Source organism: Dermacentor albipictus, chromosome 10 (assembly GCF_038994185.2).
Source record: "Dermacentor albipictus isolate Rhodes 1998 colony chromosome 10, USDA_Dalb.pri_finalv2, whole genome shotgun sequence".
Classification (NCBI taxonomy): domain Eukaryota; kingdom Metazoa; phylum Arthropoda; class Arachnida; order Ixodida; family Ixodidae; genus Dermacentor; species Dermacentor albipictus.
In genome coordinates this window covers 25,213,841-25,321,915 of record NC_091830.1, presented here as the reverse complement: position 1 = coordinate 25,321,915, position 108,075 = coordinate 25,213,841, and the positions used below count along the sequence as shown (strand labels likewise).

Genomic DNA, 108,075 nt, shown 5'->3' with positions numbered 1-108,075 from the left:
GGTCAACCCTAGTTGAGAAAGTAAGGTGGTTGCGAGCTAACTTCTGGACGAGGTGTTTGATTATAAAAGATGATGTTATGAGAAACTAATAGACAGCAAATCCTTTCTCTCGTTGTCATGCCCTTACGAGCCAAAAATCGATTTCCTCAGCTTGATGCCAGCAGTGCGAAACATGTTTATCGAGAGCAAAGCGACCTGACCGGTTCCGATTCATTCTAAGATGTCAATGCTGCTTGAGATCTATCCCGCATGGCCCAAGCACATTCAAGCTCTGGAAACATTGATGTTTGATATACATGTTTGATATGTTTGATATACAGACTATACGGTTCTGGTCCTTGAACTGGATCGTTCGAAGAGGCCCACATTATTTGCACAATAAATCGAAATTCACAATTGACTAACTAACCAACTTTTACTAATTTAGCTTTAGGTAAATACTTTACGGCGCATGTTGTGTTTTACGAGTTGTAGCCGGCGAGTTTGCCAGACAAGTTCACTTAGAGCGGCTTCTAGGGATGGAACCGGTTTAGTTACAGACGCTGTCAGATTTACGGTAAAAATGCACTGTTGTCCCACGTACTTTTTTAATAGAAAACGCCACTTCATACATCTATTGGAGCCCATAAATAGCTAGAACGCAAATTTGTTTCGTCGCCCACCATGGGTATGTATATAGCGAAACTGGTGAGAGAGAGAGAGAGGGATATAAGCAAGGCAGGTATATTGACCAGTCCATAGTCCCGTTGGCTACCCTACGCTGAGGGTAGAGAGAATGGGAAAAGAGAGGAGAGAGCTATATAGGGGCATAGAGACGTGTAGGGAGAGTACTAAATCAAAGTCGCTCGTTACAACGACACGTTTTCAGAAAGAACAAAAATGCCTTCACTTATTTCTGAGCCTATTATCAGAGGGGACGGCGTTCATCCTGAGAATTCGTTCGACACGCCTGGTAGACACTCCTGGCGAACTCGCCGGTCACAATTCCTAAATTGCGACATGTGCCGTAAAGTAATTACCTAATAACTTAATCAGTCAAACTCTCCTAAATAATCGATTATGCATTTCTTGTTCTCCTGCAGGTAATATCCACATCTTCGAGTAATCCAGCTTGAGGACTAGAACTGCGTCATTCGCCACAGGCGATTTCTGAAAATTTCACATAATATTAATAAAAAATGTATTATGTACTCGGTATACTTCTAAAATGGAACACGTTTGCTCGGCTTGCAATTAAAGCGGAAAAAAAAAACACACTCCGCAATTGCGGAGTCACGCCACTTTCAAAAAGGGACTCAGAACTGGGGACACATTATTTACTCCAGCAAAGGGAGTTGACAGAACTCCCTTTCTTCGCAGAGCGTCGAGGTTCCTCCACACCAGAGATTCACGAGCCGTATTTTCGTAAACCCCAATTTTAAGTATTTATGCTTTATGCGTAGATTATCACGTGCCGAATAAACCATTATCTGAACTCGGTAATAAGATTCACTTGAAAGCGCCGCAAGCGAGTTAATGAAAGCCCTGATCATGGCGTTCACTTTGGTCGCTTCGGCCTTACTTAGTTTTTGAAAGGGGAGACAAGTCAATACTACAAGCTGCATCCTCGTAACACTTGCCAGAGAAGTTTTCCTTGATTGAGCGTCATCGGCACCCGAAACGACAACGTTTTGAACGCCGTTAAATGCATTGTATATGCAGCATCTTTTAAAGCCAGACCACAAGTACACAATAATGTACCTGTGAAGCAGGCGTCCTCGTACTGCTTGAAGAACAAAGGCGTGACCGAGAAACTCCATTGCCTCGGTATGCTCTTGCTAGCTATCTTCACGAATGGGAATTCGTCGGTCAGAAAGATTCGCTAATAAGGACCTATACATTCGATAAATACGGTAGTTTTGTTTGCATGTGTGATAGCAGGGCTTACATTACTGTGCAGTAAAATTTTTGAACCAAGTATCCAAGGTGTCCAGGAACTATCGGGCAGCGTAGTCAAGCATGCTCGATGCGCAGGCGGACGTAATCTCGGAAGATCACTAGCGGTGGTATAGTTTCGCTTTCACAACAATCGGCGCTGGACGCCTGAGCACAAGCGCCGGACAAATGCGAGAAAAAAGCTCGCATGCGCCAAGTCGTGGAATCTCACGAGAGTGAAACTATCGCCGAAAGTGATCGCCAAGGAATACTGCCCGATGCGGTGTCCAATAGGACGTTCCGACAGGCTTACAGGCGGACAGTCGACACGCTTACAAGCCGACAGCCGACACGCTTACAAGCCGACAGGCAAAAGTAACGCATAGCCGACATGCCGACAGCCTGTTGGGTTTATAGGTGGTGGCTTTACGGCGTTGCAATCACGGTTTTGCCTGCGTTGCCACTGGTTACGCTCGTGCAGTCGTACCTTGCAGGTTTCTTGGCATTAGGGCTAGCTATCAATGAGCGCTTATGTTTCTAAGTTCCTACGTTCCTGCTTGTGCTATTTTTAAGGTTTCTAAGTTCGTACGTTCCTGTTTGTGTTAGTGTCAGCGAGGGTTAATTTACTAAAACCGTTGCATGTTTACGCATAAACCACTGTACAAAATAATAGCCGGACCAGTGAGGGTATACCATACTAACTACTGCGTAACATACTAAAATTGCGCTATACTAGTTGCTGGTGCTACTCATAACACCAACATTGCTAGTACTACTAATAACTGCCCGACTAATGCCACCTGCCACGTGCACCTATACCACCACTAAACGATCGCACAAGTAAAAGTTCGATCGCCACTACTACACAAGTACAAATGCGATATGTAGAACGACCACGTATGCTGTCACTATCTCTGTACATACTAAAATACCGTGTTAAGACCACCGTTCCCACTATGTACAGCTCACGTTATTACGCAACTACTAATTCTGCCCCACTACTGACGTTTCCCTTGCTTTCGTTAGTAGGTAATGTTACAGCTATTCCAGCAGTGCTGGAATAGCTGTAACATTACGATGTTGTGGAGAAACTATTACTGCACTACTACTGCTGATGCTACTAATACTGTTCTTAATCTACTTGAGTATAATAATAATAATAATAATAATAATAATAATAATAATAATAATAATAATAATAATAATAATAATAATAATAATTAATAATAATTTTATTATTTTTACTATGACTATTAACATTCTTATCAATATTGCAATTTGTACATCTATTACCAAACGCTGTATTTTTACAGTATCTTTTGTAACTTGTTTCGGAAGTAAATGGCGCATGTTATGAGGTCTTGACTGGTTGCCCGGATGTTCTCGTCGGAGTGCCCGGATAAGGGCTCAGGCTCTTGGCTCAGGGTCACTCGAAAGTTGCCGACAACGGGAGCTAAAAGCATTTCACGCTTAAAAAAAATAAAACCACAGACTCAACACGTCACTGCGCTTTTGTTTTCGCCAACAGAACGCAGGCAACCTTTCAATTGGCTCCGCTTTCGTCGCGCTGTCTCGACGGGCGCATTTGTGCGTTCCTTTCTTTTTTTTATGCGAAGCATATTACTAGAGCTCAACCCAGCTCCTCAGGCGCGGCGGTGTCGCCTTCAATACCACGTGACACCGTGACGTCACGACAGAGGAGAAATGGTGCTCCAACTCGCGCCGTCGCTCGCGGCGTCGCCTTCAAGGCTGACCACGTGACACCGTGACGTCACGACAGAGGAGAAACGGGGCTCCAACTCGCGTCGTCGCTCGCAGCGTCGCGGCGGTATATAAGCAGCTGCGCTTGCCTCTGCGTGAGATGCCTCCTGGAGACAGAGCTGCTCGTTGGAATGAGAAGCGAAGGATGCGGCGTGCTACAGAGACTGTTTCTAGGTGCCTTTGCTACGGCGCAGCGACAACGCGCCCCGCATCGGACGCGGTGAGCGTCGAGCAACGCAGCGTTCGGCGCGACAACGAAATGTGCGCCTGAGCAAGCGCCGCACGCCTGAGCCGACGACACCGGCTTTTCTGCGACACGAGCTCCTTAACGCTGTCGCGTTAAAATAAAGGCTAGTATGCTTCGCATCCTGGGCTTAACCTTAGCCAAGCCACAGCCAGTTTTTTTTTTCGTCCTTGCTTTTCATTTCGCTCTTGCGGTCTACAGCCTCTGCAGCGCATGCGCATGAGGAACATTTGAGGGCCAGCTTCACAGGGCGCATACAGCGCGGCATCGAGAGATCCTTCCGCACCGGTTTGCGATCGCTTGCTCTAGGTCATTCGTTCCACGTCGAGCGACACAGCCGCTGTAGTGTACAAGCACCGGAACTCCTATACCGCCTGTTCGAATGCTTGTATAATGTTAATTTTGTAATTGCAAATCATTTGCGCAAGAGCGAGTCAGCGCTCGGCGGCATGCTAGGCAAAGTAGATAATATCCCTAGCGCCTGAATAAGATCCTTAGAGATAAGATAAGATCCCTAGCGCCTGAATGCCTGCAAGTTTGCCACCGAGTGCGACCAAAATGCAGAAAAGCTTTTCATGAAACAGACCGATTTGAATGAAATTTGTTGCACTTGAGAGAGGAAGTGAAATTCTAGTGACCGTAATAAGGCAAACGTTGATTTAGAGCCCCGAGTGTTTTTGAAAAATTGCCGAGAATCGATACGTCGCAAAATGTACGAGAACAAAGATTCGAAACCTGAAACTCTGCACCAAAAATATACATCGCAGTTTTGTGAAATGCCTCTATTAGAGCATCTAAAGCAGACAAAGTCAATATATGATTTTAAAGCTTAAGTGATTTTTTTTGCGATGTTTACGAGAGCTTCGCAAAAGTCCTACACGTATAATAATTGGTGTATATTGAAGCTCTGCATAACGCACCAATTTCGTCCGCTTTAGATTTACTATTAGGTGCAATTCACAAAATTGTGATATAATCGTCACTGCTCACTTACAAAGTTGCAAACGTGATAGTCCTTTTCTTTTAAATCTCGCCATTTTCATCAATTGTTATAATAACATTGACTGCCAAAGTCAAGATGCTGCTTCCAGCAGTCAATCGATTTTAAATTTCTTTAATAAGTGCAACGAACCTCATCAAATTCGTTGCTGTGGTTGGCGAGGAAAATGGTTTCTCCTTCCCCATGTGATCTGATAGGAGCCCCCGAGTTGGAGGTTCTTTCTAAAGTAGCACTCCACTGCTCGTCAAGGACACGTCGATTTATTTTTTTTATAGCTTCGGAGCGCCGCAGCTGTCTTGACAAGACGACATTTAATTGTTTCGAAAATTTACCCACTGGTATGTTTGCAACATCATTAGTCGCCGGTCATGTCGTCGTAAAGTACGACACAGTCGTAAAAGCGGTTATATGGCGCCTGCCGGCTGCCGGAAAATGAACTTTTATACAATCGCTATCGGGCGGCTGCCAAGCATTATTACCACTAGAGTCAGAAGATTCTTAACAGCCGTAGACATGACAGGCACCGCTACTTTAAAGGACCCCCTCACCAGTCGTGGAAATTTGAAACATACAAGCGCAGCGTGAGAATCACGCGTTGGCGATCGAAGGACACCCGTGCTCTTTGATTTAGCTGCACGTCGAAGAACCCCGGGTGGTCAGAATCAATCCGGAGTGCCCCCCCTCCCCTCTCACTATGGCGTGCCTCAATATGAGATCGTGGTTGTGGCACCTGAGACACCATAATTTAATAATTTTATTTTAATTATCGTCTTTACTGAACGGTGCACGTCGTCAGCAAAGACAACGCGACGTTGTTGGTAATTGTTAAATTTTCGCCGTACCCGATCCACTTGACGGAATGAGCGTCGCCAACAGTCCCTTATCATGTCGACAGAAGCATTGACGAGGGAGAATATTGTTATTATTATCGAGGGAGAATCGACGATGTACCGTGTCCTCTCACTATTACAGGACACGGTACCTCGTCGATTGTTTTGACCAAATCACGTGGGACCTGTAAATTCTGCCCAAACGATCTGGAGCCCAGCAGTTCCATAGAAAGGTCAACCAGTCCACTGTCTCGTCTATAGGCACAAGGGGACGCTCATGTTATGCATAAAGTGTGGTCAGTCAGTCAGTCAAGAACTTTATTGAGGTCCTGAGGGGTCTAAGCCGTTGGAGACCGCACGCGGGAAGCTCCTTGGGCCGGGCCGAAACCGTAGGCGACGCCCAAGTCGGGACGGGAACGTGGTGACGCTCCGCCAGTTCTTGGGCCCTCTGGGCGGCCTTGAGATGGAGTTTGAGGTCCGGGCTTTTGAGGGCCTCTTCCCATTCGGGCTTACTGGAGACAGAGTTTAACATTGCCGGCCTAATTATGAGCTTTGAAAACATTTACTGAATCCTTATTTTCAACCTGTTTTCGTGGGTTCCACGGGGTGACCTCGCTGAAACTAAACGGGTCCCGGGAGGTGACTCGGCCGTGACGTCACGACGCAGGAGGTGCCCCCGTGGGAGCAGGACATCGCGACGTTTTGACACTATGGCTCCGGCACGCTCGGTCACCTACAGCTCCTATATATATGCTGCGACTCGTTGTAGTGAGGCTCGACATAGTGGCTAGCCGACGACCGAGCTATATAGCCCGCAAGTTGTGCCAAAGCCACGGAGGAAGGAAAAACGTAGGAGGGAGCATTACGTAGTACGTCACGCAGCCATGGCCTTGTGAAGCGAACGCTCCGCAAAGTCACAGTGGCCGCCCAACACGTTACCTCTCGCGTCGAGATCACGGAGGAAATGAGAGATTTGCCGAGACGTTTGGTTACCGGTAGTTTTTATTCGGCGGCAGCTGCCAGACGCTCACGTGGAGGCTCCCGCGGCTGCTCAGCTGCTTTGACTGAATCTCTGGTCGCATTTTTCTCTGGATGCTTGCTTCGCTTCGGTCGTTTCCTGCAAGGCATGCGTTCCGCACTATGGGCGAGTTGTGAGAGGTTCGCAATACGACGTCATCCGGGGCCGAAGTAAACAGACCGTTGTGAGCGACAACAAGCGATATGTATTCGTCACATTTTTGACCGAGGCCTTGCCCACGTGTACTTTGCCCTGTTATGCGAGCATTATTGATTTGCATTGTCGCTGGATCAGTGGCATCTTACGCATGAGGGTTTGCGTGCGTGCGATTGATCACATTGCGGGAGCGGAGTCATCCTTGCAGGCCAAACGAGGTGGAGCTTATTGCCTCGGATGACGATGACTCCCTCAAGAAACGGTGAGTTGCATTTGCTGCGTACGTGCTATGCTGTTCCCTCGTGAAACGCGGTGCGTTGTAAGAAAAGCAGCAGCAACTGCAAGCAGCGCTTGTTCCAGCTTTTGGCGTTTGAGACCGATGTACGGCCGGGTCATGCAGTGTCCGCTATGTCCCCAAGCACTGGCCCTGCTTCGAACACTGCGTACTGCGAACACGAACAAGGGGTTGGTCATCTGACGCACGCCATCTTATTATACAAAATGGATTTTACGTGCCAAAACCACGATCTCATTATGAGGCACGCCGCAGTGGCGGACTTCGGAATAATTTTGGTCGCCCGGAATTCTTTAACGTGCACCTAAGTCTAACTACACGGGTGCTTCTGCATTTCGCCCCCGTCGAAATGCGGCCGCCGTGATCGGGATTCGATCCGGTTATCTCGTGCTTAGCAGCCCAACACCATGGCCACTAAGCAACCACGGCAGGTAAAACATAACATGTATCGGAGAACGAAAGAGGATGGTGCACTCCGACTAAACTTTGCTTTATCCCTCACACGAGAACTGACCAGCTTACAAAACAGTGTTTAGCCTCCATTTATAAGTGAACGATGTGCGTGCTTAGCTTCTGAAACATGCATTATGCAATTTACTGAAATACGAACCGCAGCGCACACTTGCTGCAAAAGCGGCCAGCAGTGTACCAACGCAGCGCACCTTTCGGGGAGTCCTGCAACATTTGCCTTCAAACTTCCGACACGCTTGAGAGGCATTAGAGAGTTGTAGGTTAGGGGACGCAAGCGGCTTGCGTACGCAAGAACTAGGGGCGACGGTACTGCGCATGCGCAGACCCCTACGTCTGAGTTTGCGCATGCGTCCCCTAAAAACTCTCTATTCTCTCTGATGCGGCTCGCCGAACGCACACGCATGCATAGAGCAACACCGCGATTCGATGCCACCATGGATGCCACAATCCAGAAACTTGAGCGCGGCATTAAGCGAGAGTGCTGCGGTGGTAGCCATGTTTTTGTTTGTTGGAAGAGCTTCGAATGATTTCGAATGCGTATCGAAAAAAACAACAACAATCGGGAGTACTAAAACCTACCGCGCGCTGTGACGTTTTTATCACGTGTTGTTGGGCCGCCACAACGGATTCACTCGGGTTGCCGGCGTGCTCCTTCCTATTATTTCCTTCCTCCGTGGCCAAAGCACGACCTACTGTAGGTCGTGGGCCGAAGCAACGCAATGTCCTGATCCCACATGGTGACAGCTTTTGCGTGGTGACGTCACGACGCAGTCACCTCCGCGAAAAGGAAACCGAACCTGGCTGTATGGAAAAGCTGTTACAATAAATTAGGACAATAAAGCTATTATGTTAAACGAGAACTCGGAGAAACGCTCGTTTCCCGGGAATAAATTATCATGATTAGCTTATTTATATTAAATCGAAAAATTATGTAGTTAACTTCATTATAATGAATGAAAGACTTGCCAGCGTTTTCTTTCTCTCTCTATGGTGTATCTACGTCCCGGACCTTTATATAATGAAAAAAAAAAATGAAATGACGAGTCGCTAATATTGTTTCAGGACTCATTTAATTCCTTTTTTGTTTTAACTTTTCAACTGTATACGATGTGCGTTGAAGCAACAGCGGGCACGTGCGACGAATACCGTGCACCTGCGCGTATAGCGTTGCAGCAGTGCTTATCGTAATCCTGTCGGCGCGAGGTCGCGTACCCCGAGCTTGAGTCAAGGCTCTGGAGTTGCATGCAGCAGCTGCTTGAGTACACAGTTGCTTACTGTCGTGCTTTAAAATGTGCAGTGAAGCGTTAAATTTGCGTCATTCGAAAGATGAAGCGCGAAAGACAAGGAAAGAAAAACAGAAAGAAATGGAGAGAGACGACGAAGCAAGTGTTGACATGGAAGGCAGGACAAAAAGCCATAACTGGGCCACTACCATATAGAGGAAGGAAAGATGCTTCCTCCATGGCGACTACCTAAGACTTAAGTTGAAGTCCGGCCCAAAAAAAACCCCACATGCACCTTACTCGCTCTGACTCCGCACACCAAAGTACAGATCTGGAGAGGCCACTATATTGAAAGTAGTTCGCCTGCTGGTGACGTCACGGAAATTGGCTACTGTAATTGGCTGGCGCATTTTTTTTTACAATACCTCTTTTATGTGAATTGCGGTGTATTTGCCATTGCATGCTATGGGCAGTTCCGACTGACGGACGTGTGCCGAAAAAAAAAAGTCTGCAAGAACACTTAAGTGTGTTTAAAGCGTGCTGCAAATGAGGACAAGCAAGCAGGCACAGACAAGCTAAGAGCCAGTGCCTAGAGTTCTTAGGGGCTGGCTCTTAGGATGCAGAAATTTACATTATATCCGTTATAAACTTCGAGAAAGGCGGCTTCTACGCAGTCTTCTAAGGTTCACTGGAACTTTGGCACTACTGGCTTTAGGATATTTTACCGCGTATTCTTGAAGCCTCTCACCAGTACATGCACAAAAACGTTTGCTCGGTTCATGCAACCTTTGTTTACGTTTCAAGTGGGTTTTCGTCGTTCAAGCTTTCTGTTTCAAGTGGTGTAGCAAGCTTCTGTGCTCATGTTGGATTCCAAAGCCCTCGGGGATAGGCCAACCACCCGAAGGAAGGGGTGGGGTAAACAGAAGTCAAAATAACCTCGTCTGTCAAGCACAGATCAAGGCTTCCATCGTTCGTCACGCTCGCGAGTAGAAGTCACCGATGCAGTCGCGCGCGCTGCTTGGACGTTGCGGAACGCTTGACCTTCTCTCTCATGCCTCTCCGCACGTGCCGATCGCGGTCACGTGGCAGCCATTTGAGGACCGTTTGTGAACAAACGAAAGGCCAGAGGGAGAAATAGACGCAGATCGCACCAGCGCTATAGGAATGGCGTGCTGCATGCAGTACGGAAGCTCGGCGTTATACTCAAGGCTGATTTTCTACGACGCAGACGACACGATCGAGTACGGGCTTTCGGTAGATTTTTATTGCTAGAGATAAGCGGTGCAACGCAGACGAAAAACGGTCAACGAAACAGCTAGACGACAAGGGCGCCGACTTTCAGCGAGGCTTATGTCTTAACTTAAGCGTTACAACGCAGGTGCCAAACGGCCAATGAAACAGCCATATCGATGACAGGACTACCGACTTTGAGCAAGGTTTCTTTCCTAATGTAAGCGTTATAACGCGGACGACAAACGATCAGTGAAACAGATGACAAGAGCGTCGACTTTCAGCAGGGTTTCTTAATGTAAGCGTTACAACGCAGGCGACAAACGGTGAACGAAACGGACAAAACCGCCAACTTTAGGCAAGATTTATCTCGTAAAATAAGCGTTACGACGGAGTCGACAACCGGAAAGGGAACCAAATGGCACAAGTGGGGACATCAGCAACTTTTATTTCGGAAAATAACCGTGACAATGCAGGCCACAAGAGCGGGTGACAAGTTGACAACCGTTACATCCCGGAATATAAGAAACACTTGCATTCGGCAATAAATTAAGATTGCCGATTATCAATGCTCGCATCGCCTACTTCGTAGAAGACCTCGACTGGCTGTATGTAGCGCAGACGGACTTTTTGTTAACTTGTCGCTGTGGGACGCAAATTACAACGTACAAAAAGAAAAAAAAATAAAGCCCTCAGACACTGATCTGCCTTCAGACGCGAACTGCCTTCGACTACGCTGCACGCAACTTCGAAGAGGAGGGAGGGCGCTGCAGCCGCGGTGTGTTGAAAGGAGCGCGCGGTAGGATTTAGCAACGAGCAAGCGAAAGCAAAGGAAAGGAAACAAAGAAAAGGAAAAAGGAGTGACGGGTGTGCGTGCACTAGACAGGAAAACAGAGGCTACAGGGGGGCGGGGAGAGCGAACAACGCTCAGCGGCGGCCTGGTAACGACTGCAGAGATGTCCTTGGACTTCCGCCGAGGGCTGCGAACGTTGTAGCTGCCTGGCGTGTGCCCAGGGAGTCGCGCGTCCTTTTCGTTCAAGGCTAATTCGCTCGCGGGCAATCCCAGCCGAATATACAGCGCCGGCGGCGAGTCAGTTACAGCGGCAACATGAACGATTCGGCGCACTGTTTCGCAATACTAGAGCCCTCCGCCGTAATGCGCATGATTAGCAAAAAAAGAAAGAAAGAAAAGGAAAGGAAAAAACTGATGTGCGATTGATAGCTCGGTAATTGCAAGCGGTTGCGAGATTCACCCCCCCTAAATAGCTGCCGCGACTTCTGACGTTTCGCTAGGCGGTACAGTTAGGTACTATAACGGGCTGCAGCCGGTTATGCATAACGAAAGCGACTACAGCGCATAAACAGGCAATGGAAGTACAAGGGAAACAGACACAACCGTGGTAGTCGCTCTCCGTATGTGCACTTAGGCAGCGATCGTCGAAAAAGAATCGCTCAAGGATGAAGTTGCGTAGTGAACTAGAACTCGCTAACCGTGGTTTGCTATACAGCGCAGTCAGGCGTGTCACAAATCTGCGCGACAATCAATACGTTCAGCGTCAAATTTGTCTATTCGTATCTTCAACATAAATCACTTGACATATTTAACAAATCAGTTGATTTCATTAGGCGGTTCTTGTGGAGACCCACGTTGATGGTCGTGGGAATCTTAAAAAGCATCAATCACTTTTTTTTTTCTCCGCTGCATCATCCATCACGATGTTTAGAGGTGGATATAAAGATCGTCATTATTATTATTGAGCATGTGCGCACCAAAATCGTAACAATATTATCAACGACTTGTGGGGTGGGGGGGAGGGTGTTAGTTTAGCCTGCAACTCCAGGGTTCATGGGGTGCATCATCTTTCAGTACGAGTTGAGCAGGGTGCGTTGTTGGGCGAGTTGCTTCATTGTAATAGGAAACATTGGTTGCGCTTTCTAGACAATCACATGTAAGAAGAATGTGCGAATCACATGTGCGCATGTGTGAATCACGTGTGTGAATCACATGTGCGCCTGTCCTGTCTTCTTACATGTGATCGTCTAGAAAGCGCAACCAATGTTTCCCTAGTACGAGTTGAGCAGCTGAGCCAGGGGCCGACAGGACGCCCGCCGCGCCGGGTGGGACGTCTCTCAAAAGCGAGTAGTTACGAAAGCGATGAGCCGTGAATACGGCGCCGCGTACGGATGGTGTCACGGGGTGCAAGCATGGCTGACCGGCTGGAGGTCACGTGGCACGCCGCTTCGAGACGAGCGACGATTGCGTCATGCAACCGGACGTCTTCGCGCACCTGCGAGGAAACTGACCCCCGTATGCAGAAATGCAACTTAAGTCGAAGCACATGCTTGACTTGATCCGAGTGACGCCTATCGGGAACGCGCCGAAGGAAACGCAGTGAGCGTCTTTGGGCACGTTAACGCCAGGCGTCATCTAAATCAAGTCAAGAATATGCTTGGACTTAAAGGGACACTAAAGGGAAACAATAAATCAGTTTAGACTAATAAAGCATTGTTTGAGAACCCTGCAGGCAGTCATTTCAAGAAAATAGTTTGAATATTAGACGAGAAAATGAAGGTCAAAGTATCAGTATTTGAATTTCGCGCCGAAACGCCAGCGCCGGTACGTCAACGTGACGTCAGGGATTCCAAAGTTTGTTTTCGCATTTGGGCTGCGTTGGCTGAATAAAGGTTCCCGAAACTTGGCATGTTTAATGTTTGGTTCCTTTAGAACACAACGTACTCAATCTGTACCGCTATATATAATTAGTAGGCCCTAGAAGATGCCATCAAAATCCATGACGTCACAGCCCCCAGGTACGTGAATATAAGTAGGCGTCGCCACCCGTATTTCGTTCTTGCGCTTTTTCTGGCTTACCAAACGTCTTATCGTTGTAAGACTGGTGTTTTTGGTGTTGTAGAACGGTGATCTACTGATGCAGAAGAAATCACTTTTCACTTTAGTGTCCCTTTAAGTTGCATTTCTGCAGACGCGCTTGGGGCCGATTTACGCTCGAGCCGCCCATCGCCGCAAGCCGCACCGCACGCGTGCGGTCGCGCGACAAATTGCGCGTATCCAGCACTTGTGCACAAATTATCATTTACACTGTGTGCACAGTGTATACCTTACACATTGTAAACCGAAATTTGTGCACAAGTGTTTGATAAGTGCAATCTCTCGCGCGACCGCACGCGTGCGGTGCGGCTTGCGGCGATGGGCGGCTCGAGCGTAAATCGGCCCTTTTAAGAAGGCACGCGCCGTTGCCGGCAACCTGAGGCGCCTTCTCTCCGATCATCGAGCGAGGAAAGCGAGAGGACACGCGCACACACACACACACACACACACACACACACACACACACACACACACACACACACACACACACACACACACACACACACACACACACACACACACACACACACACACACACACACACACACACACACACACACACACACTTTGGCGTGCGGCCTGCACTCGGCAAATTTGCACCTTGTCCCTAAACAACAGTCATAATCTCTTGCGCGAATTTCCTTTCCCTAGCGAAATGGCGAACTGGGAAAGTTATTGTGGATTCGTGGTCATAGGAAAGAGCGAAGCGAAAGAGACGACTGGAGAACACAGGACGAGCGCTTGCAATCAAGTGAAATAATTTTATTAGAAGGACATCTGAGACGGCTAGGGAGCCGCAATCGCTCGCATGTAGGCCCCCTAGAAACGGTGCACCACTCGTGCTCCCTCGCGGTATTTTCAGTTCATGAACTGCGTGGATCAGCGTGCCCCAGAGTTCGTGACAGGGAAGTGTGGGGCGCGCAGAGCTAAACAATGAAAGAGAGAGAGAGAAACAAGGAAAGGCAGGGAGGGTAACCAGAGGGACGCCCGGTTGGTTACCCTGCACAGGACAGAAGGAAATGAAGAAGTTGCACGCAAGATACGTATATGATGGCTATTGTTTGGTAAAGTATAAGATGGGGGGGGGGGGGGAAGCCTTACCTTTGAGAAATACAATTTAGCACCAGTAAGATTCTTCGTTAACGGCCGACACATATAGGTCACGTGATGTATGTACAGGGGCTTCCGAGATGTAGTCGGTGCAAGTGACCGGTTTGAAAACACATTGAAAAATACACTGTCAAATTTTTTTACCTGCTTCGGGACTCAGCTTGTCCCGGAACGGAACCGTCACCAATCTTGAGCGCACTTATTTTATTTAACGACGTCCTGTAGCTACGTTCCTGGCAGGAAACATATGTGGGACACTGATAAAGGCATGTTATTTGTGACCTGAATGCCCCGGGCGCATAGCGTTGAAGTAAAGAAATGCACGCAACATAGGTTGCGATTATTGTTGCGGAACAAGATAAGCCCCGGAGGCTGTTAATTTTTCTTGCAGTCTATATACTCCAACTTGGCCAATCAGTGTCTCATAATACTAAATTCGGAGTACCAGCGCTCCGTCTACGTTCTGTGTGTTTTTTCGTCCTCGTGCAATTCTGCGCTGGAGGGGACCCTACCCTGTATGAATGAATGAATGAATGAATGAATGAATGAATGAATGAATGAATAGACGAATAACTGTTCCAAAATTACGGAAGAATGACATTTGTTTATTGCTATAAACCGTCGGTCAACACGTCACTCTAGCTCCAGATGACGTCGCATCGACGGCGCTGCAGGCCTGCAGTTTCTAGCTTGCAGTGTATTCACGGTGACGTCACATACGCCATGTTTTTGTCCTGTTCACAGCTTTCACTGCGCTTGGGAAGACGAGCGAATGGAGAAACGCGCGCGTAGCTTCTCACCGTGCACCGTTGGCTCTACATAACAATGCGCAGGTCTCGATGACGTCAGTGCAGCCCCCTTGCCTGCGTTGCAACATACCCAGATCGCCTTGCAAATAGGCTTTGTTTTGGCCTTTGTTTGGCCTTTGTTTTGTGAGCGAACAGATGGCTTTATCTGAGCAGCACACACCCTCAATGCATGACACAATGCAATCGAGGAACCTGAGCAGGGTATACACACACTCAGTGCATGGCACAATGTAATCGAGAAGCGTAATGTTCAACAGAAGAATGCACGCCTTTCGTTGGACCTGTTTGCCGGGCGCTCTTGACGAAAGGGCTTGATGAACGGGCTATCTGGCGTTATCGGCATCATGCTGTCGGCTAACGCATCAAGGAGGCCGGCTCCCTGTTGAGATAACAGCTACGTGCACTTGGCTACGTTCCGAGAGTAAATGAAGCAAGCGCCCACGCACAATGCCTCCACGTGCACTGACCGCGCCAGAACGATCTGAAGCTGATAACGGGACTCCTCACTGTTTACCATGCAGCAGGTCGAACGGGAAGTGGAGCCGGCGTTCTTTTGACGAAGCTGCCTCCGCATTCGCAGGCGTCGAAAGCTTAACTGATAAGATGCCGAGTCGAATGATATGAAGCAATTTATCTGTTCTTGAATATGCCTAAGCCTAGAAAGCTTCAAGCAGGTGACGGGTAAGTTGCTGCCGAGCAAGTTGTCCTGCGACGGTGACGCGACGGGCCCGGTTATTTCAATTACGAGACGCACACAAATCTAAATTTAGCAACGTTTAGAAACGGTAATCAGTGCGAGAACCAGTTATAGACATTCAGTTGAGGTCAATTTGTAGTAATAAATTATCATTTTGCGAAGATATGCGCCGATACACGACGCACTCCAAATGCCCAATGCATTTGTGGCGCAGCCTGCCGGTGCGTCGGGTCGCTGTCCCTGAGTGACCCTTGTGACGTGAGCTTGTTTCCGCCCGGCATCTGATAAGTTTAAGGGATAATTTTTTAGTCATTGTAGAGCGGCACATTTCCCGGCGGCACAAATACCTTTGGTTATGCAAGTTGGCGTCAAAGACGTTCACCGAAGAGTGGCGCACACATACTGGCACCAAGTTGGCCAGTGACCCAAGTTGGCATTCCAGCGGTTCACCGGAGACGAGCACAGACCGAGTGGCACAAACCCGATATTCCAAGTGGTCGTCAAAGAGTTTCTTCGAACAGCAGAATACCTACCCATACCCATGTCTCATCATCATCATCATCATCATCATCATCATCATCAGCAGCAGCAGCAGCAGCAGCAGCAGCAGCAGCAGCAGCTCATTTTATGTCCGCTGCAGGATGAAGGCCTCTCCCTGTAATCTCCAATTACCCCTTTCTTGCGCGGCAACCGATTCCAACTATAGCGCTTGCGAATTTCTTAATTTCATCACTCCATGCACCTAGTATTCTGCCGCCCTCGACTGCGCTTTCCTTCCCTTGGCACCCATTCTGTAACCCTAATGGTCCACCAGTTGTCTAACCTGCACGTCCCACGTCTACAGTGACCCATATTGGCGTGAAAGGGTTTCGGTGAAGAGCGGCACGTGTGTGCACAATGCCGCATATTCATCACTCCCGCCTTCATGGATTATATTTAACTGTTCAAAATGCGATTTCCTTGGTTACCTCCACACTTGGGCATAGCGACGAGAAGGTAAGCGATCAACGAGATTTAAACTCTGAATACAACAAATTTTAGCCTCATTTTCTTTCACCGAAATTGAACTTGAAATGTTTTTACTTTATGGTCATGGCTGAATTTTCAGTTTCATAAAATCATGCAGGCTCAACAATCTCTATCTTTAGAATTATCGCTTACCTATTATATAAGTTTCCCTTATACTGCTCTACCCGATTCTTGGCCAATCCCCCAGAGTGGGTGCGCGCCAGTAGATCACAAGGACCTACATTTACATACTCAATCACCCAAGTTGGTCCGACGGTTGGTTTCGAAACCTGTTACCTCAGCACAGCATCCCGATGAGCTGCCCGTTCGACTATTGACTACCCAGTGAACCAGGTATGTAGGCGGGAAAACGGTTAGATACAAACATAGATAGATAGATAGATAGATAGATAGATAGATAGATAGATAGATAGATAGATAGATAGATAGATAGATAGATAGATAGATAGATAGATAGATAGATAGATAGATAGATAGATAGATAGATAGATAGATTCCCCAGAAAGAGCGTGAAGTACCCAAAGAATGCTAACGCTTTAAAACAAGGATCGTTACAAAATCTGGGCCTTCCTGGGCGACGAGCCAGTACGAGACGAGATGGCCGACCTGCGTTTTCGCACTCTGCAATCACTGAAGTGCGGTCGCCGCGGCAAGGGCATCGAACCTGCGACTTCTTGCACACGAGTGTAACGGGCCGGCTGGCTCAGTTCGTTCTTGCTCCGCGGTGAAGCGCCACACAAGCTACGTCAATGCGGATAACTGTGTAAAAAGCTGCCGAGGACATATAAACTTTTCGTGTATTCGAAGTTCGCATGACGTGTACGTGTGTCACAGGTTGAGCGCTCGTGACTCGTTACTGCAGCAGTCGTGACTCGCGGGCAACCTTGCGCTGGGCGCGGGGCGCCGTGTCCAGGGTATAGCGGTATTACGTGCACGTTCATTGGCTACGAGCAAGGCTGGTACACATTAGACTCAAGGAAACGCAGAACAAATACACACGAGACAAAGCATTGCTTCATCTGGCTTTTTTTGTTGTTGCTGATCACACATATGCACAGTTTATACGGAGAAGTCTACGATGCGCAAACCCTCGTCGCAGAGAGTTATTTTCTACAGCGGACTTACTACATTCTTAGGCAAAGTTACACCCTTTGGCTTGCCCCTTCTGCCACACAACGATAATCGTTATCTGGCTTGATGCGTTTCCTTTCTTTAACGCCGCGAGCCCGGAACATTCCAGTAACGAACGGCACGCGCGTTATCAGAAGAAGCACTCCAAAGTGTGTAAACTGTTCTATGCTGATAACGCGCGTGCCGTTCGTTACTGGAAAGTTCCGGGCTCACAGCGTTAAAGAAAGGAAACGCATCAAGGCAGATAACGATTATGGTTGTGTGGCAGAAGGGGCAAGCCAAAGGGTGCAACTTTGCCTAAGAGTGTATAAGTCGAAAGGACCTTGTTGGCTCAATTTTTTTTCCCGAGATCCCTACCACAGTGCTCCTTCACGATCGAACGCTCGCAACTTCTTCGACCCCCGGGAGGCGGACGCTAGTATCGGTTTCAAGGGACATGCGAGCTCCAAGTGGTGTTGCCGGATATCCTAACATATATATATATTTTAATCTCTCTTTTTGTGAATTTTAAATCGGGCGAAGCGCGGGAAGTGGTTGTCTTCATGCGTCCGTCGAGCTTACCTCAGCTCACCCTCGCCACTCGCTCAGCGATATCAAAAGTCGGATCGCGCTTGGTCATTTACCTCAGCTTACCCTTGCCACTCGCTCAGCGATATCAAAAGGCAACACCGCATTCACTAGAGGCGCTTTTGTACCGCTTTGAAGCATCGTACTCGTGACTCAGTGGTAGCGTCTCCGTCTCACACTCCGGAGACCCTGGTTCGATTCCCACCCAGCCCATCTTGCAAGAGTTGAGCCAAAGCCACTTCTCCTCTGTCGTGACGTCACGGTGTCACGTGGTTTCAAGGCGACACCGCCGCGCCTGAGGAGCTGGGTTGGGCTCTCGTAATATGCTTCGCATAAAAGTCGGATCGCGCTTGGTCATTTACCTCAGCTTACCCTTGCCACTAGCTCAGCGATATCAAAAGTCGGATCGCGCTTGATCATCTGCTTCGGTTGTCGTCTCAAGTATGAAGATGGGAAAGATAAGACAGAGAAACTCGATCAGGCGCGCAACGAACGGAAGACGCAGGGAACCAGGCCAACCAAGCATAAGACGAAGATGGCTAAAACGGGGCATCACACGTGTTGCGCGGCTCTGTGGTGTTCTAACACCGGGAATTCCAGTTCTGCGAAGTTTTTCAGGTTTCCTAATGGGACCGCCGGTAAGCACAAGTATTTGACTTTATTTTGTGAGCAGGTATTCATATCGCATAAGTTTTCACATGAGTTCTGTTCAAGCCTCAGTGGACTGATATAAGAGCAGTATCGCTCAACCCATTCGTCACGACGGCAGCCCATCTGCATGCTGTCGGTGAAATACTTGTACTGAAGGGCTTAAGTGCGTGTTCGTTGGGCTATATATATTTTGCGCACTCTTTGTCCAACATGCGGCCAAGGCTAAAGTGAAGAAAAAAAGGAAAGCCGTGGTGTTTTATCGAGTTTCAAGAGCAATGACGGCTGAAGGATGCACGCACGTAATTTCTTATTGCGTTTTGATGCACCATTACTAAGATATCTTACTGAAGAAGGTTGAAGATCCCCATTATATCTAAATTTTGGCGCGTACACTCTACCATGCCCTCCGTTACCTTGCTTTAGGCTCAGCATCTGTTTGTGAAAGTTTTAGAACACCTGTATTGTAGACGAGGCGCAATGTTATTTTTTTTGCCGGAAGAATGTATTTAATAATACCAGTAACAAAAGTATGAAGTATTTAATGCTAATTAAGTGCAAACTGGTAATTAATCGCCCTGGCGATGAAAAGTGCTATTAAGGGTTTTTTTTGTGAATTGTCGGTTCCTTGTGTTGATGTTGTGTCAAAACAGTGTCCCAATACTCGCCACGCGTTTCTGTACATATGAATATGACGCAAAGTATAACAGGCAGATTATATGAGCCTGTATGCACTATAGAAATATGCCCCCTCATTCGGCATGCAGTTCAAATAACGAGAGCAATTGTAGGCTACTGCCTGTTCATGCCCAGCTGCATGTAGCCAGTTTACAATTCTGTCGGTCCTTGCATCTTATACTGTCAATGAAATACATGTATTGTAGTCTACCTTCTCTCTGTAAGCCACAAAATGTGTCGCCTTCATAACATACGTGATAGTCATGTTCCGTGCGACCTGCCCGTGATGGCTGATTTTCGCATTGGTTTGGATCTTCTGGAATCTGTGTTCGCTCATTATGTACACATTTCAGGTGTGCATGAAAACTGCTTCTGCATATTGACGCTTTCGCAATGCGTGGAGGTCAGTCTTCTTCCAGTATGGTATATATGAATAAAAACAAAAAAAAAACGTTCAACTGTTACTCGTGTTGAGTTTTGGCTGACTGAGAAATCGGCCAGGATTATAGTGGATCTGCTTCACAACACGCGAAAGAAATTAAGGAATGACGGTGCCAGGAAGTTATTTTCTTATTTCCCCCACTATACCTGTGGACTAGTTGAACTGCAGCCCTAAACTTAACCACAAGCTAGGAATTTCAAATCGACTACTTTGCGACTAAAGCGACGAGATGTACACTATATTGCCTCCGAATATTGGTAGTTAACGAGGGTTTGCTATATAAATATTTTTCATTATAAGTGCTTGGCACTGGTGTGTATGAGCGCTCTTCCAGTGCTTTAAGAAATGAATGGAAGCTTCTAATGTAAATGCGGCTCAAAAAAAAAAAGAGCTTCATAAACACGGCAGATGAACTTGAACACTGCCGCTAGAAGGTGTTGACACAGCCAACACCTCCTATATACAAGTATAGGAGGTGTTGACACAGCCCGCTTGCATGCAATGTGGGAAAAAGCTTCGCGGCAAGCCTCCTCCTCCCCGCGGCGCGCCCTCTCCCTCTAATCTATGACCTCATCAGTGACGTCACGGGGGCATTTTTTTTTTGTTGTTTGTGAATGATTCCCAGTTGGATATCCGGCAACCGCCAGTGGTGGAAACAGCGCTGCCGCCACGTGTCGGCTAAAACCCCTCAATCTCCAAAAGTAGCGCCAACCACTTCCCTCCTCCTCCCTCGTCCCCGCTCGGCGCGGCCTCGACAGTGACGCCACCTATGTTGTTCCTGTCGTAGCAGACGACGGCTAACGCGCTACCGGAAGAAATACGCGGAAACGTTCGTACGATATCGAGCCCTGCGGTGCAGTTTTTGAGGCGAGATTTTGCTTCGTCAGTCGGTAGCTGGCCTAAATAATGTCGTGTTGGAATTGCGGAAAAAAGACCATAATTTAAGGCGTACGCCCGCACGTTGAGAGCTCGTGTTGCTGAAACACGTTCGTGTTGTCCACTTCTCTACTCTTGTGTCCTGTCTGCACGCCTCACTTCTTTTTTGCATAATGAATGCTGAAACACGACGAATGCACGCAGTGTGCTAAAACGCGCGTAATTACCTCAGTTTGAGGTTTTCACTGTGTGAAAGTATGTGTACGTGGTTTTGTGGTTCATTTGTGTACCTGCAGGATACTTTTGTTCGGCCGGCGCGTGAGAGATTCCACCTGTCTGGGGGGCCAGCAACGCCTAGCAACAGGGCCGCTTCTGCTCCGCGCATTTTACAGATGCGTGTAGTTCATGCATGGGTTGTGGCGGCCATGAGCAACGTTTTCACACGTAGACAGTAATGATAATTTGAATAACGTACCAGCACATGAAATCGTTTATTGATTATAACGCAAGTGGTTGGAATTTGATAGCAAGAACGAACTTGATGGGACAACTGGACAGAGGTTCCGAAAATAATTATTCCCCCCTCATTAGCACCAGTAACACTTTTGTTGAAGTGCTTATTTTATATCTGAACACTACGTGCGTCTGTATTGTATTGCGGTAAATTTTCGCAGGGAAGCAGTGTTGCTTTAACTGGAACACTCAAAGCACACAGGACAGGGAAAATTTTGATTCTTGAGTTTTATGTGCCAAAATCACGATCTGATTATAGGCACGTCGTAATGGGGGACTCCGATTTTGACCAGGTGGGGTTCTTCAACGTACCCACAATTGACGGGACACCGTCGTCCTTGCATATCGCCCCCATCGAAATGCGGTCGCCGCGGCCGCGGTTTGATCCCGCGACCTCCCACGATCAATCCGTCTGCGCGCACTTTCGTCGCACTGGGCCAGCAATGGCGGTCGGAGCGTGCTGGAAAGAAAAACATATACAAAAGCGCGACGCGTGCTTCCACGTGACACAGATTGGCCAATAGGGGAGCTAGCGGGGGAGGTAGGTGCGACAGGAGGCGCGGAGTAGGAAATGCCACGGAGAGCGGCGTGGCTGAAATATCCAAGAATGGCACTACTTTTGGAGAATTGATGGGCTTTAGTGTCGGCACGGGGACCGAGCGTCCCAAGGAAGGTATAGGGAGTTTTCGCCCCCTGACTTCCCCTCGACTCAGGATGGATGGATGGATGTTATGAGCGTCCCCTTTGGAACGGGGCGGTGGGCTGCGCCAACAAGCTCTTGCTCTTATACTGCCTAATGTCCTACCTAGGTTAAGAAAGGAAAAAAAAAATCACACGATGAATTCTCATAAACAAACTCACTGACCCCTTATTGTCAACTTTGCTTTTGTACAAATCCGTTTCTTGTCATTTCCCTTACTTTTCTTCCACCAGTCTTCCAGTCGCCTCTCACTAATCTCTACTGCGGACACGCTTACTTTCCCTTGCTCTCGCTGAACTTAAGGGTTTCAAGGAGGCCAGTGGTGCCTAAATCGACCTCTGGGCAGAGTGGGCGGCGGAGCCACCCCTCGGCTGAAATCGTCACTGCAGTTTTGTGGCCGTGGCCTCCGAGATCGCCTTCGCCAACCTTTCGTGCACCGGTGCAATCCCAGATACCACGCGCCGGTTCTGCCGATCTCGGAGGCCACGCATTGGCGCACCTCGGCGATCCCTCAGCGATAAGACTGCAACGAGGGGGCTCCAGGCGCGCGCGTCACGCGCGAAATTACCGACGCATGCCGAAGGCTTGGCGCTACAGCGACTCGCTTTTAATGCGGGCCCTTACTGTCATTGGCCCTTAACAAAAGTCCCAGAAAAAGGAAACGGCTACGAAAAAAAAAAGAAAGGCGAGAACGAAAGAAAGAAAAACGCCGCCAGGATGGGGGTCACGAGGGGCATCTCTGGGCGGGGTGCATGGGTGTCCCGCGGGCGCAGCGGTACGCGTCGGCGAACGGTCCGAAGTCGGCCAGCTGCCGGTTGAGCCGGACCTTGGCCGGCGCCCACGACGCCCTCTGGACCACGTCGGCGACGTCTTCGTGCAGCTCGCAGAAGGACTGCGCGTACAGCAGGAAGAAGAGCTGCTCCGAGCTGACGTTGGGGACTTCGGGGAAGTGCAGGGACACGTCCCGCAACCGGTGGCCGCGTTCGCTCTGCGGCGAGAAGGTCACCACGGCCGTCCTGTTGTCCACCACGGCACGCGGGTTGTGTGGCCGGGTTGTCGAGGGCAGCAGTGGGAGAGGGAAGCGTGGAAGGAAGAAAAGGCGTATAACGTTTCAAAGTGACACGAAGACAAAAAAATAGGCTTAAGCTGTATTGGTAAGTTACCCTTCGGCAATAACAACAACGACGACAACGACGACAATAATGATGATAATAATGATAATAATAATGAAAGTCGATCTTACGGCGAGAAGAGGCTTGGCGTGACGTCATTGATGTGGATGGCGTTTTCTTGGACTTACGTTTTTATCAGTAAGTACGGATTAGGTTGTATTCTAGAGGAGCCAGAGAAGGAGCTTGGAGAGTTTCGAAAACCTTTGCTGCCGTTTCAGTGGCTCAAATGCGAGAAAGCAAGCCGAATTTCGTGACGTCACGATGACGTACCACTGACGCTGGTGTCGGCGCCGAATTACAGAAGCGAAATTTGGCCCGAAACTTTTCTCCGCTAGTAAGAAGCCATTTACGGCGAAACTAACGAAAATGGAATTTTGAAAGAATGCCTAATCGCCCAAACTGACTTAGCGTTTCCGATTACTGTCACTTTAAGAGGCGAAAAATCATTGGGGGGTGTTCGAATAGTGAAATTTGCGTATGAGATCGAGTGCGAATATTCTTTGAAAACGACCGCCGAATGTCAATTCAAATATCGAATATTTTCTAATTTCTAAGGCAACATCTAATGTGAAGTTAGCGCGGAGTCAGTTAGGTAATTAAATAGAGAGAGAGAGAGAGAGAGAAATGGGGCTCTGTATACATTGACACGCACATCTCACAATTAGTCGGCGGGACAACTGACGGTATTATAAATGACAGATTATTTAAATTATCTGGGGCACCACTGCAATGGCAGTAATTAAACAAGGAAACACCGTGTTACCAGATGCACGTGCAGGGTTATGTTCGCTCAAGGGTAGAAGTGTACAGTCGGCGAGAAAAATTTACGGACCGTGGGATCGGAGGAAAAGCTGAACACCTCCGCAGACTCGCAACGCAGCCTGCTATTCGCATTTCTAGCTTATCCTTGTATGTGCGCTCAACGTTGTCATATACGGTTTTACTGGCTACTACTGCAAGACGCCTGAAAATTCAATGTTTTCTGGGATCTCGTGACCCATAAACTTTCGTGGTCGACTCTACGTGATACTACAGCACCGCACATTACGTTAAATGGATGCCAACCTGGCGAGGCTGGAAAGATAACAAATTGGAACAAATTCGTACGTAGGCTGTCTAAAAGCGGGCCATTCTTTCTTGAATTGCTGGAAACGATTGGGCAGAAGTTATATGCCTCCTACGTTCGCTTAGAAACTGGTGCCCCCGCGCAACAGCGTCAGGTATCCTGCAGCAAAATACTTCGTAAAAAGTCCTCGTATACATCGTTTTTTTTTCCTCCCTCGAGACAGCAATAACTGTTTGTTGTCCCTTACATGTTCGAAAGAAACGAATATACGTAGAACTTTAAAGAGTGAATTCTCGAATCGAATGCGTATCGAATAGCTGTAACTATTCGCGATTCGTATTTTTGAATACTCACACACTCTATAGTTAAGTTATTAAACATTGGTGTAACGTCATCACCCTCCTCATCCTAATTTATGACCATTGCAAGACGTAGGCACCTCCCATCTATCCCTAATTACCGGGTCGTGCATAAGCTCCTTCCGTCATATGCCTGCGAATTTCATCAAATCTTACCATACCACCCGATTCGCTGTCGCTCTCGATTGCTTCTCTTCTCTTGGCACTGAAAGTGTTACTCTTACATTGCGACTTTTGCCAAGCCGATAATTTCGCGTCTGAACTAGAAATCCACTTTCGTTATTCTCATTGTTACCATGGGTGCTATAACGTAAAACTATTCCAAACTTTTCTATTCCAATTCTGCAATCAGCCCACCGCGATTGGTCAAAAACTTTTTTGGACAACCCCCACTTCACCTGTCTGTCACGCGACGTCATAAAAACCGCGATAGCTCCTCATCTGATATGACGTGTACACACTGATTATACATAATTTGACCGAACAAAACAAAAATAGTTATTTCTGATTCGACGCTTTTCGCAATTAGCCCTCGGCTATTGGTCAAAAGTTTTCGGGCTGCACCCACTTCACCTGCCTCTCACGCGACGTCACAAAACCGCAAAAACTTACCGCGTCAAAGTGACGCGTACGCGTTAAAGATGCATTAATATGCCAAACAAAACTGAATTTTCTTCTGGATAGCCGCAGGCTGCCCCGTTTCGAAACGAACAAAATATGGCTGCCGCCGATCGCTCCGGCACTGGCTACTCAATCCTGCCGGAGAGCACGGTTTTATTTGTGTGTAATAAAACTTTTTGCGTGGCCGTGCAACGTATTCTAGAACTTTTGGCACGTTTACGACCTCGTTATACCAAGTCTTCTTTGCTGAGGATCCGTTTTAGCGTCATTCTTAAGCTTCCGTTGCATGCCGCCGTGATACTCGACGAACCACCGCAAGCTAAGTAAGAGAAAGCCGACCAATCGCAGACGCCGGCAGCACCCTTTTCATCCGGTTTTCATATTCAGTGCAGTGGCTCGGATCCATCAAATCCCTCTCCAGTTGAGCATGCTCCTCGCCTATTGTGAGCCAATTAGATAAGACAGGCCGCTCAGTGCAGGCATTGTTATGCGTCGGCGGTTACGCAAATTTCATGTCAGGAGATTGGAATAAGAACGTATTGGAATAGTTTTACGGCATACGGACCCATCTTGCTGATCCGACGTGTCGATTTTTTTTTTACCGAGAAGTTTTGCATTCGAACCATGTGTACTCTTCCCGCGTTATGTGGCCCCTACTGCTTGGGCCAGTTTCTGGTCTGCAGTACTTTAATTGAAACAAACAAATAAATAAACAAATAAGCAACGAAATAAATAAATAAATAAATAAACGTTAAATGAACTAACTTGTAGGATTTGTGCACGGCCTTGAGCACCACGTGGTCCATGACGCTTGTGCGGAGGCAGCGGAACCCGTCGACGCTCCGCTGGGTCCGCCCATCGGCCGCGCTAAGGTTGCCGTACGCATGCGCAAGGCACTCGCGCAGTGGTTGCAGCTCGCTGGACCACATGGCATGCTCCTGCGGGCGCAAACACAGATCCAACAAGGGCACATAAGCTGCTTTGGAGCAGAGAAACGCCGCATCGTTTAAAATGTGAACGCGTCAGCTCCTTGGGAGCAGAGAAACGTCGCAACATTTAAAACGTGAGCGCGTAAGTTAGCTTCCATTAGGGAGCCCCCCAAAATCCCGCGAGATCTCGAGGTCACGGTTGTAAAATGCTTTCTTACACTTACGTAGATGTAAAAGTGACGTTGCTGTGCTGTGATCGCACGGCAATGCTGGGAGAGAGAGATTCTTGGTTTGGGAAGGAGATGAGTACTTCTGATTGGTCTGTTTCTCAGAGAGCCAGCATACTTTGAAGGCGCGTCTGGCCAACAGCCTACTGTCCGTAAGTCTTAACAAGAATTATGGGATTTAACGTGCCAAAACCAGTTTCTGATTATGAGGCACACCGTAGTGGAGGACTCCGGAAATTTCGACCATCTGGGGTTCTTTAACGTGCTTCTAAACCTAAGTATACGGGTGTTTTCTCATTTCGGCCCCATCAAAATGGGGCCGCCGCGGCCGGGATTCGATCCCACGATCTCGTGATCCGCAGCCCAAGGCCATAGCCACTGAACAACCACCGCGCGTGTCTGTCAGTCTTGCAGTTTCTGCCCAAATACGGCCTAAAATTTCTGACGAGCGCGACTGTTCTCTCTTCCAAATGTTGGCCCCAGAGTGACGCATTTCTCTGTTTGGCCACTGTTGATCAGCTATGCTAATTTACTTCCCAGTGCATCCTCTCCCTAGAACCTATCGCCTTTTTCCTTTGCTTCTCCGCTGGTCATTACCAGGAGCATGTCCCGTATTACGTAGACATCTTGATCATCGTCGCTTCACCTCTGAACAGTGGAAGTATGGCGAAGCATCAAGTTTGAAGTTATCCACAGCATAGGTCGGCGCGCTCACTCACGAATACACTGATTCACACTCGCTCCGCCCTCAAACTCCATCTCACAGGTCGTTTGTAGCGATGCAGAACGTACGAAGCGCACACAGGCGCAATATCCTTGCGCAGAGTAATATAGTTCCAGGCGTAACTGTCCCAATAATGGCGGGTCTAGAGAGTTTTGCTTCTGCTTGGTACTTGAAACGTTACAGCGATACGTGGATGTTAGTACTTTTGCGCAGGAACGTCGTACGCGACGACTCCCGCAGCCGCCGAGCAGAAGACGCGACGCGGATGGACACACCTCTGGGGGCACTCGGCCTTCCCATTGGCTAAGGAGTCCCTGCAGCTTCCACAGTGCTGCGATCGACTTGCGAGATGGAGTATAGTTCACAGGCGCGAGTGCGCGTAAATGCTAACGAGTGCATAGCCTGCGAAACTATGGGGTCGGTGAGCGAATGCCCGCTTATTCTACCGACCTGTGATCGACCACAAGCAGAGCGCAGAGACACGAGGAACACTTAAATAGGAACACAAGACGACTGCCGTCTATAAACTGAAAGTTTACTCAGAGAAAAACCTGCTAATATGAACGCGACAACCTTGAGGAAAGAAAAAAATAAGACAAAGCTGCATGAAAAAAAAAAGAACATGAGCCGTCATACAAGCCAATTTCTTTTTTTTTTCACACAATTAACGAAGCTTGTCGTGTATCGCCCAGCTGCGCATACCGCCATCAACTGGCGACGTCGCGCGCTACGCGACGCATTGCACGACGTTATGCAAACGATCCTTCGGAGCTACGTGCAGTGTTTCCGTTATGGGCGACAATGGGACATCGGCCGGCTCGTATTGCCAGCATCACATTATGCGTTGGATGGTCGACGAAAGGCTACGCCAGTGCTAGGCACACGCATCGTGCACAGTGGAGCCATCGTGCGGACAACAGGCGCAGCGCACTCCACTTCAAAGCGGCCGAGGTCTCGGGAGATATCGGCGATAAGCCAATTCGATATCAGGTGTAGCTGGAGTATCTACGCGACATCGCATGCCTTGGCGGCAATGTAGATGCTGATGACACCCCCCCCCCCCCCCAAAGAAATTTCTCTGTGGTGATATCACTGCCAAAGTATGCCATGTACGTTGCACATGCGAGCGCATGAAGTATACAGAAGCATGTGTCGGAAGTCGGTGAAATGAAAAGCAACAGGTGCTCGAATGCGAAATGTCAGAATCGCGGTGGTAAATGCGTTGGCCGTGCGAGGCTCCCGGCATGACTCATTCTTCCGGGTGCGTGCATTCTAGCGTGTGCCTTGTTTCCGGGCAGGTGGCGAGCGATAAACGTGAAACTATAAAGAAAATTCGCATGTTCGCAGAGTTTGCTGTTATCTTTCTTCTTTTTTTTTGTATGCAGGGGTACACCAACAGTGTAGATCCCATGCATTGGGGAAAAGACAGCGCAAGAGCGACACCTCCCTGGCAACGATGAGATACACTAAACATATAAGGAGAAAAAAATATAAAAGAAGGAGAAAGGGGACAGCAGGGATGAAGTTGAATACTTCAAAGCAGCACGGAACAGCGTGCTTTGTTCGTCTTGTACAGAGAGTGCACTTTAGCACACGGTGGTGGTTTCGGATTTCGTGCATGTTTTGTACGCGAATACCTTAGCGAGTTTTCTATCTTGAGTACGCAAAGTTAGGGGACGCAAACGGCTGGGATTCGAAAGAAAGCAAAATGCTATACAATATAACCCCAAGTGAGTGCAAATAAAGAACGCAAGTGGGGCAAGTGTATGCGTGTGTGAGGAGGGGGGGGGGGGTGTAGGCTGGTACCCAAACCCGGTTGCCGTTCTTCGCAAAATATAAAACTTCCTTTTATCTGCACAAATAAATATGTGAGTTCATGCTGGCCTCAGCTTCTTTCTAGCGCTCTGTCTGGTTGTGCCAAAATTTAAATAAAGGTGTGGGTAAACCCAAACTCGCCCTTCAATACGTGTTCCTCATCGACTGTTTCAAAAGAGCACACAGGGATAAGTCGGTGTGAAGCGTGTTTTTCACTGGTCGATCTGGGGTGGTTGCTGAAATCCTGGAGCGAGTGGTTGGATTTCGCCAATCCGAATCTACCAGCGGAGGACAAAAATGCTCCGCGGTTCCTCCGCTGTTCCGCAGTGGATCATGCCGGAAGTCTGTGCACACACGTCACACAACCAGACTTCTGCTCTGTATGTTTCTATGGCAACCGAGCTAAGTCGCAGTCCCACAGCAAGCGGAAGTGACGTATGATTTTCGTCCTATTTCCGCCCAAACCCGCGCCTCGGCAACGGAGCAAGTGAGAGCGATCTGGCTCTCACTTGCTGGCTCTCATAGGATCTATATGAGAGCTCTCTGGCTCTCATAGGATCTATATGAGAGCTCTCTGGCTCTCATAGGATCTATATGAGAGCTCTCTGGCTCTCATAGGATCTGGATCTGGCTCCGCGCCAGATCCTATGAAAGCTTCTAGCGCAAGATGGCCACGCAGGAGAATTAGTTAAAAATCATCATCATCATCATCATCCTTGCTATGCCCACTGCAGGGCAAAGGCCTCTCCCATACTAAAGATGGTGACAGTCAAATGCTACAGAGAAAGAGGGGTAAGGGCTTTCTGCCCAATACGGTCAGCCGGCATGTCTGGAGAGGGGGTGGGTGGGTTGAACTCTGGATCCGGCGGTGCTTACAGATCAGCCAAAGTTTTAATAAAACGAGTCGTAGCTTCGCCGGAGTACAAAAAATGACAGTCGTCATTCAGTCACCGTCATAATATATCGTTGTGGTCTTGCTACTCTGGTCATGTGCATTCACGGAAAGACGTTGATTGGTCTTGTAACGCTTTGCATGACCCCAAACGATTCCGGATGCAGGATAAGCCACAGTGCCAGCAGCAAAATGCTTAGCCCAGCATCCGTTCACACTGTTCATGGTGTCTGCATATATATTAGAAATTACGCTTGAATATTTTGTTTGTTAGCTGCTGACGTCCAGTCACTACCACTAGCTGTTTCCTTTTTCTGCATTATTGCGCGTCCTTTGCTTGAGTATTAGTTTTGAGAAACGGAGCAGTCTAACACATAGCAGTCAATATACTCACATTCCTCCGGCGCGGTTGAACATGGGGCTGGATTGTACAATGAAAATAACGCCAAGCGGATGGTGGGTCTCGTGACTCACTGACCACCCGATTCTGGGACTCGAGAAACATCCTGATAACCATTACGAACGCACCATGGTTAGGTTAGGAAATTAAGGTCTCTTATGAGAGCAAACGTGCTTGAACAGCGCTGTAACCGTTAAGTGCCGATATAAATAAAATATGCGATGTCTAAATCGCAGTCTCGGACTGTCAGACGCCAATCTCGAAGTCTACCTATTCCTGGACTGCAAGCGCCGGAAGCGATTGCGGGAGCCGGGAACGCGTCATGATGACCATCTTTTGGACGCAACTTATTCATAATTTACAATACTCGCTCAGCTAAACATCCAGCATGTGAACGAACGAGGCATGCAGAACGCGCTCTAACGAATGGAAGAGGAGAATGGAGCTCTTTAACTTTTGTTTTATGCAAGCTACTTAAACACGTAATTTGCTGACACCTTTTGTTTTTCTGGAATCTAACTCCTTTACTATTCAGCAGCACACGTTTTGGGAAACGTTATTCTCGTGTGATTAAATTATTGTCGCTTAATTACGGCTCATTTTCAACCTTATACAAATCCTCAGCAAGTGAATGCCTCGTCGTTGATTTTGATAAGGCAGTGGATACCGTCTTCTGCAGCCGCTACCATTAAACATAAAGCACTTAACATTCAATTCGGCCTTCCTAAATGCGGCGTATATCTGTTTTGCAGAATAGCACGCAGTACATGTCAGTAAATTATCAAGACCCCAAATCACGTCATGTAACACATCTGGTGTACCTCAGAGTTCTGTATTAGGGCCTCTTCTATTCGTCATTAAGACCTACCCCCGGGCCCGTTAACTCAAACATAAGGCTCTGTGAGAACGACTATGTCCTCTATCTGAAAATTTCTAACGAGTCTGACATTTCTATGTTTCAGTTTGACCTTAAGAGCGTTTCATCTTAGTGCAACACGCGGGCTTTCGGAACTTAACGCTAACAGATGTAAAGCGATGCGGATGTCTTGTAAAAACTAAGTTGTTCACACGTCAAATGCAAAAGACCTTAACGGTTGCCCTCTCGAGTTCGTTGACAGCTATAAGTACTTGGGCGTTTAACGCGGGATAAAAGACTTTCCTGGGCTGTCGCTCTAGCATCTGAGCAGGCTACAAGAGATAGCAGAGCGATCGAGCCAATCCAATTAGGTTTTCTGGCGCGGGTGCTGCGTCGGGAAGCTTGCTTCTCCGGAGCCAACGCGGTGTCCCTTTGCGGGGACTGTATCGAAACGCTGTAGTCCGGAACAGTAGCATGGGATGAATACAGCAAGTTCTCTGAAGGCTCCGCTGGTTTCGGTAGCTGCCCTGTAGAGTTAAAGCGGACGGCCAACATTGTAGGGCAAGATTGCCATATACGATGTCCAAGTTTGCCGTATGCAAATTCGCTTTGAGTGGTTGATTAATTCGACATTGCTCTGCAATCTGTTAGCCTCCTGGTTAGCGCAGATGATAGAGCAACCACCACGGAAAGGCATTGGTCTCAGGTTCGGTCCTCAGCCGCCCTCAAACCAGGGCGACTTCTTTTCTTTCAACTACGATGCTTCCTTTCTGTGAAACCGTTATGGATTCTCTTTGCAGCTTCGTGCTACAAATAATTTTGTTTTGTTTTGATGAATCCTCCTCCACCTTGAAGGGTTCTGCAGAGCCGATTTGCCATATAGTTAGGGTACTTGGTTCTCGGGTGTTCTATATATGTTTTTTTTTTAAATTCAGGAGGCAGAAATAGGGCATTCGTATTTAGAGAAGAAAACAGGGGAGAAATTGGGAACTTCGTTGTCTGCCAGCCCAAAAGTTTGGGATTTTTCTGGTAACATTGAGAAACTATTCACTTAACAATGGTTTTCTTTTGGACACAAACGTTCAATTTAAACAAGCTAAATAAACTTACAGGGACATCTGATGGCAAAGAAAACTGCTGGCAAATCATGTGACAATGCCCCTCTCAAGTTATCATTGTCAGGCATTGGTATTATATTTAAAGGAAACCACGTTAACAAAAAGAACGAATAGAGACAGGCTCGGCGACCCCTTCTTTACTTTGTTGTTTGCACTAGTTTAACAAAGAAAAAGAAAGTATTGCGCACGGGCATGCTTTGCAGGGGGTGTGATGCTTTCCCTTGTATCTTGCTAACCCTTGTTGACACACATGATCATGTGCACTGAGAACATTTCTCTGCCCATCATAGACCTGTCGGACTTGTCGTCCTTGTCTGTTTTCCTGTTTAACTGATTCCAAATGTACGCTTTTGCAACAAAATAAATTAATGTCAGGAAAACGGTGACGTGACCAGTCTAGTTCGGTTGCACTGAAAACGGCCCCATGGACTACAACTATGCTGCAGTAAAACTAGTCAGGGCAAATAACACAGTTTGAGCTCGTTGGTTTTTCGTTGCGCGATACTGACACTAGTGTTGGATCACCTTCCTATCGTTGTCTTGTCTCTTGCGCTGGTATTGCATGATGGTTAGGGCTAGCTAGCTTATTCCGAAACTATAGCGAGGACCGGCGCGACCTCCACTCGCCTGGAATATCCTGTAGATCGAGCGAGCCATGAGCAGTCCTACGGTGGGAATGTCCAGGAAGAATTCGCGTCCGCCCACGTCCACGTCGGTGATGGACATGGGTATGCCCAGGGTCTTCGAGTCCGGGTCGAAGTGACACGCCAGGTCCAGGTTGGAGTCGAACACCCGACCTCCCGACCCGACCACGCGCTTCAGCCAGTGGGGGACCTGTCGTGAATGCGCGCCAGCAACGTATAATGGCCCTCGGGGCGACTACAGAAAGTTCCCGCTTAAGGGAAGACGTACAGAACTGACAGCGCATTTCGTTTGAAAACAATATGCAGGCTGCGGAAAGTGACGTCACAGAGGAGGCGCTGCTGTCACATTCAGCGCCGAGAAAAAAAAAATATTGACAAATTTTAATGGCCTGAATTTTCGCTACAGGCAGGACTATAAAACACGTGGCCAAATTAACAGAATTATTTCGCGATGAGTGCTGTTCGAAGTGACGAACAGCGACAAAGTTTCAGCGCATTCGCCTGTTCTGTTTTCTTGGAGGTGCATGAGCGCCTGTTCACAAGCACGCAACTTGTCCACAGAAAGTTTTCTAAACAACGAACACACAATTAATAACACTAATAACTATTCCCCCTTTTGACGTAGCAGTTCTGCGGAAACCCGCAAGGTGGAGAGAAGTAATGAATAAAGGGAAAGTCAGACATCCACCCGTTCGATTGCTACAAAGGAAACCCATACGGGTTCTTCGAAAGAAAAGCCTCATAGCTGAAAAAAAAAAAACCAGGACAAATTTTTTTTCAACTATGAGGCTTTTCTTTCGAGGAACCCGTATGGGTTTCCCTTGTAGCAATTGCTACGAACGGGTGGATGTCTAATTTTCCCTTTATTCATTGCCCCATTTTGCCAAGTCGAGTTTGGGCCTTGCGCTGTGCTGATGACGCAGTTGCTTGAATACACTCAACACACCCGCGTGCACGTACTGTTTCCTTATTGCATGAGCAAGATTGAGAAAAACCACAAGCTAAGCTAGAGGCAGCTGTCGGGCATTTGTGTAAGTAACCCTAGCGGAATTCGGGTTCATTACATCTAGAATTCTACACGTACAAAAAGGCCGAGTAAGGAAACGTAAAGCACGAAGATAACCCGAGCTGCAACATGACTGCGCTATTTTCCCCACGCATTTCCTCTGTATGTGTTGCGTTTCTTTAGTTCATTGAATGGATTAGCGCGAAAAGTGTAGTGAAACATCGAAGCTCAAGTTTATTTATTTTATACTTTTTTTTAAAATTATGACCTAGCGGTGTGTGGCACGTGTATTTGGCTGACAACACGTGCATCACGGGTAACTCCTGCTCCGAGTGCAATACTGCTGGAGCGCGATCTCGTAGCAGTTCGGAAAGAGGCGTTCGCTTATACCTCACGTGATTGGTCGGAATTTCGCTTTCGATGCCGAAAGCGTGATTCTGTTCAATCACCTTAGGACACGCGATCAGTCTGTCACTGATTGGCGCAAGAAGGAAGTCGAGTGAGTCGATTGTTCTCGCGAAAAATAAGGAAGAACTCGACTCGACGCAGGTACAACGCACTAACGCTCCGCCGTGGCCAAATTACGAAGCGAACTGGCTAAGTTTTCACCGATCGCCGCAAGATGGAGACACATTCTACTCTTCTTCGCCGTGTTGTCATTTTTGCGGCGTTCTTTCTTTCTTTCTTTCTTTCTCTTTAGTAGCGCTGATGAAATGCTCCAAACACAAAGCGTGTTTGTTTTTGCAGCTCGTTCTATTTACAATTGAAGAAGAGGTAAACAATGAGGTAGTGTTACGTCAGGCAGCCAGCCTTCGCCATGCCAACTTTTGGCGAAGGCATCCCCTTCGCTTTCTGACTGAGAGGGAGTTTATTTCCGAGGCTAGAAAATCGAGCAAGAACAGCCGGCATGTCCGAGGAAAGCAAGCCCGAGGAAGGTGCACCACAACAAGAATGGGCGAAGCGCTATTTTTGGGACCGAGTCGAATACGAATCTAAAAGTTTAACGACCGAATCGAATCAGATGTTGAATATGTTTCGAATAGTTTTGGAGTAAGGAAAAACCGTTTTAATAATTAATAGGATGTTACAGGTGTTGTGCGCTCAAGCGGCACACTTGTGTTCCTTTGTACCCCTTTTTCTTTTTGTGTTCGTACCTTTTTGCATTATTTTGTAAAGCCGGTGCCTTGCGTCCCCAGAACTTAGGTGGTAATAACTAAAACTCCCCTAGCTTATAACAATGTTCGCGTCCTGGTGATCACAACGTTAGCAAGGTTCTCTCATTGCACATCACGTTATGAAGCTTTGTTTATTAGTAGCATAAACGGTATATAGCAATAGGAACAAAGTGTGTTTTTTCCTGCTCAAAACGATTGTAACCCTGCTTGCGTGATGTTTCCCATGGTTTCCCTTTATTCCGATTACGCACTTTCGGTTTGCCCTAGTTTTAGGATTCTATACTCTTTTTTTGAACTTTTATTTGGTTCTGAATTGTTTCCTATTTAAAAACTTTTCACTTTTTTCTAGGTACTGATTTGTATTGTGTCAGACCAATTGAATCGATTCGTTATTGAAGGGTTTCGAATTTCGTGAGCGCCTTCAAAACGCATAGTTTGTATAGTAACTCTATGGTCCAAGACGCGACTCTGTGCTCCGGGAACTCGGTCGACCGTGGCTGGATGCCAGTATGCTTTATTCGGTGCTAGTAGATCTGTTGGCTATACATCGTACTGATAAATCCCGCTGTTATGCGCAGGGACAGAAATGGACGCAGTGAACTAGCACATGCTTAATTGAGACGAACTGTTGAAACACATTTATACAGACGTGCTAACAAAATACTAATAATAAACAAACAATTAGCAAACAGTCAGTAGTTTCATATTCTAAGGAAATTTCTAAAAAAAAAATAAATTCATGCAGGGAACGTAGGAAAAACGTAGTGCTCGTTATTTGTCTGGTCTTCGAAAGGAATGCGCATGTGCACTGTACTTGTATATTTCTCTGTCATCGCGCGGTCATTTCGTTAACACGTGTGTATAATAACGGGAACTACGCGAAAGACGAAAACGCAGACGAGGCAAGTAATAACCACACGTAACGCTGTACCTAAAAGTCTTTCTAACACTTCAGGCGAGGAGTCCATACTCGTGGACTCCAATAAAATGGGCTAAAAAGTTCAAGTGCACTCAACCTGTGTTGCTGCCGTATGTTCGCAGTAATGCTGAAGACGCACCACATGTGTTTATAGACTAAATTTTCAGCAGACAGAATTGACGGGCTTCCGAAGGCGCCAAAGCACTCACCAGACTGTGCCGTATTTGCAGGTAGGCCGGCAGGATGTGTCGCCAGTCGACGACCACAGTCTGCGTCGGTTCGTAGTAGGCGTCGACGTCATCCATGTGGTTGAAGTAGGACTTGTCCGAGTCGGCGATGCTGTCCAGCACCCGTTCCCTCACGTCGCTAGGTATGTCCCCAGACTGGAGCATAGCTATCCTAGGATATAGAGGGCAGGTTGGGTGGACTTATAAATACAGTATTAAATATTATGACATGGGCAATTTTTCCAACGGTGGGGCACTTGTGCTATAGGCTACAAGGCCATCAAATCAACAGCATAATGACCCGCCGTGATTGCTCAGTGGCTATGGTGTTGGGCTGCTGAGCACGAGGTCGCGGGATCGAATCCCGGCCACGGCGGCCGCATTTCTATGGGGGCGAAATGCGAAAACATCCGTGTACTTAGATTTAGGTGCACGTTAAATAACGCAAGTTGGTCGAAATTTCCGTAGTCGTCCACTACGGCGTGCCTCATAATCAGAAAGTCGTTTTGGCGTGTTAAACCCCATAATTTAATTTTTAACAGCATAATGTGACCAGCTGGCACTGTGCCGGCTGACCAAGTCTAAGTTACTTGGGTGGTCTTGTATTCCACAAACATCAGAAAGCCAATACATGTCATTGAACACTTGAGCAACTGAGCGTCATAAACATTATGCATGTTTGTAGACAAACGGGCAAAGTATGAAAAAAGGTATCAACGACTCTGTTGCGAATCTTTTTCTTCCTCACTGATCACCACTTTGAACAATAATGGTTAAAAAGTGGCTTGCTGAAAATTTGGGCTACGTGTTCATCATTCCTTCAGAGAAAATTCATGCACCTTCTCAGTCGGTCAAAACGTTTTTTTTGCTTGCGCGCGTACGAAGTGACGTCAGCGCCTTCGTATATTAGTGATGTTGCGCTCTTGCCCTGTCTAGTCCCTACTTTGCTTTGCCGGTGATTGGATTTAACTTAACTGATGAGAAAAAAGCACGAATGTCCGTGGGTACCCAACACTGCCATCGCATGAAGCTTTCATATACTTCTGAAGCCTTTCTGTCATGCATGTTTGGACGATTTCTGCGTGATAAGGTAATTATTAGATAAAGAAAGTATTAATAAACTGAACGCAAGAATAGAAGAACGAATTAAAAAAAACGAGAACGAAGGAGGTAACTGAATCGTCAAATGAATTATCATATCTGTAAATCAGTAAATGAATGACAAATTAAGGAAGAAACTGCCTTATGTATAGTTTATTTCGTGATGAAACAAAATGAGCTTCTCCATCTTGCTTCCTAATTCACCATTCTCGTGCATGAGTGATTGGATTGATGAGCCTGTTTATTACAATAGAGTGGTGACGGTACCAGTTGGATAATACTTGTTTTATTCAACTGGAATGAATAACAGAATGTATGGAATCTATCTTTAGCCAACCTGTACTCATCACCACCATTGTGCAATGCATGAATGAGTCATTAGAGAATTTTAGTGCCTCCGGTATTCCGGCAAGCGCGGGCGGTTTGCCGGTTGAGCGGGGGCGTAAACGTGAGCGGCCAGATTGGTGGTGCAAGCTGGTGGTGCAAAGCTCAACCTCACGAACACAAAGCCAATTCCTATATTCTGCTTAGCTGCTGGTGTAAATTTTCAACAGCGGCGTAATCGTGTTCATCATTACGCCACTGACGAAAATTTTCACCAGTAGCGAAGCAGGATATGGTGGGCTACTGCAATTTTAGCTCTGTGTTTGTCTGGTTGAACTCTACACCACCAGGTGCCTGCACCGCTCCGGCTGCTCACGTTTACGCCCCCGCAAATCCGGCAATCCGCCCAAACCGCCCCTGTTTGCCGGAATGGCGGACAGGCTATACGTATCTAATAATTTCTAAAGGACGGTGAAGGCGGCACTTTGTATAAGACTCATTGTACTGGAATGAATGAGTGAATGAATGAATGAATGAATGCATGAATTATTTAATGAATTAACTAATGCTCACGGAGGTCCACTCACCGGTACGAGTTTCGCACGACAGCTTCCTTCAGGCCAGCCTTGGCGACAACGCCCATGCGTGCCGTGTCGTTGAAGTGCTTGAGGAAGGCGAAGTTGAAGAGGCGGTACGTGAGCAACGCGCATGCCTGCTCGTGCTGCTCCTTGTCGCCGTCGAGGAGCGCCCAGAACGGCCACAGGTGCAGGTGCAGCGAGTAGCTGAAGTAGGCCCGCACCGCCTCGGCCTTCGCCTCCTTCGTCACCTCTGCCACGTGACTCATGTACGACGGGGCCCTGCGGTCGTTCCGGGAAGGCCACGTAGGCGATCACCCATATACCGAAGCACCGCTACGAAAGAACGCACTCGTCTCGTATGTATTGGCGGCGAGCTCCACCACTGCAAAAGCTGGCGCCACCGTCGGTGTGACGTGGCATGAGGGATCACGTGGACACAGCGGCTGCGTCGGCTGCTTAGGAAGCGCCGAAGCGAGCTGAAAACGAAAGTTTTAAGTCCCACGTGCGCCGCGGTTCTGATTAAGTGGTGGGGCTTTGCCGCCTTGGGTGTCAACTTGACAACACCTGAAAGAACTATAATAGGTAGTGGCTGCCTTTGGACGCGTCAGCATTGTAGGCTACTGCTCGGTGCCACAGTGCCGGACGTACGCAACGAAGCTCGGTGTCAGCCTTCTTCAAACGTAGCCGCAGGGCAAGGAGCTGCGTGAAGCTTGGCTGGCGAAACTCAGAACCAGCAGACAGCCATCGGCTACAACTCGGGTATGCAGCAAGCACATACGCGAGGAATATTTCTGTTACGGCGCCGGGACTGAGCGATGTTCGGTGAGTAGCAGAAAACGCGCACTGAGCCGCTCGCCCGCGCCCGCTGCCCGGCTAATGTCAGGACGGTTTCGTCTATGAACTTGTTGATGCTAGATACTGGCCAGTTCACTGGAACGGAAAGGGAACGGTAAGCTGCACATTGAAGAAAGCCATGTCATATGGTCATGTTTGTGTTAAGAATGAATGTACTGGATTACAAAAAAAAAAGGCAGAGGGAAATCGCACGCTGAGAAGACCGATAAACATACAGTGCGACGCAACTTCAGAAATAATATTGAAATGTCCAAGAATTCAGAAGACAAAAAAAAGACTGAATCGTCGCGACGGCACAACACAGTCGCCGTAGGCGTCGAAGTCTCTATAGCGAAATTATTTTTGAACAGTTCTGATAGCGTCCACGCAACAATGGTTGCTAGTGTACTGTCAAATGCTCATATGCTGCGACCTAAAGCTCACGGCACGGTGCGAAAACGCGCTCACAGCGAAAGCAAAAGATTGTGCGCGGACATGCACGCAGACGCGCGCAGTCAGTCGCTGCCAACCTGTGCGATCGCTGTATTGAGGCTTCATTCTGTTATGCCCCATTTGGTTATACAGACAGCCTACCAGAAGAACATATTTCACAAAGTTTACTTTCAGCGTTTGCCTGCCTTTCACGCAAGAAGCCGGTTCGGGAGACTCCATCGCGGCGACCGCACGTAGCGGCGTTCGCTGTACGTATTCGGTAAACAGATAGCGTCTGTAAACGATTCTGTGCTTTAAGTTTCCCCAAGATTTTTATATCTACAGTCAAAAACTTCATTCGTTTTGAGAGTACCTACATAAATGTCCAGGAGGGCTGCCGCGTGGTGTTTTTATTGAGCGCCGTAACCGAAACCTATGAGGAGCGCGCCGCGTTATCCCTCATACTACGCAATTGGGAGGCGCATCCGACAGATGGCGACTCCGTAATTCATCGCCCCCAATACGAAACAATGGAGGTGTAGACGTGAACGCTAGCGCCGGTGGCCCCATCTAGTGGTGCTGATTGCCACCAGGGCGCGTAACAACACCGTTGTTGCAATCACGGGCTATGTCCTTGCTGCTAACACGGTTATCGCAATGACAAAAGAACTTCAGTTTGGCCTAGTTGGTATTTACTGCAAATCATGCTGACCGCAAAAAAGACGGGGACAGAGGAAGAAAACACATAAACAGCACGCATAACACATAAACACATAAACAGCATACCGCCCGTGCTGTTTATGTGTTTTCTTCCTCTGTCCCCGTCTTTTTTGCGGTCAATATGATTTGCAATCGCAATGACAAGCTGTGTACTTGCAACTAAGTAGCCGGCGTAAAGAGTGGCGCGTTCTTATTTTGGAACAGCGAAGAATTAGTAGCATGAAAGAAAATAGGAATGCTAATAAAGCTCTGCATGCGGACGCCGTTTTGGAAGATTGTGCTGGCCGCGAGAGCATGGGAATTAAGAGCCTGCTGCAGCCATCACATAGGAGTCATTTTTGCTAGTGAACGCACCATGGGTTGCGTAGTTCTTTGTTTAAGTTCAGGCACGTGATCTAGCATTTTATAGCAACGGTATAGAGACATAATTAGAGCAGCCCTTGAGATAACACTGCGCCTCACTTAATGAACTGCGCTGTATTATTAGCGATCGAGGAGCCGGAATGCAGTCCTGCCCAGCTATATATATATATATATATATATATATATATATATATATATATATATATATATATATATATATATATATATATATATATATATATATATATATATATATATATATATAAAACCTCATATATATAAATTTTTCCTAATTATATGGTTCAAAAATGAACACATTACCTTTCTTTCATGACACGAAATAGCTTACCTTTTCGTTGCTTTTTAGTTGCAGTACCTGCTTGCAAAAAGCGTCGATCGCTTTCCTACAGTCTTCACTATAGAAAGCGTCGAGCGTCAACATTAACCTAAACAAAATTTATAGCGCTTGCGATTTCATAAAAACGCTACTCTCTACCTCCTTCGCACAACGAAGAAGCTGTTTTATGCGCTGGCTAATTAATGGGTGATATAAAATAATTAGCGATAATGCGCGCGCAGCGCTTGCGCAGGAACGCGACAGCGTTGCCGTGAACGCGATGATGATGATGAATGTAGTGGTTGGTGGCGCAAGGGCCAAGTATGACCAAAGAGCGCCAGGCCAATTGAACGCGAAGACGAGGTGGTGAAGAAGCGGTGCACGAGCTTGCAGTCGTCTTTAATTGGCTGCTTTATGCCGTCGTACGTGTTGTGTAAGCTTACACACTCTTGCTTTTCCTTGACGCACGCGTAATCCCCGTATCAGTTTAATAGAAGGAGATAGTCTGTTTTCTGGCACAAACTGGCACGTATGCATACAAAGAACGAACTTGAACGATGGGTGTCGCTGGTGCTTCAAGCATAAGCATCCGGCACTTGATGTATACACGGCGATGGCACGAGACCGACACATACGCAAAACACGAGAAAAAGGCGTCTAGTAAGGCACCAAGAGGAAACGACTAAAACTTAATATGGCACTCGTGGAAAGAGGAAACAACAAAAAAGTCACGGACAACTCGCAAGGTGTACGACTCTTGCAAAGAATGTAATCCGCCTATAACCCAACGATATATAACTTAGCGCGCCTGCAAACGCGGGCGTCTGAAACCGCGTCTGCTACCCTTTCAAGTTACAGGTAACGAGATGCGAATAGCTCATACGATGCCCCTCCTTGCGCATTTCGAGTAGGGTAGCCTTCCGTCAATTTCTTGTCCTACATAACACATTGAGCTTGATTTAAATGCCGGGTTAGAGCGCGGGGCACGCTTCACCCACCATTAGCGCGGCAGTCATTCCGCGGCTCCCTCTAAACATGGCCGATCTGCCAAAGGCTTCCGATAGATGGCGGCAGGCTTTTGCTCAAGGTCCACAGTGTCCCAGATAGGTTTGAGTGTGCAAGCTCGTTGTGCTAATTTGTACCTAATATCTTAAGAAACGTTTATTTCTTTATTATTTTTTTCGCGCCATCCGTAGGTGGTTCGGAAACTTTCTATCGCTCGCGACTGCACATCGTTCTCCAATTCTTTCTCACTATAGTAACGATTTCGCAATGCCCATTGCGTGTTCTTTCGTAGAGCTTTCGACAGCACGATCTCCCGCCAACTTTAACACTCCCCCACACACACATACACGCACATACACGCACAAATTATCCGGATTGGCCAACGTACCTCACAATGACGCACGTGTGGCCGTCCACGTCCAGATGTCCGAGGAAGAAGGCCTCCAAAAAACGCTCCCAGCGCCACTCTCCGTCGAGCTTGGCCGCCAGAGCGCTGACGGTGGTGTGCGAGATGTTGCTCAGAGGAGCGAGGGCGTCGTCCGGCGGACCGCCAAAGGCCCGCAGGGACCAGGCGAACTGCAGGGCGCTGTCCACGGACTTGGCGTCGGCCTTCATCCTTCGAACGTCCGAGGATAGCGTTCCGTTAGTGGCGTTGTGTCTAGCGAATACGGCAGTGGCAATGAACAGTGCCCCACTCAGACAGAGTGATTGTTTTTATGATCACCCCTCATAGTGGACGCGGCGTAATACAGCGCGACGTCATGATTTAAATCCAATATGCAGTAGAACATTGTTCGTGGAATAGCCATGCGCAAAGAATTCGTTTTCACAAGGAACACTGAGCAGCTTAGCACACCACCTCGCGGAACACCGGTTTCCTGGGTGAAAGACCTCGGCAAAGCATGGCCCACCCTTACACGAAAGGCGCACTTAGAAAGGTAACTTTCGATGATACTCAACATACTGCCAAGGACGCCCATAGCGGACAGGTCTCGGATAATACCGAAGCGTCATGTGGTTTCACATGCTTTCTCCAAATCGAGAAACAAGAAGAGAGAAAAAAACTGTTTGTGTATGAAGGTATCCTTCTTATTTGCCTCAATGCAGACAAGGTGGTCTGCAGTCGACCTACCTTCTCTGAAACCACACTGGTAAGGATCTAGTAGTCCGTTGCTCTCAAGGAGATAGACTAGGCGTCAGTTGATCATCTTTTCAAAGAGTTTGCACAGACAGCTTGTCAAAGCGATAGGTCTGTAACTACTAGGTAAGGACGGGTACTTACCGTTTTGAGTGTGAGAATTACTATGGCTTCTTTCCAAGAAGATGGAATATACCCAGCAGCAGTGGCGTAGCCAGAAATTTTGTTCGGGGGGGGGGGGCTGTCATATATATATATATATATATATATATATATATATATATATATATATATATATATATATATTGCTGCACGTTGCAGCTCAGCCTCCTCCTTAAGAGGAAGCTTTAGCTCGGGTGCTCCTATTTAATTACATGTAGAAGGGGAATTCGTTTTTCCCTGCAACCACTTCACCAAATTTGAGGAGGTTTGTTACATTTAAAAGAAAAAGTCTAATTCTAGTGACTACTGGCTTCGAATTTTTCATCTAGTTGGTCAATTATTTATTAAAAATTGGCCAAAATTGAACATTTTCAGAAAACGAAACTATCAAGTTTAAAACTCCGTGACTCAACAATGAAAAATGATATCACAATTCTCTGAATTGCATCTCATAGTACATCTACAGCGGACAAAATAGATATGTTACACATGAACCTAAAAAAAATTTAGTATTGTGAAAATACGGCTTTTGCAGAACCCTTGTACACAATGTAACCAATTCACATAAGATACAAATTGACACAGCAAACTTGTCCGCTTTGACTGTTATAATAAATGCCGTTTACAGAACCACAATATCTGTTCTTCATGCATATAGCTATTAGTTTGTAAACGTCGTGCTTCTATTTTTTCAAACTTTCGAATTTTCCAAAATATTTTAAACAAAATTCAGGCCCTAAATCGAAGTTCTGTTTCCAACAGACACTAGGATTTAGCTTTCTCTCTCAAATGCAACCGATTTCAATAAAAGCGATTAGCAGGATTATCTCAGAAAAGCGTTTCTGCGTTTTACAAGTATTTGAATAGGCCGCGTCGGATTGGACCCGAGCTAAAGCTTCCTCTTAAACAATTTATCGAGGGATCAAATACATGCAAAATAACTGCATTGTCATTGCCAAAGATGCTGCAAACGAATTCTTGAAAGCTACGCACTGTAAATACAAGTAAAATACGTATTTTTTCATAATATATTGTACTCGTATGTGCCAAAAATTGTGCCCAACATAACTGACGTCAATCCTTCCATGTTTTTTGTCTATTTATTAAGTAAAGAAAATATCACACCAACTTTAGAACTATATCAATTCGAAACCAGGAAAGCAGTGCATGCCGCTGATATGAAAAAGTAAAAGGCAATGAGCTGAACAAGTTGAGGACAAATATGTTAATGAAACTTTGTCATTCAAGAACCGTGCTTACATTCTTGTATATATGCAATGGCCAGTGAAAAATCTCAATGACGCTGTCGTTTGTTCCAATGTATTACGCAGGAGTAGCTGTCCCTTGTCGCGTATCGTGAGTAATTGCACGGAAGTTATAGTCGCGACAGAGAGCACGTATAAAAAGCAGGAGTTCTGCAAGATATATGAGGGCAAGTCAAATGAATGAGCCAACAACGGGGTACTTTATTTAAAAGTAATCTTCATGAGAATTTAGACATTTGTCCTATTGACTAACGAGTTGCGTGATTCCCGTCTTATAAAACTCCTTGGGTTGCTGCTTCAAAAAGTCTGTATCTGGTTCCCTTGAGCTGTTTTTTCGGTTGTCCCAAAATGTAGAAGTCGCAAGGTGACAGGTCTGAGCTGTATGGCGGATGTTGCAGCGTTTCCCACTTGAACTTTGTCAGTTTTGTATTAACCACACAAGTGACTTGGGGACAGGCATTGTCGTGGAACAAGATGACCCCATTCGTCAATTTTCCACGTTGTTCGTTCTTGATTGCGACACGCTGCCGTTCTGGCGTTTCACAATATCGGAAACAATTGATAGCCTCTCAAGAATTAGCAAATTCTATCAGTAATGGACCCTGTCGATCGAAAAAAATAGTCAACAAAACCTTTCCAGGGGAAATGATGGCCTTTACGTTCTTTGGGCGTGGTAAATTCGAATGTTTCTACTGTAGGCTTTGCCGTCGTGTTTCAGGCTCGTAGTAGTAGCACCAAGGTTCGTCCCCGATCACAGTTGCAAACAAGAAGTCGTCATGCTCATTGTGATACCCGATCAGATGAGTCAAGGCAGCACGAAACTTATCCGTCTTCTCGCGATGGATAAAAATCTTGGGGATACATTGCGCACCAAAGAGCCGATAACCGAGAAGCTCATGAATTATGGCGTGAACCGAACCATGACTGATGTTCAGACGGTCTGCCGGTTCATCGATGCTTATCCTCCGTTCATGTTTCAGCAGCTCATGAACCTTTGAAATTGTGTGGGGGGTGATTGCACGATGGTTTTGGCCCGGTCTTGCAATGTCTTTGCAACGTCCTTTGAACCGTTTGCTCCAACGCTTCACAGTGGTCAATGAAATGCAGTGTTCAACGTACATGGCAGTCATATGGTGATTAATTTCTGTTTTGGAAACACCTTCAGCTGTCAAAAAATTCGCGACACCGAGCTGTTCAACTTTTGAAGTGTCCATTATGTGACGCAACCATATTCAACCCAGTGTATGAGAGCATTAAAGAACATTTATCTTCACACCTGCTTGTCACTTTTGTAAATGAGACATGCCGTTCTCCTGCGCGCATGCCTCGCAGATAATGAACCGAACTATTATTGCGCGGTTAGGGTCGGTTCACTTTCATTTGACTCGCCCTCGTACATTAGAAATGCAAAGATACAATGGGATATGCAAATGCGAAAATACGGCTTGATAAAGGACAAAAAAGTCTCACTGGAAACAAAGTTCACTGCATGTATACACAAAACCTCGCAACAAGATATTTAAGTATACGTATAAGTCTCCAATGAGTCTATGTATGTAAGAAGAAGTAACTGTATATAATGCGTCAAACAAGGCAAATAAACATATTGCACAATCATAGATTCACAGAATCCTAGATTCCGCCCCCATTCCATCCACTCCCCGGGATGTATTGCGCGCGACGGAAGGCGGCGCACTTGCTCCCCGCTTTTCTCCTTTGCGCACACAAGACTGAGCCACCATCGCCGGCTGACCCATTCCACCTCCCCTCCTACGCTTTCACTCGCACATACAGCATGCAGCGCGTGGTCACGATGTTATCACCCTTGGACTTTATACGAAACATGAGGGCGATGGCAGGAATGCGCCTGGAGTGTCCATATAATTGCTTTCGCAATAATATAATAAACGTATCCGGACATTGAAGCGTCCCGTCGCCCATTACTTTCCGCAAAAGAAGTATCAAAATCGAACTTTCACCATGCGACAATTCGCTGCGCCGCAACAATGCATTTTTTTTCTGTGAGGCGGAGGCACCAAAATGAATAAAAAAACGCATAGGAAAGTATGTTGGCCAGAATCTAATGCCTACTTCGGGCACCTAATGGGGCTACGGAAGGAATACCGAAGAAAACATGAGACGCTTGGTCCACTGAGAACCATACGCATACTGCTCAGTATCCTACAGCGGCGAAACAAGACTTTCCGGAAAGATTCCGCTCAAGGAATGCGGTGCAATCCTTCGAGTACCCACAGTGATGGCGGCGAGCGACCATTGTTTTTTTTTTCTCGTCTGCTAGCCAGAAAGCGTCCAAAACCCGGTCCGGTGAAAATCCACTCGGCCAGAGCAAACCGAACGCGCACCGAAGTGCACCGCACGGTGGTCGGGGCCATATGAGAAAAACGTTTGCGCTCTGGCTGGCTCTGGCAGCCCGCGGGTAGGGTAGCGAGAACAAAAAAAAAAAAAAAAAAAAAATTGAAGAGGCTCAATGTGTCCTCGCGAATAGAAGTCATAGTAGAAAAAATAAATAAGAACGTAGTTACTTTGGCTGGCTTTAGTATCTTGACATGGATGTTCTGGCGTAGGTTAAAAAAAATGTTGATATTTTTTATGTGACATGACGGCACAAATGAACCAGCCCAACGCTTCGTCTCATTGGACCTCGCTGCCTGCTTTGTCAACTCGTCTGCTAGTGTGTTGATTTGGCTTGTCTCGTTGTATGTTCCGATGTAAGACTTTAGAAAAGTCAATAGACCTTTGGCGCCAAATGTTTATAACAACATTAAACCCACAAAGTTCCGCAATTGAAAATCTAAAGCACAACTTTGGAAATGTCAATGCACCTTTCACATCAAGAGCTTATGAAATTTATACCCATAAAGTTTCGCAATTGATATCCATGCGCTCCATAGATTCCGTGGCCTCAGTGAGATGCCGTGGCGAGCCCGCTCACCATCAAAGCGCCCTTGAAACTTTGTGCTCGGATGGGACTGCTTGGCGTTATGTGACTCCCGGTGTATGGGCGTTGCCACGAAATCCAGCCCGAGTTTGCAATCTTCGCGGTTAAATGTCTTTCCGAGCGTCAAAAAGACATTCTAGACAAAATCCAGAGTGATTTCCGGCGCCGGGGGTTGCTTTGGTCGGCGGTGCATGGACAGCACGAAAAAATTTCGGGGGGGGGGGGGGCTGAAGCCCCATAAGCCCCCCCCCCACCCTGGCTACGCCCCTGCCCAGCAGGCTGCAGCCCACATGACATTAAATGGCGAGATGAGTGTTTTCTGTGTTTTAGGGTGAAGTTACTTGATCATTTCATACATGATACGATCAACACCTGGTGCTGAGCTGCTGTATGAAGCAAGAAAAGTTTCAAGCTCAGCTAAACTGAACTGGCGGTTCTAATCTTTATGTTGGGTGCATTTTCGATCAAGGGGCTGTCGCTGTGTGCGTTCTTTCATCCTCAGAAATGATTGTGTGTAATGAGATGCACTGGAGATATATTCAAAGTGTTCACGCAGGCAGCCTGCCTCATCTCCAGGCTATCTCCTTGGGTAATTACTAAGGGCAGGGGGTTCGTCTCCGGGCCTTTTAATTTATTCACCCTATTTCACACCTTTGCCTCGTCTGTATACCAGATATTTACCGCTCCCAGCTCTCTCTCTTTGCACCTCGACGTGTTCTCCTTCCTTGCGATTTGACCTGTTTGAAATTAATAAGGTTTTCAGCTGTTGGAGAATTGCGAAGCAATCCGCAAGCTTTGTTTTGATTTTTGAGTGCTTTCCGACATTCGTCATTTCACCATGGGATGAGACGGTTCTTTGCCAGTTCGTTAGTTTGTGTAATACATCTTGTTGCAGCGTCAATAATAAAGCCTGTTAGGTAAGGTAGGGCATCGTGTACATTAAAATAAAAAATGTCGTCCCCGCCTAAATGTGTTAGTTCTCGAAACAATTCCCAGTTCGCTGATTCGAGGTTCAATCGAGGAAAATGTGGCGAGCATGCGTTTTGTTTTGTTAAGTTTAACGTAATTGGGAAGTGGTCGCTCCCGTAGGGGCTCCTGAGAACAGACCACTCCAGGTACGGAAATAGTGAGCTCGAAACAATGCTCAAGTCTATGGACGAGTATGTGTTATGTGTAACGCTGTAGTATGTTGGTTCTCTTTTGTTCAATAAACGTGCACCCGAAGAAAACAATTTTCTATCAGGCGTCCACGCGTATCGTATCGTCGCCCCACAGGGGGCTATGAGCGTTTAGATAACCAACCACTACGCATGGCGGAGGAAGTTCATCGATGAAGCTTTGAAACTCTGTTTTAGAAAGTTGCTAGCAAGGGGGGACGTACATAGAACTAATTGTGATTAGCTTACGAAACAGCACAGCTTGGACTGCAACTGCTTCGAGGGAAGTTCGGAGTTTTATTTACTGGCATGCAACGCCCTTATCGATTATTACGGCTACATCCCCCGAGGAGGCGTGCGTATCATCGCGGTCTTTGCGGCAAGTGACATATTGCCTTAGAAAGTTGGTCTGTGTTAATTTTAGGTGTGTTTCTTCGACACACAGCGCCTTTGGAGTGAATTTGCGGAGGAGTTCTTTAACATCGTCAAGATTGTGGAGAAATCCTCTCCCGTTCCAGTGTAATATTTGGGTATCCATAATGAGAACTAGGTTAGTGCTGCGTGTCTAGCAAGGAAAGTTAGGTTACAGAACTATTTTCCAGTCCCGTAATGCGATGTTTCTCTTTTTTGGAGCGGTCGAGAGATTCTCGCTGCTCCTTAGGCGATGGTGGCGCCTTATGACTAGCCGTCGTGCCCATCGGCTCCTGCGAAGTATTGGACACGCGCTCTTGTGAGCGATTTGTTTGTCGAGAAGGCCTCTTCTCAAGGGATGAGGCCTTTGAGGCCACCAGCCCGGAGGTCGATAACCCCTTCTTCTCGGACGGCGGAGCAGCACCAGCCGCCGTGGGGGTGGGTGGCATCACTGTCAGCTCATTGCGTGTGGGCCGGGACAGCCGCCGGAGGTCGTTGTGGCGCTGCCCCCTGACGCACCACCTTTGCAAAGCTATTGTTTGGCAGGAAGGATACGCGCCTGGATACCTCCTTAAACGAAATATTCTTTGAATTTGATTGCCACTGTTTCTTTTTGTTTTTTCCAAGATGAGCACGACCGCGAGTACGTGGCCTGCTCCCCTGCACAATTCAAACAGCGTGGAGTGTTCTCGCATGACTCGGAGGGATGTTCGTGGTCGCTACATTGTGCACAGGTTAGTCGCTCTCGGCATGTTCTGAGAGCTGTGGTCGAACCTTCGACATTTGAAGCATTGGAGGAGATTTGGAATATACGGCCTGACCCCGATCTTCAGATAGCCTGCATCGATTGTTTCAGGCAGAACACTTGAATCGAATGTGAGAATAAGATGCTTAGTCAATATTTCTTTACCATCGCGCTTCATTTTGATTCGTTTTACACTGATCACATTCTGGCCACTCCAGCCTTCAAGTAGTTCAGCCTCTGTCAGATCAATCAGGCCGCTATCAGATACGACACCACGGCTGTTGTTCATGGAACAATGTGGGGTCACATTCACTGGAACGTCCCCAAAAAGCACAAGATTCGGTAGCCTTTCATACTTTTTTTATCTCGGAGTTCCAGAAGGAGATCTCCACTTGCAAGTTTGGAAACTTTAGAGCCTTGGCCTAGAACTTCGGTCATTGATTTCGGCACCAGAAAAGGAGAAATCATTCTCGCTGAAATTGCGGTTTTCTCGGAGTGTACGACATAAACTTTGGGAAAATTGTCACTATGACGGCCAAAGAACCTAAATACTTCTTCGGTGCGCCCTCGTTTGTGAGGGCGATCAGGAAGTGGGGGAAACGAACTTGACATAGATATATAAGGTATTTAGCACCGCCAGCAACCCACCATGGAGCCCAACAGGGGACGCTGCAGGACAGTAAAAAGACACGTCTTGCATACGCCAGCTCTGCGCCACTACTATAACCAAATCTGTTATAACCAAGGTTGGCTATCCCACACAAGGTTAACTCCCTGCTGCCTGGAAAAATTCAAAGTAAAAAGAAGCCAAATGAAGACAGGAAAAATCGAAAGTAAGAGAAATACGAATATTAGGGAGAAGGATCGGAAAAGGCAACTACTGATTTCCCCCAAGTGGGTTAGTCCGGGGGTGTCGTCTATGTGAAGCTGAGGCAAAAGAGGTGTGTTGCCGCCGCCCAGGGGCCGTTAAGGTCCAAACACCCGGTATTGGCTCAACCCCCAGGATCCCCCTTTCCCCAGAAACGGCGAAGCCGCGCACGGTTAGACGCGGGAGGGTCCAACCCTCGTGTGCTCGGGGACGTGGTGTCACAACACACCAAACGCCTGCTGACGCAGATACCTCTGCGGGAAGTTGGAGCTGTCGCCTCGATGGGTGCCGCCATGTTTGTTGACGCAAAGCTTTTGGGGCTCCCGCTAAATAAGTGAAATAGCGTGTCCGACGAAAAACCCAAACGCAGTTTGCGCCTCGCGCATGCGCAGCGGCTTCGATGCTGTTTCTTTGGGGCCCCAAACGTTTGGTGCCCCTATTCTAAAACTGTCCATTGTCTGGCGCCTGTTCTTGCACGCGTTGAACAAAGAGATAAAGTGCTGGCAAAATCCGTCCACGTTGGGTGTTCAACATGCGTACACCAAGCACACTTGGAAGGAGTATGGCGGCGAGAAGTCACGTGACAGAAGCGACCCAATCACCGCGGCGGCGCCGCGCGGGGAAATGAATGCGACACTGAAAATTTTCCAGTTAATCTAAATTGTAATTTCCCGCGCCATGGCCCATCTGTGATTTATGCCACAAAGCAGTTGGGTAGCCGGGACACTAGTTGGAACAGCTATTCCGCGCTCCTGTTTATCTTACTCCATGGGTTCAGGTGGTGTAAGCGAATGGAACAGACTTGTCACCTTGCAAATCGGGGAGCGTGTGACGCCCTCTATGGGGCACAATAGCCAACACCACTTAGATAGCACAAGGCCTTTTCACTCCGATCCATGACGTCATGCTACCTGGCCCGACTGCCATAGAATCTAATGAGGATGCTCCCGACTAGGCAACAGTGATTTTGACGTCACCGCTTTCATCACGCCAGCCTTGTCAATAGAAATTTCGGGCCAGGTAGCGTAACGTCATGGACCGGAGTAAACAGGCCTTGTGCTATCTAGGTGGTGTTAAAAAAATTAAATTATTGGGTTTTACGTGCCAAAACCATTGTCTGATTATGTGGCACGACGCAGTGGAGGACTCCGGAAATTTCGACCACCTGGGGTTCTTTCACGTGCACCTAAATCTAAGCACACGGGTGTTTTCGCATTTCGCCCCTATCGAAATGCGGCCGCCGTGGCCGGGATTCGATCCCGCGACCTCGTGCTCAGCAGCCCAACACCATAGCCACTGAGGTACCACGGGGGGTAGGTGGTGTTGCTGTAGCACGGTATAAAAGCCAAGAACTTAGTTTCGCCAAAGTAGGCAAACGATCGGTAGGCGAACGAATCCTCTGGCGTTTAATACCGAGAATGTGCGCATTTATAAAGTATACGCCTCTTTTAGAGGGTGTGTAACGCCGCCGCACTCACATCTTTCGGACCAGTTGGCGGTGCTTCCGCGAGACGATGGTGGGCATGCCCAGCACCGCGTCCCCGTCGAGCTGGTCGGGCTCCTTGAGCACGATGCAGGAGGTGCTCGACACTTCGGCGACGCCCATTTCGAACACCGGGAACAGCTGCAGCGTGCGGGACACCTCGGCCGCCCAGGCCTCCGGCAAACGGTGGGCCCTGTCGACGTCGCGGAGGTACTGCGCCAGGTCGTGCTCGATCGTCTCTCGGTAGTGCGTGGTGCCGTGACAGGAGCGGAAGAAGCGGTAAGCCTGCGGGGGATGGGCGAATAGTGGAGGTGTATACCGGGTTGAGCGGTCGATGTTCCTTACGGCGCGAGAACATCGACCACGAGCTAAATGTGCGCTTGGTGTGTCGTCTTCTCTCACGTCCGTGTCGTTTTTTAGTGTCGCGCAATATCATTTAAGTAATGGATTACCAAGTTGCCCGGAATGCTGCTCTCATTGAGCTAAAATCAGTTATGCTGTGCTCGTATGTTCGTTTATTCATTCGCCACGTTTTGGTGGCGCAGACACACACGCAAAAAAGAAGAAAAAGCGAAAAAGCTGCATATGCAGATCCAACGCTTCCACTTCCCCTTATCCGCGATCTTCCGCTTAGTGACTACTATACTGCTTTTTTATGCTGTGTGTTTGCTCTCATGTGTATATTTTCTGACAGGAGGTCCCCTTTCACCCACGTGCTCTGGGACCTCCTCCTGTATACTTGTGTAAGCATGTATATCTACTTAAAGAAATATAAGTTGAAACTGAAACGCACTTTGAAATCTATGTTAAGCGTTTCATTTTCATATCCTTGCGTCTAGGGCATAAAGGCGACTGACGCGCGCGCCCTTGTGCTTCCGTGCACCCGGGCTACGCAATGAGACACGTGCGACGGTAATGCCAGAGCTATAGTTAACGTTCGAACGATGGAAGTCATACGTGCGATTGTGGCCTAATGGTTACAGGATAGGGCTGCGGCGCTGGAGTATGCAGGTTCGTTCCACCATCGAGCACATAGTTCGTTTTTTTTTAGCGTGAGGTATTCGGTAAGACGGCATGCAGCAGCGCCCAACGGCGCCCAGCAGCCATGGTCTGAAACGTCCGGGAGCGTTCAAAAAGCAAGCGTCGCTGAAGAGTACTCGACCAGGTACGACCAATGCAAGCAAACCGCATGGTGGACTCGGGCCCGGCCGGTATGCATGGAAGCAGATGCGCGCACAAACGACAGAAGCCGAAAAAAGCAACGCCGTGCTGACGGTCGTTGTGCTGTTGCCACGATTCAATCGTCGTCATTTCGTCTTCGTCATCGTGCCCCCCGTGATGCCATCTCCATCGTGTGCGACGTCGACCGTTTGCCCCGCGGTGTACGAGCACCAACCTTCGCTCAATTAGCATTGCTTTGGTGCGAACGTGCTGTTCGTGAAACAAATAAAAAGATAATAAGAGGGGGGGGGGGACGGGCACAGAACCAAAACTCTTCTTCTGAAGGACGCAAGCTGCAGGCTTCTCCAGCTTTATAGGGGGAGCTTCTTTGCGTTCTCCAGGAGCTCCAGGTGGTGCTGGAGTTCTTACAAAGTTTTCCCGGAATGCCGATGGGGTCCTAAAAATTGAGAATCTCAAGATTGTCAACGTGTCGATTAGCAGGGTTGTCACAAATACTGTTAGCAGTGATCAAAATACTCAATGGAGCTTATAGCGACTTTTGTTGTTCTGCTATAGTGCTGGACTTTTCACGTTACAAAACAGTTGTTCACTGTGAGAAAAATTTGTGGCTGATTTCATAAGCCAGCACTTCAACCCGTATACCTGAAATTCTCGACACGAGACACGGCGCAATAAGTAGCGAGATTTAGTGCAGCGCTACTGCGGTCTACTTGGACGCACGTAAAACGGCTACAACCGGGCTACATGCTTGGTTGAGCATTTCGCACCCGCTAAAGAATGCTGCGGGACCATCTGGTAGACAGAGAGAGAGAAAAAAAATAACAGCATTTTCGAAGCAGTAGGGCCTCTTTCGCTACGATTAGCAGCTTCGAAATTGACGGCTCATCCCATTACTGGCATTTCATTATGACAGATGCATTGTTCTTGGAGTATACTGGTACTAAGCGAAAGCCGATTGTACCATTTATTTCTCGTGACTGCGTGCAGGCTCTTCACTGAGAAAGCGACCCATTTTTTTTTGTTATGCGCACGCTCATACTCTGTACACACGATTACCGTTTTATCACAGCGTTTCAGTCTTTACACGCACGTGGAAGGAAGAGAAACTCCGCCACACACATGTCTTCGAGGGTGATTCCTTTAGTGGAGCTGTTTAGCCTCTCCATGTCGAAGCACTGCCAGCGCTGTACGTACCGCGCTGCCCTCTCCTAGATCAGATACATCGAACCGTTTTCCTTTTTTCCCGTGGTAACAACGGTGTCACCTGCTGGGCCTACAGTGGAAAATAATTTCCACCCTTAAATGTGAGAAAGGGTGTAAATGCGCCTATAACTCACACCATTAGGGTGTCCGTTGCATAAATGACACCCTAAAAGTGGAAATTATAGACACATTTACACCCTTCTTCACTTTTAAGGAGGGCAGCAGCTCACCTTTGAATGCATGGGCGGTTTCCTTGTCCAGCGGAACTCTCCCCACTTGCCGAGGACGGAGCGCACCTCGATCAGGAAGTGGTTGAGCGCGTCCTCCCTGAGCGAGGGCCGTCTCGCTTCGCCGCTGCACGCGTACTCGTGGAAGTCCCTGCCAGCAGGAAGCACGCACGCAGGACGCAAACGTTTAAGGTGCTGTGTGCACCATTAGAGAGTTTTAGTTTAGGGGGCGCCAGCGCCTTGCGTACGCAAGAACGAGGGTTGACGGTACTGCGCATGCCTCAGCCCTCGTGACGGTAATGCGCATGCGCGGGGGTCTGCGCATGCGCAGTACCGTCGCCCCTAGTTCTTGTGTACGCAAGCTGCTTGCGTCCCCTAAACTAAAGCTCTCCATTAACGACTGTGGTATAAAGTTTGTAAACAGGGATAAGGTGCCTCAGCAAGGCTGGCCAACGTTTCGATAGGAGGACCTATCTTCGTCAAAGGCGAGTAATTTTCGAGGGTGTCCTTGAAAGGACACCTCGATCGCCAGGTGCGGACATTGCAACTTGGAACATAATGAACCGAGAACCTAGGACTATATAAAGGAGAACTTTTTTTTGTTGGGCTAGTTGGTGCATATTACTGAAGTACTATAGCGCCAAACAGACGACACAAGAAGAAGAGACACGGACGAGCGATCGCCCGTGTCTCTTCTTGTGTCGTCTGTTTGGCGCTATTGGCGGCGAGGAGTTACGGAGTCGCCCTCTATCGGAAGCGCCTCGATGCCGTAGTATGAGGGATCACGTGACGCGCTCCTCATAGGTTTTGCTGTCAGCGCTCACTGAAAACACCACGCGCGAGCTCTCCCGGACATTTCTGTAAGTACTTTCGAAACGAGAGAAGTTTCTTACTGTCTAAATAATGATCTTGGGCAAGCTGAAAGCACACAATCGTTTACAGCCGCTATCTCTTTACGGAATACGTACAGTGAACGCCACTGCGCGCGGTCGCCGCGATGGAGTCTCCCGAACCGGCTTCTTGCGTGAAAGGTAGGTAAACGCCGAGAGCAAACTATGTGAAATATGTTCTTATAGTGTTTGTATAACTAAATGGAGCGTAATAGAATGAAGCCTCAATGCAGCGATCGCGCAGATTCGCAGCGACCGACTGCGCGTCTGCATGCTTGTCCGCGCACTGTTTCGCTTTCTCCGCGCGCGCGTTTTCGCACCCTGCCATGAGCTTTAGGCCGCAGCATATGAGCATTTGACAGTATACAGGCAACCATTGTTGCGTGGGCGCTATCAAAGCTGTTCAAAAATAATTTCATTGTAGAGACTTCGACGCCTACGGGGACTGTGATGTGCCGTCGCGACGATGCAATCTTTTTTTTCTTCTAAATTCTTTGAGCTTTCAATACTATTTTTCGAGTTGCGTCGCACTGTATGTTTATCGGCGTTCTCAGCGTGCAATTTCCCGCTGCTCCTTTTTTGTAATCCAGTGCATTAATTCATAACACAAACATGACTATATGCTATGCATTCTTTAAATGTGCTTCTCACCGCTGCCTTTCCACTCCACTGAACTTTACAGTCTCTATAGTATCGACAAGTTCATAGACCAAACCGTCATGACATTAGTCGGGCAGCGGACTCAGGCGAGCGTCTCAGTGCGCGTTTTGAGAACATCGCAGACCGGGCGCCGTAGCAGAAATCTTCCTCGCGTCTGTGCTTGCTGCATACCCGAGTTGTAGCCGATGACTGCCGGTTTTATGTTTCGCGAGCCAAGCTTCACACAGCTTCTTGTCCTGCGGCTACGTGTGAATAAGGCCGACACCGGACTCCGTCACGTGCGTCCGGCCCTGCGGCACCGAGCAGTAGCCTACCATGTTGCGCGCCTTCAAAGGCAGCCACTACCTATTGTAGTGCCTTCAAGCGTTGTAAAGGAGACACTCGAAGCGGGAAAATTTCGCCACTAAATGAAAACCGCAGCGTACGAGGGAATTTAAACTCGTTTTCAGCTCGCTTCGGCGCGCCCGAAGCAGCCGACGCGGCCGCTATGTCCACGTGATCCCTCCTAGCACGTCACGCCGACGGTGGCGCCAGCTTTTCCAGTGGTGGAGCTCGAGGCCAATAGTACTTCGACTATATTGGCCTCGAGCTCCACCACTGGAAAAGCTGGCGCCACCGTCGGCGTGACGTGCTAGGAGGGATCACGTGGACATAGCGGCCGCGTCGGCTGCTTCGGGCGCGCCGAAGCGAGCTGAAAACGAGTTTAAATTCCCTCGTACGCTGCGGTTTTCATTAAGTGGCGAAATTTTCCCGCTTCGAGTGTCTCCTTTAAAACGCTTGAAAGCACTACAATAGGTAGTGGCTGCCTTTGAAGGCGCGCGACATGGTAGGCTACTGCTCGGTGCCGCAGGGCCGGACGCACGTGACGGAGTCCGGTGTCGGCCTTATTCACACGTAGCCGCAGGACAAGAAGCTGCGTGAAGCTTGGCTCGCGAAACATAAAACCGTCAAACAGTCATCGGCTACAACTCGGGTATGCAGCAAGCACAGACGCGGGGAAGATTTCTGCTACGGCGCCCGGTCTGCGATGTTCTGAAAACGCGCACTGAGACGCACGCCCGAGTCCGCTGCCCGACTAATGTCATGACGGTTTGGTCTATCAACTTGTCGATACTATAGATACTGGCAAGTTCAGTGGAGTGGAAAGGCAGCGGTAAGAAGCACATTTGAAGAAAGCATGGCATATGGTCATGTTTGTGTTAAGAATTAATGCACTGGATTACAAAAAAGGAGCAGCGGGAAATTGCACGCTGAGAACACCGATAAACATACAGTGCGACGCAACTCGAGAAATAGTATCGAATGGACAAAGAATTTTGAAGAAAAAAAAAGATTGAATCGTCGCAACGGCACATCACAGTCCCCGTAGGCGTTGAAGTTTCTACAATGAAATTATTTTTGAACAGCTCTGATAGCGCCTACGCAACAATGGTTGCGTGTATACTGTCAAATGCTCATATTCTGCGGCCTAAAGCTCATGGCATGGTGCGAAAACGCACGCGCGCAGAAAGCGAAACAGTGTGCGGACAAGCATGCAGACGCGCAGTCGGTCTCTGCGAATCTGCGCGATCGCTGCATTAAGGCTTCATTCTATTACGCTCCATTTAGTTATACAAACACTATAAGAACATACTTCACATAGTTTGCTCTCAGCGTTCACCTACCTTTCACGCAAGAAGCCGGTTCGGCAGACTCCATCGCGGCGACCGCGCGCAGTGGCGTTCACTGTACGTATTCGGTAAAGCGATAGCGACTGTAAACGATTGTGTGCTTTCAGTTTGCCCAAGATTATTATTTAGACAGTAAGAAACTTCTCTCGTTTCGAAAGTGCTTACAAAAATGTCCGGGAAAGCTCGCGCGTGGTGTTTTCAGTGAGCGCTGAGAGCAAAAGCTATGAGGAGCGCGCCACGTGATCCCTCATACTACGCCGGCCAGGCGCTTCCGATAGAGGGCGACTCCGTAACTCCTCGCCGCCAATAGAGGGGCGGAAGAGAAGCGTTTATTGGCTGTTGCTTACGGTTACGAAGGCTCGAGAAGACCGCTCGTTGGAAGTTTCCGGACTCTTCGACGGGAAGGAGGGGCTGGCCGTTACGTCTCTTTCTGCTTACATTGAGTTAGGAGAGACGCTCCGGGAAACGCGGAAACACACGTGACTCTACAGAGTCGACGGCGGCTGCGGGAGGACGCATATTATGCAGTGGCGTCGCGACAGTAATCCCGGTGAAGCGTGCATATCACTTTACACCTCCCCACGGTGTCAGAATACGCGAACGATGCGCCTCTGACTCAGCTTCGTGGGTGGCTTTGGAGTTCTCTAACGAAACAATCGTTACCGATGTGTAAATTAAAGGGCGTGATATTGTGCTTGTTGGTACGGATTCATGGCAAACAAAGAAATAGCGCGAGGATAACAGGACAAGACAAGACAGGACGAGCACTGCAGCTCGTTCTGGCCTCTATTCTACAGCGAAGCTGGTAGCCTCTACAGTTGGTCGGTATTTTTCGTGTACGCGTCCGCCAGCAAAAAAAATTACCGACGATTACGTTACTTCCTAATGCGAAATTTGAGCGCAGCAAATAAGCTGTTTCACCTTTTCGATAGATTGAGGCAAAGAAATCGAGCAACACATGTATGCGCTATCACAGAATTTTTTTTTTATTTTTCACACGTATTCCTTTAACAAAGACTCCACTAACAGTTCTTGACAGTCATGAAGGAAGCTTTGTGGTCGGAGAAATAGGCTGATATATGTTCGACTTGGTACACCAATGCTTGATTCTCAAAGACGAGATCTATACAAGTGCCTCGCGAGGTTGTCACAGCCGTGGGACGCGTTACGAGCGAGAGGAACGGGATGTTCTCCCGCATTCTCCCACAACCCGAGACTCGCAGGAAGAGGGGGGAGGGGGGCGGCGTGTACACCCAGCGGCAAACGATGGGGGCAGAAGCGCGCGCAGCAAGCGGACAACACGATAAAGGGAGGAGGGAAGAGATAGCAGCGACTGACTGATGCCGCTGACGCCGATAGTGACTCAACCCCTATCCGCCACACAAGAACAGGGGGGGGGGGGGACCCTTTCGTCCTCTTTCTGCATGGCGGCGACGGTGTTCTATGCAGTCACGTTATCTTGAATCTCTAGCGGCGTCAGCGGCATCCAGCGGTATCAGTTGGTCGCTGCTAGCGCTGGGGGGATGAAAGGGGGGCGGAGCTGGTTACGAGGCCGACGACAACGCCGACGCGAAACCCAGGAACGGACGCCAAAGAGCTGCGCTCTAAAATGTGGGCCGATCCCGGCGGCAGTGAAGGGTCAGGCGCTGTGGCTCGTACCCCCGAGAGGCAGATGCTTCAAGCAGTCGGCAAAGTGAAGCGAACGGTGCGTACAATCTTTGGAATCACGCACACACACAGCATACAGAGCAGCCTAGGTTTCAATAAGGAACAAGCACAAAACAATCGTCCGAACCAGATAATTAATGATAAGGCACTCCTGATAACAATGCGAAGCACGTAGCACTCTCCGACATACGTTTCCCGGCAAAGTTCATTGTTCCGCAAGCTGCCGTGCCGACGGCAGCTTGCGACTTGGTGAGTGATGTCCCCCGGCCCTTCCGTACATAAAAGAACAAGCCTAGCAACTGATTTCAATGTTGTCGCAGCAACGCTATGTGCGGCGGCGTGCTGTCAAAATTACCCATTACTCACACTACTCTAAATTGCCATTACTATACCGATACTCTAAAGCAATAAAGCGTTGCATCGGCCCTCAACAGATGCAGTGGTGGTTTTCAAGAGCTAGGCTTCGCTGGATGTCCGCTTTCTCACAGCCGGGATGGCGAATTAATTTTTTGTTGTGTCCCGCTATTCTCGTGCTGCGTTTATTTTCTTGCCACAACCCGATCACACGGTGATGATCGAGTGTGTGAAACATACTGATGAACAGACCCAAGAGAACAGCTGATAATTAAAACCGAAGCCGACGCGAACTAATTTTCACAATAGTCAGAACTTCCGCCAGCAAAGACAACGTCACATGGTCTTTCTCACTGCGTCAGAGCCCCTGACTGTGCCGCACAAATGAGCAACGCGAGCTACCAGGTTCACAAGACTGTCGCCAGATATTCTTAGCGCGACAACTCAACAACAACAACAACAACAACAACAACAACAACAACAACAACAACAACAACAACAAAAGGCAGCTAGCAGGGGGTGCGTTGCGACGTAGTTTCCAGCGTATAACGGTAAACGCAAGCGCACGGGGAGTTTTGCCGCGTAGGCCGCAAATGTGACCGGCCTGCACGGTGCAGCCACCTGGTGGCATAGAGCTCGAGCAGGCCAACATGGTTAACATTGCAGTAACCGATTGTGTTTTACTTTGCTACTAGCGTAAACTTTCAGCAGCAGCACGATTAAGCCGCTGGAACATTGCAAAAACGCAGTAATAATTAAATAAGAGATCAGAAAAAAAATTATGCCGAAACCCGGGATCGAACCAGGGACCTTTAGATCTTCAGTCTAACGCTCTCCCAACTGAGCTATTTCGGCACGCGCACAAGCGACTCGAAACGAAAACATCATCAAATAACTCAGACTTGTCAGAAACATTTGCATGTTTACGAGGCTGCCTTAGCTGCACATTGATAATCAAGTGAGTAGCTAGGGAAAAAACAGTTACTATCAAAAATAAAGTTGGAGAAATGAAAACGAACGAGCACGTGTAACTGTTGTATTACGAGTGAAAGTTGAGCAAGTTCGCAAGGTTTTTGCGGTACTTGAAGGCGTGCGTGCAAATGCGGACAAAAACAGCAACCGGTGTTACATCACAAACACAATTGTTTGCCCGTTTCATTATTTGTCTGTCCGTACTCTGATCGCATATTGATCTGAGTGTTCCTTTAGCGCGGATAAGACTCGACGCAAAAGAGACAGAGGACACCACGGCGCTAATTTCCAACATTGTTAGAAGTCTGCGCCGTGTGTTTCCTTGGGTCCATTCTTACTCGCACTAAAGAAACTCAGAAAACGATGCCACATCAGCAAGGCCACATTGCTACTCTAGTAAATTGAATGCATAACTAAGCGCCGACATAATGTAGTTGCATACATTGGTTCTGCTGAAGCGAAAGTTTCCAGTGTTATTCTTAACTTTTAGAATTCGCGACAAATAATTATGAAATTGGGCGTCCTACTGATTGAATCAGCGTCTTATATTAAAAAAATATCCGCACGCAATTTAAAAAGTGTGCCGAAACCCGGGATCGAACCAGGGACCTTTAGATCTTCAGTCTAACGCTCTCCCAACTGAGCTATTTCGGCACGCGGTTCACGAAGCTGTCAAGAGAGGCGTGCTTCAAAGATAAAGAATTGCCCTTTGTTCACGCTGTTTTCTTTCTTTTTGGGCGAACTTGCCGCTTTGCTTTGTCTTCTGGTCTGAAACGCACCAAGCAGAAGGCAAAGCTACCAAGATAAAAAAGAAAAAGAAAGAAGGAAAGAAAGAAGGAAAGAAAAAAAGAAAGAAAGAAAGAAAGAAAGAAAGAAAGAAAGAAAGAAAGAAAGAAAGAAAGAAAAAAAGAAAGAAAGAAAGAAAGAAAGAAAGAAAGAAAGAAAAAGACAGCGAGAAACTATAGTGTGCTATTCAATTGATCAGGATTGAGAGAAACCTTTCGCACAAGGTCAACACCGATCTGGCAATGGAAATTAATGCGATACATGAGGATGCTCCAATACGGGGTTGCGGAGTTGCCGTAGTAGAATTGAATTTATTGCGCAATCATTCCAGCTTTTTTTCTCAAGGTTCGCCAGAGAATCGTGACCAGAGTTGCGCTGGGATGATGGGCACTGGAATGGAGTTCGCGTTTATATTATTCGGAACACAGTTGTAAATGCAGTGGTCTCTAGTAAAGCTGCAATTGGGGGTCGTTCGGTGATACATCGTTTCTGATAAACACGCTGCTTTGCCCAAATGCAATGCAGGAAAGACTTCAGTAGGGTACGGTGACATACACAACACCGAGGCTAGAGAGTGTTAGCTTGTGAGCACTCGTACTAGGGTTTGTTGCACGATGCTAAGCGTGATACTCAATATATAAAATTGGGCCCAACCCACGCAAATGTGGGAAGCGATGTTATGCGAAGCGCATTTTGCAGGTATGCCGCTATCCAGCATTTTTCCAGGTCTCGCGAAACAATACCGCGTGGAACAACGTGTTTATTTAAATCGAGTATAGTGTGTGTGTGCGTGTGCGCGTAGTGCGCGTAGGGCAACACCACGAGGACGACCTCGTTGAAGATGGTTGCCTGCCGGCAGTGACCCGATTTCTTTGCTGGCCGTACGACGCGAGTTTACGGCATGGCTATTGTTGGATACTACGTAGTTAGCGAGGGGGGGGGCGCAAGCGATGGAAACATCGATTGTGACGTACCTATGGTACCTACGTACCTATGGCTATATGTCACGTGGTGTATGTTAAAATGACGACCGCATTTGTACTCCGCGGAACAAATGTTGTGTTCATATATAAGAATGGGCTGGGGTGCGGGTGGAGTGCGATCATGAACAACAAGTTGCCATTGTCCCTCAAGAGAAAAGTATATAATAGCTGTGTCTTACCAGTACTCACCTACGGGGCAGAAACCTAGAGGCTTACGAAAGGGGTTCTACTGAAATTGAGGACGACGCAACCAGCTATGGAAAGAAGAATGACAGGTGTAACGTTGAGGGATAAGAAAAGAGCAGATTGGGTGAGGGAACAAACGCGAGTTAATGACATCTTAGTTGAAATCAAGAAAAAGAAATGGGCATGGGCAGGACATGTAATGAGGATGGAAGATAACCGATGGTCATTAAAGGTTACGGACTGGATCCCAAGGGAAGGGAAGCGTAGCAGGGGCGGCAGAAAGTTAGGTGGGCGGATGAGATCAAGAAGTTTGCAGGGACGGCATGGCCTCAATTATTACATGACCGGGGTTGTTGGAGAAGTATGGGAGAGGCCTTTGCCCTGCAGTGGGCGTAACCAGGCTGATGATGATGATGATGATGATGATGAACAAATGTTGAGGCATTATAACCTAGGGCGATCAGGGAGTCGGTGCAACGTCGGACAGTTGCCACGTAGCGTAAGCTGCCACGAGGAAAGCGCTGGGAAATGTGGACCGGTCACGGAGACAATGCACTCTAACACGGCGCGTCGAAGCGCTTGTCACAAGGAAAGAAGCCGGGAAAGTGGCACGAGTTGCAGATGCGGAATGTTTAAGAGCTGGATCGCTTTGGCATGAGGTATAAATATGCGTGAGATCGTGGCCTAAATCCGGAGAATAATAAAAAAAAGTCGTGGTCTAATGATCAGAACGATGGACCGCTGTGCTCTACGGCAAAGGTCCGATTCTCAACCAGTCACACGTTTTATTTCTGTTAAAGCGAGGCCAGACAGGTACTTAGCTACGTACTGCAAAGTGTCAAGAATGAGGAAAATAATGATTCGCATTAAAATTATACCACGCCTCCTAAAATTTAGAACCTTTACCTAAGTTTCAGAAGATAATTACCAATAATTGTTGACTTTGATATTAGATTATGGTGGGTAGTGATTCGTATGGCAAGGTTGGAGGCAGTCATATTTTAATGCAACCCCAATTTTGATGATTTAGAAAATGCGCACAATTCGTAATATTAATCGCATTTCAACACTCCATCCCGGCAACATACAGGGGCACTATAGATAGCACAGCAGCGGTGATGGCGCCATTTAACACGAAACCCGACTGCAACACAGAACACGGCCTCAGAAATCGACGGCGTACTGCAGCACGGTATAGGATGTTGTGCACAGAAGCAGGATTTAAAGGAGCACGTTCCGTCTATTACCTTGTGCAAATGCGTCGGCAAAAGCATTCATAAGTGTATAGTGGATGTCGTTTTTCTTCTTCCCCTACTGCGCGAGCACTGATGCTACGCCAATGAGTTTCCCACCGACTGGCATCCGCCATTGCAGTTCACTGTACCACGAAGGTCCACCGGCGTGACGATCGCAGAGGCCAAGCCCACCAAGCCGTGGTTCGAAAAAGCATCACGAGATGACACCACCAGCGCTGCTGCTCTAACGCACACTTACTTATGTTGCCGTCTTGAATGTTCCGCGGTACTTCGATAATTGGAGTTTTAGAGCGTCCAGTACTCCGGCAAGCTCGGGCGGTTTGCCGGATGGGCAGGGGAGTAAAGGTGCGCTGCCGGACTGGTGGCGTACGTCACTTATTGGCGCAACAAAGCTCGACCGGACAAAAACAGCGTCAAGTATATTCTTCTCTGCTGGTGTAAAATTCGGACAGTGGCGTGATCGTGCTCACGATTACGTTGCTGCTGAAAATTTGCACCAGCAGTGAAGTAGAATATACTTGGTTATATTACTGGAATATAATAACTCTGACATTGTCTGGTTGAGCTCTGCGCCACCAGGTGGCTGCACCACTCCGGCCGCTCACGTTTGCGCCCTCGCCCATCCTGCAATCAGCCCAAACCACGCTCGTTTGTCGTAGTACCAAACAGGTGGATGATCTATATTGGAGTATTTTACGGATGGCCGAATTCTTTCTGTGAACACGATGGCAGCACGCTCCAGTCGCACTCGCCTGCAGGGGTCGAGGCTCCAGGCGACGTTACGGCGCAGGTGTTTGCCCTCCTTGGTGCAGTGCTCGGTCTGGCAGGCGAATATGAACTCCTGCTGCGGAAACGGGGAGCCCGGGTATCGCTCCGGCCCGGTCTCTCCCAGAACATCACGCAGATACTGCCGCACGCGCTGGTGCTGCGAGCCGGCGGGGACAAACACGAGATTCGGAAACTCCGAGACACAGAGTTTGCTGTTGGGCTACCTGGTACGCGGCATTTTGAACGATTACAGCGCATGCATAAACGAGTACTGACGCGAGGTATCCGACTTTTTCTATTTCATTGCGTGAAATGAGGGTGCTAGACATCAGAACCTTGGGGAAAATGTTCTGGCAAGCGCCCCCAGAGCGCTCTGAAAAATTCGCCCAGGAGGCGTATCCATCGTGACGTCATAATGTAGAAGGTGATTACGTGCATTGACCACGTGGGAGCAGGACATCGCGATGTTTTGGCATTCTCTGCTATTACTCTTTGATCAGCCCAATGTAGAAGCATGTTCTGCAGCCACGTAATCAATACAGATGACCACCTCCTACGTCATGACGTCACGGCCCATACAGCTCTTGGGAAACGAAATCGAAACGTGTAAGATAAAAGTTAATGTAACGAATTACTTACGGCGTCTGGGGCTTGCAGTATTTTTTGGAAGGTTTCAATGTCGAGGACCTACATTTAATGCCGAAAACACGAAGAGTCGGAAATCTCGTGGCGGTACTTCTGTGCACTGTACAATAAAGGGAGGCAGATTTTTTTCTTCTTGATTCGGAAAGTTTTCATCGTCATGTGCCGAGATAGCCAAGCGAATTCGGCTTCGAGTCAGCTGGCACACAATCTAGTTCATTTCACAGTGTGCTGGAGCACACAAAAGGCTACAGAAATCTCGTCGAAAGACAACCGCGCGATCCGTGAAGAATACAAATTTTCGTACTATAACGCGACATCAAGGCGTCGCTGACCCAACTTACAATGATTAACGTACCGTGCTTCCATCAGGTTTCGTCAGCGCATCTTTGCTTTGCAAACCGTTTTCCCTAGAACCCTATAAAATCGCGGGAAGAAATGGGGTCTACCGGCGCCCAACCGACCACAAGCGCTTGTGCACCTCTTCGATGCGGGCGTAGATGGCCCGCTGCGTGACGAACACGACCAGGCCGGCCGCACAGAGGCCCCCGATCACGAGGGCGGTGGCCAGGATGCAGCGCCTGGTCGGGCCCAACATCATGTACACGTTGCGCGAGACGGCAACCGCCCGCTGGCCTCGGGTGGCTGGGACGCCGTCTCCAACGACCGGTGACGGGGTTTGCGGCTCTCCCCGCTCCCTGCACACCGACGCTGACCTCGACACGGCTGAAGACGTGCGGTTCACGAGTCCCTCCTGGTTCATGGCCGTCGATTGGCGTTCTTCTTTTCTTCTCTGTCGATGATGATCATGATTACTTACCTCAGGAGCGGTGGCATATGCCCACTGTCGGCCAGCCATGGAGAAGGTGCATTTGGTAGCCGATGTTCAAGCACGGTGTGATGAAATTAGAAAATTGGCACGCGTAAGATGGGGTTCATCATCATCATCAGCGTGGTTACGCCCACTGCAGGGCAAAGGCCTCTCCCATATTTCTCCAACAACCCCGGTCATGTACTAATTGTGGCCATGCCGTCCCTGCAAACTTCTTAATCTCATCCGCCCGCCTAACTTTCTGCCGCCCCCTGCTGCGCTTCCCTTCCCTTGGAATCCAGTCCGTAACCCTTAATGACCATCGGTTATCCTCCCTCCTCATTACATGTCCTGCCCATGCCCATTTCTTCTTCTTGATTTCAACTAAGATGTCATTAACTCGCGTTTGTTCCCTCACCCAATCTGCTCTTTTCTTATCCCTTAACGTTACGCCTATCATTCTTCTTTCCATAGCTCGTTGCGTCGTCCTCAATTTGAGAACCCTTTTCGTAAGCCTCCAGGTTTCTGCCCCGTAGGTGAGCACTGGTAAGACACAGCTATTATAAGATGGGGTTATGCTGGCGCAAGACAGGGTTGGGTGATTGGAGATCGCTGGGTGGGGCGTTAGCCCTCCAGTGCATATTTGTGCATTTATGCACCTTCGCGAAATGTACGACACTGGCGCAAGACTGTGGATGTGGGCCATCTGCTGAGGATTTACCACACGACACATCCGGGAGCTCTTGATCAGACGACCTTGCCTGTGCCGTGACCGACATGCTGACTTGTGCGCTTGGATTGGCTACGACTCTCGATCCAGAGCCTTGCTGGATTTCCTGCACGATTCGGGATAACGAGGTCCCTCTGGCTGCGGTCACGTGTGGCTGCTGCAGCGATCGCAGGGATGCAGCAAGAGGGTGTATCATGACGTCACAACACATTAACTTTCCGGGAACGGAAACGAAAACTCGTTCATAAAACGAAGTATTACATATTCTGGAGCGCTCGGACAATTGTCATAATCTTTTCCTACGCCGTGTAGGGTTTCAACCATCACTTAATGCAACAAAAAGACGTCGGAAGTGTCCTGCCAGTACGCCCGGTGGTATTTCTAGGTTTACGCTATTGAAGCCGAACTTTATTCAACGCTGCGGCACCTTGAGAGGAACGGGACCGGGTCTCTAAGTGCATGCGTTGTGTTCCATCGTGGTTTATAGTTTGAGTACGCAGAACAGGCATACGCTCATTGGCAAAATGTCATTGGGTCATGGGTTTTCCGAAGTGCGAGCAATATGCTACCCGCGGTGGGAAAAGTTACCTTTACTTTTTCACCCCATTGCGATGGTGAAGCTCAGGACGAGGATGAGGCCCGAAGGCAAAAGAATACCATTGTTCACGACAGCAGAATAGTCGGCGAGACGAAACGCGGAGGGGCTGACAACTAAAACCCAGCTTTTGGCACTTCATCGCAGTGATGAAAAAAATACTGGTTTAACTATGCATTTCATTACAATACAAAGAACATATATAGCGTGATTTACTCGATAGTCTGGCCAACCACGTTCTTATATTAGCGTCCTTCTGCAGCACGCTTGGTATTGTTAAAGCAGTTAGCTGTGAGACCTTGCATATCATGGAACAGTAACATTTCTGCATGACATGTGTTCAGACACTGCGGAGGCAATGTTTTCATTTAGCCAGCAACCCTACGTAGCGTAGAGCTGAAACAAAAACAAAGAAAATCACAGATTGATCGCTCCCACTGAAGCAACATAAGAAGAAGGATCGAAGCAATGCGAGAAAGACAATAAATCCTTGGCAGCTGTTCTCCGATTGCTCGACACCTGCTGCTCCATTAAGTAAAATGCACGAAGCAGCGTCTGTAGGGTAATCGTGGGCTGTCGAGGAACGCAAACGAACTCCTACCCAAATCCGGCGTCCCTTAACAGCGTATAACCAGAGATTTATCCGAATTGTTCCTGCGTGGCCTGTGGTGAGGATGCTACTTTGCCTCATATGCTATGGGAGTGGGGGTCGCTGGGCCTGAAGTTCACCAAGGAAGAGTGGGACGCGCTCCCGTCTTTGAGGACCACATTCTGGCGATCGGGCCGGCAGGCTAGATCTGTCAGTCCCGTCGTGGGATTAGCCGGGTGCGCGTTTTATCGCGTTTTGCTGGACTCAATAGAAGTTTACTCACTCACTCAATCATCACTCACTCACTCACTCACTCACTCACTCACTCACTCACTCACTCACTCACTCACTCACTCACTCACTCACTCACTCACTCACTCACTCACTCACTCACTCACTCACAAATCGAAGAGGTGAAGTGTCCGCTTCGCCGGGCCATCAGTAACGTCAGTAATGGCACGTCACCATCAATGCAAAGCAAATCCCTATCAAAGGCCATCAGTAATGCCACGTCTCCGGACAAAGGCGACAAGACGCGCTGCCTTCACCCCCCATGGCGCGCTCGCATTTTCTCCATTCATTCGACCAGAGCGTTCTGATGGCGACGTCAGCATTCGCGTCGGCCAATCCGGGCGCTCATATGTCTCCCTGTCTAACCTCTTTCCCACATATCAGCGCAGCCCTTGCGACATAATCGCTTAACATCCTCATATCGCTTTTAATGTTAGCGTATTAAACGCCTCCGGAAGGAGTAGAACAAATTTATTTGTACTTCTAAACACTGTACTAAGCCACCGGAACAAGAAAACATTGTCGCTGCAGTTTCTTTGCAACTGGCGTACGAATGTCCACATAATTGACCATTGCGCGACGACCAAGCAGCATATGCATATATAGTATACAGCGTGAGCTCAATACTATGTCGCAACCGGATTTACAGCAGAGCGGCCTGCACATCTTTTGGTGAAATAGCAGACTCCGAAGGGCCATCCGTAGGAATCGCTGATTGGACAATACCTCTGCAACTCACACCATCGTTACTAACGAATCCTTACAGCAGGCTCTACTTGTATAACCTAGCGTAATACAAGCTTTGATAAACACAGCCTCCAGCTGTAGCGTCAAAGCAAGCAAAGCAGATGGGAAATAATTTGTAGTTTTTTGTTGGATTGTAAGTTAAACGGTAATGAAATTGAAAAAAAAAGAATATTTTGCTGCCGGTGGGTGATGAACACACCTACGCTTCACGCGCGCGTTGCATCACGAATCGTGCTACGGCAATGGCTGTTCCATGCTAACATTTATGCATATTATGCAACATATGCAACATATACGAAATTTATGCATATTGCTACGAGGCGCTGTCAGCGACGAATATGATGGGAGGGAGAAGACGACGACGCTAGGTGATGTTCGTGTGGTTCGGTAACCATCTTCAGTGACATTCGAAGCGCCCTTCTATATATAACCTGTCAAAATATTATACGTCTTTTCCTCCCCGTAACGTTTTTGTGGAGGTGCGGGTTCTTCAACACTCAAGACAGATCCTCCCCGTGGCAATATGCAGAATATGTAAGCCAAGAAAGTGTTAGCCAGCAGCGCCACGCTTCATCTGCGAAACCCAGAACAGAGCTTCCATTACCGACTTCGTTACTGCATTACTTCGAAAAAATTTTGTCGACTTTCTTCTGGTCATTTGCGACACTCTGTTGAGCAGACAGAGTACAGTAACGTTAGCAGAGGATGGTTGCGAATTACTTGATTAGTTTCAATATCCGCAAATACCCAATCGTTTAGTTTCGTGTACGAATGGAATATTACATATCAAGTATTCGTATTCGAAACTTCGATTATTCGCCCACCCGTTACGAGTAAACAAACGAACAAACAAACAAACAAACAAACAAACAAACAAACAAACAAACAAACAAACAAACAAACAAACAAACAAACAAACAAACAAACAAACAAACAAACAAAGAGAAACAATTTGTAGCTGTTCTCCGCTTGCTCGACACAGCTGCTCGGGCAAGCGGAATGTAGTGCATCATTTGGGTCACCCTGGTCAGTTCAGGACGCCACATCGAAGAGACTACTGTTTCTACGGCACCGAACTGCCGGTGATTTCATCCACCAAGTCTCAATGCAACAGCATTTTGCATAGATTCTCAGTAATATCGCCTCTCGTGTTACGCCATGGGTCGAAGCCACCGATGCAATGACCTCCTCCTTCTCTGCGCGCGCTTTCTCTATCCTGCCGGAGCCTCATGCCGATGACCTCAGCGCCTGTACCGACCAATCCGGGTGCTCACGTGTTCCGCCGTATCAACTCTTTCCTCGTTTGGGCGCAGTGCTCTCTTAACATTTTATACGGGCTGGCAGCGCCCGCTAACCAGCTCGTATACAATGCTACCGCATTAAGAAGTCCACAAAAAAGAGAAGACCAAGTTTATTTTTTTCTTGTAGTTGTGAGGGTTGTGCAACAGGGATGACAGAAAGAACAGCGACGCCATCGTTCCTGTGCAGCTTGCACGAGAATGCACGCACGGTTAAACAACGCATAGTTATGCACATACTGTAAACTGCGTAAGCTCAACACTATAGCAGCAAACGGGTTTACGATACGGGAACCTGCGCAGCTTTTGCCGGGATCCGCAACTCCGAAGGCCTATCCACAGATCTTGCTGGATCGGCTACGTGTGCAAATAATAACAGCGCTATTAACGAATGGTCACTGCAGGCGTTACTCGTACAAGCGTAATACGGTTTAATAAAAACAGCCGTAAGCTAAAGCGCCTGACGTATTTTAACTGCTCTGCCGCAACCGTTGGTGCCTACGTGCCTACGTGATTATTTTGTTTAGGATTATAGTGCTCTTTTGCGGAGATGAGGCTTTTAAGTCTGCATTTAAGGTTAAATTGTCATGCATCTTTTCTTTTTCCTGAAGTACCGATTTCGTTTTGCCGATCACTGCTCCATTTGTGTAAGCTTCGATCAGTATACGGAGTCCTCAGTGCCTCTAAACTAAACCGAACAACACTAAGAAAAAAAATTGTATAGAACTATAACCGCGTATCGAGGACATGCATGGGCCCCATACCAGCCACTATCTCGCACTTCTTGCATTCACTCTGTCGTGGACACAGCATCAAAGAGGCTTAGCATTTAGCATCGGAGATCGGCTTCGTTTACCTACACCCACACTGGGAAAGACAGATATGATCCCATACGCGACCGCCGAATAAATTTAACCGAAGTTTACGGCTGCGAAAAAGTTCGAGCGCGAAAGTGATTGAGTCTCATCAAATTAAATCGCCCAATAAACACCACTAAACATTAATTCTGCAACTTCTTCGAGTCCGATACTGTAGTTATGGTGCTTGCATAACTTACATTTATACTCTCGCGGAGTTATACTAAGAGTCCGATTCTGCAGTTATGGTGCTTGCATAACTTACATTTATACTCTCGCGATTCTCGCAGAGGCATCTGACAAAAATTGTGGGACTACAAGAAATTTACACGCAATCTGAGTCATGTATACGGCACACGAATCATGCCGTTGGAATTGTGTTGCCATTTCGTTGACACGCGCCTTTCGAAGAAGTGCCCTGCACTCCTTCGAACCCTACTGCAGGTTGGTGGTAACGTGCGACACAATGGCACTCGCGGTAGCGTGGTTGGGAACGCTCACGGCGTGGACCGCGCAGTAGACGCACTCGATCCAGGACAGGGACAGTCGTCCCGGCGGCGCGCCATAGTTCTCGAAGAGCAACCTGAGGTCGAAGCTGTTCGTCTGCAGGCGACGGAGTGCGGGCAGCGCCTCCGGCAGCGCGGAGCGCAAGTCCTGCGGCCGCAACCCCAGCGCCCGGACCGAGCACTGCGTTCGCAAGACGAGCTCTTCGAGTCGCGGGAAGAAGCGCACGCGACGGGCGCACCGGACGAGGAAGTGCAGAAACGCCGAGCAGTTGGCGTCGTCGTGCAGCGACACGGAACGGAGGGTGTCGCGAGTGGCCACGAGCAGCGCGTCGAAGCAGAGGTCGTGGGTGCGCAGGCTGAGCTCGAGGCGTTCGAGTCTCGGGAACGAGCCGGCCTGCAGCGGCAAGTCCTGCGACGAGGCGACGAAGTTGGTCAAGCGCAGCCGCTTGACGTTCGGACACAGCCTGGCTACCGTCGCTATGCGCACGCCTTCGCAGCAGCACAGCTCCAGCGCTTCGAGTTCCGGCCACCGCCGCAGCAGGCGCTGCAGGTCCGCTTCGGCGACGCTTTGGACGGTGTCAAAGGACACGTGGAAGTCCCTCACGTTGTGGAAGGCCGAGACGTTCGCCAGCGCTTTCAAGTATTCTCCGGCCATCTGCGAAAAATGCACCTGCTATTAGGGCTGAACAAGGCGATGTGTCATGCATTTATTGAAATACTTTAATCAAAGATGGAAATGTTGGTAGAGGGTTTTAGTCAAGGCTTAGTCTCCACTCAATGGGGGCCTTATAGGGCGGTAACCACTATGGCGCACGCACACTCACACACGCTCATATATATATATGCTCACTTTCACGTTCCCTTTTTGTCGAAAAAGCCAACTTCAGACAGTATAGTGAAGCCAACTTTCTCAAGAATGAATGACTGAAATCGAAACAGCGACTTGTCACTCCAGGTGGGAGGGTCCATTCTTCCAGGAACCTTCTGGCCTGTTTCTGCTCGTGCCACGTCATCCGATTAACGCCGATTCAACAATTAATCGAATAATATTGGAGTTAGAACTGCCCTGCAATAGCTGTTAATAAACATCGACCTCCAGCGCTAGTCGAATGGGTACTGCAGTGCTACCGTTGACCTGCCAAGGAGGGGACGAGCTCCTCCTTAAAATGGAAAGAGGGCAGACCCCCCCCCCCCCCGCCCCGACTGATAACTTATCTACTGGGCGGGCAAGCGTGCGCCCAACCGGTAGTTAAATGCCTCACTCTCAGAAGTGGGGGAGGGGGCAATTCACGTAACTTGTACTATAGGCGTACCTACCTGATCGGCAGGGGGCATTTGCCCCCCTGCCCACTCGGTAGATACGTCTATGGTCCAAGTAATATGAAACACCCTGTGTATATCTAATGGTGATTAAGTGATCAATGAAACAATACATATGTGCAAAACATGCACACATTGTGAATGTGTTTTTCCCTTATATATTGAAACTCAATATTACTCAATAAGGCTCAGTATTACTGAATATTATTTCACAACAAGTTAACATCATTTAGTGAGCGACTTTACTGCTGTGAACTACTCAGCAATGACTCAATAATACTCAATATTATTTAACAATAGGTCAACAGCATTTAGTCAACGACTTTATTGTTGTGAACTACTCAACAACTTTATTGTTGAGTTATCGCTGCGTGCTTTCAGTAACTGTTCAGGAATTGTTGAAAGGAATTGAGTCAACAATGAATCAATATGGCAACATTTGAAAAGTCATTTTTAAAGTGCACTTGTTTTAGTAAAGTGCATGAAATGCTTGCGTAAGCGCTAGCGGGCGACCCAGCGTTATCACTGTCATACGCTGCAGAGCACAACGCTAACTACTCCTTTGAATATTGAGTTTTACAAGGAGGGCACCCAAATTTAAGAGACGCTATGGGCCAGGTGTACAAAGGAGTTCGAATTCGTGGTTACTCAATGCTGCTGAGTAGACCATAAACGTGATCGCTTTGGCGCAAACAAGGAACAAGGAACAAGGGTTCCCTTCTTTGTCCTCTTCCGCCCTTCCTTGTTTGCAGAAAGCGATCATATTTATGGTGTACTCGACAGTATTAAAATTAAATTATGGTGTTTTACGTGCCAAAACCCCTTTCTGATTATGAGGCACGCCATAGTGGGGGACTCCGGAACTTTCGACCACCCGGGGCTCTTTAACGTGCACCTAAATCTAAGTACACGGCTGTATTCGCATTTCGCCCCCATCGAAATGGGGCCGCCGTGACCGGGATTCGATCCCGCGACCTCGTGCTTAGCAGCCCAACACCATAGCCACTAAGCAACCGCGGCAGGTACCCGACAGTATGAACCGACTAGCCTGTACTTCTGGAGTACTCAATGCCTCTTCGGGACGCTATATTTAACACTTCCCCCTAACGCAAACGGCAGTGACGTCACCTCAATGTAAAATTTCGCAACGCACATAGAAGACCAAAAGGACACTAAATCGTCCACCTAGTCAAATGCCGTGTTCGTATTGTCTTCACAGCACCGACCACGGTGGCAGCGACTAGACAATTGTTTCGAAGGAAATGATAACGAGGACAAGAAAATTTAAGATGCGGCACTATATGTACCAAAAGCAAAGCACGAGCAAATATTCGCAGTCCATGGCCTCCGAGATGCGGCCGGGCGTGTGGCCACGTTTTAGTGTTGAAGAAGTATGGCCTCAGAAGCAGAAGACGTATTGTATTGTATTATATTGGGTTTTATGTCGCATAAGCAACTTAGGCTATCATGCGCCAAACACATGGTATAACTTATTTCAACAATTGGGTATCCTCAGCGAGGTCCTTGTCCGGACAAGGCCTTTGAGGAGCCCAACGAACCAAATGAAGACCTCAGCCTTCTTCTGAGAACTGAGAAAATGGGTGAGGTGTATCATAAGATGCGTGAAAAAACCGGGTAATAATTTTGAGAATTAGCAGTTCTGTGATACATTATATTTCGTTTAGGATCGCTGCGTCTTTCAAAAAACTAAGAACAGATGAAGTTTCTACTAGTGGATGTGCTTAACCTGGCGCTCGCCACGGGCCACAAGCCGTATGTCGCACTTCGGCCACAACGCGGAACTACAGATCACCAAATTGGGTAAGCCAGGTACAGTTTAGCGGACGGGCAGCAGCCCGCAGGTCACACTGAGTTGAAACAAGCGGCGCATCTGCAATGCACAATACGGGTCATCTTGTCCCACTGCCCCAAAACACCGGCGACTGTGCCGGCTCATCCTCTGACGCTTTCCCTCGCACATAAAGCAAGCGGCGCGCGGCGACGACTTTATCACCCTTGGACTTTATAGAGAACATCACGGCGACGGCGACGGCAGAAATGCGCCTGAAGTGCCCATATAATTGTTATTATAATAAGAGCATGAAATAACATCCACCAAGTGTATACGCACGCTACGGCTCGACGCAAATGGCGTTCGGGGCTTGGGCTATGGCGAGCGCTTCGCCACAGCCTCGTACGTTTGTGTTCACTGCAGTAAAAAGAAAAATTTCTAGTACAGCCAAACGGGACTGCCATGATGCTCCAGATGTTTTAGCTATTTGGGGGTTGCACTTTCGAATCTAGGTCGAGGAAAATTACCGCAGCGCAAAGCACTACAATGACCCTGCGCACGCTATGGAACTCCAAGATGCTCGCGATAACTTTCATTCGACTCGAGAATAACGAGACAAGTGTAGTCATGCGTGCCTACACATTCGTTTTATGCTCAGACGACATTGGAAAATGCTCGCGATTACTGCGACTTCTGTTCCGGTGAGCTATGCTTTATCGCTAAGCTGACGCGTCACTTTTTGAAGAAACGCGTGAATAAGTGAATTATTTCTGGCGCTACCTCGCAGTCGTCTAAGCAAATATATTTGGGTATACATCGGTCAACAGGTGTCTCGCCACCTTAACTTGAAGTGCTTTTCCTTGGTGCGACTCATCATGTTTGTACAGCTGAACAGATGCATGTTAGTCTCGAGGAATATTGGGAATTTGATTCTACGTTCGAAAACAGTTTTCCTCGAATATTCGCATTCCAGAAAATTTGGTTTCGCTATACAACACCCCCAGTGCCAACATCACTCCCACTTACGGATGTGGCATTGATGTACGTGTTGACGCACGATGTGGTCCGCAGAGGTATAGCTGAATACGCACCTACCTTCAAGATTTCAAGGTTAGGAAAGGTTCTTGCAGCGAGGACTACATCAGCTGATTCCGTTCCCTTGACGAATCTGCCGTCTGGTGCTACAGCGGGAAACAGCAGAAGGTACGTGAAACGCTCTCCTCTTGGACGGCTCGTTGCCATGGCAGAATTCGTCCGCACAACTGTGTCAAGAACGTCGCCTGTATCTATGCGACTCAACTGGAATAAAATGAAAGGGAGGAAGAGAGAAAGAGAAAAACGTTTTAAGGACTGACTACTCACCAAGCGCTATATACTAGAGCTCGGTTGCTCACAGCTTCCTACGCAGATCAATCGAGGGACCGTTCTAGGGCCAAAACTTAATAAAAACGTGCAGCAGTAGCTGAGCTAGAAGCGAATAAAATGTCGCTACCTAAAGGCATCTATGTTGCCCGATACGTCCGACATCTTTGATGCCTTCAGGTAGCATGTGTGGCTTTATTGACCAGGTGCCTTCACCCAAAAAGATAACGTACTCGTCACGCGTGTGTCAGAAAGGATAGGGAAAAAAAAAAATGTGGTTGTGGCCTAATGGTTACAGCATCGGCTGCTGCGCTAAGGGGCCGAGGTTCGAATCCCTCCGCTGGGGGCGCTTCACTTTTTTAAAGAAAATGTGAATCTGCTCGACATAAATCCGACCAGCGACCATCCGACCAGCGACCGTCTAACCGACACAGGAGGAAAACATTGAAAGGGTAGGCGACGAACGCTTCGTTTTAAAAGCAATGCACCTTCTCAACGCAGCTATTAATCGTAAGAATAAAAATGCACTAACCGTAGCTTCCGAGATTGCGCCGGCTAAATCTCGGAGCCAAGTAATACCCATCATAGACCTTGTCGACGAACAGCCCGCAATGCCACGTTTCCCCTTAGTAATTATGGAGCGAGACTATATGGTGCGTCGTTACAGTATTCAAAGAACTGCTGTACATTCGCCGTTGCGGTGCTTCCGACACTCTTACGCTGGCATGCTATGCTGTAAATAATGGTTATTGCAATACTAGCTTTCTGCAGGGTCCCCGAGACCATCGAAGAACATGAAATTTGTGTGCTTTGTTCAAAAACACAACGTCACAAGATGGCATCCCCAGCGCGGCAGCTAACTACGACGTTGCGATTTCTGTGAAAAAGACAGCGCCACGTGCTGGGGGTGGCACACACAGCACGTTGTGTTGTGTTTGACCTACTCCGCTGTCTACGCTGTTTCGGCACAATGAACGTAAACCGAGAAGGCCAGCTTAAGCCCTTGTTGTGTTCTGGGGTTCTACGTGCCAAAATCACCAGCTGAGGCTGCTTTAAAGCGACATAACCGCATTAAAGGTTTTAATGCTTGTAAAGAAGAAAAACCTCACGCCCCTCCTGATAGGCGCAATTTTAGTCATAAAAAGCGTGGCCCGTGTAGATGCGACCGTTCCAGAAAAATTTATAAATGTCAAAACGCTCACTTGAGCTCATTTAGTTTAGCCGCCTGTCATTGATACCTTCTCGAAGCGTTAAAAATAGTGTAGTAATATACTCGAACGTAAACTTAGGGTGTAGGATGAACTAAAGCGTCAAGGTCCAGAGGAGGTATTCTGTAGGAGTACACTTAGTGGACTGTCCATATCGGCCGCTGCTGATTGACTGGGGCCGCCCGTATTCTCCTCGCTCGTACAGCTGAATCCAATGAGTAGCGGCCGAAACGGACGGTCCACTAGGTGTACTCTTTCAGAGTGCGCCCCCCCCCCCCCCCCCATGGCCTCGTAGTGTCGTTCTGAATAACCTGTTGGCCACACTAGTCGATAGTCCTTACAAGCGAGCAAGTTGCATAGCGCTACTTACTTTAGGGCACGATCTCACGAGAAGGCGCAGAGTTTTGTTACTCATCATGAGGAAGTGTCCCATAGACTCCACGCCGCCTAGTAGCTGCGTCAGCTGACAGTCCTCAACGAGGGGCGCGGAGCGGTTCCTGCGAGGTTCGTAAGTTTCGACGACGTGCTGGCACATGTCGTGCGGCAAGGCCAGCACGCGGGCGCTCGGGAACATGCGAATGAGCCTGTACACCTGGTCCCTGTTGTGCACGATGCAAATCTCCTCGGCGTCTCGGAGCAGCTCGCTCGCTGCCCTGGCGTAGCGGTCCGACGAGTGGAACGGCGCGCAGCCGGCAAAGAGGGCCTTCAAGGCCCGCGTCCTGCCCCGCAGCGCCCTCTGTGCCGCGACCAGGCACTTCTGGTTGGTGATAAGCGAAGTGCCTCCGCCGTCCTCGCCGAGCGAGCACCCTTCCGGGAAGGGGACGTCGTGCGACCACGGAGACTCCAGCTTGAGGACGATGTGGTCTTGAGCGAGGAGGAGGACGTGGGGATCTCCAAACCCTTCCAAACGTTCCATGATGTAGCGAATGTGGCAGCCTGGGAGTCAGAGGTGACATTGGGTATCGACAATCTGGCATGTCATGCCGAATACGAAAGTACTAGTTAGTTCGTAGAAGCTAAGCAGCAGCCTCTTTGGTCAGCACACTTGTAAGAAAAGATCCCTGGGAATTCGAAGCGCTGATGGCGACCATTTTACTAAGGAACACTTTATGAAAAAGATCTCGCAAGCATCACGCTTTCCTAAAGTTTGCTTACGCTCTCTGCGATGCACTGGTGGGGCGCTTTCGTCAGTGGTCGTCAATGCGACGAGGTGGGAGCGCAAATTGAACATCGACTACTCAGTGATGTAAGCAGCGGAGCAAAGATTCGGAAAGCGATATACTAGCGTGGTCTCGCCCTAGGCTGTCGTTCTGAGTAAGTAATGCAGGGCGTGGGGGGCAGGAGATGGCCCTCTACGTCTTCTCTTCAAGGCACACTAAAGATAAACGCCATCGAAGCTAACTAGGTTTAGGCTGGTAAAGCGTTCTTTCAAGGATCTATTTTTAACACGGGAAGTCAAAACAGCAATTCTCATTTCCTAAATTTTGCACCGTAACCTCAGCGTCGGTAGGTCTGAGTGACGTCACATATTTAAAAGTCTGGCGTCCTTAAAGATCTTTAAGAAGGGGATCGCTTGCCAAAACCGCATGTAGTGAGAACACGTTCTAGCATTACTCCTTGTACCTTTGCAACCGTACTACCTACGCGCCTTAGTTTGGTATCGTTGTGTAGAGGAAAGAAGCGATCACTCGATCATGCATGTGTCGCGTGCACAGATGACGGCGTTGTTGCGCCCCGCATGACACAATCCGAGCTAAATATAGCATCTAGCATGTTGTTCAGAGAGGGATAGCTCGGCAGTACGTTTGACCTTCCAAACACGAACGGTCGCGTTTGAGAGAGAGAGAGAACGAGAGAGAGAGAGAGAGAGAGAGAGCATTTATTTGCAATAAGATGGGGCGACTTCGTCGTAGGGTGGAGCCCTTATTTCAGGGCTCCGTTGGCTAGCGCCACACCGCGTGCTCGCCGTATCAGCCGTTGCTGCTCTTACTGTTCACTAGGCCACAGTATGTACAATTTAATATACCAGGTCCTACGCTTTCTTCTGCGAAGCAACGACAAGCTTTAAAATTTCATTGTATATTGTCGCCAGCTTGGTCGACAAGCTCTACCATGTTTATGGGAACACCATCGCCAAGCGGACCTTCCGTTCCTACAGTACAGCCAGGCAAACCATAGGAGGACAACCGCTTCCCACCCGCAGATTAGTGGTCTTACGGAGGGGCTGAACAAGACCCTCGCCGACATGTTACGCATGCACGTCGAGGTCGATCACGAGACCCGGGATGCGGTCCTTCCCTACGTTACTTTCGTTCACAACACGCCGTTGCAAGAAACAACCCGGACCACGACTTTCAAGCTGGTTTACAGAAGGAACCTGACGACGACGACTCTCGACGCCATGCTGCCGCACATCACGGACAAATACAACCTAGATGTCACCGCGTATCTCCAGCGCACCGACGCCGCCCGACAGCTCGCCCGCCTGCGTATCAAAGACTAGCAAAGCACCCACAGGGGACGCTACAACCTGCGATTACGCTAAGTAGAATACCAGCCCGGCGGCCCTGTGTGGGTTTGGACCCCGATACGACGACAAAGGCTTAGTGAAAACCTTCTCGACCTAATAGTTCTGCGGAAGCCTGCAAGGCGGAGAAAAGTAATTAAGCAAAAATGGGGCACCCACCAAAATTGTACTAATTGGTACGATTGGGTGGATGTCTTATTTTTCCTTAATTTTGGAAACCTTTTTGGACGCTATTTCAGACCCTGAAAAATACACTGACGTTTTCGCGCACTGGACTGTGATGTTGTGCGCCAGACTGCATTACGCAATCGCAACGGCGCCGCTCACGACCTAAAGTAGTCCATCTTGGGTGCCTTATTCTACCAGGACTAACTCTCGGACTTTATTAATGTAAAGCCTTCTTTGCCTCGTCCTTCGCCTTTTCCACTGCTGCAGCTGCTGTGGCTGCCTTGCACGCCACGGTGCATTGGTTCAGAGCGCGGACATACGCGAATGAGCGTGGTAGAGAGGAAAGGCGACGCGAGAAACTCGTTTGGACCTTTCCATCGCGTCGCATGTGCACAATGCCCCCCGGAGCTGCCTGGGCGTCGCCACATTAGCCTATTGACAGCTGTAATTATCCGTGACCTCCCTCAAAAGCATTGCAGAAACTGCATCGCTTGCCTTTCTACTAACGCGCAAGATCCGGAGGGGGGTAGATACAATGGCAGAGAGGAGGAGGTAGAGAGTTGGCAGAGGTGTTGTTAGAAGCGACGCCGTCATGCAACGAGTAAATAACAGCATTGGTGCTGTTCGCTTTAAGTTCCGATACAAGGGGAGAGAGCACGAGAGGCAAAGGCGACGTGAGAGGTCAAGGGACTGCTGCTACTACAGACAGGACAGCGGTTGCGGGCAAACTGAAGTTACGGTACGGTACGTTTCTGCTGTTAGTGAAAAATAAACCCCATGCAAATTTGACAGGCGGACAACTGACGCGGGGCGTGCACGCACCAAGCCGCATTAAAACCAAGATGTCGGAACGAAATGTTTTTCGTTCTAGTTTTAGTTTCGTTCCACTGAAAAAAGTTCCGTCCTGGTTCTACTCCAGAACGAAAAAAAAAATAATCCGTTACGGTTCATAACGGTTTTGGTTTGCATGCAAAAATTTGCAGCGCAATTTAGCGATACGGAGATAATATTTACTTTTCTCAATAAGTGAATTATGAATTCTGAGATCATATTAAGTGCCTTGAGTCAAAGCACTGAGCTTCACCTTAGAAGCGGCACCTCATCGAGTGTACTCGACGAAGTGCAAGACCGCTGTTCTGATGAAACGAACTTAAACGAACATGAACGAGAAAACTTAGATAACAAAGGGTTGCACGCATGGAAAACGAAACTATAAGATCATAAGCCCGCAAGCCCTGGGTTTTGCTACGACGCCGATTTGCTAGTGCACCGAGCTGCAGGCTTCGATTACGGAGCGCTAGACCGGCTGTCGCATCGCACTATCCCTGCCTGAGATACGCGCTAACGCTTACGTTGCCTGCAGTCGGTTGTTTCGGATTGCTGACTTTCCGCTTGAACCTAAAACCGATAAAAAATATTTCGGTTTCTCTCCGGACCAAAATAACAAATAGCGTTTCCATTACGTTTTCGTTCCGGTCGAAATATTGTTTTTTTTTTTTGCTTTTCCTTCTGGTTTTCGTTCCGCTCTGACGCACTGATTAAAACACCGTATGGTCTTGCCGACACTACGGAAGCGGTCGCACGTCAAGTCAACACTTCTGTGCTCGGCGCGGTAGCTTTAGGGTGCGGGTTCGATCCCCACCGCGGCAGCCGCATTTCGATGAGAGCGAAATACAAAAACGCTAGTGCACTTAGTTTTAGCTAGGTGCGCGTTAAAGAACGCAAGGGTGCGAAAATTAATCCGGAGTCCGCCACTACGGCTGGCCTCGTAATCCGATTGTGGTTCTGGCACGTACAGCCACATAATTCAATTAAAGTTCAACACTTCTGCCACAATGTGATGTGCCACGTTAGGCAACGACAGTGCTCAACCCTCTCAGAGCTTATGAACAATGGCGCACTACAACGCCTCAAGCAAACACGTTTTGTGTGTTCTGTGTACTACGCAGTCAAACAGCAGAGGTACACGCGAGGCAACGTTTAACAGCAATCCACTGCTATCGTATTTGAGTAAACGCTTAAATTAAGAAGCGAAGCACTTGCCTTCAAGATCACCGCTAATGATGGTGAACCAAAGAAAACAGCACAGAATGCTTCGCTCATATCGACTGCAACAGTGCGTGGGACGCATAACTTCCTTTTCTTTGTTATTTTCATTTACTGCGTGCGGTTTTGTTTTCCGCTTTTGTGTTATGCTAGTAGCATCACGCTTATGCTGGATGTACCTAGCGCACCATCGTAATGACAGTAATGAAACACAGCAATACAGAGAGTGCTAGCCCACTGAAAAAGGAAAATGGGATATTACGGCACTGCACATTGCTTTAAATGGACGCAAACACGATAAGATTCTCCATCTGATAAGTTGCTTTCCGAACGCCGACAAAACGAATAGATAACATGCCTAGAGACGATGCATCCGATTGGATGATTGGAAATTATTGATCCAAGTTGGCTACTCCACCCGCTTGCTCAGCAGCTAGCTACTTCTGCGCAGTAACTGGAAAGAAAAATGGCTGTGGCTTAGCTAAGGTTAAGCCCAGGATGCGAAGCATACTAGCCTTTATTTTAGTTGTTGAACCACTGCTTAGCCTGGTGAACTGCTCTTGCTTGGCTATATTTGGTTCGGCTAGACGAAGAAACAACTCATGCGTTACTCTGCTTCGCCTTCAAGAGTGGAACGCGACAGCGTTCCCGTCGACCCGCCTAGGGGTGTAAGACAATGGGCTACGGCACAGCGACTACGCGCCCCGCATTGGACGCGGTGAGCGTCGAGCAACGCAGCGTTCGGCGCGGCAACGAAATGTGCGCCTGAGCAAGCGACGCACGCCTGAGCCTTAGAAACAGCTCGTTTCTAAGGCAACACCGCATTCACTAGAGGCGCTTTTGTACCGCTTTGAAGCATTGTACTCGTGGCTCAGTGGTAGCGTCTCGCATCTCACACTCCGGAGACCCTGGTTCGATTTCCACCCAGCCCATCTTGCAAGAGTTGAGCCCGGCTTGCAGCTGTTGTGACGTCAGTGCCCTAGCGGGAGTTAGGCCGCAGTACCATCTGTGCGACCGCAGGCGAGCGCACGAGCTGAGACCCGGCTGTGTAGCTACGCGGCCGCAAGCGAGCGCACGAGTTGAGCCTCCGCTTTTGCAGCTGTTATGACGTCATATGGTAGCTACGCGGCCGCGCGCGGCGCAGCAAGGAAGAGCGTGGTTGTGCGGCTAGTATGCGTCGCATAAAATACTGATGGTCATTGGAGAGCACCCAAAGCCAGCACGCGCGCTGAACGCGAGCAAACGCGTGAGAATGTAGCTACACTAGCTGGAGCGTTTGACAGCCGGCAAGCGCCAGTACCACGGTTGACGATATCGTAGCACCGTTCTCAGCAGCGCCATCGGTAACGCACGATCACTTTCCATCGTGCTCGACGAGTTAGAGGATCGGCATTTGTTGTAATAACGAATTGTGCAGCATCGGCATCAGAAGGTCATGCAGGCATTGCTGCGCTTTTTGCGGTTCACTAGCCTGCGTGAACGCCTACAATGAGAACGCCCGTCCTGTTCTATTTTTCTTCTTCTCTCTGTCTCTCTTTCGAAATTTTCTATCTTCATATTCTCTTTCGAACTACTTTTCCCCCGCTCAATGCAAAGTAGTAAATCTCAAACTCTCATCTGGTCAGAAAGAACCAAAAAAGGTTCTTCCCACTGCCCGCCCTTATCGGCCTCTGCGAGCCGCCGCGACTGACTTGCAAGCTTCACGGATTAGCGGCGATCGGGTGAGCTGTCGTCCCTTTTCACGAACACGCTGCCAAAACGTGCGCAGCAGCATTCGCTGCACATCACGACGTTGGTAAGACGGGATGCGACGTTGCGACGAAACACGGCGAATCAGTCGTGTACGACGGCCCCTTGAGGAGCAGCGGAGCTATAGGCGCCAAACGCTCCAGCATCGTTCGTCCCGCATTGGATGTCAGCGCCGGTACACGCGCGTTGTTCAGGCAGCAAGACCTGCGCGCAGAAGCTAGTCGGCCAGTGCGTGTCCCAACGAGACTTAACGAAGCCGATCGCTAGGACAACGCAGAAAGAAGCGTCGACTTACCGGCGTGTCCGTTCCCTTTCGTCGTCCAGCACTCGGAAAGACGTCGCGTACGACGGACGGCCAGGCGGCTCGGAAAGGGAGCAGTCGACGACGCAACCCTCGTTCGAGCTGATGCCCTTACGTCACTCGTGCTGAAATTCACGGCCCTGGTCGCTGTCGCCACCCATCGAGATTCGCAGCAACCTACGACGTCGAATACGAAACTATGGTCCTTTCGAACACTTGCCGTCAGTGCTTGCTCAGAGGGAAACACCACACCAGAAAACATCTAGCCACGACCTCGTACGGAATCGAGAAGGTTACGTTACGCAGACCTCTTTTTTTATTATTTTTTCTTGCGCAATGCCACAATGCTGAAAAAGTGGCGCCCTCTATTAGCAGTCGGCATGCTGGTTTGGGCGAGCGCTCCACGTTGTATGCCAGGCACGGAGGAAGGAAACTAAGGAGAGGCCCTACCCCCTCCGCGCGCTAGGAGAAAAGTGTGGCGTAAATGACGTATAGGTTCTCATTTTTTTGCTGCTTTTTATTTTTTTTTTGCTTCATGGTTACGTTTTTTGGGTTACAATGGCGGCGTTGTTCTGATTTTTTGAGCGCTCACACGTGTTGCTCTGGTAGGTTTCGTGCAGTGGCAAAGGCGCTGTGGTGGCGGGTTTGCGTTAGTCACCGTGTCTTGTTGCGCTGTGTTACCTGCACCGTGCTCTGCCGGATGTTGCGCGAGCGCGCGCGCTCCGCGCGCGAAACCACGCGCAGCGCGGCGTGGTTTCGCGAAAGATGTAAACAAGAGAGGAGGGTGGCACAAAAGGCGGAGCATCGCCATGAGCAACGCCAACTTCCGGCTTCACTTTTGCTTCACAAAGAGTGACGTCAGGGCCTCTCCTTAGTTTCCTTCCTCCGTGATGCCAGGTGTACGCTCGGTGGCAGTGGGCCTCTTCGATTTTTGGAGTTCTGGCAGCCCGCTGGCAGCCAGATGGCAGCCAGCTAGTTCCGGTTCTGACAGGAAGTCACGTGGGCTGGGATCCCAAGACAACCCGAACCTGCCCGAAGTTTGCAAAATCGAACGCTGGTCAGCTGACCAAATGTAAACATGCTACCAGCATGGCAGCGCCCGGCGAGGCCGGCGCGCGCTCGGCGTAGTCGGCCCATTTATGTGTTGTCAGCTTGAAAATATATAGTTGCATTCAGGAATACGATCACTTTCGCGCGAGTTCGCGCGACTCGGCGCAGTACGCGTACTCCATGGGCCAACGTCGCCTTGTGCAGCGCAACCGATGGCCTCCGACGCGGCGGATGACAAGACACGAAATCGTAATTGTATACTCGAAAGCGATAGCTGGAGGATCCCTGCTCGCAGCGATCACGTCGCCCACCGCCGACATTGATGAGTTGGCGCTGTGTCATCACGAGACATGAAAAAGCAGGTTATCGGGTACGTCTCATACGCATGAAATTTCGCGCCGACCTGTTCGGGCTTCGATTTCAGAAAGTTTGTTGTGGCTGATGGTGCTTCTCATTTTGACCATAAGGAGCTGGGGACGCAGCTGGCGCATGAAAACGCACGTCGCCTGTGACCAGCGAAATGTTTCACGCGAAAAACAACATTGGTCGCAATCATGAGAGCAATAAGCCGATCTACAGTCAACAGCAAAAGTTTGCGGGATGCGCGAGCGCGTGGCAAAGCGACCCTCCTCCCCTTCTAGCGGTGAACCCCTGGTGTTGAGACCGACGCCTGCACGCATGCGCGTCCCTCCGAAACTGCAAGCGTGCATGTTTCCGTGCTTCCGCTTTGCGCGCCGGCAATATCCGAATGTAGCCGCGAGGTATAGCCCTCTTGCGATATGCGCCGTGGCGGCTGCTCATGCAGCGCTTTCTTTTCATATATGGTACCGGTGGAAGAAGTTTGCAGGGACAACATGGCCACAATTAGCACATGACTGGGGTAGTTGGATAAATATGGGAGAGGCCTTTGCCCTGCAGTGGGCGTAGCTAGGATGATGATGATAATAACGATGATGATTAGGGTATCGGTGGACGCGCTCGCCGCGTGCCTTATCGATGGCGTCATCGGCCAACAGACGATGGCGCGCTACTTTGGCGCTATGTCATAGCAGTCGTCACCGCAGAGCCCTGTCTTTCGCCGCACTACGCTTTTGTTCTCACGCTTTCACCGTGCCCTCCTCCTCCGCTTTCCACCTCATGGTTCCGCTGCACTTTCCAACTCCGTTTTCCTTTCCTTCTCGCGCTTTCTTCGCTATCGCCGTCTTTCATGCCCTGCTGCACTCCGCGTTCGCTCTCTCATTTTTCGCTGTGCTCGTTCGCTCGGTTACGCCGATGGACGCCGACGCTCAACGCAGGAACGGGTGTCTAAGAGCTACGCTCTAAAAGCAGCGAGCTCCGCGTGACCCTAACGCAAGGCTTATGCAGTATGTAGCTGCCAATAGGGATGGAGTGTCTGCCCCGTCGGCCGCCGCTGTGGTTGCAGTGCACTCGCATACTTTAAAAAGGTTTAAGTGCGTTGCACTTGTATCTGCTTTCGCATTAAAAACAAACCGCTTTGAGCGTTGTGTTGCGGGCAACGACGTCTTCGTCTACGCTTCCCGAAGCAGTGGGAATGTGTATGGTATTGTGTACGGAATGCACTGTACGCCAGCGCGAGGTGTCCTTTTACCAGTGGCACAGCCAGGTGGTGGTACACCAGGCACGTGCCCCCTCCCCCTTCATCCAACCCTCACCCCCAAAAATTTCGTTGTCAGTATGGGACCTGCTCAGCTTCCCCCCCCCCCCTTTTCTACCCCGCCCGCTAGAACGAATTTCTAGCCACGCCACGGCCTATTACGTATACTCTTCCAGCGTGGGCGTCAGTCGGCATGTACCAAGGTAGTAAAACCAAACTCTGGTTCGGGTAACGGTGACATATACCGTAGCACGTAGTAGCACTGAGTTGGGCTTCACGATATCGCTAGCAGGATGCGTTCAGGTACATCGTCCATTCGTGCATTGCTCGGAGGCGACGCACTTGGTTCCGGTCCTACATGTTTCGATGTGAGGAAGGATAAAGAAAAACTAATACGAGGAGGCTAAGTGGAATAATTAAGGAAACGAAGTTAATATAGCATCATTGCTTAGCCCCAACGTCCGTGATTTTACAAGCAGACATTACACTGCACATTTTTATTTGCAATGACGGTGGTTCAGCGCACCAGGCTGACTTAGCCCAGTCGACCTTCCCGTGCTTTTATGCGTCAGAACCTGATGGTCTAGTTTCTTTCTTTCTTTCTTTCTTTCTTTCTTTCTTTCTTTCTTTCTTTCTTTCTTTCTTTCTTTCTTTCTTTCTTTCTTTCTTTCTTTCTTTCTTTCTTTCTTTCTTTCCTTCTTTCTTTCTTTCTTTCTTTCTTCGGAGCCTCGCCTGCCAGCTGCAGGCTGTACGCCGTCCACTGCAAACAGCTAGCCTTTATCGTTTAAAGCATGGCCCCCGAGATCGGTGGAAGCGTGATGCAGCAGGCGCGTGCAACCCGATCTCGAGGCCATATTCAAGGTTAAGTTTCTTCAGCGTGTTGTAGATATTATTACGGAAGTATGAAAGAAGAGAAAGGAAGAATCGCGGTACGCTGGCTGCTGCGTGTTGATGGTGGTCAGCCATCTTAACTACTCTGACTCATTTTGTACATATCGTGTAAATACACTCTTTCTAAACTCCCAACATCCCCGTATCAATAATATTGTTCTCTCTAAACTGATTTACCGCATATAACACGTTATTTTGCTTAAGGAGATGCTTCCGTAATGGTAATAAAAGAAGCTACGTTCACTACAGAAACTATACTTGCACGTTCTAGCTGCAACTCAAGTAGCACGCCCAGATTGAACGTCTTGCTTCTGACAAAAAAAAAAAAAATTACCGACGATTACGTTACTTCCTAATGCGAAATTTGAGCGCAGCAAATAAGCTGTTTCACCTTTTCGATAGATTGAGGCAAAGAAATCGAGCAACACATGTATGCGCTATCACAGAATTTTTTTTTTCACACGTATTCCTCTAACAAAGACTCCACTAACAGTTCTTGACAATCATGAAGGAAGCTTTGTGGTCGGAGAAATAGACTGATATATGTTCGACTTGGTACACCAATGCTTGATTCTCAAAGACGAGATCTATACAAGTGCCTCGCGAGGTTGTCACAGCCGTGGGACGCGTTACGATGGCTCTCTGATTGCCACTGCACAGGGCGAACGGCAGCGGCAATTTCGGCTCGGGCGGTGCACATATACAGATCCGCCGCCACCGATCTGGCTCTCTGATTGCCACCGCACAGGGGTTGCATTGGAGGAGGAGCGAAGAAAGGAATTAAGTTCGAGCCGGCGCTTTGACAACCGGAGACTCGCAGGAAGAGGGGGGAGGGGGGCGGCGTGTACACCCAGCGGCAAACGATGGGGGCAGAAGCGCGCGCAGCAAGCGGACAACACGATAAAGGGAGGAGGGAAGAGATAGCAGCGACTGACTGATGCCGCTGACGCCGATAATGAGTCAACCCCAGCTGCGGAGTTGGTTTCAGGGACAACGCCGCCGATGCCGACACAAACAATATGATACCCTCGCTTCCGCAGCGCTAAGAACCAGGTCTAGCCGTGGGAAGGTGGTCACGTATTCGTCGACGTGCCGGGGCCTACGTGAAATAACCGGCGCGTCGGCAACTGAAGAGCACCCTATCCGCCACACAAGAACAGGGGGGGGGGGGACCCTTTCCTCCTCTTTCTGCATGGCGGCGACGGTGTTCTATGCAGTCACGTTATCTTGACTCTCTAGCGGCGTCAGCGGCATCCAGCGGTATCAGTCGGTCGCTGCTAGCGCTGGGGGGATGAAAGGGGGGCGGAGCTGGTTACGAGGCCGACGACAACGCCGACGACGACGCGAAACCCAGGAACGGACGCCAAAGAGCTGCGCTCTAAAAAGCAAATAATAGGCTCTCTTGAGCTTTCATTTCATTATGACCATTATACGCTCAAGAACTGACTGTATTGACCAAACACAGAGTGTAACTTGAAAGATGGAATCCGGTATTCGAAGTTCGACACCAGTGTGCCGTCAAACAAAGATGCTGAAGGTCACGTTGGGAGCTGGTGAACGAAGTTTGGGCGGTATTTGGTGATACGTTTAGTTCAGCCTTTGTATAGGGAAGTAGTCACTGTTACGACCGAAACCACTGAGCGTACAAGTCGGAAACTTGTTTCCGTCGCAATTGAGATGCAGCAGTGTTGGATCGGCGGAAAGTACCAAGTTCCGCCTTGGAGCTCTTTGAGAAGAAGCCCCGACCAAATGAGGCGAGAACTAGTGAAGGGCGCGTTGAGTGGAAAACAGCTCGCGAGCTGTAGCATCTCTAAAATGGCAAGGCTGAGACAGAAAAGAAAGAAGAAAGAAAAGAAAAGAAAGAAAGAAAACTAATAGACGAAGGAGACGTTGTTTTCATTCAAAAACGGCGGCAATCGTTCGGAAAATTTTGAAGTTTGCTGCGCTGGCCAGCGGATAAACACGACTTCACGGGGTAAAAGATTTTCCCGAAATATAGAAACGAAAAGGGGCATTGCAAGCAGTATAGCTGTCGGCAGGATGCGAGTCCGGTTTAGGCAGCTAGTTTAGCACAATGGCGCGAGTTGGACTCGTTTTATGAACATTTTCTTTCTTTATTTTTTGCCGTCCCTGGTGCGACAAGAATGCTTTTGTGAACGACCAAGCCTTGGCAGCAAGAACAGCGAATTCAGCCAGGCGATGTTAAGGACAGGGTGACCGGAAGGGGAGGGGCTAGATTTTACCAGCGATTCCTGACTGGAATTTTTTAAAAGAATTATTGCGTTCCTTCATATGACTTAAGCTGGCTTCGACTTTCAAGCAAATGTGCCCCCTTTTTCTAGCGGCACTCTACGGAGTGGTCTTTCTTTCTTTCTTTCTTTCTTTCTTTCTTTCTTTCTTTCTTTCTTTCTTTCTTTCTTTCTTTCTTTCTTTCTTTCTTTCTTTCTTTCTTTCTTTCTTTCTTTCTTTCTTTCTTTTAAGTAAACTCGCGTGCTTGAGATATTATCAACATGAATAATATCGGCCACTCGTTTTCTCTCAGCTAAACAATGCAAATCGAAAATTAGCGCGCTCAGTGTATAAAACTGAAACGAACAATTCATTATAATTAAAAGTCGCAACGCGCATGCTCGTACTTAACACAACCTTCGAGTCAGTTTCTCTGCATTGCACCAAACACACTGCCACGATACCTGTGACGTCTTTTGCGAGACTCTCGAAGGAAGAAATAACGCTTAAAATGTGCCTCTTAAACTGAACGTTCCTTTGCCAGCGTTGGAGCTTCGCTTCCTGTATCGGTTACAAAATGTTCCTTGCATCCACGTAACTTTTCTTTCTTTTTTCAGCAATTCGAAAGGCGGGAAGGCTCTTGCGCAATATCTATCCGCACCCGGCATTCCACGGCCCCGCGTTGGGAGGAACCTTGTTATGGCCCTCATGGGTATTACGTAACCGTTCAACAAGGGTTAGCTAAACAATGAGTCGCGAACTATTCCATTTTGCCTCGTTAGCGTTCGCACAGTTGCTCCCGTGCTGAGAGAAAGTTCGGCACTGCACAGCGAATAAATAATTCCACGAAGACACACGCCGAAGGACGTGCATAATACGATTTCTTAAAGAGTGTTAAAGCTAGCGTGAATCGCTACACATGCTTAACGTGCGCAATTTCACGCTGTAGGCGAAGGTACTGGGGGTGACAACGAGGTGCAAGAGTTGCCTTTTGTTGTGCTTTTCAAGCCGACATACGTTGTACAAAAGTTCGTTGCTTTTGTGGTACGGTGCTAAAAGCTACAGGTGCGCGCTATTGTAAGTATAAGCCGCATGGCTTTGGATTATGCTTATATAATATTAGTATGCCTTCCTTCCCTCATAGTGCAAACGCGGCTAGAGCCAGTGGGCTAGGCAAAAGCCAGTCAGGCGTTTCTTCAAATGTTAAGTATTACTTTAGCCCTGCGTAATTCGTAAATCAAATGCAATGTTGAAATTATGTAAGCTGGACCTAATACTAGTATTAAAGCGGCCAAAATTGATGCGTTGTACAGCGTTCTCTGAAGCACACCATTAGTTAGTGAGCGGAACTTTTGCGAAACCTTCGCGGACATTTGGCCTCTTTAACGTAAGCGGTGAATTCAAGTGCACATTTCTTTTGCAGTTGAGATGATGATCTAACTCATTCGCGTTACAGAATTCTGATGTCTGTTTCTGTTTCAGTTTCAGTTTCAGTTTATTATTCGTTCATAACAACTTGTTCGACTTACTACTTGTTACGAATTTGTGAACATCGTGTGTCCATGGTTTTGCTAAACTTACTGATTTTTGGCAATTTACTCAACAGATTCTAGGCCCTAAATCGAAGTATTCTTTTCTAGACTCACAAGAATTTGTTTTTCTCTCAAATAGCAAAAAACCTTAACCGAATATATATGTATATATAGATATATGAGGGGGTTAACCGAGGGTCCCGAAATTTATTAGTCATATGATAGGAAGCCAACACACACTGACACCAAGGACAACATAGGGGAAATTACTTGTGCTTAATAAATGAAATGCAGAAACAATTCATGGAAATTAAAGTGAATGAAAAAACAGCTTGCCGCAGGCGGGAACCGAACCCGCAACCTTCGCATTTCGCGTTGGTAGAGCATCGCAAGCGAAATGCGAAGGCATATATATATATATATACATATATATATATATATATATATATATATATATATATATATATATATATATATATATATATATATATATATATATATATATATATATATGTGTGTGTGTGTGTGTGTGTGTGTGTGTGTGTGTGTGTGTGTGTGTGTGTGTGTGTGTGTGTGTGTGTGTGTGTGTGTGTGTGTGTGTGTGTGTGTGTGTTTTTTTCTAGACTTTGATAAACCTAATGCTAACGCATTAAAATATACGCTGTTTACATCCTTGTTCGCAGCGTATGCGGCTAGAAGGGACAAACAGGCCGAGCTCCTCCCGTCCACGTTATGTAATTTTTTGACCACGTCGTTAATCACGCACGCGCAGACTCATTTGCAAAGCCCGCCCCGCTCACGCCGCCGGCGTCCGTGCCCTTCGTCAGGCCTGACCTTGCCCTTTTTATTACACCGTCCACGTTCACGTTATTGTCTTCATCGCAGCTTTCGTTCTCTTCTCGAGATTAAAATATGCGCCAACGGGTTCCGATGGAGAAGTCGCGATGCGAGACGCTATGCCCGATTTACGACATCGAGCACAAGGGGGGGGGGAGGTGTTGGAGAAACGACTTGTTAACACGTTAGGCTTAAGCGCATTCCTGGCTTGGGACTCGTTCCGTATACGGCCCCGTATAGGCTTGATCGAGATCGGTGTTTCAACAAGGGCTGGTGTGTGTGGTTACAGAGTAGCGGCGAGCGCGTGTTCTGCAGCGGTGTAGTTGTCCTGTGCAGCTATGCGCGTAGTAATAACCATGGATGGCCTATACATGGTCGCGCATGTTTAGGTGCACTGCATCGCACATCATATGCGTTGCATAGCATATAGAAGCACCACTGGCCTGCAGCATCAAGTCAGATAGAGACGTTGTTAAATTATCATCGAACGGCGTTAGTCACCCCTGAACGTGTTTGGAAAATAGTCAACAGGTATACCCAACAAGGTGGTTTACTTAAAAAATATTGTTAACCAGAGGTTTGAGCTTCAACTCTGTACGAGGCTCGCAGCTATACGATAACTTTCGTCAACTACGTGCGGGAGACAGATCTCGTCTCGTCTCGTCTCGTCTCCCAAATACTGGCGCATACCCACTATGGGGGATTGGACAAGAAGCAGACGGTTTTCCGTATGGTTAGAATTAAAGCAAAGCTGGATTTGAACAGTGGAGCGTGGGACTAAAGCACTGTGATATAGAAGAGTGATGAAAATATCGTTAAGAATTTTGATAAAATAACTTACCATAATGAAATGAAGTAATAGAAATAATTTACGATTTTAGAAATTTATCAAGGTATTCGTTTTGTCTCTCTAATAAAATTGAAAACTGCAAGAAAAGCGTCCGTGTGGCTGGATCCCAGTGAAGTTGCCCCGAAAAGAGGAATGGTTGGTGAAGTGAGCGACAGCGCAAGTTTGCTAAATGAGCTTTCTAATAGTTTTCGTTGTTCTCTCGGCGCATATCCAGCGATGTCCTCCAAGATCAACTCCTGGCCGTCCGGAGAGCTTACGACATCGGGAAAGCCTTTGGCCTACCGGTGCCTACGTGGGCGGAGCCACCAACATAGCCCGGGGGCTTGTGCCCTCGGACCCTAGTTTCTCTGGACTAAAATAAAGTTCTTGCCATGCCATGCCTCTCGGGTATGGGCGCGTGTTATCACTTACTCTTCTTTTTTTTCTATCTCTTCTGCAAGCGAGTGAATGTTAGCCAACTGCTAGCCTGATTGAGTTTCTCCTTGTGCGTGTATTGTGTTTGTATTCGTTTTAATAATAATAATAATAATAATAATAATAATAATAATAATAATAATAATAATAATAATAATAATGTTTATTGCGACCCAAAAATGGAAAACAACACGAACAGGCCAGCCTAAGCCTCAGTTGGCTTGTAGGGCCGTGCCTAGCATAACGATACACATGGTGAAGGAAATGCACATGTTTGTGAGACATGTAGAACAAAGTAAAAAAAAATATGAATGACAAGAAATGAAAAACATGATCAAGATCACATTTGATAATTCTACTTTAAATGAAGTAAAGAAGTTAATATTACGATGCCGAAATGTTCTGGAAGTTAATTTCATCATAGCTTCTTCGATAATTCTTTCAGTGTGCTTTTCGAAGTTGCGGTAAAGATTTCATCCGGAAATTTGTTCAAAATGGGGACCGGCACATATGGGGCGCTATAACGTAAAACTACTCCAAACTTTTCTATTCCAATTCTGCAATCAGGACTCCGCGATTGGTCAAAAAGTTTCTTGGAGCACTCCCACTTCACCTGTCTGTCACGCGACGTCACGAAAACCGCGATAGCGTACCCTAATGTAAAGCTCTCTATTGGCGACCACGTTGACAGCAAACGTCGGTCTGCCGCCGTGACTGGTACTTGATAACCTCGGGCACCGTCAGCCTGCTGCTACTCTCTCTTCGGAGCTCTGCGCATGAGTCATTCCTCCTCCGCTGACGCTCCTTCCGTCGTTGAACCAGCAATGGGCATAGATGCTTACGAATATTGTTTCACCTGGTATACTACCTTACCTTTCAAAAAACAGAAAGATGAAACTTGCCTTTGGAGCGTCCCTCGTACATTTTCGTTCTCACTCCGTTTGGGTGTGTTGTATGAAACACGTGCCTCTTCTGATCGGTGTCTTGAGAGAGCTAAAGATGACACCGATACTGATTTTAACGCGACAGCGTTAAGGAGCTCGTGTCGCAGGAAAGCCGGTGTCGTCGGCGTCAACGGCGTTGGCCATGAGCGATAAATAACAGAAGGCACTTCATAAATAAAAGAACACCTTGCAAGATGGGCTGGTGGGAATCGAACCAGGGTCTCCGGAGCGTGAGACGGAGACGCTACCACTCAGCCACAAGTTCGTTGAAGCACCGATGGCGCGTCGGGGCCCGGCTATCTCTGCCGATCGCGACGTTTGGCTGGCGTAGCGCGTTTGAGTAGGCGGTGCGAACGGGATGCGATAACTCTATCGCGTTCCACTCTTGAAGGCGAAGCTTAAGCGTCCAACAATTTTTTTTTGCACGCAGGTGTGTGCATGTCAAAGGGACGGTGCTAAAGGTAAAGAGCGACTCAACTCAGCCTAATTGGGCGTTCTTTCAAAATTGTAATCCTGTGGAATGTTACCTTAATAGCTAGATTACGAGACAAGAGAAAAATTGTGGTAACATTTCTACTGGCACTTGGATTCTGCACCCACCGGAATGCGGCCGCTGCGGCCAGAATCGAACCCTCGACCTCTTGCGCTCACCAGCGAAACGCCATAGCCAGTGAAAAACTGGTGGTTGAGGGCTATGCATGATCATCGTTTCAACAGTGTAGGTTGCTTGCTATCTTTACAATAAATTACTTAGACAACAGCCAGTGCCTGGCATGCACTATATTCTGAAATAACAAGCATACGACCGACAATGCCGGGTATGGCTCAGATCAAGCAAAAAGGGGAGAGGATTTTCCCCCAAAGCAGAAGGAGTCAGTTTTTTTGTGGATAAGAGGAAGAAATGAAGGCCAGCGGATCAGTGATGAAGTTTTTTTTTTGTGGCCGCGCCGGCGCAGAATGGAAGTTAAAAATAGGGAAGACGGCAAATGGTAAAGTAGACAGCATGGGGAAGTGCGTGGAAAGCAGTGCGAACGGACAGACACCCACGCACCCTATATTCCTGCAATCTGGATGGTTCGTGATCAGTGAATAGGCAAAAGTGCAAGGATGGAAAAAGTAGAGCATTGTACGGAAGTTTGTAGGAGTGAACCGTGCTCCACCGCTCCCTCCCTGTCGTCTCGTTTGTAGAAACGGAAAGTTGGAGACACGGAGAAAAGCGTGAAAGTTATTAGAAGTGAGTATTTACGAATGGGGAAGAACAAAGTGAAGCGCAACAAAAAAGACAAAAAGGGAAGTGTGGCGCGAGGGCAGTTAAACCCAATGCGATGTAAGAGTATGGTTTGGAAAAAATATCAATTTTGGAATGAAGGGGATGCAGGATAATGTAATGGTCGAGCAATAGACAAAGACAAAGATGGATGTGAAATTAGGGAAGAAAGCGATTAAATGAGAGGAGGCGTATGGAAAAGATTGACAGTAGGCGTTATACTGTCATTTCTCAGGGAGGAAATGAAAAAAAAAATGGCAGCAACGTTAGAATGGAACTGAGATGACAGGAATACATAGGGAGTCATAGAAAAGTGAGTGTGAGAATATGGGGAAAATGTTGCGAATATAAACAAAAATGAGTCTCTGGAAGAAGCAATGAAATTCCACACTCCTGAGTAGGTTGCCAGGGGAAGAAAGGGAACGAAATTGAAATACTGGATTAAATAAGAAGCAATGGGAAGGTCAGAAGGGGGGAAAGGAAGGGAGCCTATTTATATCTTCCCTAATACGGGTACAAAATAAAACAGGTTTAAAGCAATGAACACGAATGCAAGTTCGCACGATCGTTTATACCACGAGTGCGTAGGCGCATCTCGAAGCATCGATCCTATGGCTTCGTCTCTTGCTTTCTCCCATCCCTACTGACCCGCATGGGGTCACGTTCCCTCGCCCATGGGGCAACCGTCGCCCTCTGTGTTCTATACATAGCTCTCGTGATCTTGCGCGCCATTGTTTCAACTCGAGGAGAAGTTTGATAAATGTGGCAGCGACGGCCCATGCGAGGTTATTCGAAAAAGGACGCCACGCGAGTGGCTATGCTTCTATAACGGGATTCAGTGCAATACGAGATAGTAACATTAAAAACAACAAAGGGCAAGAAAGAATGACTTTGGTAAACAGTGAAACTAAATTGTATTCGCGTTGCAGAAATGCGGGCAATTTTTTTTTCGGTTTGGCATGCAATTATTTCCCTATGCGCGAGCCTGGAAAGTCTTGGGTAAGTTAGGAAGCACAGCTCAAGCTTGCGTTCTTTCAATCTTTTGTACGTTTGGAAGCGGCGTTTCGATCACTGCGGATCATATGCCTTTATTTAACTCAATGCGACCCAGTTCTTATAGGATCGGGATGCGGGGAGTAATCCCTGACTGCGCTTATATCGGTCAGCGGAGTGTCCCCAAACGCGGGATGAGTTACAGACGCCGATGGGACTCGGAGCCGGGACACTTGCATTTGCAAATACCGTGGACGGGCTCTCCGTAAAGGCTACCTGATTTCCTACAAGGTTACTTTTGGAATGACACACTTCTTGCGAGGCCTGCACAGCTTTCCGGTTTGTTCTTCCATTCTAGTGAGACAGGTTCCCACGGGCCAGAAGCAGCGAACGCATAGAAGCCGTAAGCTGATGACACGTGGCGTTATGCTCGGCTAAGGCTGCTCGAAATGTTCCTCCGCTGCACACATTCCTGCTGGACTCTATCTAGTGCGGTAATGAAAGTCATCGTTATACTCGGAGGGAACTGTCTTCGGGCATGAATGGAGTCAAATTAAAAAAAAATTAAATTATAGGGTTTTACGTGCCAAAACCACTTTCTGATTATGAGGCACGCCGTAGTGGAGGACTCGGGAAATTTAGACCACCTGGGGATCTTTAACGTGCACCTAAATCTAAGTACACGGTGTAGGGGTTGGAGGACGGACTCCGGGATGGAAACCCAAAAACTTGGGAGGATTTATTCTACATTATGTACAGGGACAAGAGCGTCAATTAACAGTCGTACAGACATTACGGGCCGGCAGCAACTCGGACGCTGCGGCCCGCGGCAAGAAGTTCGAGAGAGGTGAATCAGGGAATCAGGGCATGTCCCAGAATGCTCAGGTCTCTCTGGAAGGCTTCTTATAAACCCTCCGAGCACTGCAAGTCACGTCATGTTTGACCAATGGGGGAGTCCGCTCCGATGACGCCACTTTCAGCCAATGGTAGGCGCCCGTGTCGTGGTGTCACACCTGGCGGCTTGCTGCGGTCTTGCATCGCAGACTGGCAATGCACCTCGAACAATGAGAAGGGGAGGGCTGCACCTGCTTCATTGTCGGATGCCCACCTGCTAATCCCGGCGGCGCACGAACTTGTTGCCTTAAACTTGTTTGCTCGGCCGCTTCTCTGGAATGCGCTTTCCTGCTTTTGCATTCCTCAATTAGCTGTGCTGCAATCCGATGTGGTCTGGGGAACTCGTAATCGCAGGAACCAGCTCCATATCTAACAGCTCGTCCTCGCCCCGGTTGTTCTGAATGGCCGGTGAAATCAATTCGCTGGCCATGAGGAACGCTGATAGAAGCTGCAGGGTACTGGGGTCGAGCCTCGTTTGACAACCCTCGGGATCCTGGGCCCTGGAGAACAAACGTCAAACAAACAAAACAGCACAGCGCTGCACCACGCGTAAGCGCAGGCTCTTCACCCCTGACTCGCCAGACTATTACTGAGTCAAAATCAACCCCGATCTTTTAGTTCCCCAATTTTGACAAAGCAGTTCCAACCACCCTTCCAAACAGCTATCCATTTCTCCTCGATTGCCGACAAGACCAGACTACTATTGTTGTTGCAAAACAAAAGGGTCGTTGGCGATGCAAACAACAAATGAAAACAGCCGAACATAACTTAAGTGGCCTAACTGCACGAACAGCATGTTTCCAATCTATCGCAGTGGCGTACTTATCGCACGTATTGGTGCCACTGAACAATCTGGTCAACCTCACAAGTACGTAATCACAAGCGCACTAGCCTTGTGGTCACTAAACAGAACGCGTACTTGCGTTGTAGGCAAACTTTTCATTTACGCTTACTCACGTTTTTTCCCTAAAAGTCCTACAGGACACGTGACGTAAACGAACAATTAACTCTTGCGGGACTTACACACTCCGCAGAACCCTTGAAATAATGCGTCTTTTAATAACTCTTTCCACGCACGTTCACTAAAGAAGTCAGAATACGGCTGCCCTCAACACACACGAGCAACCCAGTGATAAATCTGCTTCCTTCCGTCCACACAGGACACGCGCTAATGGAACTAAGAACGCTTCTCTGTGCAAATCATGCACTCACTGAAAACTACGCGCTTAACCTTACAAAATTCAAAAACACTTCAAAAAAGAAAGAAGGTTAAATAAAACACGCGCTTTACCATAGGCCTTTCGACGATAACCTTGAACTTCAGGTTACTCACACACAAAAAAAAAAAAAAGCCTATCTACTTATTAATGAGCATCTCGCGAGACTACATGTTTACACGAAACGCATCTTTCAAATCTCGGAGCTTTCTCAAACGAAAACAAACACAGCTCAAACCTTACACATTGAAAGAAATCCTAGTCTCAATTCGCGAAAACTTTCCGATGCTCAAAAAAAAAATAAAAAAACATCATTTCTACGGAAGCGCTCTTGGCCTCCCGTTCCCGATTGCTTACGACTGACTCATACTTTCAGCCTGACCCGCGGTGGGCGAAGTTTCAAAGCTACTCTGGCTGCCGAGAGACAACAAAAGGGCTGATTCACTATCAGCTCCCCCAAGACGTTACGGTCTCCTGCCAATTTGCGTCCCGGCGCCCCGCTTTCAACACAAACACGATTGACCGCGTCGCCACTCCCCACCTGGTCTCGCCCTGCCACCTTGCGTTTCTTCGAACTGCACGCTGAGCTGTGAAAAGAACTACGGAACGACGAGCAGCTTAACTGCCTCGTGCCCTTTGTCCGCGTCCGTGCAGAACATTCTTCGCGGTCCCCTTTTGACCTGTGGCTTGAACGTTTTCGATGCGTCAACATCGTCCGAGACGACCGCATCTTTTTCCTCGCGCCCTGCCCATTTGGGTTTCTCGCCATCTTTGGCGGCGCTACATTAATTACCGACTTTCGGTCTTTAACGCGCTTCTTTTTACGGCGCTTTCTCTTCGCACTCACTTTCATGTCGCCTCGTGCTTCGTGCTGGCCGGTACACATTTCGTCGGCCCGGATCGGTCTCTTACCCGCACAGTCTGAGTGATTCTCACTTAAATCAACACTCACTTTGCCTCGACTGGCGGACAGCTCAACCGACTCTGGCACAATGCAGTAGGCTTTACTCGAGTAAGACAACTCGCACTCTTGCGAACTGCCCTCTACTACATTGCCCAGCTCACGCTGTGAATCGGCACACAGCCCGTCGGTATCGATCGCTGTCTCACGCGCACAGTCCGAATGATTATTAACTGAACCATCCCTCTCTAGGCTATCTAGACTGGCGGAGAGCCGCACCGATCCCTGAACAATGCAGTTGTTCTCTCGTGAGCTACGGAGCTCGCCACCCCGAGAGCTATTCTCAACTGCATCGTCCAGCTCGCACTTCACTTCTGCACGCAGATCTGGCTCTACATGGGTGCTCGCTTCTGTCTGGTCAGCCGTACCCTTTTCTTCGCTAGCAACCTCGCTAACATTACCAGCGACGCACACGCTCGGTAACTGTGCCAATTTGTTCGCAGCTGGCCTAGCTGTCTCTACAGTCATCTGTTGGCACAGCACCTCGTCGCTCTCCTTGCGGCCTTTAACGGCCTCTGTTGCCACTAAGGCATCGTTAGCAGCTAGCCTTTTCCCTTTTCTTATGAATCTGCAGCTAATCTCACAGGCACTACTCTTTTCGTCGGCTTCTGGCGAAAAACCACTAGACACTTGCTCATTCTTTCGCTCTGTACTACCTACAGAATTCTCAGACAGCCGTTGTCTCTGTGCCAATAACTGATCACAATACTGTATCTCTTTGATCAGTGCTGCCTTCTCTCTCTCATACTTTTGCTCTCGCTCAAGCTTACGTTGATTCTCACGTTCGCGTGCCTTCTCACGTTCGTGACGCTGACACCTAAGAGCAAGTTCTTGAAGCTCCTGCTTCCGTTCATTCTCGCGTTCTTCACGCTTATGCTTACTCCTCAGTTCACGACGCTCTCGCAAACGTACACGACGCACACGCTCCCGTGGCTCCTGTATCACTTCCCAAGCAAGCTCAATGCTTTTGTCATCATTGCCACTATCTTGAATCGCCTTTATGATAGCTGGCGTTTCCATCCGTTCGTCCGCCTCAACTCCCAAATCGTCGCACACCAACAACAAATCCAACCTCGTCAACCTTCTAAGATCCATGGCAGCTGCCCCGACAGGTGGTTAAAACTGTTTTCCTTAATTAATTTGTGCAAACACACAATGCAACAAACTCCCGATTCCCAGAACTATCAAAATTGAACACACAACCTTTGAGTCTGGCGAATCATAAGGAAAAAAACCACGCGCTCACTTACGGTTGCAGCACTCTGCCATCCGGTTCATCTGTCCGCTGTTCCCGGTTCCTTCCGGACTCCCTGGGTCGAAGGCTCGCTCCTTCTTCGATACTCCCAGTCTCTTCGGACCTCTTTCGACGAAGGCTCTCTCTTCTTCGCTCTTCCCGGTTCCTTATGATCTCTCTCGACGAAGGTTGATCCGTAGCGCTGCCACCAGCTGATGCATTCGGAGGCGATCCTACCGCTGCCAACCAGATGTAGGGGTTGAAGGACGGACTTCGCGGATGAAAACCCAAACTTGGGAGGATTTATTCTACATTATATACAAGAGGTGAGCGTCAAGTAACAGACGTACAGTCATTACGGGCCGGCAGCAACTCGGACGCTGCGGCCCGCGGCAAGAAGTTCGAGAGAGGTGAATCAGGGAATCAGGGCATGTCCCAGAATGCTCAGGTCTCTCTGGAAGGCTTCTTATAAACCCTCCGAGCACTGCAAGTCACGTCATGTTTGACCAATGGGGGAGTCCGCTCCGATGACGCCACTTTCAGCCAATGGTAGGCGCCCGTGTCGTGGTGTCACACCTGGCGGCTTGCTGCGGTCTTGCATCGCAGACTGGCAATGCACCTCGAACAATGAGAAGGGGAGGGCTGCACCTGCTTCATTGTCGGATGCCCACCTGCTAATCCCGGCGGCGCACGAACTTGTTGCCTTAAACTTGTTTGCTCGGCCGCTTCTCTGGAATGCGCTTTCCTGCTTTTGCATTCCTCAATTAGCTGTGCTGCAATCCGATGTGGTCTGGGGAACTCGTAATCGCAGGAACCAGCTCCATATCTAACAGCTCGTCCTCGCCCCGGTTGTTCTGAATGGCCGGTGAAATCAATTCGCTGGCCATGAGGAACGCTGATAGAAGCTGCAGGGTACTGGGGTCGAGCCTCGTTTGACAACCCTCGGGATCCTGGGCCCTGGAGAACAAACGTCAAACAAACAAAACAGCACAGCGCTGCACCACGCGTAAGCGCAGGCTCTTCACCCCTGACTCGCCAGACTATTACTGAGTCAAAATCAACCCCGATCTTTTAGTTCCCCAATTTTGACAAAGCAGTTCCAACCACCCTTCCAAACAGCTATCCATTTCTCCTCGATTGCCGACAAGACCAGACTACTATTGTTGTTGCAAAACAAAAGGGTCGTTGGCGATGCAAACAACAAATGAAAACAGCCGAACATAACTTAAGTGGCCTAACTGCACGAACAGCATGTTTCCAATCTATCGCAGTGGCGTACTTATCGCACGTATTGGTGCCACTGAACAATCTGGTCAACCTCACAAGTACGTAATCACAAGCGCACTAGCCTTGTGGTCACTAAACAGAACGCGTACTTGCGTTGTAGGCAAACTTTTCATTTACGCTTACTCACGTTTTTTCCCTAAAAGTCCTACAGGACACGTGACGTAAACGAACAATTAACTCTTGCGGGACTTACACACTCCGCAGAACCCTTGAAATAATGCGTCTTTTAATAACTCTTTCCACGCACGTTCACTAAAGAAGTCAGAATACGGCTGCCCTCAACACACACGAGCAACCCAGTGATAAATCTGCTTCCTTCCGTCCACACAGGACACGCGCTAATGGAACTAAGAACGCTTCTCTGTGCAAATCATGCACTCACTGAAAACTACGCGCTTAACCTTACAAAATTCAAAAACACTTAAAAAGAAAGAAGGTTAAATAAAACACGCGCTTTACCATAGGCCTTTCGACGATAACCTTGAACTTCAGGTTACTCACACACAAAAAAAAAAAAAAAGCCTATCTACTTATTAATGAGCATCTCGCGAGACTACATGTTTACACGAAACGCATCTTTCAAATCTCGGAGCTTTCTCAAACGAAAACAAACACAGCTCAAACCTTACACATTGAAAGAAATCCTAGTCTCAATTCGCGAAAACTTTCCGATGCTCAAAAAAAAAATAAAAAAACATCATTTCTACGGAAGCGCTCTTGGCCTCCCGTTCCCGATTGCTTACGACTGACTCATACTTTCAGCCTGACCCGCGGTGGGCGAAGTTTCAAAGCTACTCTGGCTGCCGAGAGACAACAAAAGGGCTGATTCACTATCAGCTCCCCCAAGACGTTACGGTCTCCTGCCAATTTGCGTCCCGGCGCCCCGCTTTCAACACAAACACGATTGACCGCGTCGCCACTCCCCACCTGGTCTCGCCCTGCCACCTTGCGTTTCTTCGAACTGCACGCTGAGCTGTGAAAAGAACTACGGAACGACGAGCAGCTTAACTGCCTCGTGCCCTTTGTCCGCGTCCGTGCAGAACATTCTTCGCGGTCCCCTTTTGACCTGTGGCTTGAACGTTTTCGATGCGTCAACATCGTCCGAGACGACCGCATCTTTTTCCTCGCGCCCTGCCCATTTGGGTTTCTCGCCATCTTTGGCGGCGCTACATTAATTACCGACTTTCGGTCTTTAACGCGCTTCTTTTTACGGCGCTTTCTCTTCGCACTCACTTTCATGTCGCCTCGTGCTTCGTGCTGGCCGGTACACATTTCGTCGGCCCGGATCGGTCTCTTACCCGCACAGTCTGAGTGATTCTCACTTAAATCAACACTCACTTTGCCTCGACTGGCGGACAGCTCAACCGACTCTGGCACAATGCAGTAGGCTTTACTCGAGTAAGACAACTCGCACTCTTGCGAACTGCCCTCTACTACATTGCCCAGCTCACGCTGTGAATCGGCACACAGCCCGTCGGTATCGATCGCTGTCTCACGCGCACAGTCCGAATGATTATTAACTGAACCATCCCTCTCTAGGCTATCTAGACTGGCGGAGAGCCGCACCGATCCCTGAACAATGCAGTTGTTCTCTCGTGAGCTACGGAGCTCGCCACCCCGAGAGCTATTCTCAACTGCATCGTCCAGCTCGCACTTCACTTCTGCACGCAGATCTGGCTCTACATGGGTGCTCGCTTCTGTCTGGTCAGCCGTACCCTTTTCTTCGCTAGCAACCTCGCTAACATTACCAGCGACGCACACGCTCGGTAACTGTGCCAATTTGTTCGCAGCTGGCCTAGCTGTCTCTACAGTCATCTGTTGGCACAGCACCTCGTCGCTCTCCTTGCGGCCTTTAACGGCCTCTGTTGCCACTAAGGCATCGTTAGCAGCTAGCCTTTTCCCTTTTCTTATGAATCTGCAGCTAATCTCACAGGCACTACTCTTTTCGTCGGCTTCTGGCGAAAAACCACTAGACACTTGCTCATTCTTTCGCTCTGTACTACCTACAGAATTCTCAGACAGCCGTTGTCTCTGTGCCAATAACTGATCACAATACTGTATCTCTTTGATCAGTGCTGCCTTCTCTCTCTCATACTTTTGCTCTCGCTCAAGCTTACGTTGATTCTCACGTTCGCGTGCCTTCTCACGTTCGTGACGCTGACACCTAAGAGCAAGTTCTTGAAGCTCCTGCTTCCGTTCATTCTCGCGTTCTTCACGCTTATGCTTACTCCTCAGTTCACGACGCTCTCGCAAACGTACACGACGCACACGCTCCCGTGGCTCCTGTATCACTTCCCAAGCAAGCTCAATGCTTTTGTCATCATTGCCACTATCTTGAATCGCCTTTATGATAGCTGGCGTTTCCATCCGTTCGTCCGCCTCAACTCCCAAATCGTCGCACACCAACAACAAATCCAACCTCGTCAACCTTCTAAGATCCATGGCAGCTGCCCCGACAGGTGGTTAAAACTGTTTTCCTTAATTAATTTGTGCAAACACACAATGCAACAAACTCCCGATTCCCAGAACTATCAAAATTGAACACACAACCTTTGAGTCTGGCGAATCATAAGGAAAAAAACCACGCGCTCACTTACGGTTGCAGCACTCTGCCATCCGGTTCATCTGTCCGCTGTTCCCGGTTCCTTCCGGACTCCCTGGGTCGAAGGCTCGCTCCTTCTTCGATACTCCCAGTCTCTTCGGACCTCTTTCGACGAAGGCTCTCTCTTCTTCGCTCTTCCCGGTTCCTTATGATCTCTCTCGACGAAGGTTGATCCGTAGCGCTGCCACCAGCTGATGCATTCGGAGGCGATCCTACCGCTGCCAACCAGATGTAGGGGTTGAAGGACGGACTTCGCGGATGAAAACCCAAACTTGGGAGGATTTATTCTACATTATATACAAGAGGTGAGCGTCAAGTAACAGACGTACAGTCATTACGGGCCGGCAGCAACTCGGACGCTGCGGCCCGCGGCAAGAAGTTCGAGAGAGGTGAATCAGGGAATCAGGGCATGTCCCAGAATGCTCAGGTCTCTCTGGAAGGCTTCTTATAAACCCTCCGAGCACTGCAAGTCACGTCATGTTTGACCAATGGGGGAGTCCGCTCCGATGACGCCACTTTCAGCCAATGGTAGGCGCCCGTGTCGTGGTGTCACACCTGGCGGCTTGCTGCGGTCTTGCATCGCAGACTGGCAATGCACCTCGAACAATGAGAAGGGGAGGGCTGCACCTGCTTCATTGTCGGATGCCCACCTGCTAATCCCGGCGGCGCACGAACTTGTTGCCTTAAACTTGTTTGCTCGGCCGCTTCTCTGGAATGCGCTTTCCTGCTTTTGCATTCCTCAATTAGCTGTGCTGCAATCCGATGTGGTCTGGGGAACTCGTAATCGCAGGAACCAGCTCCATATCTAACAACGGGTGTTTTCGCATTTCGCCCCCATCGAAATGCGGCCGCCGTGGCCGGGATTTGATCCCCCGACCTCGTGCTCAGCAACCCAACACCATAGCCACTGAGTAACCACGGCAGGTAAAAGGGAGTCAAATCAACCTAGGCAGAGCAGACAAGTGACAGCGCTCCTATAGATAGACCGACAGTGGCGTTTGTTTAGGCTGAAAAACAGAAAACAAGAACGGCTTAGTGACTGTAGCTCCTGCATATAGAAGTAAGGTGTAACATATCACTGTAAACTGATTCAAAGCCTTAAGGGTGCAAATTGTCCTATAACTCACACCCCTACGTCTGTAAGGGTGTAAATCGGTTCTGCAGTGTTGTTGCGCTCAGTGTTCACTTTCAATTTTATTTTGCTGCGACAGCAGTTGCAATGCTCAAAACTGATTTTGCCTCGTCACTGAGAATCACCCTCCCGGTTTTTTTTTCGTGCAGGCTGCACGTTTCCCGAGAAAGCCTGTACCTCCCGTTCCAGAACGCGTCTAATGAAACGTATTCTTTCTTTCGGCAATCAACAGGGGAAGGAATTCCTAACAACGTAAGAAAAAAAATCAAAGAACTGTCCACAATTTCAGCTGCCGCCGGGTACAGCCAAGGTAAAAGATAGGTGCAAGTGCGTTGCCGGCCTGGCGCTTTGCCATTACGGGGTCTCAGCGCTTGGAAAGGGGTGATTCTCACCAGCCCGAGGGCGTCACCACGTAATAGGTGATTTTGTACACCAGATGGGAAATGGCGCATAAGCAAATGTTAGGTAGTAGGAATATATGCTGACCGTGCTATATATCTCCAATGTGTCCAAGCGTCGATTTTTATTGAGAACGCAGCTTTGTGTGGCTGATAAACTGTCGTCGGCCGTCGATCACAGAAGGTTGACTTCCTTGTATTTCAATATGAAGGATAGTGAGGATTACTTAACCTTGAGTCACTTTCCTTTTCCGAGAAAAGTCGCTCATCCCATCTCTTCAACACCGATGCTGCGTATTTAATAAGCATCGTGCAGCTCAGTGAGCCCTTGGGAGTGCTACTCTGCATTTGGACGAGTCTAGGCGCTGTAGAGTGGGCAAAGTCATCACCATCGTCATTATCATCATAATCAGTGTCATCCTATCTCATGGCCTCAGCAAAGTACGAAGGCCTCTCCGAGTTGCTTCAAATCATTCCTCTTTGTCTTTCCGTCAGCAGCAAACTCCGTCCTACGTCGGCGAATTTCCTCATTACCATTGCACCGCCTTATTCGCAATCTTCGACTGAGCTTCCTTCCCTATTGTACCCGTTCTGATATAACTGCGTTTCTGCTCTGTAACTCCGGTGCTGCTCTAACATAAATCCTTGCACAGTAGATGACGTAACCAACTACATCTCTTAATCTCAGCCACAAAGAATGCTAACTACAGTCGTTTGCTTTTTGATCTACGTCGCTGTCTTCCTGTCCCTGATAGTTAGCGGCAACTGTTATCTGTTCGATTGCAAGTTACGGCGGCTTTTAGCTTCTTTACAAATTTCGTTGTTATCCTTCGCATTTTAGCCCCATATGTTGGTATTGATAGAATGCGCTGATTGCATACGTTTTCGGCGCTCACATAAGCATTCTTCAGCTGAATTGTACTGCACGCATTTTTTTCTTTAGTTTTTCTATTTATTGGTGATTGCTGGTACGTTTATTCCTGCGTTGCTACGTTGCGAAAAATTCAGATTTACTATATAAATTGCAGTGCAATGAGTTCTTGCCTGGTCGCTTATGCTAATACATGACAACATGGATTAATTACCTATTCCCATTGTGAATGCGGTATCCAGTTATTGC

General features: G+C 48.3%; 2 protein-coding genes and 2 non-coding genes across 6 annotated transcripts; all 4 read right to left on the bottom strand.

Moving 5' to 3' along the window:
• Positions 1–22,817: 22,817 nt before the first annotated feature.
• Positions 22,818–66,495, bottom strand: LOC139050446 (neprilysin-1-like). Its single transcript, XM_070526830.1, has 10 exons — positions 66,193–66,495; positions 65,054–65,226; positions 54,880–55,027; positions 52,260–52,549; positions 42,465–42,692; positions 38,395–38,664; positions 36,365–36,554; positions 33,039–33,245; positions 26,216–26,388; positions 22,818–23,248 (listed from the first exon to the last, which is right to left on the bottom strand). The coding sequence occupies exons 1-10, from the start codon at positions 66,472–66,474 to the stop codon at positions 22,957–22,959; spliced, it is 2,253 nt and encodes a 750-aa protein (XP_070382931.1). The 5' UTR covers positions 66,475–66,495; the 3' UTR covers positions 22,818–22,956.
• Positions 60,901–60,973, bottom strand: TRNAF-GAA (transfer RNA phenylalanine (anticodon GAA)). Its single transcript has one exon. It is a non-coding gene; the product is annotated as a tRNA-Phe (tRNA).
• On the bottom strand, positions 61,672–61,744 carry TRNAF-GAA (transfer RNA phenylalanine (anticodon GAA)). The gene has a single exon. It is a non-coding gene; the product is annotated as a tRNA-Phe (tRNA).
• A 4,374-nt stretch (positions 66,496–70,869) lies between the features above and the next one.
• LOC139050498 (uncharacterized) lies at positions 70,870–106,199 on the bottom strand. Of its 3 annotated transcripts, XM_070526947.1 has the most exons (5): positions 101,553–106,199; positions 84,603–84,785; positions 78,188–78,753; positions 76,274–76,546; positions 70,870–72,790 (listed from the first exon to the last, which is right to left on the bottom strand). In XM_070526947.1, the coding sequence occupies exons 1-5, from the start codon at positions 101,578–101,580 to the stop codon at positions 72,065–72,067; spliced, it is 1,776 nt and encodes a 591-aa protein (XP_070383048.1). In that variant the 5' UTR covers positions 101,581–106,199; the 3' UTR covers positions 70,870–72,064. The 3 variants fall into 3 exon arrangements, with proteins under 3 accessions (XP_070383048.1, XP_070383047.1, XP_070383049.1); XM_070526946.1 differs by lacking the exon at positions 101,553–106,199 and having other exon boundaries at positions 84,603–84,877; XM_070526948.1 differs by lacking the exon at positions 101,553–106,199 and having other exon boundaries at positions 76,343–76,546; positions 84,603–84,877.
• Positions 106,200–108,075: the final 1,876 nt, after the last annotated feature.

Excerpts from the sequence above, each read along its gene's own strand:
- LOC139050446 (XM_070526830.1), bottom strand. The coding sequence starts at position 66,474 with ATGAACCAGGAGGGACTCGTGAACCGCACGTCTTCAGCCGTGTCGAGG. Across the intron at positions 55,028-65,053 it reads TGGAGCCTCGACCCCTGCAG|GGACTTCCACGAGTACGCGT; the intron begins GCGAGTGCGACT and ends TCCTGCTGGCAG. Across the intron at positions 52,550-54,879 it reads AACCGCCCATGCATTCAAAG|GCTTACCGCTTCTTCCGCTC; the intron begins GTGAGCTGCTGC and ends CATCCCCCGCAG.
- LOC139050498 (XM_070526946.1), bottom strand. The coding sequence starts at position 84,870 with ATGTTTTCTGGTGTGGTGTTTCCCTCTGAGCAAGCACTGACGGCAAGT. Across the intron at positions 78,754-84,602 it reads GAAAGGGAACGGACACGCCG|GCTGCCACATTCGCTACATC; the intron begins GTAAGTCGACGC and ends TCTGACTCCCAG. Across the intron at positions 72,791-76,273 it reads CGTACATCAATGCCACATCC|ATGGCCGGAGAATACTTGAA; the intron begins GTAAGTGGGAGT and ends CATTTTTCGCAG.